Raw genomic sequence first — 144,179 nt, 5'->3', positions numbered from 1 at the left:
ACACACAGTCGCCATGGCTGAGCACCAGTGGGGAATCTAGGCAGAGTGGTGCCAGGTTGCTGTACTGTTGCAGGAGGGGGTTATGATGGCATAAGTCTGAGATTTACCATCATACCACCTAGTTGTCTTCCTAAACACTCCTCCCTCTAGGATTGCACTGTCAAAATACAGTAAATACTATATATTGGAAACTAAAAAGCATATCACCACAATTAAGGAGGTCCCAAAATAATACAACCAATGGTAAAACAACCAGGTGGCTAAGATTCCATGATTCATTTTAGGGGTGTGCAACAACAAAAACACGTTTTATTTGGACCTTGATATCAGGAATTCCATAAATCCTACTATATAAAAGGCAAAGTATATTCAAGACAACTCACTTCCTACCCTGGTTCACCTCCAGAGGGTGCTGCTGTAGAGGGAAACCCAGATGAGGCAGCCAGACCTCCAGAGAGCATGTCATAGTGGGAAGCCCAGGTGGGGAGCAGGCGGGGAGCAGGTGGCAATGTCTGCCCCCTGCTGTCACCCAGCTGGGATCAGGAGCAGAGCAGGTGGCAATGCCCATCCACTGTTTTCACCAAGCTGGGATCAGGAGCGAAGCAGGTGGGAATGCCCACCCACGCTTCACACAGCCAGGATCAGGCAAGGAGCAGGTGGCAATGCCCGCTGCTTCACCCAGCCAGGATCAGGAGTAGAGTAGGTGACAGTGCCCGCCTCCCCTTCATCCAGCTTGGATCAGATGTGGAGCAGGAGGCAATGCCATCCCCTTTCACCCAGCTGGAATCAGTGCAGAGCAGGTGGCAATGCCCGCCCCTCTTCACTTGGCCAGGATCAGGCGCAGAGACCATCCCCCCCCCGCCTTCATCCTGCTGGGATCAGTGATGGAGGAGGAGGGATTGCCTACCTGCCCACCCTCCCCTCTCTAAAGCCCATTGTATTTTTCCCCCCACAACAGGCTTTGTTGCTAGTGTTCAATATTCCTGATATTTGAGTCCAATTTAGTATTTGGATTTTATTTTATTTGGGAATCCCAAATATATTCTGCCCATTATTACCTATGGAGAAAATTATATGGGGGTCTGGAAGGGCCATTTTTCATGCAGATTCCACCAAAATTGCAAGGAATCAAGACCTTCCTGTCCACTAAAGCCCCTCATATCTCAAGAACCTTGGACCCAGGCCCTTGAAGGAACCTATGGGCCCTTGAACAAGGTGGTCCTAGCTACTTTCTGTTGTTTCCTGAGGGGGGGATTACAAGGTTTTCCAGGGCAAACCAAAACACAGGGGAAACCCCTGGACAAAAAAAATTCCCAAAGCAAGTTGAACCAACAAATCCCAACAAAGCTAACACCAAACCAGAGAACCTCAGCAGAACCAAACTAAAGCAAGAGATACTGTTACAAGCCCAACAGAACCACTCAAAGGTGCCAGGCAGAACCCAGGACCAATGCAAGTCCAACAGACCCAAACTGAAGCAAGGGACACTGTTGCATGCCCAGTGGAACCAACATCAGACCAGAGAATCCCAGCATTCAACCTAGCAAACCAGTAATACCAGGACAGCCGCCAGTCCTGGCAATGGCATATGGCAAGCAAGCAACACTCACACACACACACACAGTAATACTACCTCCCTCTCCATCCTCCTGTTGCCTGGGAAACCTGGGAAGCCTGCAAAGGGGAAGAAACAAGCTGCTGCAGCTTTTAAAATGTAAATACCAGATATTGCCGAATATATCTAAATAATTTGGTAATGTAAATACCAGTTTATCCAAATATCTGAATATGTTGGATACATCCAGATATACACAAATCATTCAGAATATGTATTTTTCCAGTATATATTCCATGTTCCCAAGCCATATCACAAACCCCTAATAATTTCCATGTAGCAAAAGTTAAAGTGGCACAGCTCAGCATCCTAGAACAAATTCAAGAATCCTACACCAAGAAGGTTTCTAAGAGAACCATAAATATATAGCAAATCAAATATGGTTTAAGTCAGTCCTGGTAAGCAGAGAGTTGCTAAGCAAGTTTACTGAGCCATATTAAGCAGAGCCACACCCTTCCAAGTCCTTTGACTTCAATAGACGTAGAAGGGTATAACTCTGTTTTGGATTTCACAGTCAGGTCTTTTATTGCCATCAGTCCAGAAGAAGAATTACTGCATTTTTAGCAAAAGATATTTCTAGGACACTTGATTGGCACAGTCATTAAAAATGGCTATCAATGAGAGAAATAAACAGACCTTTTTCTACATAAATGGAGACTCAGTATTATGTATCTATGCTGTTATACAAGTGACCTTTGATGAGATAATTTATTCATCTGGATCTCATCAGATATGTATCCATGGTAATGGAAGATATGTGGTTACATGAGTTTTTCAAAATGTCTTCAAGCTGTGCCACAGATTTAACATGCAAAATTAAGGACTCAAGGATATTTATATAGATTTACAACTGGTTCATATTGTTCCAGGTTGCATCATTGAAACAGTTTTCATGTATGTTCAGAATCAGACTGTTTCTGCATATGTTTTTGGCAGGCATAGATTATAGCAATTCTTCACTTCTTCTTTCTCTCTTATTTAAATACCTATCCTTATTGGAAGCTTTAACAGAAAACAGATGCAGAGGAGTTAGCCGTGTTAGTCTGTGGTAGCAAAATCAAAAAGAGTCCAGTAGCACCTTTAAGACTAACCAATTTTATTGTAGCATAAGCTTTCGAGAATCACAGTTCTCTTCGTCAGATGCCTGATACAAAGACTGGTCAAATACAGAAGAGCAGGAGAGAGAAGAGAGGCGGCAATTAGGGGGGGAGGGGGAGGGAGCAATCAAAACATTCCTTTGCTAGTATATGCAAACATCTACTTTTGGTGTGTGTGTAAGTTGGCTTCAAAGGACCTTGGCGAGTCACAGTTCTCTTGAGCTCTCTTAGCCCCACCCACCTCACAGGGTGATTGTTGTGGGGTAATAATAACACTTTGTAAACCGCTCTGAGTGGGCATTAAGTTGTCCTGAAGGGCGGTATATAAATCGAATGTTATTATTATTATTATTATTATTATTATTAAGAGCCAGAGACAGTGTAGTTGATGCCATTGGGTCCTGTAATTGTATTCCCTGGGTAGATATAGGGGCAGAGCTGGCATCTGGGTCTGTTGCAGGGCCTGGTACCTGTGCTGGTGACTCTGCTGGCCGATTCATGGTTGTGAGTGAGAAGTCGTTTAAGGTTGGGGGGCTGTCTGTAGGCAAGGAAAGGTCTTCCACCCAGGGCTTCTGAGAGAGAGGTATCATTTTCCAGGATGGGTTGTAGTTCACTGATGATATGTTGGATGGGTTTGAGCTGGAGCTATAGGTGACAACCAGTGGTGTTCTGTTGTTAGTTCCTTTAGGTTTGTCCTGGAGTAGGCTGTTTCTGGGTACTAGTCTGGCCCTGTTGGTTTGTTTCTTCACTTCATTTGGTGGGTACTGTAGTCCCAAAAATGCTTGTTGTAAATCTCTTAAGTGTGAGTCTCGGTCGAGAGCATTGGAGCAGATACGGTTGTAACGTAAGGCTTGGCTGTAGACAATAGACCGAGTGGTATGTTTAGGGTGGTAGCTGGAGGCATGTAGATATGAGTATCGGTCTGTTGGTTTCCGGTATAAGGTGGTATTTATTCGTCCATTATGTAGTTGTACAGTGGTGTCCAGGAAGTGTACCTGTTGTGTAGAGTGGTCCAGGCTTAGGTTGATAGTAGGGTGAAAGTTATTGAAGTCTTGATGAAATCTCTCAAGAGCTTCCTTCCCATGGGTCCAAATGATGAAGATGTCATCCAGGAATCTTAAGTATAGTAGTGGTTCCAGTGGATGGGAGCTGAGGAAGCGTTGTTCCAAGTCCGCCATGAATATGTTAGCATATTGTGGTGCCATGCGTGTGCCCATGGCTGTGCCATTAATCTGTAGATATAAGTTGTCACCAAATTCGAAGTAATTGTGAGTGAGTACGAAGTGACAAAGTTCAGTGGCGAGGTGTGCTGTGGTTTTGTCCGGGATAATATTCCATATGGCTTGCAGTCCATCTGCATGTGGGATATTGGTGTACAGAGCCTCCACATCCATGGTTGCTAGGATGGTGTCATCAGGTAGGTTGTCAATGGACTGTATTTTCCTGAGGAAGTCAGTGGTGTCCCGTAAATAGCTGGGTGTGCTGGTGGCATAGGGCCTGAGGATAGAGTCCATGTATCCTGAGACTCCTACCGTGATAGTGTCTCTTCCTGAGACGATGGGGCGTCCTGTGTTACCCGGTTTATGGATTTTGGGTAGTAGGTAGAATTTTCCTGGTCGTGATTCCTGGGGTGTGTCCATATGGATGCATTCTCGTATGTCCACGGGAAGAGTCTTCAATATTTTATTGAGTTCTCTTTTATATTGCTACTCTTTTATATTGCTCCTCCTTTTTGATTTAACAGAAAATGGCATATAACACAATCAAATGGCTTATGGAGTGAAAGATTCTTTCTCTGAGTTTTGTTATTACACATATGGTTTCACAGTTCCTTCCTTTGGTGACGATGGAGCCACCACCACCCCTGGCCATGGAAGACCCTGCTGTGGCCTGCACAATGCCTGGCCCCTCACCACTTATCTGTTTCCCTTCCAGGCAGGTAGCGACCCATCAGGGAGGCCAGGGAGCATTGCTGTTCCAGCCCCTGGTGATCCTCCCCGGTTGCCATCCAAGCCCTGCCAACAGAGCTGTTCCTCAGCCATCCTGTGACTCAACCCCACTCCTGAGAAAGCAGCATGAGGAATGCCTCTCCTGGCCCTGACCACCACGCAAACAGGTGCAGCTCCCTTCCTGAATGAGAGAAGTTGGCAACATGTGGCCAGACATCCTCTTCACTTTTGGCAATTCAATAAAGTCTGTATCAAAAAATGACTCCCTCCCTGTCTGTTTGCTTGCCTGTACATGACAGTGCCCCCCCCCAGTTCCCCATAGGGCTGCCCTTTCACACATCCCAGTAAATGGTCTCTGGCTCTGGGCTGGGACAGAGAGGTAGCCCCAAAGAGGCTCCAGGTGCCTCCCTGATTTTGTGTGGCTCTCTTGTCAAAAGGAGCCGGTATCTGGTGGCACCTTGGAGACTCCAGCCTCACCCAGCTTCCCTCCTCTTCCCCCCTCAAATTCACTGCAGGCAATGGCTGGGACTTGGCATGTTGCCCGTGTGTGTATGATAAGCCAAGCAGAGGACTGCTGCATGCAGGGAGTGAGGTTGATGCTGGGGGTGAGGGGATATGGAGCAACATCCTGGAAACTCTGGAGCCTCTCCCCTCGAGGCCAGACCACTCTCCCTTTTGCTGTTTGCAGAAGCAGGGCTGGACTTTGAGAATCTTGCACTGGAGATGGGATGATGTCCCCCATAGCACTTTCTCTGGACCCACAGGCTGTCATTCCACTCTGGGGGCCATCATCCCAGAACCAGAGCCTGGCTCTTGAGGTCCACCCCACATTCTCTTTGCAGCTTTTTGATGCAAAGTGATATGTTTCACTGAAGCTGCTGCAAGTTGATGGGCATCCATGGCTCCCATCACATCCAATGAGCCTTCCAGCCTCTCCTGTTGTTTCCAATGGTCATTCCTATAATTCGTTTCAGAACTCATCCCCCCCTCACCTATATAAGACTTGGGGGAGTGATTGTGAGTGCCGGGGACTGTGGGTGCAACCATTGCCAGGTCCTGCTGCCTTCCTGGTCTTATATTTCATGGAGGGGATGCATGTTTCTTGGAGCAATGGCAGTGCGGGGGGGGGGGGGGGACAGTTTGCAAGTGTGTGGTGCTTCAGCTGCCAGCCTGGCTATTGTCAGAGGTGGGGGTTGGGCAAGCAGGTGAGGGGGCACCCTGTCTGCACCTTTGATGTGACTTCCCCCCACAAGGCAGGACTCCTCTTGAGGCAGGTGCCTCTGTTGGGGTGCAGCGAGCCCAGTCATGGGATCTTTATGCCCCGTGTACCCACTCTCTTCAGGGCAGGAGAGTAGTATCGGCAACTAATATGGGAACACAGCCCATATTAAAATTACATAGACAAATGAATGTAAAATAGTAATGCTAGGAAAGCCATAGAAATAGCCAGGTGGAGTGGAGGAAGTAAAATACACCCGGTTTCCTTTTATTGTCACCAAACTTCATTGCCGAGGTTACAATTGAACCTGTGCAATTTTTATCTCTCTGTAGGTTTGGTCAGCTCCTTTTTAGAGAGAAAGATTTATGATTCCCTTCTCATCCAGCAGCTCTGTCACTATTAAAAGCAATGCTTTTACTGTACAGTCAGCTTTTCCTAAAAATAATTGGATATATGATTCTTCTAGGGGTGCCAGAGACAGATCAGCATCTGCAACAATCTCTACCTGTGACAACCTGGCTTCTGCACTTGAAGCATAGCCTCAGACAATGCGTGCTTCACCATTTGAGACAGGGATCATCTTAGATTTCCCTCACCAGAAATACAAAGCCCTTAGAAAAAGACTCATTAGAGAAAATGACAAATGGTATATAATGACACCGCTTTCTCATTGTACTATTCAAGAAGAAAACGTTGTTCTACTTTCTGGTGTAACTGCATTGGATGAAACCTCCCAAATTAACAAAGTTTAAAAATAAATGTTTTACTTAGATACTAAATTGTGCACATCACACCATTTCAATGAAAGTATGAGTTGGATCCCAACAGCTTTTCTGCTGGTAAAAAAAGAAGAGTCTTCTTTGGCCACTCCAAAAAGTTACGCAGGGGATCATTGGACCAAATTGTACAAAATCCATGTGGAACAACAGCTGCAGTCTGGAGGGGACTGAGTGAAAAAGCTGGCCAGATCCAACAGCATAGTTTGAATTTATGGAGTCATAGTGATGGAATTCCCTCTGCTACCATGCTCAGTTAGCACCATCTCTGAGAGCTTTCCATAAACAGGCAAATAAGTCTTTGTCCATTTGTGGAAGGCTAACCAAAATGGTGATAAATGAGCCCTGTTGTGAAGAGAATTCCATCACTACGAATCTAGAAATGTAAACTATAATTTCATTGAAATGGTGTGATGTGCATCTCCTGATGATAAAACAATTAACTGGCAGGGGAAAACAGATTTTTAATCAGATGTAGTTAACCTATTTTGCTGATATAAACCACTAATTTATGGGATATTTGCTTTGATTTCATTTTAAGCAGTGTTTTAAATAGTATTTTGAGATGGTTGTAGATTGAACATGCTGTGATTGTGATGTATTTTGATTCTATTTTGAGAGCTGCTTGGAGATCACATTGATCAAAATGTTAGGTATAAATATTTTAATAAATATATTTATTTCATAAGGGTACTGTAACTCAAATATATTTAAAAAACAGTTGAAATATATATTTTTGTTGCCATATCCTGGAGCATTAGAATACCGATAATTAAGTATGTTTAAAAACATGCTACATTGTCACATTGAGGCGCAGTCTTGCTGTAGAGAATCTGCCTGGAGCAATATTATTAACAGACTTATATTTTACATAGAACTGTTTCCAAGAGTCTTTCTCCTGAATAATATGATATGGGGATGGGGGATGCAGATGGGAAGGCACATCAGCATCTGTCAGTGACAAGACACACCTAAATCTGTAAACAACACCTGTTGTACTGGCGTAGTCCCCCAAAGGCCAGGGGTTAGAGTGCAGAAGACAGTCACAACCAGGGAGTAAAGAATAAACAGAGTCCAGTCCAAGGGTCAACATTCCAGAGAAGCCACAAGTCAGTCCAGTCCAAGAGACAAAGTTCCAGAGAAGCCAAGAGTCAGGTTCAGTCCAAGGGTCAGAGTCCCAGAGTTTGAGCAATAGCAAGGCCAGTGGAGCAGCCATAAAGTGTACTAGGCTTCCACAAACTGCTGCTCCTTCCAGCTGTTTTTATGGCAAAGTCTTAATGAGCTAAACTGTCAGCCACTACTAGGCAGACATCCTGACCTTACTCATTCATCCTGGTCGTTTGACAGTTGCTGCTAACTCATGAGTTGCGCACTCCTCCTGCATTCTTGCAGCATTCTTGCAGCTCTAACCGTCTCTGACAGCGCCAGCTCTGCAAGGGTGTTGGCGAAGAGGGAGGGGAGGAGTGGCCTTCTGCAGTGTGGGGGTGAACTGCAGGCAGCTCTTCCTCTGATGTCTTTTCACTGAGCACAGGACAAGGCTGACTCACAAGTCACGACACCTGTCCACATTCCACTACCTGTCAGACATGTACTGTAAATGGCTTCACATGGTTTGCTACTCCACGTGCTTGTAATTGAAATCTTGCAGTGATCTTTCCAATAAAGAAATGAAAGGCAGTTAGGTGGAATAATCTGAGGAAGAAGCAAAGAATTACTTTATTGCAGAACTTAGCAAACCCTTTTTGTCTCCAAGGCCTTATTTTGCAGCACTATGCTTTGGATTTGTATTCCTGGATACACGTTTGCTAAAGAAGTCTAGGGATATAAAAGTGCCTGTTATCAAAACATATTGGATGGAGAAAAAATCACATTCAATTAACTCTAGTGGCAGTCCATTTGATTTTAATGGAATAGGACTGCAGTCCTGAACTATGAAAAACATCATATAAGTCTGCAAAACACCCATATATTACCCCGTCAGTTTTTCAAAATGCATTCACATTATTTATATTATTCACATTCACATTATTTATATTAAACCTCTACATTCTGGATGGAGAACACCAACTCTTTGTTCTTAGGAGTCTTATACCTGAATAGCTCCTCTGAGTCCAATCGGGCTTTTCTGTGAGAGTTAGTGCTTAGTAACATGCATAAAACGCTTTGAAGCCTAGACCAGAAATATTACATCTGGGATGGAGATATTGCAGGCTGTCTATTGTACTTCCAGCAGACAAGTAAAAGGCTCATCATTTGGAACACATGTCAGAAAGATGACATGTTTTCATCACTCCCGGAATTAGTTATAGGTCTCTGAATGCATTCACTGACTGAAGAAAAACTATCAGGCAGATTCTGAATCACAGTGGCAATTGGCAAGTGCAAGTGGCAATGTAATCCTAACAAGCACTCAACATAGATCTCAACATTCCATCATTTAAAGCTCACGCCAATTTTCTCCCCAGTAGAATGAATAGAAGGAAAGCTCCCCTAAGTACCCTGCCCATAAAGGATGATGCTATCATTGGATAAAGTTAAGGGAGGGAAGTATCTTGAAATACAAATTCACACTAACTCCTTCAGGCCTCATTTTGCAAATAATTATTAGTGATGGAAGAAATAAAATGAACAGAATTTGTTATAAATTATTTGAGAATTATTAGGATTAGTATAAATTATTTGATGGGTGCCACATACAATTATAAAATTGTGGCTGAAATACACCATACACTTAAATACACCAATCCACCATACACTTAAAATGTTTATTAGTTGGGGATTACATTGGCAGTTGGTAGAGCCCTTTTATAACCAGCTGTTCTCTTGCACAAATCACATTTATTTCACTGGAGTATATGTAGTACCTCCTGGGACATGCTCTTAACTTTGGCCTTCAATCCGCCCAACGCAGCTATGTACATCTGGTGAACACATGATGAACATGGCAGGATGTCAACTAGAAGGTGAAATTCATTCAAATAACATAGGGTATGTTCTTTGCATAGTGACCTCATGCTTACTGAAAATACATAGGCTTGGATCCCACCTAGAAGTTCTGCAGATGAGTGTGTGTGTGTGATTTTTGCCAATTTTCCACTATTCCAGCAGGCCCACAAATCTCCCTGAGCTATTCCCAGGGGTCCACCATCCTCTAGGAACAACATTTAGGGGGCATTTTGGGCTGCTGAAGGAGGGGGTGGCAAGGAAGTTATATTCTATGGACAGAAATTCCTTCATCTATAGAAATTTTAGGTGAGATCCGGGCCATGATATGCTATAGAAAGCTCTTTTAGGGCCAACTTTAGCAGTCAAAGAAATTTTCATGATCTTTCATTCATATCACCTTTTAAATTTTTATTAGGTGAGTACAAATTACAAATATACTTTCCAATTAAAAACATAAATATCGATTTTCCCCCACCCTTTCCCTCCCCCTTTTCTTTTTTTTTTAAATAATTTTATTGGATTAGATATCATTAAATTGTACATTACAATCAGTTTCCTTTAATTTTTCCAATTCTAACCCCCTCCCTTTCCCCCCCTTTTGTTGACTTCCAACAGTTTTCCAACCCCTTGTCCCTTTTCCCTTACTCATTTTAAATTTATTCTATCTGTCAAACATAATCTTTCACTTTCTTCTAAGCTTATCTATATAACACAGTGCTCCTTCTGTCTTCCTACTTACTTTAACAACTAAATAATACATAACTAAATAATACATTCTTGGCATATTTTCTTTTGATAATAATCATTTAGCTAATTTTGGTACTCTATACTCTATCTTATAATCTCATCTTCAATATGGGTCAAACAATTTATCCCTCATTTAGCATATTTTTAGATACTTCTATAAACAGTACATTCAATATAAGTCAACCAATTTAACTTATACTCTATATATTTCTTTTTCTACATATCTCATCTTCATACTGTTTTAATTATATAATTGTATTATTCTTTCATTATGCAACTATCCACCAAAAATAGTCAACCAATTTGACCCATATATACCTCCAAACCAATTCAATCAATTTAATACATAATCTATACATTAATATATATTTTCCCACCTTACTTAAATTCCTTCATTGCAATTATAAAATTATCTCCATTATACAATTATTGCCAGAAATGAAATTAATTAGTTTCTATCCTTATAATTGGTTAATTTCTATCATTATAATTCTTGTAATAACACCTATAATACTTAATGCTATATATAATAGTCTAATAAAATAGTTGCTTAGAAATTCTCATTTACCTCTCCACCCCCCCGGTAAAGTCACCTCCCTCTACTTTTATTGTATTTCAGTAATTTTCAAACTGCCACAGTTCTCCTCCCACCTCCCATTTCCTCACTAAGTATTGTTTCAGCTTCTCCCAATCCGTGTTGAACTGTCCTGGATCAAGGTCTCTCAGTTTCCTTGTCATTTTGTCCATTTCCGCCATGTACAGCAATTTATATATCCAGTCCTCAATAGTTGGCACTTCTTGCACTTTCCACTTTTGCGCGTACAAAAGTCTAGACGCTGCTGTCATGTAAAATAGCAATGTCCTATATTGTGCTGGAATATCCTCCATTCCCAAGTTCAGTAGCAGGAGTTCTGGGTTCTTATTAATTTGAAATTGTAAAATCTCACTTATTACTCTTATTATTTCCCCCCAGTACTGCCTAGCTACCTCACAAGTCCACCACATGTGATACAAAGATCCCTCATGCTTTTTACATTTCCAGCATTTGTTAGACATATTCAAATTCCCTAGCGCAATTTTCTTTGGTGTCAAATACCAACGATAAATCATTTTATAGACATTCTCTTTAATATTGGTGCATGTCGTGATCTTCAACGTATTTTTCCACAAGTATTCCCACGCCTCCATTGTTATTTCTTTATTAAAGTTTATAGCCCACTTCACCATTTGCACTTTCATCTTCAGTATACCATTTCAGCAGCACTTTATATACCTTAGAGATTTCCTTTTTATCCTCTTGTAAAAGTGCCTGTTCTAATTCCGAATTCTCCATTCTTATCCCTCCCTTCACACAGTCCGAATTATAAAGATCTCTGATCTGTCTGTACTGAAACCAATCGTAACTTGGAGACAACTCGTCCTGCGTCTTTATTTTGGGTTTAGAAAATTCCATTCGGGTTATCTCCTTGTATGTTAAACACTGTTGTTCATTATCGACAGTTCTCGGATCTATTACTTCATATGGAACCACCCATGAGGGGATTCCATCTTGTAGGTAATTTCTGTACTTCTTCCAAGTTGTGAATAGGCTTCTCCGAATATAATGATGTAAGAACATAGAGTTCGCTTTTACTTTATCATACCATAAATATGCACGCCATCCGAATATTTTTTTATATCCTTCTAAGGCCAGTAATTTCCGGTTTTTCAGCATCATCCAGTCTTTCAACCACACTAAACAAATTGCGTCATAATAAAGTCTTAGGTTAGGCAGTTGCATTCCGCCTCTTTCTTTTGCATCTTGTAACACTTTCATTTTCACTCGAGGCTTTTTGCCTGCCCAAACAAAATCTGATATTTTCCTCTGCCATTTTTCAAACTGCTTAGAGTCTCGGATAATTGGTATTGTCTGTAACAGAAAAATCACTCTTGGCAACACATTCATCTTAATTACTGCAATTCTTCCCAACCATGACAAATTCAGTCTGTTCCATTTAATCAAGTCTTGCTCTATCTGAGTCCATAGTTTCTCATAGTTGTTTTTAAATAAATCTATATTCTTTGCAGTCAGTTCAATTCCCAGATATTTCACCTTACTTGTTACTTCGCAGTCTGTTATTTCCATTAATAATTGTTGTTTTTGTTTAGTCATATTTTTACATAATATCTTTGACTTCTTTTTGTTTACATAAAATCCTGCCAAATCTCCAAACTCCTTAATCTTCTCTATTACTTTTGGCATATTCTCCATTGGATCTTCCACAATTAGCATTATATCGTCCGCAAATGCTCTGACCTTATAGGAAAAGTCCTTTATTTTTATTCCACGGATTGCATTGTCTTCTCGTATCTGTATCATCAGTATTTCCAAAACCAAAATAAACAACAGTGGAGACAACGGGCAACCTTGTCTTGTTCCTTTACCTATAGTCAATTTCTTGGTCACCTCGTCATTCACCACAATTGCTGCACTCTGGTCTCTGTAAATTTCCTTTACTGCTCTTATGAATCTTTCTCCCATTTGTAGCTTTTCCATGGTGGCAAACATAAAGTCCCAGTTCAAATTGTCAAACGCTTTTTCAGCGTCCACAAAGAAGAAGCCAACCTCCTTGTCACAACGTTTGTCATTGTATTCAATAGCATTTATAACTGTCCTTAAATTGTCTTTGATTTGTCTATTTGGCAAAAAACCGGCTTGCTCCTCCTCAATAACTTCAGAAATCCATCCCTTCACTCTTTCCGCCAGTATCTTCGCAAAAATTTTATAATCATTATTAAGTAATGATATAGGTCTATAGTTTTTCACGTTAGTCAGATCTTGCCCCTCTTTGGGGATCAGTGATATATTAGCTTCACTCCAAGTGTCTGGGATCCGTTGATCCTTTAAAACACCATTAATCACATCTTTTAGGAATGGTGCCAGTTCATTAGCCATTACCTTATAAAATTTGGCTGTAAGTCCATCCGGTCCTGGCGCCTTTCCCAAGTTTGTTGACTGTACTGCCTTTCTTATTTCTTCCTCCGTTACTTCATTGTTCAATTTGTCTCTCCAAGCTTCCGAAATTACTGGGAGCTTCATTTTCTCCAAGTATGTCGCTATTGAGTCTTTATTCACCTCTTTTTTATTATACAATTTGGCATAAAATTTATAAAAGGCTCTGCTAATAGCTGTCTGTTCCAGGTACACTTTATTGTCCTCACAGATTTTATTTATTATTTTCTTCTCCTTTCTCTTCTTCAATTGCCATGCCAAATATTTTCCAGGTTTATTTGCGCCTTCAAACGCCTTTTGATTCATTCTCTTAAGATTCCATTCCAATTCTTTATTATTCATTGCTGTCAGCTGTTCTTGAAGAATTTTAATATCCTGGTAGATTTTCTTTTTCCCTGGTCTTTTCTTTAACTGTATTTCTTTGGCTTTTATTTTCTCCGTGATCTCCTGTCTCTTCTCCTCTTTTTTTTTCCTGGCTCTTCCATTTAAGTCCATTCATATGCCCCTAATTACTGCCTTGTAGGTGTCCCATACCTTGTTGGTTGGTACTTCTCTATTCATGTTATATTGTATGAAAAACTTTGTTTCTCTTCTCAACATCTCCATATTTTCTCCCTCTTGCAGCAAATCCTCATTTATTCTCCATCCTCTCCTTTTACTCCTTTTCCCCAACTTCCACATAATTGGATTGTGATCTGAGCCTACCGTAGGCATTATTTCCACATCCTTAGTCCAAAGCGCTAAGTCTTTTGAGGCCCAGATCATATCGATTCTTGATAGCGTAGAGTGTCTCGCGGAGAAAAACGTATATTGTCTGCATTTGGGATTTTGTCTTCTCCATACATCTTCTAAAGTTTCCTGTTGCGTCAATACAAAAAACGTCTTTGGTAATAGTCCTCTTTTCTTTTGTGCAGTTGCTGACTTTTTATCTAGTTCCAAGTTTGTCACTCCATTGAAGTCTCCTGCAAGAATTATCTGGTCATAAGAAAGTTCATCTAATTGCTTCCTCAAGTCCTCAAAGAAGCTTTCTTTTGCTCCATTAGGTGCATAGATTCCAATCACCAATACTCTCTTTAAATTCCATATACATTCCACTGCTAAAAATCTGGCTTCCGCATCTTTCATCACTAACTTTGGCTGTAGCTCCTCTTTTATATACAATACCATTCCCCTTTTTTTCTTATTAGAGGCCGCTACAAAATCACTGCCCAATTTAATCAATTTTAAATACTTTGCATCCTGTTTTCTAATATGAGTCTCTTGCAAACATACAATATCACATTTTTGTTTTAATAGCCAGTGGAAAATACCTTTTCTCTTATTCGGTGAATTAAGTCCATTTACATTCCAAGATAAAACTTTGCACTCCATATTCATAATCTTGTTGCTGGTAAGTCCTTTTCATTGTCCCTTATAAACTGCTCCATCTCTGATTCAGATCTAATGCGCTTTTTCGCTCCTCCAAATTCAAAGGACACTCCTTCTGGTAGTTCCCATCTGTACCTTATTTTCATGTCCTTCAGAATCTGAATTAGAGCTTTATATTTTTTTCGATCTAACAACACCGATCTGGGTAATTCCTTCATGATAATAATCGTCTTGCCATCAATCTCCAATGGATGTTGAAATTGTTTAGTCACAATCTTCTCTTTTATATTTCTGGTTGTGAATTGCACAATCACATCTCTTGGTAGTTTCCTCTGGGTCGCGATTCTTGAATTTACACGATATACCACATCTAGGATAGCCATAACTTCCTCCTCCTCCTTCCCCAGGTATTCAGCTAACACCTCAATGATCTGTTCTTGAGCTGTCTTTCCTTCCACCTCCGGCAAGCCGCAAAACCTCAGCTGCTTCTCCATATGTTTACTTTCCGCAACCGCCATTCTCCCCCTCATCACCCTCATCTCTGTTCATTGCGTATCTGCTAAGTTCTCCACCGCACTTTCCACTACCTTGACTCTTTGCTGTGTTCCCTGCAGGTCATTTTGCATTGTTTCCATACCTTTCTTCACTTCTGCCAGCTCATTTTTCACTGTCTCTTTAACCTCTTTAACCTCTTTCACCAACTCCGGTTTCATGTCCTTGAGCTCTTTAATCACTTCTAAAAGTTTTTTATCCAAATTCTCTATCGCCGATTGCCACTCTTTTTTCGACATCGTGGGACTTGCTTTGGCTCGCTCCCACGAGTCCGCTCTCTTCCTTAGCTCCGTGGCGTTTAATTTAATGTCCTTTTAGTTTAAATGTCCCGGTCTTTCCAAAAAAAACTTTTAAAGAGTCCAAAATGTCGGGCATCTTTTCTCTATGGTTCCTCTATGATTTTTGTAATCCAATATGGCTTACTTCCTCTTTCGCTGAAGCCGCGGCTCTTCCCCTTTCAAAAATGGTGATTCCCTACTTCCTGCCCTCCGGCAAGGGCCGCCTCTCTCCAGCAACTCTATTGTTGTTATGTACTTCCTGTTTCCCGACTTCCCACAGCAGTTCTCGCGATGTTGAAACTTTCTCACAGCCTGATATCTCCTTATAGCCACAGGTATTCAAAACAATAGTCCAATTTCTTTAATAACTTCGTTTAACTTAGTCCTTTTTCTAATATAATTCTTGCCGGGTCCTCCCCTCCTTATACTTAGTCTGTTGCAGTTTAAAAGTCTACTTTAATTCTTCTTTACTTTAAGTAATCTGTCCCATTTCAAGAGATAGTGATCTTTACCTTCTCATTCACTTTTCTTGGGTTGTAATCGCTGTTTCAATCTTAGATTCCCATCCATTCTTCCTTCCCCTGTTGAAGCTTGGGCATGTAGGTCTTATGCCAACCGCATTGGCACCAGGACTGCCGCAGAGATTATAGCCGACCTGTCTTAGGGTGGGACCTCAAGGGTCGGGAGAGGATCCGTTGCGTAGGACCCCCTCTCGCCCGAGATCGACGCGCCCTGAGGTGCTTGAGCGTTCTATGCCTGTTCTCCGCCTGAGAACAGTCGGCCGCGGGCTTGATTTTGCCCCGCCGGCCGCTTAAACGGCAGCCCGGTCAGCTCCACAATTAGAGCTGCGTTAGACCTTCATGGATCCCAAACCGGAAGTCCCCTCCCCCCTTTTCTAAAGACTTCCAACAGCTTTCCAACCCATATCTTATTCTATAACTTACTTATCCATTCTATCTATGTATTATTATCTCATATTTTGTTAATAAACTAAATAATATCCATTAAAATCAAATCTATTCATAACTTAAACTTAACAATAATTAAGACTTCACTTTAAATGGTAAAGATCCCTCTCCCTAATGGTTTCCCCAATTAGTAACTTTCAAATTGCCATAATTTCCCTTTCACGTCCCACCTTTTCTCCAAATATTCCTTCAATCTCCCCCAGTCATTAAAAAATTCTTCTGAATTCTGGTCTCTCAGCCTTCTTGTCATTTTGTCCATTTCCGCCATGTACAGCAACTTTTGTATCTACTCTTCAATAGATGGTATTTCTTGCACTTTCCACTTCTGTGCATATAATATTCTTGCTGCTGTTATCATATAAAATAACAATGTTTTGTATTGCATAGGAACATCTTCCATATTTAAGTTCAGTAGCAGGAGTTCTGGGTTCTTTATTATTGAAATCTGCAAAATCTCATTTATCACTTCTAAAATATCTCCCCAGTACTGCCTAGCGACCTCACAAGTCCACCACATGTGAAACAATGATCCTTCATGGCTTTTACATTTCCAACACATCAGACATCTTAGCATTTCCATAAGCTATTTTTTTTGGCGTCAAATACCACCTATATATCATCTTGAAAACATTTTCCTTGATACTGGTACAGGTTGAAATCTTCAATGTATTTTTCCACAGATACTCCCACGCCTCCATTGTTATGTCTCTTTGACAATTTATAGCCCACTTCACCATCTGGACTTTAACAACTTCATCCTCTGTATACCACTTCAAAAGTATTTTATAAATTTTTGAAATTTTCTTCTTACTTTCTTGTAGTATAGCTTCTTCCAATTCTGAATCTTTCCATTTAATTCCATCTTTTGAACGATCCGAGATATATAAGTCCTTTATCTGCCTATATTGAAACCATCCATAACAAAAAGCGAGCTCTTCTTCTGTTTTAATTCTTATCATATTCTGCTCCTGGATGAGAATCTTTTTATAGGACAGGCATTGGTCTCTGTTATATATAGCTCTTGGGTCGATAGTTTCAAATGGTACCACCCACGAGGGGATACCTTCGCCCAAATGACTTTTATATTTTTTCCAGATTGTGAAGAGACTTCTTCTAACATAATGATGCAAGAACATAGAATCAGCTTTAAATTTATCGTGCCACAAGTAGGCATGCCATCCAAACAGTTTTTATAGCCTTCCAAAGTTAGTAGCTTACCGTTCTCCAGTGACATCCAATCTTTAAGCCAGACCAGACAGACTGCTTCGTAATATAATCTGATATTCGGCAATTGCAGTCCACCTCTCTCTTTAGCATCGCACAACACTTTCATTTTTACTCGAGGTTTCTTGCCTGCCCATACAAAATTGGAAATCTTCCTCTGCCACTTTTCAAATTGCTTACTATCTCTGATAATTGGAATTGTTTGTAATAAGAACATGATCTGTGGTAACAAATTCATCTTGACTGCCGCTATCCTTCCCAGCCATGACAGATTTAATTTGTTCCATTTAATCAAATCTCTATCAATCTGGTGCCATAGCTTTTCATAATTATTTTTGAACAATTTAATATTCTTCGCTGTAAGCTCGATTCCCAAATATTTTACTTTATGCGTTACTTCACAATTTGTAATTTCCATCAATTCTTGTTGCTTTTGTTTAATCATATTCTTACATAATATCTTTGATTTTCTCTTGTTAACATAAAATCCAGCCAGATCTCCGAATTCCTTTATTTTATCTAACAGCTTTGGCATATTTTGTATTGGGTCCTCAACAATAACCATCACATCATCCGCAAAAGCTCTAACTTTGTAGGTAATGTCTTTAATCTTTATGCCTCTTATAGTATCATCCTCTTGAATCTGAATCAATAACATTTCCAAAATCAAAATAAACAACAATGGAGATAATGGGCAGCCTTGCCTTGTACCCTTTCTGATTTCCAGTTTTTTAGTTAAGTCATTGTTAACTACGATTGCTGCACATTGGTCTTTATAAATCGCTCTTACCACTTGAACAAAATCTTTTCCCATTTGCAGTTTCTCCATTGTGGCGAACATAAAACTCCAATTTAGATTGTCAAAAGCTTTCTCTGCATCCACAAAAAAGAAACCAACTTCTTTCTCACAGTGTTTGTCATAATATTCTATCGCATTTAAAACAATTCTCAAATTGTCTTTAATTTGTCTATTTGGAAGGAAACTTGCTTGTTCTTCTGCAATAAATTCCACAAGCCCCTCCTTTAATCTCTCCGCCAAAATTTTTGCAAAAATTTTATAATCATTATTCAGCAACGAAATAGGTTGATAGTTTTTGACATTACATAAATCCTGGTCTTCTTTTGGTATCAATGATATAATGGCCTCATTCCAAGATTCTGGAACCTTTTGTCCTTTAAAAATTTCATTCATTACCACCTTCAAAAAAGGTACCAATTCATTTACTAATGATTTATAGAATTTGGCTGTAATTCCATCTGGACCCGGTGCCTTGCCTAGTTTAGTCGACTGAATAGCTTCTTTTATCTCTGTCTCTGTAATTTCTGCATTCAGCTTTTCCTTCCATTTTTCTGATATCAATGGTAATTTAATTTTGTCTATTGTTGAATAGCATCCAAATTTACTTCTTTGCTTTGATACAGTTTTGCATAGAATTTGAAAAATGCTCTACTAATTGCTGGTTGATCCGTCAATGTCATTCCGTTTTCTTGAATTTTTGTTATCACCTTTTTTTCTTTTTTCTTTTTCAGCTGCCACGCTAAATATTTCCCAGGTTTATTTGCCCCTTCGAATGACTTTTGATTTAATGATCTTTCATTCATATCCATGGATACGATCAACCAATCAAATGACCTCATGACAATTGCTCCCCTAATTTCTACTTTTAAAAAATCCCCACTCAAGATCTTTTCTATTTTGCTTTTTTAGAATTCACTCTGCTACCCAAGTTATCCAATGGACTTACTTTCAGCCCTTCAGACTCTACCATAATCATGGGTATGCTGCTGCTAGTGTTGACAGCACAGATGGTTTTTGGAAGGGATGGAAGTACATTCCAAGTTCCAAACATAAAATGAATTGAGATGCATGAATCAGGGAATTGCAGTCAGCACTGTGGTAGTTTTAGGTAGTAAAACACCCAAGAACTAAGGGGCTATGATAAGGAGAGAGCCCCAAAAAATTGTTCATGAAAATGCCTGACATAGAAGCTTTCTGTTGAGAAAGTGTCACCAGGAGCCACTCATTGGAGAAGGAAACTGACTGTGTAAAATTCCTGCACTTGAAATAGGGAAAACAATTTTTTTAGTTTGCCAAACAACGTGCATTAGTGGTCCAATACTGCATTTTCTTTAATGCCTTGTTCTGTTGAGAATTTACGCAGATGTGCAAATTCTTGCTTTCATTATTATTTTCTCTGGTATATTCTAAATATTCCTTTTGGGGAAGTTACTTCATAGACTTCTTTTTAGGGTTCTCTTCTTTAAAAAAGAAAAAAGAAAAATGTATAAAATTGGACCCCCTCCCTGCCTAAAAAAAAGTACTATGCTGCTGTTTCAGCTTTCCTCAAATCTAGAAATTGGAGGTAACGTAAAAGTCATCCTGTTAGAAGTTGGATTTTAGTTATTTTTCACATCCAGACCAGATTCTGGGCTTTTGCCCAAGAAGATGCTGAAAGTCCACGTAGACACAGTGATTATTGCTGCAGTGCCATGGATGCCTACTACATTTTGCAGCCGAATGAAAGGAAGTGTACTCCTCAAGAAGCGTGTTTTAAGGTTGTTCATTTGATTCTATTCTTTAGCATCCACCTACATATACCAGTTAAGGAATACTTTTCTTTTGATGTGCAAAAAAGTAAAAGGATAAAGCTCTATATGAAATTTTTATCAGATTCTAAGGTTTGAGGTACAGAAGTATTTTCCTCCCTTTAAAAGGCATGGTATCTGCACATCTGCTCCTCACCAATATGTAGCAGCTTGTTGTAATCCATATGTTGCAGAGAAGTGTGATCTCACACTATGGGTAGCAGAAGTTGGATAATTTCAACAGGGGCAGGTAATAGATCTCATTGTGGCCTGAAATCCATGACCTGACCTGGAAAGTCAGCCAAGTGAATGGCTTTGGCCCATGCCAAACTCCAACACTGAAAACTGGTTCTTCTCATACTACACAGAGAGACACACACATAATTGTGATAATTTTTATCAGAACAGCCTACAGAATATTTTTAACCAGTGTCTTAACAGCTCTCTTGTAATGGGAAACTCTCATGAATATAAGTCAAATGGCAAGATACGGTTTTCTTTTGAAACCATGCCAATGAGTCTTATGGACACAATAAACAATCATAAGGTAAAGTGAAACAAGCAGGGACAAGATACATCAAGGCCACAGAGAAAAACTACGATGATGAATTAGAGAAAATGAGTTCAAGTTCCAAAGTGCTGCCTTCTATTCAGTCTCAATATAAAGGAATGTGGGAAAAATATTAGCACAGGTTCTAATCAATTGCACAAATATTCATAACAAAAATTGCTAAAGAGAAATTTTCACCATGGAAAAATACTGCTTTCTGAAATTTTATACTATCACCACTAGTTCTGCGATGAATTTTAATAATGATGACACAGTTTAAACAAGAGAAAAAACAGTATACTCAGCATGAATGGTGAGCAGAAATAGCACCATGTTTTTCTGTGGCAGAATCTTCTCTCATAGTGTACCAATTACTCAAAACTGACGCTGCTCTGAGTGCAATTAGTTGCCCCAATGAGGATGCATACCCTTGTCTTCAACAGAAAGACGCATCCTGCTTTTTCAGTGAGTCCTAGATATACGCTGCAATGCAGATGTGAGTGAGCTGGACGTATGGAAGCTTCATCCTTCATACAAAGCTCCCTTACAGTTTGGGGAACTTCCTTTATCAATAAAAGAAGTCAGATGAAAATTATCTGATACTTTAAAAAAAAATCATACTCCTTTTGCTATTTGTAGCATTCAACGTCATATCATTCTTTAGCCAGTTAAGGGTGCAGGACTCTAATCTGGAGAATGGGGTTTGATTCTCCACTCCTCCACTTGATGCCAGATAGATGACCTTGGGCTAGTCACATCTCTCCAGAGCTCTCTCAGACCCACCCACCTCACAGGGTGTTTGTTGTGGGGATAATAATAACATACTTTGTAAACCACTCTGAGTGGGTGTTGTCATCCTGAAAGGTGGTATATAAATTTATAATTATTATTATCATCATTATTTACATATTTAATGACACAACTAATACGATAAACTTTGACTGATGATTTCAACATCATGATATAACCTCTCACTTTCATTACACATGCAGTATTTTGATGTCTCTTTCCAGACAGAGCACTAAGTTCTAGCTTGAAAATAAAATGTTAATGCTGAAGATTTTCAGAATTGCATAGCATTACCAATTAACAAGAAACACTCACATGTTATCAGATCTTCAAATATGCATGGAATTTGCTGGGATATTAAGACATAATTCCATTTCATGCTTTTTCTTCATTCATGTGAATGTACAACCTCGCAATGACTCCAGAGTCTTTTATACTCATTTGAGCGTACAGAGCTGATCTTGCCTGAGGAAGTAACAGTGGGTTTTTAGAAATCTCAGTGATTGATTTTTTTATTGTGAAGTAGAAATTAATTTTGCCAAATGGTTTTAATTATATACACAGCTTCCTAAAATACATAATAGTTAAAGATTAACAAAAAATATTGTTTAGGAAGAGAACAGGGTGATTGCAAACAGTCAATATAAGCAGATAAAATGTACATTATCTGGCTTCTGTTGCAAAATTCCTAATCCAACAAATTATTATGATTAGCTTCCATCTAAACTGGTCCCACCCCCACACTACTATCTCTATGACTGGCACAGGTGCAAGTAGAAGAACCACCGCAACTGGGCAGTCTGGATTGCAGAATTTCTGCTTTTCATTCAGGGTGTCTGGAAAAATAAAGGATATTCATTTTCCAGGTACGCCTCCCACACAGGGGTAGGTGGCTGCCATGGTGATACATCCTTGTTCTTATTCACAGTGAATGCTTATATTATTTTATTGCTATTTCCTTGAGCATGCGTGACTCCTTATAAGCATGTGCTGATATTCAAAGAGGTATTTCAGCTTTCCCCAGTGGAGTTTTTAATTTTTTTAAACCATTTCATATTTTAAATTTTGTTTGACATTGACTGCTGATCATGATGAACCACATGTCCAAAAAAATCACTGGGCATGCAGAACTATCTGGCAACTCTTTGGATTCTGGCTACAGCCTCAGGGGTAATATAGGTCCAACATACTACTATATGAAATTCTTTATACAGTCATCCTATGCACATAGGAAGTAATCCAAAGGATCAGGATGACTAAGTTGTTTTCCTTCAGTTGACTTTGCATCCAATTCCTGTTTTCTAGACATCCCATTGCATTCCACTTCTTCCTACTGCAGCACTGAATAATGGAATCTCTGTCCCCCGTAGGGTAAAAAAGGCTGCATGGTTACAGAATACACTGTCTGCATTGTGTTATTGCATAAGCAGCAGCAGGACACATGATTATGAAGAAACAAAAACAGTATGATGTACCACACAGCTAGAAGATAAAAATTAGCTACTGCTATATGCCCTAGAAAGTGCCTGTGTCAAATTGGTTATTTTAAGTCACACTGTAGACATGCACAATGTGAATCAAATGCAACGCTAACATTTGCATACCATCTACTTGAATGCTTTGTTAGCTTCCAAAGCAACGTGGCTCCATCTGTTCTTATCCTTATTCCCCCCCGCCCCGCCACTTTGTAAGCAGTGGCGACCAAAGGGTTTGCATGTCCTTAGAACAGAGGCTACATAGTCCCCTTAGTAGTCCCACCCCATTGAGGTTTTTCTGCCACCTATGCAGCAGAATCTACTTCTTCCATGTTCTAGGAAGAGTGAGGGAAGATGGACGGAGAGACACAAATTGGATACCATGCTCAGACTAAATGGTACACAGTGTGTTCAACAAAAGTAGATGACTAGCATTGTCAGCTCTGATTTATTTATTTACTTCATTTATTCCAGCTTTTCTCCCTAGTGGGAACCCAAATTGGCTCATACCATTTCCTCCATATCCATTTTATCTTCACAATGACCCTGCGGAGTAGGTTAACCTGAGAGTGTGTGACTGGCTCAGTGTTGCCTAGCAAGCTTCCATAGCAGAGTGGGATTCAAACCTGCATCTCCAGGATCCTAAACCAGCACTCTAACCATCACACCATATTGACTCTCATTGTACTGTATTGTGCTGCTCTGATCATACTATTGGGTTGGAAGAAAGGAAAGGGATGGCTATAGTCATACCCACACAAATACACAATGGCCAACAATAACATCAGATCTGAAAACACTAGTTGTTGACACAGTAGTGTGCTTACTATGCAGGAGCATGGGATGCACATATCACTCAATGTGACAGAAATACAAAGTGCTGCACCCACTGACAAGATGAAACAATTTATATATTCAGTGTTGACACTCTCCAACCTCAGAGCATGATTTCACATGTGTGGATCTGGATTAAAAGCTAGCAACATGGTTCTGCACGAGGATTGCTTTAGCAGAGTTGGAATGGCTGCAAGTTATTTGGCATTTTATTAAGGAAAATTTAGTAGTGCAATGATTGATTATTCAGTGCTTTCAAGGTCATTTCATTCATTGTCTAAAACTATTGCTAACATACAAGGACTGCGCGGGAACAGGAGGGAGATGCAGCTTATTAATACTTCCTGCATATTCTCAAGTATTTTATTCTTTAGAGACCTGCATTTCCTCTTGTACATTTCCTGGAAAGAATCATCTTTATGCTGCATATTGTCCATTTACCTAGGACAGATGTTCCACTGACAGACTGCTCATTTCTTGGATCTCCTCCTACGAGTTCTTTTGCAAGAACAGTTATCATATTAACTGCCTTTCTCTGCCTTTCAGTTGACTGAATGTAGAAGTGATACACACATTTTAGTTTAAAATTTGGGGCCTGTTTTCTGATGGGGCCAAAAGGGAACTCCCTGCTTCAGAAGAACCCCTTAAACTATTTGGCCAGATAGGTGCAAGCCTTTGTTTCTCTCTTGACAATCCCAATAGGAGAGCCAAAGACATTTGTGTTTAGTTTACAAGCAAACTCTTTCCCTGTTATTTTCTGTATTCTACATTTTTCTCCTGTTTAGATTTCCTTGTTAGCTTATTTGTTTATGTTTAGAATAAAGGTTTTTAATCATTTGTTCTTTTGGCTTTGAGAGACTTCTGGATTACTCCCCCACATACACCTAACCATATCAAGTTCACCTATTGAGACAAGAGTTCAGGATTCGGAATACTTTTCTATCTCCCATATACACAGAGATGTGTATAAAAAGAAAATTATAGGTTGGGCGATCTAGTCCTAAATATTGCTATGTGGTGGCAAGAAATTACCCAAAGGTGTATTTTGGGAATTCACGAGGGCTGGGTCATATACAAATATATAAACTTTCAGATTCCTTTTTTTATTTGCTCAGATGTAGGTATCTCTATAGCAACTTCCCCGCTGAAGACAACTGCAGGATGTTCATTGTGAAATTGGTGAGGCCAATATTATTATTATTATTATTTATTCAATTTATATACCGCCCATCCCAGGGGCTCTGGGCGGTGAACAGTTAAAATTGATAAAGACAAAACTAAAATCAATATACAAATAATAAAACAAATTAACAGGTGCAGTGGTGGGGAGAACCTTCCCCACCCCAAAGGTGGGAGGCCGACATGGCACCGCCCCCTTCAATCACCAAACGCCGGGCGGAATAGAAAGAAAGAGGCATAATTTTCCGTCATCATTTTTCCACTCATTTCTTGGATCACTGCCATTTCACCAGCTGTTTTGGTCAGTATTCTCCTGGGCATGGATTTTTTAAAAAAAACTGGCTTCCATCTCTAACCAAATTACAGGGCTGCCACCTTATCTCAAATACAGTACCTATATTCTTTTGTGTAGAGGATGCATTTTAAATTGGTACATACTTACACAAACATTGCCCTTCCCAATAGCAGTAGTAAAACATGAAGGTGAGATTTGGAGCTCAGAAGATGGGAAATGCTCTTTGTCATCAACAAGTTTACAGTGCAATCATAAGCAGAGCTACTCCCTTCTAAGTCCATTGAAGTCAGTGAATTTACAAGGCTAACTTGGCTTACGATGGCGCTGTTAATGTCTTGTCCTTGCAAGGACAGCATATCATGCACAGTTTACATAGGTTTTTAAATCCTGCAGTCCTTGGCCCTCTCTTTCCTCTTTCTACTGTCCTTCATTCTGCCACATCCACATCTTTCCTGTGAAATGTAGTTCTGATGGTCCAATTACCAAAAAATCTAAATGAACAGAATTCAGAACATAAAGAAGAAACTAAAATAATGAAGATACAATAGATATGGCCACAATATATTCTGTGATGCTTATGCAACTGTCCCCATTTTAGCAGCTGTTGACTTTATAATGCTGCAGCTCATTTACTCTCAGCAACTAGGAGTATGCATATCACTCGTATTCTGCACTCACTTCATTGGCTTCCCATCAGTTACCAGACTCAATTCAAGGACATGACTATCACATTCAAAGCCCTTCATGGCCTTGGCCCTTCATATCTGTGCAATCAGCTTTCCCCGTGTGCAATCAGCTTTCACAACAGCTTTGCTCACTGAACAGAGTCTTCTGCACATACCACCAAGGGCTGGATCGATGGGGGGGGCAGGGGGGTAGTCTGCCCCCAGCGCCACCAAGTAGGGGGCACCGGGCGTGGCTGCCAGCCACTGGGAGTGCACCGGAGCTGGCAGCGGCAGCATGGGTGGCTGAGCGGAGGTCTGGGAGGCCACCCACGCCATTCGCCTGCCCTGCCGACAGGGTGGTTGGCTTGCCGCATGCGCAGGACAGGGACTGTGTGGCAAGCCGGCCACCCCGTCAGCAGGGCAGGCAAACAGCGCAGGCAGCCTCCCAGCCCTCCGCTCAGCCACGCACGCTGCCTCCGCCAGCTCTGTGGTGCACCATGTGCAGGGGCGGCCAGCTTGCCATGTGGGCGGCACGCCTCAGGCCCCTGCGTGATGATGCCATGGAAGTGACGTCATCACACAGTGCCAGGGAGCAAGCGCGCTATGCGCACACGCAGGGGAAATGCTGGTCTTGGGTTGCCCTAGGCACTGGCAACCCTAGATCTGGCCCTGATACCACCCTGCAGTTGGGCTAAATCAGTAACTGCCCACACATGCTTTCTTTATGGTAACCCCTCACCTTACTGAATGGCCTGCCTGAGGTCACGAAAGCTCCCACTCTTCTGGCTTTCTGCAAACTATGCAAAACTGAATTATTCAGGAGGGTTTTCTACCCAGATTACAGGTCTGTATCATAAGAAATAGATCAGAGGGATGCCTTGGTAGAGATAGAGACTATATGCTATGCTATTGCATACTGTCTGCTAATACAGATATGTGCCAACTAGTTTCCATGTTGCTAAACATGCCATGTAAATTATATTTTGTTTCAGAAAGATTTCATCTCTATGCTCTACTTTATGCTTGTTTTCAAATTTCTGCTACCATAACCTATTGTATCTGCTTTCCTCAGTGAATGCCCTAGCTGTTGAGTATATTGTATTTCACTTGCACTATGTAATCTGCCCTGGACCTCAGTGAGAAAGGTGGAATGATGATGATGATGTGTAATATATAACGTTTGCCCTAAAGCTATTTTTTGTATTGTGTACAACAAACATAACACTAATCAAATAAAACAAGCAGAATAAAACTAATAAGAATTACAGAGGAAGCTGTGTTCATCTGTTACAGCAAAAACAGTTTGTGTGGTACCTTAAAGTGCCAAAACAGTCTTGTTTATTATAACTAATAAGTTATATTAAACAAGGACTTGAAGAGGGCATCTCATTCCTCCCCACCCTGTCCTCTTTCCCTTCCCTAACTCCCATAGCCTTTCCCCCTTTTCCTGCTTCCTCCTCTACTTCCTCCTCACTTTTGTCCGCCCCCCCCGTCTTCACCTTTCCCCTTTCCCCTCCCCCTCCCCCCTATGGCCCATTTGCGAGTGCCAGCTGAGTTAGGCCCAGTTACATGGTGAGGAACCTGCTAGGGTTTGCAGGATGTACTTCACTTTCCTCTGTATCCCCTTCCTTACATTATTTCCTTTTCTCCTCCTTCAAACCTATTGAACATTTTACCTTTTCGATGCTTCCCAACTTCAATTATATTTCTTATTTTGCTTCATTTATATATTGCCTTTCTCCACAATGGGACCCAAAGCAGCCTACATCATTCTCCTTGCCTATCTATACTACCCTCACAACAACCTAAGAGGCAGGTTAGGCTGGAAGTGTGTAACTGGATCAAAATCACCCAATGAGATTTCACCATGGAGTGGCAATTTAAATGTAGGTCTCCCAGATCCTACTTTGAAACTCTAAATACTACACTATACTGGCTTTTGTGAGGAGGGGTCTGCTGTTGAACAGTAGCAAGCAGCTAGGTCTCGGTAAATCATGCTAGTCATGTGGTATCAACTCACCTGGTGGTTGCTTCTGGGCCTGGCCCCAGTGAGTCCTTTCTCAAAGGGCAAAACAAGCCTAACCTTCCCCTTCCTTTTACTGTCATAGACCAAGCCTAGAATACTGACTAAAATGTTATGATTGCTTAGCAACAGCCATTAAGTGCTGTTAAAGCTACATGCACTCGTTTTATCATTTGGGTATTTTTTTAAAAACCCCTCCCAATTTTTTTTAGATTTTTCTGCAAACCTGGAGCATTTTTAAGGTGTATAGGAAGATCTGAGTTGTCTATTCATGGTTCCAATCTCCAGATTTAAGTATCCTCACATCAGGGCTACTTGGCTATTAATATATAAAATAGGGTTGCCAGCCTCCAGGTAGTAACACACAGAGTGAAAAACACCCGGATATCTAACAAAACTACTATGTCTATTTCTCTTCAATGTCAAAATACAAATATGTTATTTATACAGACAGTACAATCATGCTCATAAATACAATCATTGTACATAGTACTAACTGAATCTCCAGAACTCTTTGAATCAGTTCATTAATCACAGGGGGCTCCACACCCCACTCTGTTTCTTCTTTGAGCAAGGTAAGAATTCCAAGGGCGAAAAAGATGGTATGATGGTAAGTGTATTCATAAAAGTCTTCTGTAATTCATGTTTCTTATGTTTCTTATGATTTCTTGTTTCTTATGATTACAGGATCTTCCCAAAGCTGGTACAGAAGTCGGGCAGCCACTGACAGTCCTAACTGCAACCGGCTTAGCGGCAGCTTTCGTCAGGACGACTTCCTCAGGGACTGGTGGCTCACCTGATGCTGACTCATTCCAACACACCCTGAAGAGACGCAGAGGTGTGGATTTTAAAAGGAAAAGATTGTAGTGCAATAAATAAAGTAAAAAATACGTACAACCGTTTTTTTCTACTGAAGGACCTCTTTGTAGATCACATTGGTGGTTTTCCCCTCAGCTGCTGGGATCATCAGGCTGCTGGGTGAGCTCACTCTGGAGCAGGCCACGTAGACCTGCCCGTGTGAGCAGCAGTCCTCCCTCAAGTCAATTCCTGCCACCTTCTGTGTCTACCCCTGGGACTTGTTGATCATCATAGCAAAGCAGTCCTTGAAGGGGAACTGCAGTCTCTTGAACTCGAAGACGTTATCTGATGGTATGAGTGACATGCATGGTATGAACACCGCCCCCCTCCCTGAGCACTGCCAGTGAACAATGTGGCCTCAATGTTCCTGTGGAGGGCTTTCACTCACAGTCTGGTGCCATTGCACAGTTTGGATGGGCTGAGGTTTTGGAGCAGCATCACTGGAGCCCCCACTTTGAGGAGAAGCTTGTGGGCTGGGAAGCCAGGAGGGTTGAGCATGTTGAGGAACTCCACGGGGTAGTGGACCGCGTCATCCATTTGCATCACTGAGTCCACAGATCTGTACTCCATTTCTGCCCCTTTGAGGGAGTTGTGTTTAATTAATGATGGCAGCCTTGTTGGTTTTGGGGGTCAGAATGGCACACTTGCACAGCCAGTCCATGGGCTTCTCCATGATAGTGGTGATATCAGGGTATATCATGGCTGTTAGGTCTGCTAGGGTTGTCAACTTTCTCTTGGACTCGGGATACTCTCCATACCCTATTTTTAGTTGGAGTTCAGAGAATTCCCCAGGGGACACCGCACCTCTCAAGTGAGCCTCCATGTTCTTTCTTAGTAAGAGTTTCCTGATGAGGGGCCAGAGATACAACACCTTGACACACATGGTAATTCGTCAGCTTGAGTTCCCCTTAGGACTACTGGCAGAATCTGCCAGAAGTCTCTAGCCAGCAGCAGCGGAGTAACATATCTTAGTGGTACCCAGGGCAGGAGGTGGCGCCTTCACCCCCTCTGCCATCACTGCACAAGGGCACGCCCCCGCCTGCCCAAGAGCACTCTGCAGTTTGGGCGGCTTGTCTCACTGCCCCTTACCTCTTCGCCACAGCTGCAGACGGCAGTGGCGAAGAGGTAAGGGGCGGGGAGGCAAGCATGGCCCAAACCGCGGGAGCCCTCTGGGGGGCTGGGAGGCAGGCAGCGGTGGTGTGGGCAGCTGCGGCAAAGGAGCAGGGAGGGAGGCCGCAGGGCCACCGCCCACCCCAGAGTGCTCTCGTGGTTCAGGCTGATTGCCTCACCGCCCCTTACCTATTCACCGCAGCTGCCTGCGCTGGACTGGGCACTGAGCTGATGGCAGTGGTGCAGGTGGCTGTGGCTAAGAGGTAAGGGGTGGGGATGCAAGCGGCCCAAACTGCAGGAGTGGGGCGGGTCAAGAGATGAGCAAGGAGGCAGGCTGCCTGCTGTGCCGCCGGGGTGCCTGGTTCGCTGGGTGCAAAGGGGCGGAGAGGCGAGCAGGGCACTCCTGGGGGGGCCTTGGATGTGGCACCCCCTCAAAATTTTGCCCCCGGGGTGGCTGCCCCCTGGCCATCCCCATGCTACACCTCTGGCCAGCAGCACAGTGACTCCCCCCATCACTCTCTCATTGCCTCTGACATCTTTGAGGGTTATGCTCAGTGCCTCAAAACACCCCTTAAGCTCCATGGTGCTCTCATCCCAAACAATGAGCTTACAGTTCCACAGCAATTGGGCCATGTTGCTTTGTTTTGAGATGCTGAACAGGGGTGTTTCTGCATGGATGAGGTTAAGAGGCAGCTTGAAGGTAGCGAAGGATCATATGCCATGCCTGAGTGAGCCTTGACTTTCCATGGAAGTAAGCGCCTTTCTATTCATCTCCCAGGATTGCTTTCCTCATAGAGAGACTGCCACTCTGTGCACGATGTGCATATTTCTTTGCCACATCTCTAAGTTGCTTCATATATATATATATATACCCTATATATCAGCTCTGTTGTTCTTACTTTCTCTTCACCCAACATGGATTTCCACACTAGTCTTTTGAAAGCTTCACAGATGGAAATTCTTTTGTCACTGAATGGAACAAGGGATTTGAGTAGGACAGCTAGACTTCTATTCTGCATACAACCAGTCTTACACTACAAAGTTACTCCAGCCTAAGCCCATTGAAAACTTGGTCAGAATTCTGGAAGTGCCATTTTAAACAGAGTTATACCTTTCTAAGCCCATTTACTTGAATGGCTTTAGACTCTGCTTAGGACTTGCACTGTAATCGCCTCCAGTCATGCCTCCTTTTAATGGATTCTAGTTACAAATCCTATTTGGCTCTCTTTCTAAAAGCAATTCAATGCCACTGGCTCCATAGCAGACAGAGCCACAAAGAAGTGCAAGACAACAAAGGAAATTCTCTCTACCTGTCACTATTCTTTCTTTCTGTCTTTAAAAAGCCTGTTCAAAGAAAACAACCAGGAGGAGGCACATGTAATTCTATTTTCTCTCTTACAGTCTTCCAATCTTCCTCCATTATTGATGGGTTGTTGTCAGCAGCCTTGTTGTGAGGGGAAGTTCCTCTTTATTCACTTAAAGGAAATCAATATTGTATTGAGGAGTCCAATTTTTAATTCTCTGTATTGTGGGACTTTTATTTTTCCCTTTTGTGTCAATGTAGATCACCTTGTCATGGGTTTAAAATGTATTTTGTTGCAATGTTATTGATATTGCATTTGCATGGCATTAACAGATTCAAGATGGAACTTTTGCATTCTGATAAAGAGAAGATTTCTCAGAATAAATGTGTTTGAAATGGCAAATCACAAAGTACAGCAATCAAATGCTGCATTAACCTTCTATAACCTTGCTGCTGCCCTATCATTTAGGGAAAACACAGTGGATGGTGTGAAAAGTGCGTGGGTTTCTCATCTTTTCTAGTCATTGTGACTTTTGGTTGGTGCAGGAGGAAAACCCAACATACTCAGTTGCAATAGAGGGTAACAGTCCAACACATTTTGTTTGTTTGTGTGTGTGTAGAAGTGGACCTAGTCCTCCTTTCCAGCCAATAGGTTATGAGTTCTTCTCAACAGATTTTTCAGATAGTCACTTCTGGAAGATGTGTCTTTGTACAGAGATACATGTAAGGAATTGGCTATTTTGCCTGAGAACCTACGTGTTATGGTCACAGTTAACATTTAAATATATCTTGTGCACATATTTATTAGCTAAAAAGAACTAACTAAAACTTGTTAATAATACTGTTTCATTATCATAGTTTAAAATATTTCTGCTGACCAAGGAGGACAGAAAACAGATGGTACATTATGTCTGGGCTTTACAGTGGAAAGAACATTCAATGCTACCCCCATTAAGTGAACATACACCATTTAAGAATTTTCTGCAGATTTCTCTAACTTAAATAGAGTTGATTTGTGGCCATGAAGCACATGACACATACCCACCTGGTGGAATGTATCTCCTTACCTAAATGAATCTCTAAAAGGAATGTGGCTGAAGACTTTCTAACACAGAGATCAACATTTATCGTCAGAAAAGGGTGCAAAACAATGCGTGAATCAAATGCATTGGCTACTTCAAATGCACAGGAAACAAGCTAGACAATGGATGATTTAATGTTTTGCATATATGGAGCAGTTGGTTGGCCAGATGGCTGACTGGGATGGAAAGGGAGACCACATCCTCACTTTTTATAAGCCACTACAGCCAATTCTAGAATACACTGATCCTGGAAGTCCTTTAGGACTTCTTGGTGCAGCTGTACTGGAAATGATGCAACAAATGTATCCCATTAACTGCAGTAGAGAGTTCTATTGGTTGCCAAAGGCATACATTTTGCATTTTATGTTCCCTTGGCAGGTGGGTGTGGACACTGGATGCATATGAGCTAATGCATAGCATAGAGATCAGTATATTTGGCCACCAGTAAATGTATCAGCCTTCAGCAACATCATTCCAGTGTACTGCATTTACTTAAAAGATAGTTATAGTAGGATTGCTTCTTATATTTCAGTGCCAATTTATATTGTACATTATTCATGCATAACCACATGGACATATTCAACAAGCTGCAGATCTGAATAAGATGGCATAGTGTTCTCATCTCTTCCATATATTCATCTCCTGAAAACCCCAAGGACAACTTAATATGCACCATCATTCAAACACTTAATGTACAGTGGAAATTCTTTTCACTGAAGAGCTGAGAAGCCAACATATTCTGGTCACATGAGGCCAGCAGGTTGGGCAGATAAGTACAGCATACTTAGAATCCAATAAAAAGTATCCACATCTGCACCGTATATGGGCTGCAGTTATTTCTTCTGAGACTTCTTGACTTTCCCCTCCCATTGCAGTCAGGTGTCTGAATGGGAAGAGGGAATTTACAAAAGTCATTTGTAAATTGACATTAACGGATGTTCTCTGCACGAAAATACAACCAGTACAATAAGGATAATGATAAGTCTGTTCAGAAAGGACTCACTCCATCCACAGCTTTCAATTTGCGGGTGGGGAGTGGGGGGTGAGTGAAACTTTGTCATAAAGAATTTCAACAGTAGTAATGAACATGGACATGAAAAGACTGGATATTGGAGTGCCATGTGAGCAAAACAGAGCTAGATATGGTCTTATATTATAACAACAGCACTGCCAAGATTTGCCCTGAATACAAACCACCTCTCTGCTTTGTAAGTTCCAAAGCAGACCTTCAAGAGAACTGTCTTAGCAAGGGCGGGGGGATGCAAAGCTTTTCCTAGGACTAGTCTCCCCCTCAAAAAAAACTGAGGCCAACTCCTCAGAAAGAAAGGAGGTTGGGGACTGAAGAGTATTTGTTCCATTTCCTTGGGTTTCATCCATATCCCACTCTTTTCTTAATCCAGTGTTTTAAGTCTTGTGGACTTCCTTTTCCCCTTCCTTGTGGACATTCCCCTTCACCTTTATAGGGAACTGAAGACCAAGTCTGAACGAACCACACAAAGAACCATCTTTGTACAATAACCTAAAAGCCTTTCATGTGTGATGAGTTCAACTAATTTCTGAGTTTTCTATAGTATCAAGATTCACCTTTCTGGGTTTGTCAGCATCAGGGAAGCTAGCCCTTATATCTTTATGGCTATAATTTAATCATGTTGAGCAACCTGCTCTTACCTATTCTTTCATGCCAATTCACTTCCCTCGTTCTGTAAATAGTTCTAGCTGGGGTTTGCAGAGACTGCAAGCAGTCTTAAGTTAGGGGCAAGGGGGTGTCTGTCAGCTTTTGACTGGAAAATGTGGGTTGATCATGGATCCAAGAGGTATGGACTGATGCCAACAAAATAGGACCATGGCAGCCAAGCTCCCTGGAGATGTACGTTTTGATGATGTTGCTTTTGTCCCCAGAGCAAAACTGCATAGTTATACTCTGAGCGACACGGAAGTGTTTTATTCCATCAACCCCCGTTTATAAGACTCTCATTCCAAATTTGTAATTGTCAAGGGATTAATTACAGCTGTCAATGGTGGCTTTGATGTTGGTCCTTTCCTGAGCAGAGAGTGTCCCTACTTCCCACATCAGTGGCTGATGATAGAAAAACAGGGTAAGCTAATTACTTCACTCATTTCACTCATCAGAAGTCTAAAGTAGCAGTGGGCAGGAACAATCTTGGGGATTGGACTATGTTGGATTGGTCATCTTTGCAGGGCAAAGTGCAATGAACCATACTGACAACTTCAGAAGAAATCTTGTGGTATCTTAAAGAATAAGTGGTGTGCTAGTCTTTAGAGAGCTACAAGACTCCTTTTTGATTTTGCTGCAACAGACTATCACGGTTACCTCAGTGGAATTTGTAGGGTTAAAGGAAGGGCACTGCTTATATGTCTTAAAGTAAAATCCACTTAAGGGAAATGAATGGCTGTCAACCATGTAAAGTTAACTGCATAGGATTGCACTGTCAGTTGTTGTGAAATGAATACTGTGGCTTCTCATGCATTCTGCAAAGCAGCCATCGTAACATGGTGCTGGCACAATGCTGAAAAGATAAGGTGGGGATCATGATGGGACTTTTAAACAACTTTTAAACAACGACAACAGAAACAGGGTTACAACTATCCACTGGCAGCAAATGAGTTGAATTAACAAAGCTGTTAGTGTTGTGACTGTGGTGAGCCGGGTGGAACTTGCTGGAATCTATTGGGTGCTACCAAGAGGTCAGCCCCGGCCCCAGCCCAAGTTTGGCTATTCAATTATCCAGGTATAGTGGGTTTACCTGGAGGTTTGGATCCAATGAAGAGAGGCTGGTGGGGAGAGAAAGAGTCACCATAGCAGTAGAGGCTCAGTGCCTTGGACTACTTGTAGATGCTTGTGGGCTTGGACTGTCCCAGAATCACAGGGTACCCTGGGAAGCAGTAGAGGTCAATGGAGCCTGGAGACCTCAGAGGCCTCTGGAGAACATTGGAGAATATTGGAGACCTCTGGAGAACTGAGGCGACTTCGGAGGCCTCTGGAGATTATCGGAGCTGAATTGGCAATTTTGGAGTCTCCAGGAGAGCGTACAGGGCCTCTAGAGGATATCAGGGGATATTGGAGGCTCCTGGAGAACGTTGGAGGCGGCTGGACGTTGCTGAGAGTGCTAAAGGACATCCCCCAAGCTGTGGGGAGCTGTGGAGGTAGGAAATGCCTCAAAGTGCTCTTGGGGAATGGGAGGATGCCTGGGCCTGCAAAACCCCACCAGGATATAGTGGAAGACCTCCCTGCCCCCCAGGCTCTAATTACGTCAGAGTGGCCTGGAGGGGTGGGATGGCCCTGGACCCCTGAAGCATCTGGTGAAGCTTCGGAGTTTGCTGGCCTTCAGAACCCGCTAAACTGTCTGGCATTAGAATAGGTTTTGGGGTGCCTGTTAGCTGGATAGGTATTAGGTGGGTGAAAGGCTGTTGTGGAGTTGACCAACTTATTGTTCCCTTGAGATGTGAGGATTGGATTTATTGCACTACCCTGTTCAGTTGTGGCCTTCAAAGAAAAATAACAAGAAAAAATATCCCTGTTCTGCTGCAAATTGGAATTTAATATTCAGTGGTTAAACTATATGGTGGGTTAATCAGATTGGGAGGGTGGGTGAAGTTGTTGGTTAAATTAAATTAGATCATGGTTGTTGTGGATTTTCCAGGCTGTATAGCCGTGGTCTTGGCATTGTAGTTCCTGATGTTTCGCCAGCAGCTGTGACTGGCATCTTCAGAGGTGTAGCACCAAAAGACAGAGATCTCTCAGTGTCACAGTGACCAACTTATTGACTTTTTTCTTAATAAACCTTAATAAACCTCCTTTTTGGTTTCAGATTTAAAGCACTGTATGTTTAAAGAACTGTCCTGGTTAGTTTTGATGTGTTCAGCCACTGCAAGGGGCATAGGCTGTTTTCACACGGCCAGGCGCCCGGAAGATTGCACGAAACTCACGGCATAAAAACGTCTTCCTAGCGCAATTTCTCAGCACGATCCCGTTTAATGGCCTTTTTTCTGACGTCATCAGGCCATTAAAGGGGATCATGCCGGGAGATCATGCTAGGAAGACGCTTCATGGCGTGAGTTTGTGCAATCTCCCAGAGCACGTGTGAAAACGGCCAACATTGTTTTTCTAGTTCTGTGTTTGTATCCTGAAGGGAGAAAAATAGGTAAGAAAAAATAGGTAAGAAAAAACATTGCTGGGTCTCCCTAAGGAGTAAGGCCAAGGTGACAGAGGCTTGCAAAGGGGTGGATAGGGTTGCTTGCACCTTTGAATGATTGAAGTCAGATTTTTGATGTACACAATGGGAGCAGCTTGCCTGGCTTTTGGGCAGTCACAACACTAACAGCTTTGTTAATTCAACTCATTTGCTGCCAGTGGATAGTTGTAACCCTGTTTCTGTTGTCGTTGTTTAAAAGTTGTTTAAAAGTCCCATCATGATCCCCACCTTATCTTTTCAGCATTGTGCCAGCACCATGTTACGATGGCTGCTTTTCAGAATGCATGAGAAGCCACAGTATTCATTTCACAACAACTGACAGTGCAATCCTATGCAGTTAACTTTACATGGTTGACAGCCATTCATTTCCCTTAAGTGGATTTTACTTTAAGACATATAAGCAGTGCCCTTCCTTTAACCCTACAAATTCCACTGAGGTAACCGTGATAGTCTGTTGCAGCAAAATCAAAAAGGAGTCTTGTAGCTCTCTAAAGACTAGCACACCACTTATTCTTTAAGATACCACAAGATTTCTTCTGAAGTTGTCAGTATGGTTCATTGCACTTTGCCCTGCAAAGATGACCAATCCAACATAGTCCAATCCCCAAGATTGTTCCTGCCCACTGCTACTTTAGACTTCTGATGAGTGAAATGAGTGAAGTAATTAGCTTACCCTGTTTTTCTATCATCAGCCACTGATGTGGGAAGTAGGGACACTCTCTGCTCAGGAAAGGACCAACATCAAAGCCACCATTGACAGCTGTAATTAATCCCTTGACAATTACAAATTTGGAATGAGAGTCTTATAAACGGGGGTTGATGGAATAAAACACTTCCGTGTCGCTCAGAGTATAACTATGCAGTTTTGCTCTGGGGACAAAAGCAACATCATCAAAACGTACATCTCCAGGGAGCTTGGCTGCCATGGTCCTATTTTGTTGGCATCAGTCCATACCTCTTGGATCCATGATCAACCCACATTTTCCAGTCAAAAGCTGACAGACACCCCCTTGCCCCTAACTTAAGACTGCTTGCAGTCTCTGCAAACCCCAGCTAGAACTATTTACAGAACGAGGGAAGTGAATTGGCATGAAAGAATAGGTAAGAGCAGGTTGCTCAACATGATTAAATTATAGCCATAAAGATATAAGGGCTAGCTTCCCTGACGCTGACAAACCCAGAAAGGTGAATCTTGATACTATAGAAAACTCAGAAATTAGTTGAACTCATCACATATGGAGGGCTTTTAGGTTATTGTACAAAACATTTTGGTTAAATTGTTTTCTCTACGCTGAGTTCTCTATTGTCTTGTTATCGTGTTCCCTAACAAAAGAACCCTATGGTGACATCAGCCCATAATTCTATGAATTTTAGTCCTCAGATCATTAGCACCTCTTGCCTTAAAGTGAGAAAACTACATTTGGAAAGTGTTCTGATTTGGGGACTGCCATTTCTATCTCAAAGCCCCTTCCCCTTTGATTTTGATTTTCCAGCTTGCCTCAGAGTTTCATCCTTTTTTTAAAAAAGATACTTAAGAAGCATGTGCATCATTCTCCTTATGCTGAATGCTAAAATCTAAACCTATACTTTCTTTAGAACAGGAGTGACAGGTGGCAACAAAGAGGTCTCTTATGTTTGGCTTCCCCTGAATAAATTGGCACCCAAGAAGAAAACAGGCATTTGACACAGATGTGTTTCTAGCATGCATGTGTCATCCTAAGCACACATGGTAACAGTTCACATGGCAACCCTCCAAGCAAAACAATCTCAAGGGCTCAATGTTATAGTCAGGTCTACTCTACACTTGTAGATTCCAAAGGGCTGCTTCACTGAAAGAGAGACTAACAGAGACTGCAGAACAAACATGGATTGATAGAAGGGGCGGGGGGGGGGGGGGAAGCGAGCATTTACGTGAATTAAGGACTACTCAGTGTGAAGACAGTAAAACTTGTGACTATGTGTAAATACAGACTTAGGAGTAATGCACACTCTTATGTACTGAATTGATAAATTGAGCTAGCACACAATGTCTAACACACAAAATTGAGCACAAAGATGAATAAACCAGGAATAACCGGGGGGGGGGGGAGGATAAACAGAGGAGATTCCAGCACAGTCCACCATTAACTTGAAATGATTACTTCTATCATTTCTTGTGCAAGGTTTCACTTCAACAGTACAAATGTTAAATATCTCTTAAAAGATAAATGGAGAAATCTTCTGAAAAACAAACCATTATCATATTTAGTTCCCAAGGGCTAGGAAGTCATGAATATATCTTCAGCAATTTGACCTTTCAAATTACTATTTCAAATTCTGTTGATCAAGGGGTAGGGCGTGCAGCCGACAAACCTTACATTCCCACCCCCACCCCTGGGACACTGACACGTTCACTTACAGGCTCTTGTTAGAATCCTAGGCTCCTGGACTTTTATTTTCCAAAAGGCAGCCATTTTAATACTCATTGTGCTGCAAAGATTACATATGTAATGGCACTGAATTCCAAGGCAAATAAGAAAAATCTTAAATGGACTGTTTAAGCCTCATATTTTGTTAGCCTATCTTACAGTTTTATGGGAGTGACTGAGACAGGAAAACCAGGGCAATTGCTCACCCTCAGGTGGCAGAAAAGACTCAGAGCATCAATTGTATATACTGTTGTATCAATTGAAACTATGGGCCTGGATCCTCTGGAGAGCATGCATTGTTGTTTGCTGCCTTCACACTTTCCCCAGAAGTCCCCTGTGATGCTAATGCACTGAGGTTGAAGGACTTGTGTGGGAGAAAGGCCACATACACAAATCAGAAGGGAGGGCTTTACTGAGTAGAGAGACCCAGACAAAACTGGCTTCCCCTTCCTTTTCCGTCAACAGAAATTCCATTGGCATAGGAGTGGTGTCAGCCTAGTCCCTCATCTTCCCCTGCAGCCTCCACCCCAGCCCCATGGCTGTTGTTCCATGTAGCCTCCAACACCAGGATTTGTGGAGTGTCAGTAAGCTACTAAAAGAAGGTGAGATTGAACCACATCCATATATATCCTTATATGTACAAATCATGGGACTTTATGCTACAGGGCTTTAAAAATACTAAAAAAAAATCAAAGTCCACCTAATTTAGGTTTTTAAAAGGGGAGGGGGGAAGGAGGGAAGAAAAAGTGCATTGATCAGTGCATCTCTTAAGAATCTTTAGCAAATTTGGGGGGGGGTTGCAAAAATGAGAGCAAGGTTTTCGATCTACAGCAGTTGCAAAATGGAGATTTAATTCCAGTCTAGTGCCAAAAGAGAGAAAGAGTATCATGCAGATGATAGTGAGGTTCGTAGAAGAAAGGTAGTATAGGAGTGTTCTAATGTAACCTCGTAAATCATGTTTCTGTTGGTCAGGTGGAGACACTCAAGAGCCAGATCAGATGATGAAATATTGCTGAGCATACGTGCCCAGTTGTGGAACCTATGTTTACAAGCGGAACCTGAAACTACTTTACAGTGCCCCTTCTGCAAAATGTTCACATTTATGCTGAAACTGTACATTCTGAGGTAGATGTGGTGTGTTTTCATACTGTAGCATCAGTCCCACCGTAACAGAGTAAGGAATGCTATACAGAACACCAAACTGATATGGCCCCGGCCTGGAGAACTTGTAGTGCAAAAGGCAGTGAAAGGAATAATACTGCAATCATTACGAGCATGCACTGAGCTTCTTAGGTCATCTTTAAGGGTGCTGATGCCACCCAGCAGGATCAGGTTGGCCATTAAGTCCACTGGAACTGGTGTCAGCAGCACAGCAGGAGGTGATGGGCCCACTGTTATCACCAGCTGTATTTGAGCTGCTCAGCCCTTGAGGTGCTGCATGAACTGCTGAGGCTTATCTTGGCTCACTCCAGGATGCCGACAGACCTGAGGGCAGGGGTCCACTAGGAATTTTCCCAGTGGGAAAGGGCCAGTGCATCCCCAACAGTAGCTTCCCAGGAGCCCAACAGGCCATTTTAATAGGCTTAAAAGAAAAGTCAGGAGCCTTGAAGCTGCAAATCATATTTGTAAAAGCAGCATTTGAAAGATGCCAAATGCAATCTGGTACATTTCAAAACTCCCTGTTGGTTTTGCAAGCAAATGCAGTGGCAATTTGTCAAAGCTTTAGTCCCAGCTGGAGAATCCCCCGTTTCAAGAATACAAACACTATAACTCTTAATGAGACAAGCACAACAAATAAAGATTTACCCTAAATATCCACACTTACCCAATTAGTTGCTGGCGAAGGACTAAGCAGCTTTGCAGTCTCCCCTCTCCAGAAGAAAAAGGAGTGTTCAGTTCAGGAAAACACACAACTGTTAGCATTCATTACTCAAAATCCTATCTGAACAGTTTACTTTGTCGTAAGTGGCCGCCCCTGCACATGCACACTAATACACTGGCAGTCTTCATTTCAGTTTTCAAGATTAAGCAGCAGATGTTCAAGCAGGAGCTCACATTTAGGTTCCATTGCTGTAAATTATATGCTGTATTGTTCAGAAGACTACTTGACCCTGGTTACAAGTGATCAACACATGAAACAAGTACACTTGGAAATTAAGAATATTTACACTCCTTTAGTTTGCCCAAATGAGGTGGTACCTGTTTGTACCACTGAGGGCAAGGAACACAAATCCAGAAAAGTTGAGCTGATGCTATCACTAAAGAGTCGAGAGTTGTGTGTTATACATGAGCGAGAAGCATCAGGTGATCAGTGAGATGATCGAGAACAGGTCATTCATTCCTTAGTATGAAGCATATACTTCTTGCTTCCTCTATCTCTTGATCACATAAGAAAGTGACCAACAAGCGGCTTAGAGCACTACTAAAATGCTGATCACTAAATCCCTATTTATCTATTGCAGAGGGCCTTAAATCACTTGGAGGCTTCTGATTGGTAGGAGCTGTGCTATCCACAGTCAATGATGAGTAGATTTTGTTTTATTTTGCTTTATTTTTCACTGTATGAGAGAATTGCACTTATAAAAACAGTAAGTAAAGTTGTGCGGTGAGTACATCACTGAGCACTAAATCGGTGTCCTTCCCCTGGTGCTTGAGCCGAGGGGCCCTCCTCTGTCCCAGTTATTACCTATAGAGACAAAGAGAATGATTTGAGAACCAAGCCTGCCTCTCTTTTCATAGCTCCATCATGTCCCGTTTTAAGAGTTAGTTTTATATATTCATCAGCATAAAGGACTAAAGCCTCACCAAGACTCTTCTGATTCAGGCTATTTTTGAGGGAAATGCATCTTTGAAACCTTCCATTAAAAAAGGCTTACAACACATAGGAAACTAACTACTATGTCACAGAAGAAGGACCAGTTTAACCTTTTCAATGTACAGGGAACCTTTTCACCTATATACACAGACCTAGTTCAGGAAAAACTTTATGACTTGATCCTGTAGAGCATACAAACATCCTTGTAACATGCTAGAGTATGGTTAGGGGTGTGTACCCCCAAAAGATTTGGGTTTCTCACTTCAGGTTTAACATGGCCCCCCCAAAGTTCAATCTCCCTGAAACTTGGGGTGGTCTTGAGTGGACAGGTAGGAGTAGGTCCCCTGCAAATTTGGTGCATTTTGCTTACAAAATGCCACTCCCAGCTACCTAGAAAGCCCCACTAACAGCGGAAGCACTGTTTCCTCTTGACGTTCCTTAGGAAAGGCAAGGGAAAGACTGCTTCTGTGCTACCTGAAGCTTAATGAAGTGTTCTGAAGCACTTTGGTAAGCTTTGCTTCGGCATTCCCAAATTGCTTCCACAATGCTGAGGCTGATTTGGGAATGCCAGGTTAAAAATCCGGATCTTTTAGAAACTGGCTTTTACATGTAGGAAGTGGCTAAAGCCTCACCAAGATTATAGAATTAAGAGATACAGCTTTATCACCGGGGAAGGGGGAAGTCACATGTTCTGAATGTTTCCCTCCCCCTGCCCCCCCAAACCTTCCTCTATTAAAAAAACTACTGGCCTTTAGTCCTGTGTTGCTGGAGTATTTCTTGAAAAGCACAATACAAAGCAAGTTAACTGTGGTTACCAGTGTAATTTTAGTATTCAATTTCCTTGGCAACAGATGCTGACACTGCTAACTCAAATGAAGTGTTAAGGAAACCACACTCTCCAGTGGCCTAAAAAGGCAGAGAGTTGCAGTTCTATTACAGCCCCCAAAATTAAACCTCAAATAATTCATTTATGGTTCTGGAGAATGGAAATGCTAATCCTAAACAGACTGATAGCCAGAGGGCAGAATCCCACCATTGCAAGGTGATAGTGGTGAGGAAGCAGGGTTGAGGTTTTGCCTGCATTGCAGGGTGACCCGTCTTTGTTTATCATCAGCAAGACACCAGGGTCCATTGTGTTGTTTACAGTGGTTTGTTTATAATCAGAGCAGTTTGATCACCTCAATATGAGTATTAGCAGAAATGAAGCCAGACTTTGAGAGAGCTTGTGATATGACCTTCCATTGAACTTTTCAAGAAAGATAGTGTAAGCTGTCGTGGATATGGCCAGGAATATAAGGTAGCAATTGCTGATCTTAACCAAAAAATGATGGTGGATGCTTCTGCAAGCCAAATCAGGTCTCTTAGCTAAACATGCCAAGTAGGGTGTCCAGAGATCCAGAACAGAGCAGGCTTGGAGAGGGGTAAGGAACAGAAGAAAATAATATGGCCATTAGTATTTTAGAAATGCTACATTATCAATAGATGTGCGTCTGGGCCCACGTGCAAAAAGGATCTGATGTTACTTAATGGGAAGGTCTCCTTGTGAGTTGAGGGAATTAGCGTGCAAGGAGGGCAGTGAGAGGGGGTAACTTAAAGATCTCCACTAACGTATATGAGGATTGTCCTAGCTAGAGAACTCTTTCAATGATCACACAGAGGTTTCAACCAACAGCACACGGAACACACACAGCACACACTCAAAGCTAACTAGAAAGCAGTGGTGAAAGTTGGATAGAGTTTAAGAGATTGGGTGATATTTACCATCCAGAAGAGGGCGTCGCGGGAGAGCGCGTCGAGCGACCTGCACATCAAGGCAGAAGGACTCAAACGGAGTTTGAGGGTGGATGCTGGATCAAAGAGCAGGTATATAGCTATGGCAGAGGGACAGTCCAATTATACTGCGGATCCTACCCAGAGGCAAGATTGCACCTTCTGTCCCAAAATAAAGACTTAATAGATGTTCCCAGGGTGGGACAAAAAATGGCAAACTATCTCAGAAGGGGGACAATGACCCAGCAAACTGTCTCCGGGGTGTGACAATAAACGAGGAGAGTTTGATTACGTCTTCTGCAGTGAAACTAAAGTTATCAATAATGATTGCCAATCCATGAAGCGGATGGGTGAGGCTATCAGCTTCCTGAGTCACCTAAGAATAGGAAAGTGCTTTAAGGGGAGATCGATAGGGCGTGTTGTGGTGATTAATTCAGGAACTCCGAGAAGGCCCTATTGTATCAGGATCCTTAGAGTGTCTCCGGGGCGTGGGAGGGGGTGAGCTGGCCTCGCCTGTCATTCCTCATGTTTGCACGTTCCATCTCCCAGGCAGGATCTGGCTTCCATGTTTCTGCCTGCTTGGGCAGTAATTTTTAGTGCTCGAAGCACAGTCAGAGATGGGGATGCGGCATAAACATAATCATAAGCCTTCTAATGTTGTGGGAGCAAGTATGACCACTGACACTGAGAATGCCAAGAATGTCCAACTAAATACAGAAATTAAGATTTAGTTCAAAGATGGGGTGTATTGGTTAGGAGCCAGCAGACAATCATATGTTTGAGAAACTTATAATCACTATTCTTCATCTTGATTAAATGTAAAGAGAACTTATCATTTATAATATATTTTAAGAAAAAATATGAATATAGGTAACTTTTTATTGTGTTTGAGATTGTAAGATCACTCAGCACTGTAATTCCACATCAGGTAGGGCAACCAGCTATTGCTGAAAGATGATTTTGAAAACTTATAAATATTGGGAACTGAACAGATCCGAAGTATCTTATCTGAAGAGGCTACTTGCCTGTTACCTGTTTAGTGTTGGTAAGAAATAATTAATAGACTCAGGTTATTGCTCTCCTTTTATCATCTATGTAAAATTAAATGGTGGTGCTGACTTTTTCTTTTAAGTTAGTCAATGTTAAAGGTGTAAATAATTATATTTTAATTAAAAAGATAAAATGGAGGCAAGATTCTCTAATATTATTTGTACTTGTGTACCCAGAATGTTATTGAGGTGTATCTCTTACCAAGAAATTAATGATATAATGTAGGCAGTGCCAGTGCCAGTCCTCACCAGTGCTGAGTACTGGCACCTTTATTTGTGGCTCTCCCAAGATCTGAGGAGGGAATTGGTGGAAACCGGCACTTTATTATGAGTACCGACATCTTTTTAAATACCCTCCCCCTCATGAAAGTACTGAGGAAAGCTAATGGTTTCACATGCTTATATCTGAACCAGGCTTGACCAAAGTTATCTGGAACAAAAAATATCACTTGTTACTGCTCTCTGCCAAGCCTGTGCTTACGGGATTTTCCATGAATGTCTGCCAAGTTCTCATGATTACCTGGTGCTCATTAGTACCAGAGGGTTGAGGAGGGAGGGAAAAGGGGAAAGCATATTGTTTCTTCATGATCATCAAATGTGTTTTCAAAGCCTTCTGCTAATTTAGTGCTGAAACTGGAGAAGTTGCAGCAGGCTATCCCATCATGTTCTTCCTGCATTCAAGTCTCTGTACATTATGTCAAGGCTCTTTCATGGCAGTGGATGGTGCTTTGCATTCGGGGGCATTCAGTATTGTGAGGGAGTCCATCATAGCTGTTTGTCCTGCCATTGACAGCTGTAGAGGTGATTATTCAACAATCTTATATTGCTATCAATTCAATATGAACCTTTATGTCTTGGATGCAAGGGGAGGCAGTTCTGCTAATCAAGTGCAGACAGGGTAGTGATTAGATGCCATTCTCTACCCTGCTGTAAGTGTGGCTACACTTTAGACATTACCAACTTCCACAATCAAGAGAAGATGGTGACTAGGGCCCTTTATTCAAACCAATTCCATTCTCTTGTAAGTATAAGAAGTGCCAAAGCAATTCCATGTAAATCTGTTCCACTCTCAGATTGTTCCAAGTATTGGATTAGGCTGCAAGAGTAACTCCAAGTACATAAGACATGCAAAGAGTGCCTGATTTTAGACTTCAGAAGGGTCATCTGTTGCTCTTATGGAGTTATATCTACTGGTATACCAGTACCTTCATGTGTGAGAGTTAGTTATGGCTCTGTAGACCATTCAAACGGAAGGAATCATTTTTAAGTCAAATCGCAATAGAGACAGTAAATTCTAACAATACTTTGCACTGTATTTAGAATCATGCTATTTGAGTACACAGGCTTTCCCCAACATTCATTTCCTTCTGCAGGCCCTTTTGCTTGCAAGAATGGAAGCTGTATTAGAATGAGAGCATCAGCACTCAGGGGCTCATTTCTCAGTGGCCAGCTGGAATGTTTATGCGCTAAAATTCTGCAAGAAAATAGTAAGAAGAAGTGCTATAGGGTCAGCTTCTTGAGAATCTCAGCTTACATTTAAATAGTAAGCACATGTCTAGCTCTGATGGCTGCAAGGACACCACTGGAAGCAAAAGGACAATGGCTGCTGAAATCTCCGATGTTAAAGGAATAGCTGAATAAGATTTCCACAGCCATGCAAGGTTCTTTATTTATCCTTAAAGCAGGCAGAACAAATTATGTAAAGTGATCGGTATACATCCAAATTTTGTATTAAGAAATTATGTATCACTTAATTAGTATAAACTGGGTCTGCCATTTTACTTTTTTAAAAACTCAGTATGCTCAACCTTTGCTTTTCGTGTAGTGGTTAAGAGCAGCAGGACTCTAATCTGAAGAACAGGGTTTGATTCCCCACTCCTCCACTTGAAGCCAGCTAAGTGACCTTGGGTCAGTCACAGCTCTTCCAGAGCTCTCTCAGCCCCACCTACCTCACAGGGTGATTGTTGTGGGGATAAACCGCTCTGAGTGGGTGTTATGCTGTCCTGAAGGGTGGTATATCACTCGAACGTTGTTGTTGTTATTCAATATTTCCCTACCTGGCATTTCTTCCTTCTTCAAGAAATAATACACTTTATAACTATCGTTTTGCTTGTTCTGGAGATAAGACTCACAATTAAAAATAAGCTCAGGTACTAAAACTTGGAGAGCTATGGTTCAGATTGAACCCTAAAAGACACATTTGTTGCTTTGGTCCATGCCTCTATAACATTTATGATGACCTATTCAGTTGAAATCAGGAACGTTTACAGTGGATGCTACCTCAGCTATCTGGTCTACATAGAATTTCACAGGCACATGCAACCATTTCAAGCCTTCCACGAGTATTCACCCTTAGGGAGCCTATAATGACTCTCTTTCCTTAAGGCCTCAAGAAAGAGAAACAGCCAGTCTCATTTCTTTCCCCCTCCAATTCATGCCTGCTCTAGCAACCCATCAAATAAAGCAACCCTTGAGAGTGAGTGACTCTGGAAGCCTTCAGTAAACTCAGATTTGAATTTCACTGTTGGTATCTTGAAGATAGATACTGTGGAGAAGTAGCGCAACTTACCACAACTCCCAGCAGAGCTGCAGTGATTTATAGTAACGCTACAGTGAGATTCGATTGAAGGTCAACATTTGTACTAGGAGGGTCCTGGTTAAATTAGAGCAATACAAAACATTAATGGCTGTGGCTCAGTTTTCTAAAATATCACAATAATAACCATTCTGAACTGGCCATTCCATAAATCCAGGTAATTCTTTCCCAACATTATTTCACCATAGCTCATTAACATTTGTGAGAGTATGTAAGTATAAACAGACATAGGTAACAGGAAGCGATTCAGCATGGAGAAGCAGAGACTGTGAAACAACAAGTGGTTGATAAATAACACATTCAAAGGGACAGTTGCATGAAGAAAAGGGAACTTTGCCAAACAGGACTTACTTCCAAGCATACATCATGGACTGGATTCAAAAGACTGTGAGTGGAGCTGTGCTTCTGGAATGGATCTTTGCTGCCTTGGCCTTCATGCTGCAGCTATCAGCTCCTTGAAAAAGGAGAAAGTGTAGACTCAGAGACCATTGGGACAACAGGGACTTTAACATAACTGTCACAGCAATAATCATCACCCCTCCCCCCCCTTCTGCAAGCAGAACTTGGCTTGCAGAACTTGGGGCAAGACATTGCTGGATTTTTATGAGAAATGTTCTACTATATTACAGGCTGTGTAGAGCCCCTGTTCCAATTATGGTTGCGGCTGACTGTGGAAAAGGAATCCTTCAGCAGCACAAAAGAGTTAGGGTATAGAACAAGTTTAGTCAGGTTACTGGTCCATCTAGCTCCCTATTGTCTACTCCAACTGCCAGCAGCATTCCCGGGCTCAAGTAGAGAGATCTTTCCTCAGCAATGCCACTCAAGATTCTTTTTTAAGCCTGAAATGACAGACACTGGGACTCTGGATATGAAGCAGAAACTTCTCTTCAGCAGCATGCTGCAGTCAGAATCAAGGTCCTTCTAACCTAGTATTATCGACCCACTTTCATAGGCAATGATTTTTCCTAACTTCTGCTCTCATTTCAACATCCCACTGACCAAGCATGGAATCTCACGTATGCAAAAATAATTTTTCCTTGTTGCTTAAAAATTCCAGTGGGCACAACATTCTATCAAGAAAAGGGACAATGACCTTTACTATTCAGGTTAATATTATGGTAGCATGAAAGAACCAGCATGCTAGCCATGAAGCACGCTGAGAGCCAAACCACATGCGATATGAGTCAAGGGCCGTTTCCACATGTCTTATCTTTTGCCGGCACACCGCAAAAGACAGCATCTTCACATGCGAAATCACACCAGGAAGATGCTGTTATCACGGAAGACAATTTTGCGCAATAACAGCATCTTCCTAGCGCGATTTCGCGTGCGAAGATGCTATCTTCCGCGATGTGCGAGCAAAAGGTAAGACGTGAGGAAACGGCAAGTTGGAGGTCTGATGACCCAACTCACAGTCATGCATACCCACAGGGATTTCACATTAAAAACTGCTTCACTGCTCAGTGCAGCTTGGCATTGTGAGGAAGGAGGTTTCTGCTTTCATTTCATGCAATTTTCCCTAGCAAAAAAGGCCATGGACCCTGAGAATATCTGACTGAGGACAAATAGAGCCCAAGGAAGAGGCAAATAAGGCCCTTATTACTGTTCCCACTAGGGAAGATAGTGTGAGAGTTACGTAGGGTTACCAGGTCCAGGTTGGGAAATTCCTGTAGATTTTGGGGGTGGAGCCTAGAAACAGTGGAATTTGGGGAGGGGAGGAGCCTCAATGGGGTATAATGCCACAGAGTCCTCCCTTCAAAGCAGCATTTTCTCCAGGGGAACTGATGTCTGTTGGCTGGAGATCAGTTGTAATTCCGGGAGATCTCCAGCTACCACCTGGAGCCTGGCAACCCTAGAGTTAAGACAGAAGCCTCTCCTTTTCCCCAATAGTGCTCTGAACCACATCAAGCAACAGAGCACTTTTTAAGGTTAGTTCCCCCAATGAACATGTGACTGTGAGCTGGGTTGGGGGTGTCACATGACACACACAGCTCATTCCAAAGGAACACTGGATCAGTGACAGTCTCCCTCTCTCTCAGCCTAACATACATCACTGAGGGAGGGGATAGATCTTCAGGAAGTGCTGCAAGTCCTGTCTTGTTTGCCAGGACTTTTGAGGGCTTTAGAATGAAAGGCATCCTTTAAGGGGCGGAGGGAGGGATTTGGGTGGGGGGGTAGTTATTTTATTTTGGTTTTAACTATAAATGTTTTAATCTATTATTGCAAGCAGCCTTGGGCCACAAGGAAAGATGGGGTAAAAATGTTTTAATTAATAAATAAATAAAATCATGTTTGCTACTCTTTAGGGAAAGAGCAAGATAACAAGAAACAGGAAGATTTAAGCATGCTTCTGCTCCATTAGGACAAAGGCAAACCCCTGGTTTATAGAAGAGTGGCTAAAATGTTCACACTGATTTCTCAGCCATTACAAAATTCATCTGAGTAGAAAAAGAAAAACACATTAGTGACAGTGGAAGAACAAAGTCCCTTACACCAAGCTTTAAAAATGGCAGGACAGTCTCTTGGCAGACCTTTCCAAGATGCCTGATCACACAAACCCTCTATAGCAGTAAATGGTTTTGATTTCACTTCCCCTATGCACATTTTTACTGCACAGAGGCACATTTCACACTCTCAGACAACCCCTGAAACCCCGCTATAAAAATGTCACAGGCACCATTGACTATTTCACAATTATTTCAATTGTATTTATAGCCAAAATTCAATTTCAGCCTAGTGATTTCAGCTCCCTTTCTTAACAGCTTCTTTCCCCGGTGTTTTCACACTTTGAATATGGAAGTACATTTGCTATCCTGTCAGGAGAAACTAAGGTTTGGTCTTTACAATATATTTGCCAATATCACCAATCATAAAACTCACAAGTGAATGTCACTGGAACGGCCCTGACAGAACAGAACATAGCTTGATTTTAATAGGCTTCTGTGCCTGTACAGCAGCAAACAAGGTTGTCTAGGACCACAGCCTTACTTCTGAGCAAGGTCACACTCACAACTGAAATCCAGCTCCCATTAAAAGCAGCAGCACCCATTCATGTTGCCTTGCAGACTACTGTACACTCTAAAGGGCATCATGGATAAACATCCTGATTTTCAATTAGATTTATATTTAAATCTGATTTAAAATTTCAATTACACTAAGTATCCTTTTCTAAAAATAACCTAGTTTAAAAGGAAATTTGGATATAACATAAACATACTAAAGCTTTCACTTACCTCTTAAAATGAGTCATGATCATCTATCAAACATATTGAACTGTAGGAAGCTATCCAAGGCTAATCATTAGGAGTGTGCATAACTGAAAAAACAAGCCAAAATTACCAGAAATCACTGGTTTGGCTCATTAAAGCAGTTTCCTGAATGCTGAACTAAAACTGGGGATCTAAATTGAAATGAATCCTTTCCACTGAAAAAATTGTGTATTTCGTTTTGCTTCGTACCTTCCAGCAGCAGGGAGGCACTGGGCTCGCTTTTGTTTTCCTGAACAGAGCCAATCAGATCCTAAAGGGAGAGAGACCTTATGTTATTAATTAACTCTGCTGGCTGGAACGGGGAATGAGACCAATGCACACAGTGTGAGCGCATCTCCCCACTCTCCACCCCATAGCTACCCAGGAAATGCGTCTCCTTCCCTGCCAATCCAGTCCTTGCAAGGGGAAACCCCTCCCCTCCTATCAGCTTTGGACATTTGGAAGAAATAGGCTGCAATTCAAGAGACACTTCCCTAGGAGTAAGCACTATTGAATAATATGGGACTTACATCTGAGTAGACCTGAGTAGAACTGCTGGGGTGCATCTTGGTTTGTTTTGTATTGCTATCCAGGCACTGATCTGTCCCCGTCCCCCCAAAATCAGGGCACTTAGAATCGCTGTGAGGAAAAGTGCCTGGCAAGGGGCGGGGGGGGGGGACTGTTCAATTAATCAAACTTGATAAAAGCCCAGGGAAGTCTCCTTAGGATTGCATTCACTGCAATCCTAAGGAGACTTCCCTGGGAGTAACCACTATTGAATAACACATGACTTACATCTGAATAGACCTGTTTAGGATTGCTTCCATAGTCTTTCAGGACTCTCTCTTTTTCTCAATCAATTGGCAAACGTGTAACTCCTCCCTTTCAAAAACAATCCTGCCTGCCACCACAGCAAAAGAAAAACTTAGATCTGTTTGGATGTTCTGTCTGCTTGACTGCCTACCTGCACTTGGGTGATGGAGAAGATTGACAGTGAGAATGCCTTGTTTTGCAGCCAAATGTAAAACATCAAAAAGAAGGATTTTGATTCATCCATCATTGCAGGAACAAAACTACAAAGAACAAAGAAATATGAAACCAACACACAACAGCAGAACGCAAAGGTAGTAAGTTATTAGCACTATAGAAAAAGAAAAAAAGTGAACATGAAGCAGGCTTGTCTTTAATGTTGCTGGATTGCCATCCTACTTGGGAACGCCCCACTACTCCACCCATCCACACTCACCTTCTACGGATCTGGTGTGTGTGTGTGTTATTGTGCTTGAGGAAAAACTCAGTAGATCAATAGTTTAAGCTAGGAAAGAGGCTAATGGTTGATGCTGGTTATGGTCAAGCATGAAAATAGCTGCCCCAGAGTCTCATCATTTCTCGCCCCCATTGAAAAAAATAGTGTGTTTGTGCATGTGCGGCCAATGTGCATGCAACAGACCAAAATGTAAAAAAAACCCAAACAGATCCACTCTGAGCTGGCACTGGCCCAGCTGGAGCAAAGTAGTAATGGAACAGAATGATTCCAGAACCCCGGAACCAAAACTGAGATGGAAACTTTCTTTCTTGGTGCACACATCTATTTAATCATTACACGTCAGTCATGTATTTTATTTATTTGGCCAATTTATAGATCACTTTTCTATATCTAATATGCCAAAAGCAGCTTGCATCTAAAATGAATAAAATACAATGAAGTTATGGAAACTTATAATAAGGATAATAAATAAAAAGTAAAAATGGAATGCTGCTATGCATATGGAATTGGCAATAAAATCAGAATAGTAAGAGCCAAGGGTAAACACAACAGTCCTACTAAAAGTCCTTCCAGAGTACATAACTCTTTAGATGATGCTGGAAGGCGTGTAGCAAAGGGGCCAAACCAAGTTCCTGAGGGGAAAGAGTTTCACAGTGCAGGTGCAGCTGCCAAAAAAGGCCCTTGCACAGATGACGAAGCTGCGATACGGCAGGGTCCCACTACAAGGCCCTGTCGATTGATCCCAAAGCACAGGAAGGCATTTTGAATTAAGCCTAGAACTTTACAGAAACCCACCCAACTTGGTATTCAGTTGGCCTAAAATGCACCTGACAAGCATTAGGACAAGCACCAGTTAAAATTCCACTTGCTGCGATCTGAACCCAGCTGGACAGTCTTTAAAGAATGTAGTTACAGTTCCCTGGATGCTACCATGGTATGTACAACAGTGGCTAGGTCAGCATTCTCTAAGAGCAATCACAAATGACAAAGTAACCTAAGCTGGTAAAAGGAACTCCTTACTACTCCCATCAAAAAATACAGAAAAATCCAGGAGCACCCCCAGAACTGCAAACCAAATGATTTGAGTGTGTGGGAATGTGCGTGAAGCCCTGGCTGAAAGTACCAAAAATCACTTAAAATCTGAAACAACGAACAGGGATGTACTCTCCTGTCAGTAGACCACTGCCATTTCCAGAATCATAAGCAGGCTGGAAGCCACTTGAAAATGATCTTAACTTTTTCATTCAGAAATGTCTTTTCTGAAACCTTACTCAGAAAATTCGGATTTTATACTGATTACAAATTTTCAAGTGTGTTCTATCCAAATATGGCTTTTCCCAAGAGGGGCTTCAACACTGTCTATTTCAAGGCTAGTGGCAAGGTACCTTCTATCAGGGCTTTTTTCTGGGAAAAGTGGTGGTAGAACTCTCTATTATCACATATGAGCGCACGAAGCGCAGGCACTGCTAGAAATGTGTGATGACGTCACTTCCAGAAGTGCCGTCACTCCTGGAAGTGATACCACTTCCCGGAACCCAGCACAATGCATTACGACAAGATAAATGCTAGTAAGCTTGGGAAATTACACTATTATGAGAAAGGGTTTGTTTCTTTTCTATATCCTCTACAAAAAGTGAAATCTTCCATTCCCTTTCCCAAACATTTCATTTCTTTGGAATCATATTTTAAAATATGCAAGAAGGAAGGAGCCTCTAAAAATCCAAAACCCATCTCAGAAATCTAAATTCTAACAGATTCCCTCTGTCAGCGTAGAAAAAAAAATTCCAAAATTCTTTCTCAAAATTCCACAGAGTCTGAAAGTCCTAATCTAATGAATATTGAATTTTCAAATTTTCAGGGACGGTTTTGCTTTACTTGTGCAATTCAATTCAAGCAGATACTCAACTTTAGCTGCATTAGATTTATACATAGTTTAAAATGGCTTTTTTTTTGTTGCCTGCCAACTCTGCCTTACCAATGGCTATCCTGTTGTGACATTGTGAAATGCTCATAAATATTCCAATGTCCCAGACAAACAATATTAATAAAAACTTCCTTAACACCCATATGTCCACTGCAATTTCAGTGATGTTAATCAATTGAGGGTGGGGAGAACCATTTGAGTTACAGCTATTAAGACATAAGAACATCTATATGCTGATTAATATATTGATGAAAGCCTTCTGTGACTTGGACACAGCTATCCATTCCTAGCATAAAACTGGAATAACCATAACTGATATTTTAACTAACACAGAACCAATCTGCATTCAAAAGCTGTGGGAACCATAACAATGTCAACTTCAGTCAACAAAAGAATGAAAGCAACACACACACACACATGCACAGCATGCCCACCCCATGAAATCAGAAATCAGAATGAACTCAAAGCAGCACACACACAGCCCCACCCCTGAAAAGAAAGCAGAATGAACTCAAAAGCAGCAAACATACACACACAGTGCCACCCACCCACCCACTCCCCCAATGAAAATAAAACAGAATGAACTCAAAGCAGTACACACATACACAGAAACCCCTGAATGAAATGAAAGCAGAATGAACTCAAAGCAGCTTAGCCTCCTCTGAAGAGCTGGCCCCAGCAGCTCTGCTTGCTCTCTCTTTCACTCACTGACAGAGGAATGGAAAAAAAGCAGAATGAACTCAAAGCAGCTTAACCTCCTCTGCAGAGCTTGCAGGGCCAAAGAAGGAAGGAATCACATGGGCAGATTCTAGAGCTGCTGGAACAGCGTTCCAGAGTGTTCCCCCTCAAAAAAAGCCCTGCCTTCTATTAAAGGGGTAAAAAACATTCAATGTTTTTACCTCTTCCAATGTTCTTCAGTCTGGTTTTATTAGCCAGGATGGAAATGGATCAAGCAGGCAAGTGGTAGGTTTAAAAGGTCTCCAGGTAAGTGGGGAGAGATTAGGTAAAATCAGGAATTGAAACTTTTTGAGGTAAAATTCAATGTATATATATCTAGATTACTGAGGTAACATTCAGAACATGCACAGACTTCAGTTTTTAGGCATTTCACTGTTATTTAAGGCTTTGTTGTTAGGCCTTGTTTCTTCCCCAAGCACTTAAGTATACTTCCTCTTTAGGATTCTCCTTCACTTTTGGAATTAGAAAGGCTGGTAATTAGAGATGGGCACAAACAGAAAAAAACTCGAGCATGATGTTCGTTGACATCCACGAACAGGGCTCACAAACAACTATGAACATGGCCCTGTTCACGAACATGTTCGTGGTTGGCTGTTCATGGGGGCCAGCAAGCTCTCCTCCAGCCATCATCCAAGTCAAGATCCCTACTGCACCACTCCTAGAAACCTGACCAGGAAAGGTACCAATAATAAATAATAGCTTGGCCCCAGAGCCTGGCAGCAGCCCTGGAACTTAAAGGGGTAGATCCCTACCGCACCACTCCCAGAAACCTTACCTGAGCAGGCAGCAGGAAAGGTACCAATAACGACCACCTGTTCATTTAGAATGGGGCCTTACGAACAGCTTGTTTGCAAACAGCAGATTGGGCTGTTTGTGGCTTTTTTTGTTTGTATTGCTGTTCGTGCCCATCTCTATTGGTAACCTCTTTCCCAGTTCTCCTGCTGGTGTTGAAAACTGTTTTCCCTGAAGACTCTATCTCTCAACTCCTTCACACACGGAAATCTCTCTGCCAGGACTCAAAACCCTCCTTTCTCAGCTCAGATAACCAATCAGAAGTCCTAGAGCAGCCTGCCACTCACATTTTGATTGTGAGGGGCATTAACTCTTAATAGTTTTTAGTCCTGCAAATGTGTGTGTAACCAGCCCTTTCAGGATTCTCTAAAACATGCAGTCCATCAAAGCTCCTTACTACTCAGAGCTTTGTTGCAATGTTTATAGGAAAAGTACACTTCCTTTGCTCATCGTCTTAACTTCATTTTCTTCAAATGAAGCCAAGGAGCTAGATGTAATCTAGCTTGCAAGTGAGTGCAATTAGGAGCAACTGGGTCTGATTCCAGGTATTCACAAAATTATCAGCACACATGTGAGTCATATAGCAGGTTGGAAATTCTCCGGACCATTTGGACTCCTACTTCTGTAAGGGTTTTAAATCTCCACCAACTGTCCATAATTAGTAGGGATTTGGGATTCATTGTATACAGAGTAGATAAGTCCTGTATACAGGTGGATAAGTCTAGTCATATTTGCCAGGTTTAAGATGCTAATGTATCTGCTACTTAGCAAACAAAAGCAGCCTCAGAAGTTACTGGAGTTTTAAATTATTTTCTGAAATTCTGACTGAAATAGTGACTGCAAAACAGAAAGGTACTGAGACATAGCATTGCAACAGGACCAGAATCTTTAGATCTGGACACTTCTAAAGAGCAAAATTCAAGTCTCCCTAGGTAAGGGTTTTTACTGTAGCAGAGGAACCAGAGGAACAGAAACTATTTTATCCCAAACACACTGTGCTTACGTCCTTACCTTCTGATATAGATTCTCTCATTTCCACACATGTTGCCTATACAGGCAAGAGAAATCTCATCTTCCAGAGATTCACCGCTGCCATCCAAGCAGCAGTGCTGCCATCCAAGAATGAATTAACATAACTCTGACAAACAACTTGCCAAGATAAAACAGAGGCTAGAAAGGTATTTCTGGAGACTTAAGCAGAAAAACTAATGGGGTCTTGTCTAGCATTTCTTTGTAATAGCTCTTTATTACTGGATTAGAACTGAAGTTATAAAGTGAATTTTAAGGACTTTAAGACTTTGAGAGCACCAGATCAAAAATTATTCCAGAATGCTCTGCAATAAGTGACATTGTGCAGAATTTGCAAGGATGACAAAACACAATATCCCACAACACTTTGGAAATTCAAGAAAAACTTCTTTGTTTTCCTCAGTTAATTATTAAGGGAACATAGTTCAGCATTTTCTTTAAAAGTCTGCTATTTTATCAAGATGAACATAGGCTGTAGGAAGTTTGTTTGTATCCATCTAAAGACCATTAGGAACCAACCTTTAAACTGAACTCTATATAAAAGTGAATTCAATCACTCTTACAATGATTCAGAACATGATCCCTTTACATACCCCATATCAATATAACACAAACTTACATTTCCTTTTAAAGGTGCATTTAAATAGGCATGTGTGAATGAGTTATTTGTTAAATAACGACACTTGATTTTCCAGAGATTGTACTTAAAACCTATCTATAGCTACAGTCATGCATCTCTTTCCTGAGTTTCTGTCTCTGAGTGGCAGTTCATTGACATGTAAGTACTCCAGAGGTTTGGCAGGGGAAAAAAAGAAAGGGAAGGAGCAGATTCAAACAGAATTTCAGATAAAGAATATGTTTCCAAAGACCTAGTGTGTTGTTATAGAAAAGGCAAAGCTGTGTAGAACCTTTTATTCTTTTTACTTTCAGCCTTTATTAATCATAAATCTGTATATACAAAGCTTTTAAATTGGTATGGTTTATAAAATAACAACAAAATTATGACTGCAATCCTGCATCCTGCTTAAAATGAGAGTACAAGAACATCACTATAAAAAATACAGAAGCTCTCACACTTCCAGATCTTCATCAATCGAAATCCTTCCGCATGCTAATGGTATGCTCTGCTGTAACCTTTGCATTCAGATAGGCCTCCAATTTCAGACAGACAGAACCCCCTGTAAATCATGCTGCATACTGGATACACCATTAAGAACAGTGTCTGGAAAGCATCTGTTCACAGGGGGCAACCAAGAATGCCTTTTAATCAAGGAAGCATGCCAACTGCATGGGAAACCTGTCATAGCTTTCATGGATATTTTTAAAAATGCTGGGTGGGCAGTGCTTTTTCTGTCTTCCTGCAGTGAAATAGTTAATTGTCTGACTGTTCCACTGTAAACTCAGGTTACAAAACAGTGATCAATGGTGCATCCTTTTGTACACTGTTCATTATGTGCTTGGTCACATGAACTGTTTTCTAAGCGCAAATAGTTATATCAACTGAAAAAGTCCACAAAGTGGGGGAAATCATATGAACTAATCAATTCACAAACATGAGGTACAACAGTGAGATTAGGCCAACAAGAGAGATTGTAATAATCCAAGTTACATTCGAGTTTCTTGAACCGAGAGTCTAGGGTCTACCTCATGCAGAAAAGCTACATGTTTTTTGATAGTTGCATATGCCACAGGTTGCATCCTGCAGTGTATATCCAGTATGTTTTAAAATGTTTTTAAGCAGCATGCACGATTCTCAAAAATGAAAGACAAACAAGAAATAAAACGATTTTATTTATCTACAGCAGACACCATACTAAACGCTGCATAAAGCCACTGAACATTGCACATGACAAAGGCACCTCATTTAGTCATTCAAATTACTTATTTGATGTGGGCCTCAATTTAACCTTCTTTAAACTATAACGCAAATTACTTTTTTAAAAAAGTGAAATGGTCTACAGTGACAACAGCAACTAAAATGCAATTTCATATTAAGGTTACTGATGCAGCTAGTATCAGTAATCTCTTAAGTGTGCATTAATAGTAGGATCTTAAGAGGTAGAAAGCAGACTACTAATGTAATGACACATGATTAATGGTTTCCCAGAATTTATGTCCACAACTTCCAAACCCTTCTTTGAATCCATGTACAATTCTGGTTTTGGATAATATTATGAACAGGCTATGCTGGTGATCTCCAGCATAGCCTGGAGCATTTTCCAACATTCTCTTTTCAACAGCAGAAAAGCTGCTTGGATCCAACCCATATCCTGCAGAACGTTCAGAACATTTGGATTATCAGGAGAAGTGTGACTGCATGGCATGTCTTAGTGTGGCGTGCAGGTTTAGGGGAGGGAAGGTAGGGTGGTGTAGCCTGATCGCGTCAGACCTCGATAGCCAAGGAGGGTCAGTTCTTGGATGGGAGGCCACCAAGGAATCTTCTGCAGAGGAAGGCAATGGCAAAACACCTCTGCTTCTCGCTTGCATTGAAACCACTTGCTGGCATCTCCATAAATCTGCTGCAATTTGATGGCACATTCTTATGCCCAGGTATCAAGCAAGAATCCCTTCCTTAGGTAACTTCTGACAGATAATTAGCATTCTCTGAAGTACATAGCATGAATCTCTCTCTAGAAAAATATACGTTTATTCTTTCACTGCAGCACTAGATTTTATGCATGTGTCATATTACAGGTAACTGTATAGATGGAAAATGTACTCGCCACTTCACATGCTACAGCTGAAGTAGTAGCACATAAAAAGTTTATTACCCTTTTCTACCTCATAAGAACAGAAGGAACTACATCCATAAAATACTTATTGCTCATGGTTACATGCAAGAACATCTCTTCTGCACCATGTCCATACTGAGGAAACATACTGAAGGTATTTACTCTGTGTATGTAGGTCAAAAGGCCTTGCAAACATAATTATCCTCAGTCAAGTACTAGAGGTGGGCACGAACAGCACTATGAACAAAAAAAAAGCCACAAACAGCCCAATCCGCTGTTCACGAGCAAGCTATTCGCGAGGCCTCATTTCCCAGCGAACATGTGTTCATTCCAAACCCTATTTGTGGCATTCATCAGCCGTTCATAAAGCCAGACAGTCTGCCACCTTTCAATCAATTCCCCTGGCAACATAGGCATGAACTGTCTGAACTCTGTCTGAACTTCTTCTGGCTTTCTTTCTGGCTTGTAACCCCTCAAAGTAGCTTCCAGCAAAGAGTCCCATTTTTGCCACTGTAAACAGAAAATGACATGAAAGGGGGAGACCCATGGTATCATGCCTTTCCCGGGGTGCAATCTCTCTTTCCCGGGGTGAAATCTCTCTGGGGGCCTTCAGAGGACAGTGAGGACTATGTCCCCTGCAAATTTGGTGAGTATTGGACATTGGGAAGGTCAGTTTGTAACCCCTCAAAGTAGCTTCCAGCAGACAGTCCAGTTTTTGCCACTGTGAAGAGAACATGACAAGAAGGGAGAGACCCATGGATCATGCCTTTCCCAGGATGCAATCTCTCTGAAACTTGGGGAGTCTTCAGTGAGGACTATGTCCCCTGCAAATTTGGTGGGTATTGGACATTGGGAAGGTCAGTTTGTCACCCCCCTAAGTAGCTTCCAGCAGACAGTCCAGTTTTTGCCACAGTGAAGAGAAAATGACATAAAAGGGGGATACCCATGGACTCTCCTTTCCCTGGCTCAAGTTCAGCTAAGTCCCAAGGGGGCCATTCTGGCTCCCACGAACCTCCAACTACGAACATGTTTGTGAACATGTCATGTCCGTCGACGTTCATGAATCCCTGTTTGTGGATGGCAACGAACAACGTGTTCAGGTTTTTTCCTGTTCGTGCCCACCTCTATTCCTGAATAGCTTGCTGAAACAGGACCCAAAACAGACTTTTGAAAGATGTCAGGAATACTGTGTGGGTGTTTGGAATCATCTCCTTTTCTGTCTGTTTCAAGTTAAAAAACTCAATAAATTTAAGGCAATATATGGACTCTGAGTTAACAATGGGTTCCTCTTAGTTAATCAGATCTTCTCAGAGGCCTGCAGGTTCTTGCTCAAATAATTTGATACCAGAGTTTTCAGAACATAATGCCATATTTTTTTTCTTTGAGAACTGCCAGAAGCCGTTTCAAAATACTAATAAATACCCTTGATGGAATTAGTCCATATTAATACCATTTTCTTTTATTCCAATAAATTAGCATTGAGCTTTTAAAGGTTAACATACGTACCTGGGAGTTAATCAATTTCATTTAAAACTATTTTGTTCAACGACATTCTTAGAAGATACCTTAAATGTTGGATTGGCTATGCTTTTTATACCCCAGAAACTGAAATTATCTTTATAGGGAGAGATTGATAGAATTAGCCTAAAAGGCTGCAAGATCAAATTACTTTGTACCCCACTGGGTATAGTGACACATTCAAGGCCGACTCAAGGTTTTTGGTTGCCCTAAGTGAACTAAGACATTAGCACCCATCTAGTCCAGCATTCTATTTTTACAGTGGCCAACCAGATGTTTTTAAGAGACCAACAAGCATTTTACAAAAGGTACAGATGCCTCCAACAAGTGGCATTCCAAAGTACACTACCTTTACGTATGAAAGTTACATTCCAGCCTTTGACCACCCTCTTCTTCTCAATTTCTCCCTTCTAATCATCCCTAAGGTTCTAAGACACTTCCTCTAGTACCAAGCAGGACATGATTTGCTGTCTCAATAGCCACTGAAGAAAAAATACCAACCAATACCATGTCATAACATGGAAGATACTGTTTCTAGGGCCAGGTCTTGATTTCCAAAATATAGGTCAAACCCTTGCCTCAAATTAAGTACTGAAATTGGTTCTTCTAGGAACCACTTAACAAACAATGGTTTTCCTACAGAGATATTATTCTACATAGGAAAATGTATGTAACTATCATTTGTGGTCAAATGTCATATTTTGCTTACTACGACAGTACAATTGATTACATTCATCACATTCTTTTTTCTACAAAGCAAAAATATTAATGCAGGTAAATCATATTAATATGGTGAAAATATAAGAAGCTGACAAGGGTTAGATATCAGATTATATCTCAGATATCAGACTGAGTTAGAGGGATGTTTTGTGAGGAGGGAGCAGGTGCATCAGAACAAAGAAGGTTAAACCTGTTGCTCATGGGGATAGCTCTTCAGGATCATCCCCACCACCACTTAGGGGCATGCCCCAGCAAGCTCTGTGATTTAAAGCAGTACCTGAGGGCAATGGGGGAGGGGGGAACAAAGTCCTTCAGATGACTCCTAGCCTCACTCCATCCTCACAAGTATATTGTGGCAAGAGAGAAGTGTGAGAAGAAATACTAGTTTACAAGGAAGGCTCTCAAAATCTCTTAAAATCAGTTGTTCAGAAAAGTTAGAATACTACTCATCAGAGGGTTTCAACAGCATGATGTTACATAGCTCATTGGAACTCTTGAGTGCTCACTAACATGTTTGCAAAGCTCTTTCCCGATAAAAATAATTCCCATCTGCTCTGATTTTTATATTGAATGCAACATCTAGGGAGCGGAGGGTTAGGTCTGCAAAGTGGTGGCTGCCTCTCTACAGATTATCTACACACATTTCAGTCTATCTTCAGTCCTGGCTTTGAGAATTAAAGCGCTTTCATCATCCTTCTTTGCTGTGAGACAGACATGAAGAATTAGAAAAGCAGTTGGTTGGAATTTTTTTCTTAGATGGGGGGAAAGGACTGGGGATTTGCAACCTCAAACCTTTCCTCACCTGAGGAAAATGGAACATCCTATTTTACCACAACAACCAATAGAACTGCCCTGTTGCTCACCACTATGGTAGTGGGCATCTCAAAATTTTGGAGTATGAATTCCCTAAATTAATTGCATGTTGTGAGAAGGTATATTTGCTTGTGTTTGCGTATTCAAGTGATCCTCTCATGCAACAAAATGCACAGCAGTAACTGCCAGTTATCTCTTTAAAATACATGGGGAAAATACATTTCCAAGTCAATGTATTTTAAAAGAGACACTTACTGTAGTGATCTCAAACTGAATAAGGGAATCTTGTCCAGACTATCCACTAAGGAATTCCCCTGAGCAAACTAGGAGCAAAATCATTTTTTCTTCAAGAAAATTGGGGGTGGAGAGGGGAAAAAAGAAAGTGAACAGTGTGTCTGATCCTTATGTACTGCTGTATGAAATTATATTCATACAACATTCCAATATATGAAATCAATCATAACACAGTTATAAATAAAATTTGGTTATCAATTACAATGTCTGGAACCATTCAGCAAAGCTCAAAAATGACTTCCAGTAAACAAGAAATTAAAAGGGGGGGGGGAGTGTTCCGTAAGCTCTTTTTGAGGGTACAGCAAACAGTCTAGCTTCCCTGACAAATACATTTACAATGCAACCTAGACACACAAGAGGAAATTTTTAAAATGCTGGACATCTTTTTGTGTTTGTTTCAGCATGAACAAAAAAGATAGAAAAGCTATCATTTTCAATGCTTTGTCATTTGTCATCCTCCACATACAGGACTGTAAATTTACAGGGGGAGACAAGACAATCCCACTGCAATCTTAAAACATCTCAGTCATTCAGTCTTTTTCCTTGACCTGAGTTATCACTTATCTTCACAGCTCACGGTGTGTTCTTCAGACAGCTCCGTCTTTAATTTTTTATGAGATAGTTCTACAGAGAGAAGAGGCATGCAGTGCTCCAGGGACCGGGCAATTTCATCAATTGTCCATTTGTCTTCATAAAGAGCATGTTCTTCCAAGGTAAACGGTCCCTGTTTTGTTCGGGTCAGCTCCTGAACGGAGGCACAGGAGGAGAGCTCTACAGTATGGGTGAGGGACGAGGAGAAGAAGAAGCAAAATCAAACATGGAAATCGTATATAAGATTTCACTGAACTTGAGTCAGCATCCCAAGGGAATAAAACATATTATGCTAAGCTAGAACATTCTATTTTAAAACCACTTCAGTTACATTTTCACTAATACAGAATACCAAGTAGATGGCATCACTTTACACAAATACACTATGACCCTTTTAAAATGTGAAAGTCAGCAAACACACACAGTATCCAGATAAAATTTATGCACAAACCTTTTCTGATATGATTACTAATTTAAGGCTATGCTATCAAGACTTTTTACAATTAAAACAATGCAGGAGATCACAATCAGAGCAGAGGACTGACAGAGCCTGGGGCTGATCAACTCTTTCCCCCAGGCATATTTTCTGACCACCAAATCTCCTTCTGGAGCTGCTTTTTTCTGGCCTGAGGTAGGGGAGATTTAAGGGGAACTGTATCTTTTCCTCTCTGGAGGGGAGAACAGCAGCAGGGGGGTGATTTTGACCAGAAAAATCCAACAGAAATAGTGTTAAGCACCCATCCAATTGCAGCCTTCTGCACCTGTTTTTTGTTTCAAAGTTAAAAATCAGGAGAGAGTTACACGCAACAATGCATAATGGTCATTTGGCCCTTATTTCAAATGCATAGTTCAAGATTTCTGGTTTTCAGGTAGAACTGAACCCTCCTGACTATAGTCATCGCAATGCTTTTTTTTTTAAAGCCTCATGTATATAAAAGAGTGACATCCCGTTTTGGTCATCTACCCTTAACTTTCTTGACTGCACTTCTCCTATTGTTACTACTACCTCTCTTTAGAGAACACAACTATTCTCTCTATAGAGAATTTAACAGCATGATTAAATTGTACTTTCAGAATGGTGTGAGAACCACAATTCAATAGACCAATCCTGTACCACTTTGGTAACATCTTTAAAAGCAGATGAGACAACTAGCGATAGTGTTTTCAAAGACGAGTATCACAGGTGCTCCCTAGAGAGGGAGAAAAGCATTACAGTGAAAAGAATTGTATCAGTCAGGTGATCTGCAGGGTTTCCCTCCACATAGACAACTACAGCAACTTGGGTCAATATCAGAGGCAGACAGTTCTTACATCATCCCAGTGCTATATAAATCAGGCTACCAGGAAGTGCAAGTCCTTCAGTGGGGCACTCTCAGGTATTGCTTGCTTTGGTATGTGTTTTCTCTTCTCAGCTATGACAAAAAGAAGCCTGCATAGCAGCCAGACTGCTTATTGTGCCTCTCCAGCTATGGCAACTACCAGGAACTTTGAAAACAGGTAAGCAGCAGCGGGAGAGTGCAGTTTTGATCCTGTCACAAGAACTGCTTAATGTATTTTGTAACTTAGAAAAACAAAAACCAACAGACAGGAATGCAGTAGTATTAAGTGGCTGGAGTCCACTGGCAAGGACTGGGCTACATAATTTGTCTTGATAGTCCATCACAGGCTGATCCTATGACTTGAGCTTCACAGTTATTGTTAGGGAAAGGCGAAAGGAAGACGGTCTAACATTAACAGCTATGCTCAGCGTACAGTTATTGGTCACCCTGTTGGACTTTGCAAAATAATTAGTTTAGTTTTTAAAAACGGCCTACCAATCGATAATCAGGTCATTCCCAGTGAAGTGCAGCCATTTGCAAATACTCCAATTAGATCACAATTCAAAACAAAGGAAAAGATGAGTATTTGAACATACAATGGAGGGAATCCTGAATGGGATGGTTACTTCATATTCAAGAATAAGTTCTGAGCATCCTGATTTTAAACTGTTGCTTATTATAATCCTTAAAGGGCACCCTGTCTTGCTTCATGTACTCAGCTTGTGTTCTGAATTAAATTTCTAGTAAGTTTACCTCACAGAATGAAAATCTTACCCCCCCACAACACCAATTCTGTTCCTTATTTCCATTTTATTGTTATTCCCACTAGAATCTTTTATATTCATTTACCCAAATGCCTCCTGTGATACAGAAAGCAAATCCTCAGCAGAAAACACACAGCCACCTTAGTGCATGCATCCGGCAGCCAGAGATACCGAAAGCAAAAATGGCCCTCTATTAAACAGAGATTGTGGCTCCCTGAGCCATTGTGCTTTGTCTGTGCCTACCTCTGCCAATGTCGTTGACCAAGCTTCTGACATAAAAGCCACCGCCACATTCAACATCTGGAATGTTAACACCAACATGGTAAATTTGCCAGCCCAGTACAAAAAAAAATCTACTTTACATAGAAATGTCGAAATGCACTAAGCAAACAATAGAACGATTAAAATATTTATAGGTTATATTATAAATTATTCATTCCGCAACATATGTGTGGGTGAGATTGTGAAACCAGTGGAGAGAGGAGAGCAAATGGGTTGGGGGGGAGGCACCAAGTCAACAATGGTTCATCTTATAAATTAAACACTAGCTTCAATAAGGATTTCAATAAGTACTTCAGGCCATCTCATTTCAAAACGATGCCACAGAAGGTCAAGATCTATCTACTGCTGATAATAAAAGGTTATTTAAAAGTGTTAGGAAAAAAACAACAACTATGAATATTATGAATATCTTAAAGTACTGAGTGCATTTTAAAGACTGTGCACAACTGCAGCCAATAAAACCACCTCTAATTCTCTGCCACACTCCTGGTGACTGGCTGCAAATTATCCAACACATTAAAGAAATTGCACAGCACACTAAAATCCAGATTGCATGTAATGCAAAAATACACTAAAGGGACTGCAAGAGAAAGTCTCCACCCCCAATTGCTGTCCTTATTTCAATACAACACTCCTTAAAAATGCATGCCATGCTTTATAGTTATGCTGTCAGTCACTCACCCAACCACTCCATGAAATAGGAGTCAATGGTTTATCAGCTTGGGTAATGCTGCCCTTCTGTCATACTATATAAGAAGCTCTTATTACTGGAGACACTTACTTTTTTATAGCATTTTTAGCCCACTTTTCTCTGAAACTGAACTTGAGGTGCCTAACGGATTTCACCCAAATTACTCCTTACGAGTATTAGTGCTGTCTGAGTAACAGGAAAGGGGATCCATAGATAAGTCATTTCTGTCTGCTGTAACTCCATGAAACATAGGACCGATGTGATATTGGAGAACTAGTAAGGTTTAGATGAAATTTGTTCTAAAACCTAAATTCATGCTTAATGGGATGCTAATTCTTTCATAAGTTCCAAGGATAAGTTCTAGCATTAAAGACAAGTTCCAGTGCTGCTGATACCTAAATAAAGTCCTACAAAATTCGACCAAAGAAGTGAAGTACTGACTTATCATGCTAAAATAATAGCTGTGATGAGAATCCTGAGAATTCCCAAACTGCATAAGATGTTTCATATCTCCCTAATTTGGGGGGTAATTGATTGGGGGGGCAGTTCAGCTCCATACTTAAAACTCGCTTGCAATTGAGAATCAAGATTAAGGGGATAAAGAAAAGAGGTGGGTTTTGAGCAAGGAACTGAGAGCTAGCACCAATGTTCCTGAAAGAAGTCCTAGACACAGGTGTCAGAAAGAGAAACAAGGCACTGCCATGATTTTATGTATTTATTTTGTTTATATTTCATTTATGCCACACCTTTCTCCTCAATGGGAACCCAAAGCAGCGTACATTGTTCTCCTCTTCTCCATTTTATCCTCACAACAATCCTGTGAGATATGTTAGGTTGAGAGTGTTTGACTGGACCAAGGTCACCCAGCGAGTTTTCATGTCCTACTCCAGCTCCCTAACCACCACCATACCACACTGGCTGTCTGTATGACAGAAGTTAGAGCTCTATGAGTAGCTGAGGAAAGCAGAGAGGAGGCCATAGGCAGAGATACAGTGATAAATTACGGCTGTAAGTTATAGGACAAGGTGTGGAAAACTTCAAAAGACAAGGATAAAGGGGCTGTGCTGTGCTGGATAGTAGAGTTGGGCACGAAACGGGAGAAAACTAATCCTGAGTTTTGTGGTTCGTTGTATTCCACAAAACACGAACCATGAACTTTCACAAAATTGTTTCATTTTGTAAAACAATTTGTTAGGTTCATGATTCATCAGATCCTGGGGCCCTACAACAGCCCCCTTCATACTCAGAGATGCTAAACTCGCAGGGAGACTTCAGCAGGCTCTCCTCCAGCCACCCTCCAAGTAGCTCTCTTCAGGCTCTCTTTGCTGACTTTTCCCTCCCATCCTCCGGGCCTCCTGTTTTCTGCTGCTGCTGGAAAAAAAGTCAAGCAGAGCAGATCTGCTTGGGTTTTCCTCTCTTCAGATTCTCTTTGCTGACTTTTCCTTCCCATCCTCCCACTGCTCTGACATGCCCTCCCCCCCCCCACCTCCAAGTTCTAAAAGGAAAAGCCGAGCAGAGCGGATCCGCTCAGGATCTGCTCCAGGGAGCTTGGGGGGGGGAGGCACGTCAGAGCAGCAGGAGGATGGGAGGTAGAGAGTCAGGGAAGGGTTCCTGAATCTGGCAAGCAGCGAGCAGTGGCAGAAGGAGCTGCTGAGGCTGCCGCCACTGCTACTCCACCATCCCATTCTTAAAAATGGAGAAGGGAAACAGAGAGGGGAAGGAGTCTGCGACTACAGTTCCCAGGTAAACTTGCACTGACCTGCATTGTTCATCTCTCAGGTTGGCAGGGAGAGCTGCCTATCAAGGTTATGTGGGCTAAGATTGGAGTTTCCACAGCAACAAAAGGTCTGCAGACATTCCAGGCCTATGTTGACTAGGGAATCAATGGATCGATACCAGCCTGTCAAGCATCACGAAGAATTCGCAAATTGAACAAATTGGCCCCAAAAGTCATGGATTTTGTGAAAAACGCAGCCCCACAAAACATGTTTTCATGATATGCGAATTGACCCAATTCGTCATGAAATTTGGTTCGTATTTCGATTCATGGCCATGTCTGCTGGATAGAGTAAGGGAAGGGAAACTCATGATGTCATCACTGGCAGGGCACTGCATGGCCTGCTCTGAGCAATGGAATAAAATTATTGGCAGCAGAGTTTTCGACACAGAGAAGAAGGCTGCAGTAACCAAAGGGGGTGGCATGGACTGCCTTGGTATCATGTGGGAAGATGAGTCCTGATCAGAGGAAGACAACCTGCTTCCAAGCTCCACCTTGGCAGACCCTTTTTGTGAAGCAGGTTCCTCGGGGGCTCCCCCAAAGGAATCTGAGCCAGCAGCAGCAGCACCTGAGCCAGCAAGGCCCTCAAGCCAGTAGGTCCCAGTATGGATCTTCCAACCACAAGACCCGCCACAGTTTCCCAAAGGACCTTCTTAAAGGCATATTTATAGACTCATCAGTGTATCTGAAGAAGGGAGCTTTGGCTCTGAAGATGCCACTAGACTCATATCCTACTATTGGTCTCTTAAGGTGCCACTGGACTCAAAACCTGCTATTCATTAGACTCGGTCCCAAAGAATAATTTTCTGCACACTCACAGAATGAACTCACTTCTCATCCACCTAGGCAAAGATTCATCTGGCCTTTCCATAAAGCCTGCCTGACCTACATAGAATAATCTCTCTCTAGGGCTGCCAACTTCCAGGTGGGGGAGGGGTGAAGATCTCCTGGAATTACAGCTGATCTCCACGCAACATGGATCAGTTCCCCTGGGGGAAAGGCTGCTTTGGAAGGTGAACTTTATGGTATTAGACCCTGTTGAGATTCCTCCATTTCCCAAACCCTGCCCTCTCCAGGTTCAACCCCCCCCCCAATCCCCAGAAATTTCCCAACCTGGATTTGGTGATCCTATCTCTCCCTCAGATATACACAAACTGACCCAGGCACACACACAGTTTGCCTGACTTAGCCAGAATGAAACTCCTTTCAGGCTTCCACACAGTTCACCTGATTTAGACAGAGTGATCTCTAAGATACAGAAAGGCTGACTGAAAATCTTTCCGTCAGCACTGACATAAAAACTGCATTTCACTCCACCCCTAGGGCACAGCTACCATTCAAGCAGAGCAGAATCCATTCACCTATCCAGCCCCCACCTCCTTCTTTCCTCAGAAGCCTGCATTTAAACACAGAGAAACCAATATTCAAAACCCCACATTAAACTAGCAGAAATAAAATACTCAAACTTCCTTACATGCAAAACATTACACCTCTGCTTTTCAACATCTACATGAAACAATTGGGTGATGTTATCTGGAGATCTGGGCTGGGTTTTTACCAATATGTGGGTAACACTCAGCTCTACCTCACACTTCTGGCTGATCCCAGGGAGGCTGTAGAAACCCTGAACCAGTGCCTAGAGGTGGTTTTGGCATGGATGTGAGCTGATAAACTGAAGCTTAATCCCAAGAAGATGTGTTACAGGTGAGTAGAAAGTCTGACCTGGGGCTTAAGAAGTCACCCGTTCTCGATGGGGTGGCTCTCTCCTTGAAGGAACAGGTCCATAGTTTGGGTGTGTTCTTGGTCCCAGAGCTGTTGATGCATACACAGATGGCAGCTGTGGCCAGGAGTACCCTTTACCAACTTCAACTGGGTAGCCATCTGTGGTCTTTCCAGGACAGAAAAGATCTTGCCACTGTGGAACATACCCTACATAGATTACTGCAATGTACTCTAATGAGGGGCTGCCCTTGAAAAGCGTTCAGAAATTTCAACTGATGCAAAATGCTGTAGTCAGGATGTTAACTGGAGTGAGCCACAGGGACCATATCACTCCAATCTGTTTCTGGGTATAATTCAGGATGTTGGTGTTTGTCTTTAAAGCTCTACATGGGTTGGGACCAGCATACCTGAAGGACCACCAACTCCCTTACGATCCTACCCAACCACTGTCACCACCTTCTGAGGCCCTGTTTTGGGTGCCCATGCATTCTGAGATTGGATGGAAGGCAACCCAAGAGAGGGCCTTCTGAGTCATAATACCAAAACTCCGGAAGTATTTCCCCAAAGAGATTCACTTGTCCCCTTTTGTTGCCTTCTTCCACCAGTGAGTGAATTCTTTTTGGTTTTGTCTGGCATTCCCTCAGTAATCCCTCCTTTCTATCCTGTTTTTAATTATTGTTTTTATGTGTGTGTATTTTTGAGTTGTATGTGTATTTTAACTTGGTTTTAATTGATTTAATGTGGATTTTTTTTTGTTTTAATTGTTCAAGATTTTTTTTTATGATGTAAGTTTTAAATCTGTTAGGCACTTTAGTAGCCTTGATGAAAAGTGGGATATAAATTCTGTAAATAAAATCAATAAATGAAATTTTGTATACTTTTGAAAAAAAGAACATCAGATACTTCAATACAACTCCAAACAGAATAAACAAACAGTGGAAGTATCTAATCAAAGATATACAACATCTAAAACTTTTGACCTTACCAAGAGTGAACAAAGGTGGCTTGAAGTTTTTCAGAGTGAGACTATAAACTGTAACTGGTCTGGCAGGCTTTTCTTCCACAGGTTCTCCTTTTTTAACCAGCGTTGACAACCTCTGTCCATCCTTCTTCAGGGCAGAATAACTGATCAGAAAGTATGCAAGTGGGTATTAAAAAATTCATGAGAACAAAAGCATGAAATGCTTTAAAAATAATTAATGTACTGTAGGGGTCCATTTTATTTCCTTACTTTACCAAATACACTAAATGTATTTGAGATCTACATTGGCTGAGGTAAAAGCTTGATATAGATGCTAGATGATACATATAAAAGAGTTTCAGATAGGTAGCTTTGTTGATCTGCAGTAGGAGGACAGAATTTGAGTCCAATGGCACCTCAGAGATGAACAAAATTAGCAGGGTATTTCAAGAGTCAAAGCTCTCTTCATCAGATACAAGTCGAAGTAGAGATCTCTGAGTCTTTATGTCCCAATCAGGAGGTAGGATGGGTAAAACAAAGAAGGGAGTCGTGATGTAAAGATACAATCTTACCATGCAGCTTGTTTAGAGCAGAAATTAAGTATCTGTAATAAGATTAGAATCCTATGTCTCTATTCAGCCCCGGGGGGGGGGGGAATTGTTCCGAACTTGTGAATGAACCCAAGTTCAGCGATCTCATGTCATAAGCTGCCCTTGACGCTTTTTGGTTTGAGGACAGCCACTTTTAAGTTAGCAGTGGACTGTCTTGGAAGATTAAAATGTTCTTACACTGTTTTTTAAGTGCTGTGATTTTTAATGTCAGATTTATGACCACTTATTCTTTTACAGGACTGACATGTTTGTCCACTGTAGAGAACAGAAAAGCATTTCTGACACTTGATAGCATATATAACTCTGGAAGATGAACAAGTACATGAAACTGAGATGGGATGGCTGATGTTGTTAGTCCAGTGATTGCGTGTTGGAGTGAATAGGAGGGACACAGTTGGCATCCTGGTTTATTGCAGGCCCAGGTCCGCTGGGAGGGAAACTTTTGACAGCCAATCAGCTTAACTTCTTTGCCATGGCTGAGCAACTACATCAGGGGCAAGTATAGGTCATGGTGAGCAAAAGGTAGATATCTGTCTATTAGGGAGCCATTGGCCACTCAGCACCTGCTTTCTGCTGAAAGTCTTACAAAATGATGTTCTGACCCAGCATAGCACTTATGCTCTTAAGAAAAAGATCACTCAAGACAGATATGTCTTATTTGTTAAGGCATCCCATCTCTTCCTTGATAAATGTTACATGTATTGTCAGACTAGGGATTCTAGTAAACAGATTGTTTACAAAACTGAAATAATTTTATCCCTGATGGAAGACACCTATCATGTCCCCCATCTCCACTCTTAGCCATACACTGTTCCATAATGGGAAGGGCATCCAAGTGAGAAGACCAAATGACATTTGCACCATTTTTCTGCCATACACACCCCACACCTTGACTTTTGGAAATAAGTGTATTAGTCTGGCAGTCTCCAGCTTCCCTCCAAGCACTGTCAACTTCCCTGATAATACCCTCTATTTTTGGTGTACATGAGCCTCATGGACATTTTGCAGTGCCATTTGATTCTGTTTTACATATCAAGGTCAAAATAAAGAAATTATCTTTGTGGTGACTAAAGGTCTGAACGTCAACAAGCACAAACAGCCATTTACAAGTGCTGTTTGGATCAATGTCACATTCTGTTGCTATTCTGTCAAATTAATAAACTCTTTAAGCTTGCCTCATCTTGTTAGTATTTTAAGAGGTCACTTTCCATTGCTAATAAAACGAGCATTTGCAGGCAGGCTTTCCAAGGTTAAATACAGTACTGCAGCAACTTACAGTGGAGGAACTTGCATGATGTTCCCTGTGAACTTCTGCAAAACATTCTCAAGATCTTCTTTTGTTATTTGATCTGCCAAAAGGGAAAGTCAACCACATACACAAGTCAGCATTGATTATTCGTATTTCAGCTGATATATTCCGGGCGCTTAACACATATAGAAGAAATGAAACCCGCTGTCCTTTGGATTGTATAGAAAAATTCCACTAATATCTATGCTAGACACACTATGATGAAAATATAGGAGAGATATGAGAGGAAATGCAAATAGAGTAGATAGTGGGTGAGCTAATCAGCCATTGATTCTTACTGTCGTAAATTTGGGTTTTGCCGTTGGAGATATTCTAGCACAACTTAAAGATATAGTATACTATCAAGTATTTAAGTAATCTGCCAAAACAGTTTCTGGAAATTTTCATTTAGTGGTAGGGTAGTGGTCATCTCCAGCCCAACTCAGGCAGTCACTGAATGAGTTAGGAAGAAAGAAGTAGCAGAACAGTGTGAATTTCTCTGCCCCTCTCTTTCCTCTTGTCTTAATTCTTCTTCTAGGTTTCCTCTCACATAATATATAAAAACACAATATAGTCATACAATGTTTTATAATGGAGTAAATGTTATCTCGCAATTTGATATTCACCAATCGTAAACGCAAAGTAGTACCCCAAGAATCATGAAAAAGTAAAGGAAAGCTACCTGTTTAAGAATGTTACCAACTTCAGATGCAATAATGATGGGACAGAGGGCAGGAAATATCAATGTTTTGTTCCTCCTGTTTATGTGCTTCTTTTGTCTTGCATGAAATCAGATTTCCCAATCTCCTCCATCAAAGAAATACACAAGATCCAAATGCAGGAGAACCAAGTACATTCTACTTCAGACTAGATGGACCACCAACATAAAACAGTTGCTTTTGAATAGTCAACCACCAGCAAAACAAGAACATAAATCCTATTGTCTGTAATGCTCATTCATATGTCAAGAGTCAGCCCAAAGGATCAAACATTCTGAGACAATTCTGTTCTGACCTTCCAAAAAGTGTAACAAGGACCAATTTCTGGCTAGTGCTTTAGATTACATCTTTGTGATGGACAGAGCGTTTCAGCTACTCCTCTCCTAGGGAACAGCAAATAAAAGCTAACAGAATGCTGCACCTTGGGACTGTAGAACTCTGTTAGGGAAGTTAGTGAGAGGAGAAGGATTTTAGGTTGAGGAAAGGTGGCAGCAGAAATAGCTGTCTGTTGTTAGCTATTATATCATATTTTAAGCATCCACTGTTATAAGACTGAGGGGCTGGGAGTTCACATCTTCACAACTATGTATTTACGTATTTGAATCATTCACACCTTTGTTATACATCTTGTAAATAAAGGTTTTAATTTGTGGTGGCATCTCATTTTCCCCTTCCCCACCATGACCTCTTTCACTTCCCTGCCCCCATAGCCTCTCCCCTTTTCCTGCTTCCTTCTCTCCTTGTCACCCACCCACCCTTGTCTGCCCCCCCCCGTCTTCATCCTTCCCCCTCCCCACCAGCAGTCTCTCCCCTATGACCCAGCTGAGTGGTGCTGGCTGAGCCAGGCATGGTGGGGAACCTGCAAGGGCTTGCAGGGGGTACTTCTCTTTTCTCTGTACCCCCTTCCTCACACTATTTCCTCTTTCCCTCCTCCTAGCAGCCTCCTCCATCCTTGTCCTCCAAACCCTCTAAACAACTCACCTTTTCCCTGCCCATCTTCATCTATATTTATTAAATTCATTTATATAATGCCTTTCTCCATAACAAGGACCAAAGTTCCTTCCATCATTCTTCTTGCGCCATATTATCCTCATGACTCCGAGAAGTAGGTTAGGCTGAGAACTAGATCAAAGTCACCCTGTGAGGTTTTTAAAGCAGAGTGGTGATTTGAACCTCAGTCTCCCAGATCCTGCTCAGAAACTCTATCCACTACACTACACTGGCTTGGGAGGGGTGCTGCTACTTTTGAACAGTAGAAACAGCCAGGCCTGGATGACTCGTGCAAGTCATGTGGCATTAAGTTGCCCAGTGTTTGCTTCTGGGTCTGGCTCTAATGCATCCTCGCTAAAAAAACCAAAACGGCCCTGGAAAAGGCCCTGCCACTCCCCCTGCCTTTTACTTACTTAGCTTACATCATTCTTCTTGTCACCATATTATCCTCACAACAACCCTGAAAGGTAGGTTTGGCTGAGAATGTGTAACTGGATCAAAGTCATCCAGTGAGCTTTTACAGCAGAGTGGTTATTTCAACCTCTGTCTCCCAAATCTTACTTAGAAACTCTTAATTTCTTGGGGTATTTTTCAAATGTGTAGGAAGATCTCCTTTGTCTGTTCATGGCTCCAATCTCCAGATTTAAGTATCCTCAGGTCAGGGCCACTTGGCTGTTAGTATATAAGATATGGATCTGCTGCCTGCCTAGTGAAGTCCCTGGGAAGAGGAGAGTGGGGACCCTGTGTGAATTTGGGTCTGGTAATTTGGGAATAGAAGGAAGGTGAATGGTGACTACCCTGAACTGCCTGTGAAGCCCCAAACCTGTGCACAGAGGTTTATGATGGGTGGCAGTGTGTATGGGTGGGGTCACAATCTTAAATAAAGTTTCAAAGACAGAGTACCCAAATACTCTATTCATATAGTGCCTAAACCAAAATGAGGACCTTAAATAAAGTGACAATTTAGACATATATATGGTAACCAAAAGGTTGTAAAGATCTGGTAACTGTTTCTTCAGGTATTAAGCTCAACATTCTCAGTGTCCACACTGCCTCTCTCTAGTAAATCCCTTATGGATTCTTGCTGAAGAACAAACACTCAACATGACTCTCTTTTTCATATGCTTTAATCCTTGCTCTTTATTTCTTTGCAGCTCTCTTCTTGAATGGATGACTTTCACAATACAGATAAGAGGTTATTTCGTGAAAAGAAAACATATCTCCTCTGTTGTATCAGAAGGAAACAACTTTAATATCTCACTTTATACAAACAGAATATTTTGGGACGTTGATGACAGATGCTACCACTGTGCCAGCAGCAGTCTGAATGAAGTGTCATTAATGATAATGCTGCAGCAGTTCAAGCCATTTTTGAGAGTCTAAGTGGAAGACAGGATAGGGATACTGTTGGTATACTGCCCACCCTGCTGAGCTGGTAGAGGTGGTCTTGGAGGTGGTGTTGAAGACTCCTAGGCTAGTTGTTTTGGGGGACTTCAGCATATAATATCTAAGGAAGTGGCTACTGTGTCAGGAGCAGCGGTGGTGATAGCAGCAATGAAATGCATTTCTATGCCAGCACTGGATCTGCATAGTGTAGACCTTCAGAACTCTTCCAGGTGCTCAGGGGCCTGTTGGGTTCAGGCCTACAGGAAGAGTTGGACTGTTCTACAACCAACTGTAATCATTTTGCTAAGCACTTGGCAGATAACATTTCTTACATTCAACTAGGACTCTACATTAGCAGTGACATGATCAGATGGCCCCAAGGTACTTATTGGTCCAGTTGCATGGGATAACTTTCAGCTTATACACTCTGAGGATGTTGACAGGATTCTTGGAAGTTTGAAACCTATCACCTGCTTGTACACAATCCTTTCATTTCCTGTCTACTTAAATCTGCTAGGGGAGCTGGCAGACCGGGTCCGAGAGTAAATGACTCAGACAGAGGCAGTTGCTCCTGCCTTGAAGTGAGCAGAAGTGAGTCCACTCCTAAAGAAACCTACTTTGGACCCAGGAGAGTTGAATAATTATTATCCAATCTCACATGTACCATTGTTTAGTGGTGTCAGACCAACTTCAGGGATTCCTAAAAGAAGAGGATGGTTCGGATCTGTTCCAACTAGGTTTCAGGCCTGGTTATGGGACTAAAATGGCCTTGGCCACCCTAGTGGATGACATGTGCTGGGAGAGGGAGAGGGGGTGTGAGCTTGTTAATTCTCCTGGACCTTTTTGTGGCTTTCAATACCATCTATCATGATATTCTTCTGGACCACCTTTCAGGACTGAGACTGAAAGGCCCTGGCCCTGCACTCCAGTGATTCTAGTGCTACCTCAAAGGTAAATTTCAGAGTGTGCTGCCTCTGGCCTACAGGGTTCCACAAGGTTCCATCTTGCTGTCCATGCTTTTCAACATCTATGTAAAGCTGCCGGGAGAGGTCATCTGGAGATCTGGGCTGAATGGCCAACAATATGCAGATGACACTCAGTTCTATTTCACACTTCCAACAGATCCCAAGGAGGCTGTGAAACTGTGAAGTGGTAGCTGGAGACAGTTTTGGAATGGATGAGGGCTAACAAGCTGAACTTAAATCCCAACAAGGTGCTACTGGTGGGGAAGTGCTACTGGTGGTGGGAAAGGTCTGACCAAGCGAATGGGTTATCTCCTGTTCTGGAAGAGATTGCACTTCTCCTAAAGGAACAGGTTCACAGCTTGGGGAGTCCTCCTGGACCTGGGCCTCCTGTCAGATAAACAGGTGGCAGCAGTGTCCAGGGGTGCCATACACCTTCAATGGCCAGGGGTGCCTTCAACAAGCTACAGTCCTTCTTGGGGTGTGCATGTGTGATATCTTCCCACTATGGTACATGTCCTTGCTACATCTAGATTAGATTACTGCAATGCAATATACATGGGGCTGCCTTTGAAGACAGTCCAGAAGATACACTTGGTACAAAGTGCTGCAGCCAGAATCTTGACTGGAGTGAGTCATAATAACCGCATCACTCGTGTCTTGTCCATCTTCACTGGCTTCCAATCTGTTTTCAGGCCCAGTTCAAGGTGCTGATACTGACCCCCCAACGTTTTATACAGTGTTGGGACAGCAAACCTTAAAGAATCACCTTCTCTCATACAAAACTACAGATCCACTCTGGTCATCTTTGGAGGCCCTGCTTCAAGTGCCCTTGCCATGTGAGGCTAGGCAGGTGGCAACCTGAGAAAGGGCTTTTTCAGTAGTGGCACTAAACTTTAGAACTTCCTTGGCAGGGAGATTCATCTGTCTCATTCTATGGTTATCTTCCATCAGCTGGTGGTTTTGTTTTGTTTTGTTTGGCATACTCCCAATAGTTGCTGTTGGCCTCCTCCCTGTTTCTATTGAATCACTGTATATATAATTTATTTTAAATGTTTTAATATTGAAATGTTTTAATATTTTATTGGGGACCCTATTTGGGTGGAAAGGTGGCACAGAAATGTTCCAAATAAATGTATAAATAAAATCAGTCAGGGCTGCAGGAAGAGAATAATATTTATGTACTGGAATGGAGAAGAGAAAGAAAACCTTGGTTTATCTAAGATCAGCTTCAGAAGTTACATGGAAGGAGAACTGTAAGACTTGCCCTTCTGATATAAGAAGTGAAACAGGATTTTTATCTTTTTTTTTTACTTCATTATACCTCTTTCTTTCCCAACGGGACCCAAAGCAGCTAATATCATTTTCTCTCTTCCATTTATCCTCACAACAGCCCTGTGAAACGTATGTGTACGTGCCCTGTATGTGATTGGCCCAAAGTCACCCAGTGAACTTCTATGGAACCTGGGTCTCCCAGATTCAAGTCTGTTACTCTAACCACTACACCAAACATTTATGCTTGGAGAGGACTCAGTGGTAGGAGATCTGCTTGCATGCCAAAGGTCTCAGTTTCAATTGCCAACATCAAGTTAAAAAGGATCAGGGAGTAGGTGATATGAAAAGAGCTGGAGAGCCCTGTCCTAGATAGACCAATGGTCCAATTCCATATAAACCAGATTCATGTATTTATGTCTGAACTTTAACTAACACATGAACTAGTTTTTAAGCTAATTTATTTCACAATACAGATAATTGTACCGGCTGCAGTACTCCAGATTAGCACCAAAGACAATACACAGTGTTTGGCATTTTTAGCTCAAAAAAAAATCCTGTGGCATTTTAAAAACTAACATTTTTATTAATGAGAAAGTTTTCATGGACTAGAGACCACCTCATTAGATGTATGTCCATCCCTCTGAAATCTTTTCATATTTTTAGCTTCTTAACTAGATCACTACAACACAAACTTGGCCACAGAGGTAACCAGCATTTCCACCATGAACTCCAAACTAATCTTTGGCAAACACAAGGAGAACACAAGTAACACGTTGCCGGGGGGGGGGGCGGCGGCGGCGTTATCCTCAGTCTCAACACTCTATCCCTTCCCACAGAACTGTTTTTTATTGCTACGCACACTCTTTTCTGAGCAGTCTGTAATCGGGATTGGAGGGCAGTACACTAATGAAAACAGCATGTTTTCCTAATAAAGGCAGCGGTACAGATCTCAGAAACTAAGCAGGGTTGGTCTTGGTTAGTAATTGTATGAGACTTCCAATGAAGACCAGGGTTACAGAGATAGGCAACAGCAAACCACCTCTGTTAGTCTCTTGCCATGAAAACCCCACCAGGGTTCACCAAAAGTCAGCTATGACTTGAGGGCATGATTTCATTTTCACACACTAATATTATTGGGACTACAATGTTAACTAGACATTTAGATTTGTTCCCACATTTTAATTGTTAAGTGACTGGCTAAAGCAGACAATACCCAAGTTTATGCATATACTGTCAGAGGTGGGCCTGATGAACTTGCTTTTCTATGTCTTGATTCAATGCAAAAAACAGAAGCATGTCTAGTTCCATGTGTCACTAACATTATGAAAACTAGACACAGTTCAACTGAAATGTATGCTCTAGACTTAACAGTAAGATTTCCATGCCTTTTCTTAGAACAATTCTTTATTTTCCATTTAATGTCCCTGAAAGGCATTCTTCTTTAACAAATGTTTGGCAACTTGCCATTCTAGATCACTCTGATCCAAATGGATTTTTTGTTCTGACATATAATTCTAAGGGCCATTTTACATAAGACTAGACTTAGCAGATTGCCATTATGGCAATCTCTTGGCCATGGCTTCTGATCCACACTGCTGCTCTTTACTCCAGTGGGAACAAAAATGGGACAGGCAGCAAGCAACATCACAATGTTCTAGGAATTCCCAAATATGGTAAAAATCATAAAGCTTGGGGAATTCCTAGAGCATCATGAAGTCACTTCAAGTTACAACTAGAAGTGATGTCACTCTACCGCCTCATTTTTGCTCCCACCGGAGCAACTTCCTATACAAAGGTCACTTCAACACTGATTATTCAGCTTGCATGAAACAGCCATCTATGTTTATCTATACAAGAAGCTTCAGCTTTAGTGGAAAAGTAAGACCTTTCCTCCCCTCCTCCTCCCCAGTAAAACTACAGAAGTACAAAATATTGTGGCATCTATTCATAACATGCTAACAGTTTGTAACATGTTATTAACATATTAGAGAAACAGTTCATAACATGATAAGTGTTTTCCATTAAAGAATTTATCAGTTCACCTGAACTATGTCCGGTAACCTTGATAACAGATAAAAAAAGATTAGCTAATTTTGATAGCACTAAAATTGAATACAAATTGAATTGGGTTTTTACACAATAAGCATAATAAGGTGATATAAGCTATAAAGGAATCAATAATACAATCTTGAGAAGCATGCCAAAATAACAGACAAATGAAAAGAGAGCATACACAAATAAAATGGGAGGAAAGAAAAATCCACAGAGATCTTCTTTATCACCCCAAGGTAACAGAAGATAATTTATTGCTGCTACCTGTTACCGGGTGTTATAAATACAGAGGACTGTATAGCAGTTGCTAGGAGACAAGCTATCTATAGCTCTCTTCTTTTAAGTAGTGAAGGAATTAATGGAAGTAGTAGTAGGTTTCCCTCCCAATTAGCTGCTTGTTACTTCTGAAAAGCACAGAAGAGATGCATCATGAAGAAGCAAGGCAAGCCACAAAGCATTTCAACTATTCAAAGGACTCTTTTTCAGTTAACCTTGTTTATTTAGTTGTTGGCCTGAAACTTAAAGAATTCTGAGGGTATAGAATCCACAGAGAAAGGAACTGCCTAAAAGACGGGGAAAGAACTGGGGACTTTCCCCTTTGTGTTCTGAATCTCATAATCAGCAAGTGATAACATTCTCATATATGTGCAACAAAGGGAGGGGCGGGGAATACACCATTTGTCTAAGTACAATAAGCCATCATAGATGTTGTCCGCATCTGCTAGTGGGGCAAGAAGCCTCTCATTCCCTTATGAACACTCCTTCACAAGCAATTACCACAAATATTCACAATAGGGATGTCATCTTACAGACTATCCATTTATGCTGTCCCCTTTGATAATGATTTCTTAATAATCTGAAGACCAATTATGATGCTGGGTGTGGTATCTAGGAATCTAGGGTCTTATATGAACTTCTAAATGAGAGATTACTATTTACTTCTCCCATTTCCAAGATTGACACAGCTTAATTGGTCAAACTGATTATATCACTTCAAAACTAAACTAGGAATTTGATCTTGACACCTTATTTACTTTAATAGGTTCAAAACAAAGCATGGCAGTCAAATATTTAATTATTTACAAACAGATAAGATTCGCTTGCTGCTTACAGTAAGGTTTTTCTTCTGTTACTTTCCCAGCAGAATCAAAAGTGTCAGTTGCCTTTCCCAGCTCTCCAATCGCTACATATTTCTATGAGAAACAGGAAAATAGGGAAAAGCACAAAAGAAGAGCTTAATGAAAAATACCTGCAGTAACAATTCTGGCAAGGTAACACAGATGTAACATGAGGATGAACCACAACATCTATAGTACTTAATAATATACCTTCTCTTTGTTACTTAGGATTTTCTCTCTCTCTCTCTCTCTCTCTCTCTCTCTCTCTCTCTCTCTCTCTCTCTCTCTCTCTCTCTCTCTATATATATATATATATATATATATATATATTATATCAATTGGCTGGGTTTTTTAAAAAAAAATACAGACATGTAGGATGCTAGTGTTGGAAAATTTTAAAGAAATAAAAAAAATATTTAACATGGCAAATGTACTCCAGCAGCTTCCATGAGCCTGTCATGAAGAAGGATTGCAAACATCTTTTAAAAAATCAGACTCAAAAGAAAAGGAGATGGCTTCAATCATCTCTGTAAATGCTGTCACCCTCCGGGGAGAAAAACAGAAAACTATACACTTAACAATACAGACAAGAAAAAGTGGAAGGATATTATCTCTAAATGGAAACGGAAGAATAGAGATTTCAATCAATCTGAACACTACTTACAATATTGCTTCTTTAACCAAGCTATGTGTTGGAGGTTAAAGTCATACAAAAAGATTTTACAGAGAGATTTATTTTCTTTATTTGGCACAAATGGATGGAAGGGCTGGCCCCAGTGAGACAGTATCTGCTTTGCATGTTGAAAGTCCCAGGTTCAACCTTGGCATCTACAGGGTGTTTTTTAAATATCAGGTAAACAAATGATGTGAAGACTTGGATGCCGGGGAGCCATTGCCAGTAAGAGCAGACAATAGTGACCTTGATAGTCGAATAGTCTAACTCAGTATAAGACAGCTTCAAGGTTTGAAAAATCTAAAACCTATCGTGTACCACTTCATCACATGCCTTCTCCTATGTGTTTGTAAGAGATCATACAGACAAGACTCCTTATTTACTTACTTCATTTTTAGCACACGTTTCTCACTGAGGGTCAAGGCTGATTACAAAACATAAAAAACAATTCAAACAGCAAGCATAGGACATCCAATAAACAATGCAATAAAACTAGGATTACAGAATTAGAACACAATGTAAACAACAAGCTGTCTGAGGCATGACATATCATAATACAGAAAGTGAATTACAAAGACAGAAGACAATGCACCAAAAGCTTCTTCACTATATATATTCAACAGTGGAAATAGTATGTTAAAAGGCTGGAACCAGAAATTGCACATGGGGGGGAGGCACATCCATTACACTTGTTCCTGCTTACCCTCCTCATATACAATTTCCACCACTTGAGATGTATCTAAAGAGGGTCAGAATACACATGTATGGTTTGGATTCAGTTAGATCATTTCACAAAATGGGTATTTGGAATTAGTCAGACATCAGTTACAATGTACGGGAAAAATTAAGACCAGTACACTCAAGGAAGCGGGGTCTAAATTAACACAAATTCATACTATTATTTTGTTTTTTCCCTTTTTAATTCATGTACAAAATTAAAATATGAAGATATTAAACCTTTCAAACATCAAATTTGTGCATTTAGTTCCCAAATGAGATCCAAGATACATTCTTTACAGTGTACGTTCCATGCACGTTTTAATGCCTTGCCAAAACCTGTGTATGAGAAGTCTTTGGGGTTTTTTTAAATAGAAGTCCTTAAATTTTTTTAAATAGTACTCCTTAATTCTGTCTACAAAAGATCTTCTTGGAATCTTTTTTAGTTTCGATACCTTAGCTAGTACTAGTCTAACAGCAGTTATGATACACAGAGTGGGTACCTAGAGCTTCCTTGGCACAGCCGCAACATAATTAAGCAAAAATAGTGTTAACAGTATAACCAAGTCCTTTCATAACAAAGACCGTCCTCCAGTAGTTTATTGCTCTGGTACATTTCCATCACACATGGATGTAATCTGCCTGTGATTCATTACAGTACCAAAGTAAAAAAGTGACTGAGCACATACTGGAATAAGATGCTGTAGATATAATACAAATTTCAACCAACGTTTAACAATTAAATACAAAATTTTAGATGCAAAACAAATTTACTGCCTGCAAAACAGACAAAAGACAAGAACAAAGCAAGATGTTTCACATGCAAGAAGTTTCATTACAGTACCATTACTGTACTATACTGTACTGTAATGGTTTCATTACTGTACCATTACAATACCAGTCATTGGCTAGTTACTACTTGATACATTCTTACTAACCTAGTGAGATGTGCCATTGATGAAGCAGCTTAATGATATTTTCTCATAAGCTAAAGCTCACAGAAAAGATAAGGCTGTTGAAAGAAAAAAAAAACTAAGGCTTTTGCCATATCTTAATATGTCTGGCCAATACCCCATAGACAGATACATAATAATTCATAATATATAAACAATGAGTAATTGTTCTCTGAGGTAATCAGGCCTCAAAAGAGGTTAATACCCTCCTGAGCTCCCCTTTACAAGTTCTTGTAACAAGTAAGCTTTTTATTTCCAAAATTGTGCTGTACTGTATTATTTTCTTAATTAAGTTACAGTATCTATCTAATCTGGCCATTTCCCAACAGATACAATCTACTCCCCCCCATCTTCAAAATGGTTTCAATTTGTACTTGATCAAGATTCTCTGAAGTGTATAGTTCTTTATAGCAGTTAGTGATCTCCTGCATAATCTCCTTACTAAAAGTAGTTGGTAAACAATCTCCCTTTTTATATCATCATATTGTTACAGCATCAGGGCTAAGTGGCCCTGATCTGAGAATCCTTACTCCCACAGATTAGGGCAATTTACATGTTTTAAAAGTCTTTTCTACAAATTTGGGGAATCCCTCAGGTTTGCAGAAAAATCTGAGAATTTTTTTTAAATGGAGGGAGAGTTAAAATTCCCCCCAAACTGCAGAGTGTTGTCTGTGCTTCCACACACAACGTGCCTCTGCTAGCCTGGCTAAATCTACTTTCCCCACCGCTTTTAACAGCCATTGGAGGAAGAGGGGCCCCAGAAAGGTGTAGGCAAGCACAAGAGGGGAAGAGCAGCAGCCACCCACTCCAGTCATCTTTCCCCTCAGAGCAGCAGAGAGGAGGCAACACTGAGAACAGTGGAGCCTGGAGAAGGATGGTCACTGAGGTCAAAATGGCAGGAGGGTATAGTGCCAAAGTTTGGGAGGTGGAAGTAGAGAGCTGATTCAGCACCGTGACTCTGAACAGTAGTTTCCCCAGAAAGGGCACAACTTTCAGTGCCAACACAAGTGCTTCCATTTCCCCTCCCACTCCTGCAATTTCCTTGGGGGTTTCCAGTTGTATATTCTAATAGCCAAGTGTATACTCTAATAGCCAAGTGTAAATCCATGGATTGGGCCCACATGGCAGAAATCCCCCCCCCCAGTTGCAGAAAAATCAGAAAATGGGGGGATGAAGGGGGGGTAAAATACCCTAAAATAGAGCATTGTATGCATATGTGCACAGACAACTCAACTCCAATGGAGCCGCTTCCCTGTGGAAGAGGCAACAGTGCTACAATTGGGGAGGGAGAGCATTGCTGGCCCATTGCAAGTTTCACTGCCACTGTAACCCAATCAAAAACAGTCCAGTAGCACCTTTAAGACTAACCAATTTTATTGTAGCATAAGCTTTCGAGAACCACAGTTCTCTTCGTCAGATGCATGGAGGGCAGAAAGAAACTGGTCAAATATAGAGGAGGAGAGGGGAGGGGAGGAGGAGAGGAGGGATGTAAACAACTCCTTTGATATGGAGATGCAAACAGCTCCTTTTGATGTGGGGATCAGTTTGCTTGTGTAAAGGTTCAAAGGAGTTTGCCGTGTTAGTCTGTAGTAGCAAAATGAGAAAGAGTCCAGCAGCACCACCAAGACCATACAATTCCACTGCAGCACAAGCCTTCGATAACCACAGCCCTCCCCGCCAGTTTCTTTCTGCCCTCCATGCATCTGACGAAGAGAACTGTGGCTCTCGAAAGCTTATGCTACAATAAAATTGGTTAGTCTTAAAGGTGCTACTGGACTCTTTTTGATTTTGCTACTACAGTCTATCACGGCTAACTCCTCTGGAACTGTAACCCAAACTGTTTTAGGAAAGGGGAGAGGGTGAGCTGCCCAGCTAGACAAGCAGCAGCAGTGTTTCAGCCGGGCGAGTAAGATATAATTCCCACAGCTTTCTTATTCTAAGAAGGAAAAAATCCCCCAGTTTGACTTCCAAATTTTAAAAAATCTGCTGCATATATTACATTTTTATTAGTTTTATCTACCTCTAGAGCTTCTAGTTTGTTTTAATGAGCCTTACTAAATTTGTTATGTAAATCTGTCTTTAATATCTTAACTTATCTAATCACCATACTTTCCCCTTTCTTTTAGCTAATCAGATTTAGCAGAACCAATGCATGGTCTGAGTACCGGGTAATTCCAGTTTGTGAAAATTCAACCTTCCTAGTCAGGAATTTAGAAATAAGAAATAAATGTATTCTGAAATAGGAAGCATGAACATGTAAAGAAGTACATGAAATCTTTCTCATTTGGGTACAATTTATGCCTAATGTCACCTAGATGACAAAGAACAAACGCTGTACAAAATACCTCTATGACATTCCCTCCTCCTCTTTCCTTCTTCTTTGTCCTTAAACAGCAGAAATGGCACCAGAGGTGTTTTTAAAATTCAAAAATAACTAATTATTTTATTCATTTTAGATGGAAAAGGTCAGATAAAATCAGGGGTTGAAAATGTCCGAGGTAATTCAACACAGAAATATCTGAGATAAAATCAGTACGTGCACAGACTTCAGTTCTTATGCTCTTCATAGATATTTAAATTTGTATGCTTGGAGGCTTTTGTTCCCAAGTTTTCCCCAAACACTCTAGTTCCTTTTCTTTTAGGATTCTCCTTCTCTTTTGGGTTTAAGAATGCTGGTACCCACTCTCTAGTACCCCAAACCCTTTCTCTTCAAGCATGAGTGCTTTCCTTCGGTTTTTAACTGATTCTTAAGGTCTCCAATGGCAATTTCCAACCACACCCAGCAAGGGATCTCCTCACTCTCCAGAGCTCACTCCCTGTTCGACTGGGTAGGGGAAGTCTCCTCTCCTTAGAAGATCTATTTCCTTTCTTTGGCCCAAATGGGAGTCTGCCCCTACATCTCAAACTTCCTTGCCAACTCCTGTCAGTGTTAAACTATTCTCTGTTAGCACTCAGTCTCCCAACTGTTCACACTCAATCCTTCTCAGCTAGGGCTGAAAACAGATCCTTCTCTTTCCAACTCATGCTACCCAAACAGATTTCTTGGAGTACACTGTAACTCAAAGCTCTCTGTGTCTATGAGGGATTAACCATTAACAGTCCTTCAGCTGTTTATACAGCACCTCTAGGCTTTTAAAAAGTGCAGTCCATCACAACCTCTTTCAAAGTACTTGCTTTCATCTTATTCCTGATCATTATTCACTCTTTCCTTCTAATTCCTGTATCTTATCTTCATTTTCTGTTATGAAAATATTATTGGTCTTATTAGGTTGTTCTACTAAGTCCATTCTTTTTTCTACCTCAGCTAGAGCTAGTTTAATCTCTTTTATCTCTTGTATAGTTTTTAGAATTTCTGCAGTTTTAATTGTCATCCTCCTTCAAATAATTCTATTTTTGTCTCTATTTCCATTCTTCAGGTTTTGACTAGATACAGCATTTTAGTTTTTGAAATTCTGAAACAAAGATTTCTCTTACATTTCCATTGACATACTCAGAGATTCTTCTTTCAAAGGCATGTTCTCTCTCTACTTTCTTGGCATCACTATAAAGATCTATTTAAGCCTAACTTTATATATCGTAAAAGTCAAATTTAGTTCTACTAAAGGTACCTGAGAATCTCAACCTTTATAAATATTATCATCAATAAAGATATAAGAAGACTACTTTTCATTTGATATTACTGACAAGAACAAGTCCAATTAATCATAGTAAGCCACTGCTAAGAATCAAAGGGCATTGCCGGTAGTGTTCACAGTTAAATTGTCGATAATATCTTGGCCAGTCCAAGGCCCTTCTCGAGGTTCCTGCCAGTGGGAGGCACAGCCACAGGCCATTAGCACAGTAAAAGAGGTGACGTACTGGAAGTATGTTGTAACACCAATGATCTGACCTCTAACAATGATTAAGTTTCTATTCCTCTCTTGCCACTATGGAAGTACTTGAAGATTCTGCACCTCATGGGGGAAGCAAACACGGACCCAGTCACTGGAATCTTCTCGGGGCTAGCTAAAGCTGCCCTTTGATGTTCTGCCATCTCCAAATCCATAATATTCTTGTATGTAAGGACAAGGGCTGTTTTCTTAGTGCTAGACAGTCATACATACATTATACAAAACAAGATTAATTAATTATGGGCCAGAGCACAAGTTGCAGTTGCCACTGCCTCCCACCCAAATATCTCTGAGGGCGTTCCGCATGCATGGGTTTGATCACTGTGTTGAGTCTTCATGCCTGTTTAGTTACATTTTTATACCACCAATTCTCTGAAGAGGTCAGGGCAGTAAATATGGTTCGCTCTCTTCTATTTTACGTAACCAACCCTGTTAGGCTAAGGGAGGGTGACTAGTGCAATGTTACCCAGTAACTTTCATGACTAGCAAGGCTTTGAATCTGGGTCCCTCCAGGCACTGGCCACCACTCTTAACCACTACGACACGATCAGCCTTCATGCTCCCTCCAGTGGCCACTAGCAACATGGAGATGTTGGCAGAGAAACTCAAAAAGTAATGGCCAAGCTCCACACTGGAAGCACTTTTAAGAAACACACAGCAAGAGGGGTTCAGTAAACAGAAGAGATGTTTTCAGCTGAGTCCCAATGGGGATTCTAATGGGTGCTCTGGCTCTTCTGTGCCCAAGGTACATCATATTAGTCATGGTGTGCTACAGGGTAGGCCAAAGTTAATGGATTTCTATTACAAAGAATGAACATCCATTTTACTCCACTTCACAATGACAGAATAGCCTGGGCGGATGGCCAGGCATACCACTTACCAGTATAAATGATGGGGATGAGCCATGAAAAACCATGCTTTCCCTCTTGAATTGCTAATGATGTCAATTTCAGAGGGAAGAGGGCCAAATTCCTGCCCCCTAAATTATTACCTGTTTTAAAGCTTTTAGAAACCACAAAAGAAAAACTCCTAAAAGGAGTACAAGAGTGTTAGGACCCTTTCTTTCTCTTGGGTAGATTTGGTCTTTAAGTCTTTTATTCTTCCCCCCTCTTGGTAGACTGCTGCCACCAGGAGTTAAATTCCAGAACAACTTAAATTTCTCATTTTAGTAACTCGCCCAAGAGTCAGGCTTTTTTGTGGTACTATGTGGCCCTGAGGATAGGAATGGGATATAGGAATGACAGATACTCTGGGATATAAAAAAAACAAAATAAACTTTTATTTTTATAAGAAGTGTGTCGGTTTCATATTATTTCTTAAACCTGATGGTTTCAAAAGAGTAGTTCTCAATTCTTAAAGTTACTTTACTTAAACCCAATCACACAGATCTTCTCGCAGGCTTCACACAGTTTGCCTGCTTTTGATATTAATTTCTCTCTCAGTTACAAGTAAGACCTTTTCTCAGGCGCACAGACAGTTTGCCTGCTTTTCCCTGACTGAATGTTTGTTCTCAAACACCTAAGCACTGTACTTGCATAGAAGATCATTCCAATCTCTCCCTTCCCACTGCCGTCCACTGAAATCTTCCTTCCAGGGATCAGTAAACCACAGGGACACCTGCTGGGGGTTTGCAGTGAGAAGAGGAAAATCAGTTCCCTGACTGAATGTTCTTTCACAAACACACAGTTCAGGCTTCCACACAGGTTACATTTCTCTCAGACAACATAAACAAGCTCAGGCTGCACACAGCTTGCCTGCTTTCTCCTGACTCAATGTTTCTCTCAGAACTGCTTAAAAATACTCAGGTTGCACACAGCTTGCCTGCTAAAACCAGACTCAATATTTTTCACAGACATGCTTAAACATGCTAAGGCTGCACACAGCTTGCCTCTCTTGCCCCTGACTAAATCTTTTTTCTCCACTCTCAGTTTAAAACTGCATTCACTCCGCTCATACTCTGTTATCAACCAATCATATCGCTCACTCATCCCTCTCTTTCACCTCTACTCTTCATCTATACCACACCAAGCATTTAAAGACACATACACACATTTACTTAAAATCATTACAAACAGATTATCTGTCTTTGAGACGCATATGTAACAGATCAAGCTGGCCACTGTCTTGCAGATCTCCCACAGGAAGTGGTATGGCATAAAAGTTGGTTGTTACTTGGACCAAACAGAGGATGTGCATGCTTCTGAGCTCCACAGGGCTATTGCTCTAGGTACTGAAGCCTCAAAGAAGTCTTCATTATTTTTTGGCACCCAAGTTTGATGCGCACGATGACTCATATATAGGTTACAAAAAGTGCAAGTACCTTTCAACACAAGAATCAGGAGCTTAAAAATACAGTGATCACACTGGTAAAAGCCAAAGGTAATAAACCACTGTATGTAAGGTCAGTTCCATCAGCAATTGAAAAAGGTCTTTATGAACCGTAGAACAGTTCCACTCTCTATGATTAAGAGTTCAATAAATATTCATGATAGTTCATATGAATGAACGGAGAAGCTTCATATACTTATCCTTTTGCATGCATATATTGTGTCCATCACAGAAACCAGTGTGGCAGTGGAGATTATGCTGATTAGGACTAGGTGCAAAACCCTGCTCATCCACGAAACGCATAGGGCTATTACACATCTATCACACATCCTGGGGCTGTCACACATTCTTTCAACTTAAACAGTCTGCAGGAGCAGCCCCCCCCCTCCAAAAAACCTTACTGGGAATCCAGAACACAGAACAGGAGATGCAAGCATCCCTGACGGCCACCAAAGCTCCTCCCTGTCCTGGGCTGCTTTGAGAAAGGGCCAGAACCAAGTGTCAGGCAGGCAAAGCAGCCTGCCTGCCATACCTGTGAATGTATTTCTACTGGGGTGGATGGGTAGCAGTGTAGTTGCTTTTTTTCCTTCACTGTATCTTGGGTTAAGCGGTTTTATCAGTACAGCCTGAACAGCGTCTGGGAACCATCTGACCTTGAGAAACTCGGCTCTGCATCTCTTCCAGGACTTTCGTGCTTCACAGCTCCACGCCAACTTCAACTGACTGTTGTTTGAACTGGGGGGAGGGGACTGGGGGTATAACCTTTCTGGGAAGACTGCTTTGGCATTCCAGGCAATTACTATGTACAACTACCCTTCTAGGGAGCAATCTCTAATAAAGACCTTTAACTCATACAACTGTGTTTGATGAAGTGGAGAGTCTGAGAGAATCCCCTAGCCAGGCCTGACACCAGGACAGTAGACAAACAAAAGATGGGCAGCAGACAATGGCAGGCATAGCTTCAGGCCCAACATGACGCTGCGGGAGGGGAACGATCAAGTACAGGCATCCACGGCTGGCTGTAATAAGGACCATGTGTTTCACTTCCTGTAGGTGGAAATAATCCCAAAGCAAGCAGGGACAGGTGAGGGGCAGGTGCAGGCAACTGTGTCTACTTCATAAAGACCAGAGACTCAGGCCAAGGGAGGCATGCCTCAGCCCTCCCTGTACCTAGCTGGCTGGAAGGGAAAGCAGTAGGGAATGAGGAAGAAGAGCCTGGGAGACCTCTCAGGACAATGGCCTGTCAAGGCCTGAAAGAGTGAGGGTCAGCTCCCCCTACCAACTTCGGTGATACTGCTTCTAGGAGCTTCTAGGAGCTCTCTCAGCCCCACCCACCTCACAGGGTGATTGTGGGGCTAATAATAATATACTCTGTAAACCTGAGTGGGTGTGTTAAGTGGGTGTTAAGTCATCCTGAAGGGTGGTATATAAATTGAATGTTATTATTATATATTATATTATTATCCTCTTCAACACTTGTAAGGAGCCCCAAAGGGCACTTCCTCAGTTATATACTGCAGCTACCTCAGACAGCCAAACATCTTGGGGTGGCCTCTGATTAACCAGGCCAGTACCTGGTTAACTGATACGGTAAGCCAAGGACCAGAAACGTTCACTGTACAATTATGGAGATCCATAACTTTTAATTCCTAGGCACATCTGAGGTCAGAGTGTCCAGAAAATTATTCATTCATACTCAATATGGAATTATGGAGAGTCTTTATGACTTTAGAACTATTTATTTGTACCCATACATTATTAGCTCTTACATAATGTGTGTCACTATTATTTAATCTTACAACAGCTTTTCACACTCTGAACTAGGAATACTGCTAGATTTGATATTGTAATAACAGTCAATATAAACCCCTCCCCCTACATAGATAAGGCAAATGAAAAGCAGTAACTCAATAAAGGAATTAACTACTCAGTCTCAATTACTTTATCAGATCAAGGAAAGCCATCTTCTGTTTTTTTAATATGTGAAGCATCCAATAATTCAGACCCAAAGGGCAAAAAAATCTGAGGGCCAAGAGAGTGTTGTAAACGACAGAGCAAATTTAAAGTCAGTTAATGAAAGTCAACATGATGTCTTAATTCAGAGAAACATTTTATCTCTCTTACAGAATAATTTTTCTCCAGAGAGAAAAAGCTGAGTTCATACTAACGCTGCACTAAATTTTTTTTACTGCTAGACGCTGTAATTGTTCTGTCACTGCTGAAGAACTATCAGATCTTTACCCTACAAGCATCTGAATTGTTTGACCCTCTATATTCACCTCTACTTTGAAACTGTGCTCACAGGATGATCAGACTTTAAGAAGAAAGGCAGCGGGGAGGGGGAGAGAATCTGCAGTGGATGATTTCATAGGTCAAAGATGCTCCCACAGAGCACTGGAAAACTTGTATACAGTGACTGGGTAAAGACTTTCATTACTAGAACCATTCATCATAGAAGTTATTTTTTTTTAAGTTTGTCATTGCCAAAATTTTATTATAGATAGCATGCGACTATTGCAACACTGTTTTCACCCTGTAAAAAACAGCACTGGATAACACACTCATTCCTTTCTGCATTCTTAGCCCACTACTTTTGTCAGCACACACATTAGTGAATGGAAATCTGTTCATTGAAGATTATGAGCTCTCATCCCTAGGTATTAGATACAGCAAGGATGGGGGGGCCAATTTTGCAGCATCTCTCTCAACTGCAGTACCTACAACAGATCTAATTCATTTAGAATCATAACTAGACATGGGCACGAACAGAAAAAAAATGAACATGGTGTTCATTGTTCGTTGTCATCCACAAACAACGAACACTGACGAACATGATCCTGTCATGAATATGTTCGTTGTTCGTTGGGGCCAGCAGGCTCTCCTCCAGCCAGCAAGATCCCTACCCCACCACTCCCATAAACCCTACCTGAGCAGGCAGCAGGAAATGTACCAATAATAAATAATAGCTTGGCCCCAGAGCCTGGCAGCAGCCCTGGAACCTGAAGGGGTAGATCCCTACCACACCACTCCCAGAAACCGGACCTGAGCAGGCAGCAGGAAAGGTACCAATAATAAATAATAGCTTGGCCCAGAGCCTGGCAGCAGCCCTGGAACTTGAAGAGGTAGATCCCTATCCCACCACACACAAAGAAAATTCAAGCTCCAATGCACTCTCCCTGTCTCTCTCTCAAAATGCCAACAGCAACTCTCTCTCACTGTCTGCAAAACCAGAGCTGGGAGCCCCCCTCCCGCCCTGCTCTTTGCTTCCTTGTAACAAATTTGGAGCTCCACACTTGAAAGGAAGACCTGCCTATCAAGCTAAATTGGGCTTAGATTGGGGTTTCCAGGGCAACAGCAGGAGTTCAGACAGAGTTCAGGCAGTCCCTGCCTCTGGATGCTGAGGGAATTGATTGCAGGTGCCAGATGGTCTAGCTTGATGAACAGCAATGAACAGTAACAAACAATGCTTGCAACGACCATCTGTTGGTTTAGAATGGGGCCTCACGAACAGCTTGTTCGCGAACAGCTGATTGGGCTGTTCATGGCTTTTTTCCGTTCGTATTGCTGTTCATGCCCATCTCTATTCATAACATTTTGGGACTGCAGAAAGAGCTAGTAGGTTGTAGTCTACCAGAAATTGGCCAGTAGCCCAACAGAATATGTCCTCCTTGTCAGGCACAGAGGCCAAAGACTCAGAGGAGGAGGCAGCTGGGCATATAACACTGTTGGAGAAGGAGGCAGATGAGACACCTCCAGGAATCTTCTTTGGTGGTACAGGGGGAACCCCCAGAATGAGTCAGCCTGCTCACCCTGGGATACAGCCCTGGCTTTGGACCCTAAACCCTCCACTCCAGAGCTCACTGCAGGAACCAAGGCCTCTCCTCAACTGACCCCTTAAGTCACTCAAAGTCCTTAACCCCCTCAGCCTTATCAAGGTACTCACTGCTGGGCATGGCACCTTTTAAGTACTGGCAGCCTGCTCGTGGATGGAAGGGGCCTGTATCTCTGCCTCCTTGAACGGAGTACGTAAGATCTCAGCTTTTGCTATTGTGTTGTTGACTCCAGAACACTGCCTAGACTCCTGGACCTCAGCCTCAAGCAGGACACTGGACCACCTGCTGGGGTTCTATTGAAATGAATGTTGGTCTAGGAGGATCTCTTGATATGATTCAGCATGTTTAATACAATGTGCAGGGTCAGGATAATTTACTATAGCTTAAAGATTCTGAGCGTATATTCTTTCTTCAGCAATTTAAAACAAATTAGTTGACATGGGGATTCTAGTTTAAAGATAACAAGAGAAAGAAATAGACCATACATCAGCCCATGCCTGCTGCAGATGATCTTGTCTTCCTTAACCACTCTTCTTACACAACAGCTTGCTCCTGTTAGAACTACAGAAGCTATCCCTGTTCCACAGTATGTATAAAGTAAGTGGAACACTATTTTCAGTCTTTGCCCTAGAAAGCTATAGATCCTAACAAACAATTAATAGCACCTTGAATAGGTACCGAATAGGGGTGTGCACCAAGAAAATTTCCATTTCTGTTTCAATTCCGGGGATTCTGAAATAATTCTGTTCTACTACTACTTTGTTCCGGGTTGGCTAATGCCAGCTTGGAAATGATCCATTGGGGGGGGGGGGTTGTTTTCATGAGTTTCAGTCTATTTCGCATGCATTGGCTGCACATGTGCAAATGCACACTATTCTTTTCAAGGGGAGGTGGAGAAACAAGGCTCTGGGGAACTGTTTTCGCATTTAACCATTAGTCCTCCTTCTAGTCTAAACCACTGATCCACTGAGTTTTTCTTCAAGAACAATAACACACAAACAGCAACGGATCTGTAGAAAACAGTTGTCTGTGGGTAAAGCAGTGGCAGTACGGCATTCCTAAATAGGAGAGTGCTCCAACAAGTGCAGCGCAGCAACATTAAAAACAATCCTACTTCATGTTCACTTTTTCTTTTTTTATAGTGCCAATACATTTGCATTCTGCTGCTGCCTGTTGCCGCTGTTTTCTTGTGCTTTATAATTTTGTTCCCACGAGGGGTGAATTCACATCTTTCTCTTTGATGCTCAGTGTTCCGATGCAAAGTGGGACATTCCCACTGCCAATCTTTTCCATCACCCAAGTGCAGGCAGAATGACTGGCTGAATTCCTACTCACTCCATGCCCAAACAGACCTATTTCCCCCCATGTTTTCCTTTTGCTGTTGGGGCAGGCAGAATTGTTTTTGAAAGGGGGGAGCAGGTACACATTTGCCATTTGACTCAGAAAAAGAAAGAGCCCTGAAAGACTATGGAAGCAATCCTAAAGAGGTCTACTCAGATGTACACCCCATGTTATTCAATAGTGCTTACTCCCAAGGAAATGTCTTTCAAATTGCAACTTATGATTGAAATCTCCCTTCCAAATGTTTCCAAAGCTGACAGAAGGGGAGGGAAGGGGTCTCCCCTTGCAAGGATGTGATTGGCAGGAAGGGAGGGAATGCTATTTCCTGGGCAATTACATGGGGGAAGATGGGGAGATGTACTCGTGCACAGTGGTCTCATTCTCCCTTCCCACCAACAAAATTAATTAATAATTAACAGTCTCTCTTCCCTTGGGATCCGACTGATGAGCTGTTAGGAAAACAAGCTGCTACTCTCTGAAGCGAGCCCAGTGCCAGCCTGCTGCTGGAAAGTACAAAACAAAACACACAAACTTTTGGGCAGGAATGTCTCGTTACAATTTACTTTTCTGGATTTGGTTCAGCATTCAGGAAACTGCTTTTATGAGACAAATCAGTGATTTCTGTGTGTATTTTCAGCTCGTTTTTTCCATTATGCACACCCCTAGTACACAATGCTGTAGCCACTGTTGACTGTAGTGGGTTGTATGGACCATATCTCTCCAGTTTTGTTCCATCTATGCAGGCTCCCAATTTGCTTCCAGACTCAATCCAAGGTGTTTAAAGCCATACATGGCTTGGCACCAGCATATATTAAGGATCATCTCTTATATTAACCTACTCATCCACTCTGGTCATCTTCTTTGGCCCTGGTTTGGGTTGACCCTGCCATCTAAGGCTAGTTAGGGGTCAACTAGAGGTGGGCATGAACTGTGGGGATAATAATGGCATATTTTGTAAACCGCTCTGAGTGGGTGTTAAGTCATCCTGAAGGGTGGTGTATAAATCAAACATTATTATTATTATCACGAACCGGGCCAGTTCGTGGTTCGCAAACCAGCGGTTCGTGGGAGCTCATTTCTCATGAACCATGATGAATTTTAGTCCAGTTCATTTGGTTCATATTTCAGTTAGTCACTGCAGACAGCCTGGCACCAATCAATCAGTTTCCTAGGCAACAGGGGGAGGGGATGGGCTCTCTGCAGACCTGCTGACCCAGAAGTGACGTTTTCATGAACCGAATGAACTGGTTTGCGAACCAGGGCAAGTTTGTGAAAGTTTGTGGTTCATGAAACATGACAAACCACGAACCAAATGGTTCGGAATTTTCCATCTCTAGTTTCAACCAAAGATATGGCCTTCTTGGTCATGGTCTCAAAACTTTGGAACTCCCTCCCCAGGGAGATTCATCTGTCTCCCTCTATTATAGTCTCCCACCAGTGGGTGAAACTTTTTTGTTTCATTTGGCATATCTCCAGTTTTTATTGGGCCCTCCTCCCTACTTTTGGAGTTGTGTGTTTATATTATTTTTATTGAATTATTTTATATATTATTTAAAAGGCTATTTTAATTGTCAAATGTTTTCATGTTTACCACCTTGGGGTGCTATACAGGTGAAAAGGTGGCATGAAAATGTTTTAAATAAATAAAGGCAGGTTGGCTGGTGGGTGGGAAGGAGAGAAAAAAGCAGAAAAAGGAGAAAAGCTATGGGGACTTTCAGGCGAGGAAAACAAATAGTGGGGGAGAGGAAATTAGATTCCTCCCCCAACAAGTCCTTGTAGGTCCTCTATTTTAATATAAAAATCTGTGTGTACCCTGTGAAGAATGTGTAGGGTACAGAATCAGGTGAATTGATACAAAAATATTGGAAATGACCATGAAAGGATACTAAAAACAAGTCTACAGTAAACCTAGCGAGATCATTGCTCTAAAGAAAAATGATCAATTATCCCACATAAGTCCCTTTAGTAGCAAGTCTACATCAAAGTAGAATAGTGCAGCTCCATTTTAGATGACAGACTTATTAAAATTTCTTCCTTCACCCATTTGGGGACTCAAGGAATTGAACTAACTATAAAGAACCAGAACTGTTCAAGACCATGGTTAGCCGAGCAAACTCCCTTGTTCCTTTAATCTCTTTTACTGTACAATCTCAGAGACCACTGGAGGCTTGGGTTTTATGTTATCCACGTGACACACTGGACATCTCTGGAGATGACAACCTTTCCGATAAAATGTTCAGTTAATCTACTACCTAAACTAAAAATTGCAATTAACACAAGGAAGTCAAATCTGACATTTTGAAAGTCCGTGAACCTCCTGAGAATTCAGATTTAAAAAAACCCCAACCCCCCCCTAAAGTTAGCCCACAACTGTCCATTTTCAAAAAGCAGATTTTCAACTAGTCAGTGCACTGATTGTGTGTAATGAAGCCATCATTCCCCAGAGAAAGCAGAAATCATTCTGGTTTGACCTACTTGAAGAAACTAAGCCTACCCTTGCATGGAAGAAACAAAAACTGGATTATTTGCAAAGCTGAATGGATAGCAGAAAGCTAAGAATAGATATAATCATGCAGAGCCAAAGAGTGAAGCTAGTTTTTGTGTCTCCTGATACAAAGTAAGCTTCTGACCACTTCCTTGTTCCAAAATCAACGTGTTATGCAGATCTCAAATCAAGAATATATTAGATATCAGACTAATATCAGATACAACCAACAGCTTAGGGACAGGGTACTTAACGTACTGTCTTGTTCCGTACTGTCTACCCTGCCAGTTAAGATTCTCTTCCTAAGAAGTGATTATGCTTTTCCAGATAAAAATTGGAAGAATTTCTAATGCTCTAAAGAGGATGTGATCTGATTTACCACATTTATTTTTACTTTGATGCAGTAAATTAAATTTTATAAGTATTCAATGTAAATTTCATGTCCAATAGCAACATTATCCAAGCTACAAAGAAAAGCTTAATATACACACACTGAGCTGTGCGTCTACATTGGTATGGAGGGCTTCTTCATAGCTTCCAATGCCCCAGCCTTCCAATGAGGAAGAACACTGAGGAGGATTAAAGATGGTGTTGTCAAGTGACCCTTATTCTTTCCTGGTAGCTACATTCCATAACTGTAAATTGTTACAGGATTATCTCCTCCTGTAAACATTCAGTCTTCCAATGAACGGTTAAAGGATCTCCAGGAGCAGACTTTAGCCCTATGCCAGCATGATCTAGCAAAGTGCCAGGTGTTGCTGGCCCTGGGAAGCCGAACCTGATAAGTAGAGAAGGAGGAAGAGATCGGGAAGGGGGAGCCTGCACCGAAGACCTGAAGGTACATGGGGGATGAGCATGTTGCTGTATGGAGATAATTTCCTAAACAATCAAGGAACTGCCACTTTTAATCTCACACCAGAAATTTCATGCACAGTATTAAGAAGTATAACATGTCCTCCAGCTGTGTTCATGCAGATTACAATAGATTATGCCTCCCACCCAACACATCATGCACCTTAGCTGTACTTTCTCCATACCCAGGATGTCTATAGTTCCTGCCACAGTTTGTGAAGAGCTGAAAGAGCCATTGGCCCATGCATCAGAAGAAATCAATCTGTCCTTTTCTATACACTGTTTATATTCAGTAGTCAGAATTCTTTGCTTGTTTTAATAGAATTCCATCCTAGACTTCACTGAGCCTGTTTCTTTAAGAAGGTGTGATGATTCCCCAAGGCATCTGAGTCACGGCACCATGCTATGGCTGCTAGCAACCCCGAAATCTCATCTCTGGCCTCCCTCCATGGTGCTTCCCCCTTCTGCCTTCTCCTGTGCCACTTCCACCTCTGACCCTGAGTCAACAGCTGGGGTTCCTCCTGGGAGTCCTCTTCACCAAGTCCCAGGGACAGGTGCTTTGCTGGTTCCATCTGGCTTGCCTCACTCAAGCCCCTGTCCCTGGCCAACTATGCCACCTTAGCTGCCAAGGGCAGCCATCCATCCCAGGCTTGCTTGCCTCACTCAGCTCCAGTTAGAGGCCACAGACCTTTGCAGCATCCTCCAGGCATGCCTCTTCTGTGGCCCCTCCTCAGCATCCTGATGCCATCCTTGCTGCCTCTGCACTGCCCAGCTGCTCCATGTTCACTGCCTGCTGCCCTTCTGCCAGCTGCCCAGTCCCTTTTGAGAAATGTGCTTCCCTGTCTGAGCTCCGCCCTTCTGACTGTCCCAATCCCTCTCCTGGCCCAGCCATGTTCACTTCCAGCCATGCAGCCGTAGGCACAACAATGCCACTCGGGCCCCACAGACTCAAGGCCAGGAGCCATGTTGTCACACAGTAGTGCTGATTAATAGCCTCTGTGTTTCAGATGGTCTGAAACTACTTCGGTCTGAGCATATAAAGAGTCGTGGAGTACTTTCAGACCCATTGTTGGTGAAAAACAAGGCCTTTATGGTGGTTGCTCCATTACTACAGATCCCCATTCCTCCCCTAGCAGTCCATAATATTAAAATAAGCAACAATTGACATGGGTTTATCAAGATTTATCCAGGCAAGTGATTCCACAGGTGCAAATATTGGGAGCATGATTTTCCTTCTCTCATGGAGCATGATTTTCCTTCCTCCCTCACCAACCTGGAAAATCCCCCCCCCCAATTCTGTTCCTGAGGGTCTCCTGGCCTTTCAGGAACAATATTTGGGGTGGGGGATTTAATGATGCCATAGGACGGGTAGGCAAGAAAGTCACATCCTGTGGATGGCAATTCTTGCACCCAAAGAAACATCCATGGAATCCAAGCCCAGGTATTTCTGACCAGTGGAGATGACCTATGCCTTGCATCAGTTCTCTGCTCACTGTTGCATGTGCCTATGCCATAAACATTTACACTAAGTAAAAAGACTGATTTTTGCTAAGTATCAATTGTGTGACATTAATAAAAGGTGATGTAGCCCTAGAGGAAATATGCACACAAAAAACCTTTCAGGTGACATGCAGTGCAGCCCTAAGCAGAATTACATGGCATTTAATGGACTCAGAAAGCTGTAACTCTGTTTACAAGTACACTGTCTGATGACTCTGACCTTCAGTTTTTCAAACAATGAAGTCAGCTTGCCTGTAGTAACATCTTTCCCACTTGGAAAAACTCACACGTTACATATACTGAAAATCTCCACAAAATAAATAACTGGGAAGAAAATTTGACCAGTATTCATTTATAAAGCACCTTAAACTTAGGAACTATACAAAAAAAGCATGCACTGCTTACAATTAAGAGAGTGAGATACTGAAAAAACTAAAACTGAAATTAAAATATGACCTAATAATTGACACAGCCAAGCTAAAATAAAGGAGTGCTAATACCTTTTTTTAAGGGAGAGAATTAATGGAATGAATGTTGGCCATTAAAGATGTCAATAAAGAAGGAGGACTCTTAGCCTGGAGAGTGCAACCGAAGCACAGACAGTGCCTACACTGTGTGGAAGAAGGCCAACTATGGAAGAGGGGGACCTACACCACTTACACACTGGAGTCCAGGAGCAGCTGGAATAGGACATCTGTTGGACAACTCTTCACAACTGTAGCCCAAAATTGTTGTATGTTTTCTCTGTGTGCACTAGCATGTTAAATGTGAAGTAACTGAGGTGTGTCTTAGAGGTTCTGGAGAAAATTTTTACCTGGAGGAGGATGTACAGTGAATGTACTATTCTTGTACAGATGGGAGTAAGATTTTTCAAAGATAGCCAGTATGTGCCAAAAATGTTGTGATGGTCTGCATTTTTTTTAAAGCCCGGACATGCTGTCCAAACAGCTGAAGAACTATTAAGAGTTAATCCCTCACAGACACATAGAGCTTTGAGTGACAGGCTACTCAAAGGAATCTGATTGGGTAACATGAGCTGGAAAGAGGAGGTCTGTTTTCAGTCCTAGCTGAGAGGAATTTAGTTGGGCCACGGAGTCCTAATGGAGAGCAGTTTAACACTGACAGGAGAACTGGGAAAAAGTTGGCAAGGAAGTTTGGGACATAAGGGTAGACTCCCATTCGGGCCAAAGAAAGGGGGCAGATTTTCTAAGGAAAGCAGTCTTACCCTACCCAGGTAAACAGGGAGGTAGCTCTAGAGAGTGGAGAGATAGCTGATCAGGTGTGCCTGGAAACTTCCTTTGGAGACCTTAAGATTCAGTCAAAAACTGAAGGAAAGCACTGGTGTTTGCAGAGACGGGGTATGAGTACTAGAAAGTGGGTACCAACATTCTTAAACCCAAAAGAGAAACCTTAAAAAGTATATTAGAGCGTTTGGGGGAAACAAGGAAACAAAAGCCTTTAAACAAAAATTTAAGTATTTGTGAAGAGCATAAGAACTAAAGTCTGTGCATGTACTGATTTTACCTCAGAGATTTCTATATTGAATTACTTCAGAAATTTTCAACCCTTGATTTCACCTGACCTTTCCCCTCTAAAATAAATAGTTACTTTTGAATTTTAAAAATGCCTCTGGTGCCATTTCTACTGTTTAAGGCAAAGAAGAGGGAAGGAGGAGAGAACATCAGATGCCCACTGCCTATCTAATCTCTGTAGCATCCTAAGAGTTGATGATTTCCTCTACCTCTTCACTAATATTATGCAATACAAGATCAGTGAGGCACAAAACTGCATACCTTGCCAGGATATTAAAGGGAGCGGAAAGTGACCTGGTTTGCAAAAGAGACATGGCTGGAAAAAAATGAAAGTGGTGTCTTTGTCCCAACGAACTTCTCTTGGTTACGTTGTCCTCCACCACAGGTGGCCAAGGAGGAGGGCTTACCATTATCCTCTGTGAGCCATTTCTGCAGACTCCCAAGTACACACTGTAGTGGGGACTGAATGTGTGCTTCTTACATTGGGAAACAGGAATATATTAGTTATTTTGCTTGTTTACTGATCACCTAGTTCCTCAGTAAGCACCATTTCTAAGTTTGCAGAGCTGCTCTCGGACATGATCCTAGAGACACCAAGACAGATGTTCTGGGTGACTTCAACGGGCTTGCTGAATGCTTTTTGCCAGGGACAGCCTAGAATGTTATAGCTTCTTTGCCTACCCTGGTCCTCTCTCAAATTGTGACAGGATCAACACATGAAAGAGGCCACACCTTGGACTTAATCTTTTGCACTGCACCTTTGAAGGGAGAGCTTCTTTTGGGATTGGCAACTCAGCCTGAACCATGACCTGACCATTATGTAGTAAAGGCAAAGGTGAATATGGCCCTGACACCCAGCAAAAAAAGGTCTCCCTGTTAAAAGATTCCATACATGGAGGATCATGGACCCTTCTGGATTCCAAAATACTCTGGGGAATTTTAGAATTCCAAACACTTCTTCTATTGAGGCTGTGGTGAGAGCTTAGGATGTGAAGCTCCCTGAAGCTATTGACAAGACTGCTCCTTAGTCATCCTTCCCTGCCCTAGGGATAGCCAACCCCATGGTTTACAACAGATCTGGGTGACTTAAAGAGAGCTGGAAGATGTCTAGAAAGACACTGGCAAAAACTCACACTGAATTTGACATAGTTGGGTACACAGCCCATTGGAAGACCTATGAAGCGGCAGTGATAGAGGCAAAGAAATGTTACTTCTCTGCAACCATTGCATTAGCTAGCTTAGATCCATCCCAATTGTTTAAGGCATCTCAACATGTCCGACTCCTATATCTGAACCTTTACCATCTCAGGAACAGACAATTAGTTGAGACTGTTTTGCAAAGTTTTTTTGCTGATAAAATAACAAAAATATGCTCTGATCTGGATGCTGGCTGTAATATAGCTGAGGCAGAAGTAATGCTTAAAGGATCGTTTTTTGGGAATATTTTGTTTCTATTTTTAAAATAGATAAAGGGGTACCCCTGTACTCCTTAATGGACCATTCTGATGGACACTGATAGGATCATGACATCTGTAAAGGCCCCTAGTTGTGCACTAGACCCTTGCCCACCTTGGTTACTAAAATCATGTAAAGACCACATAAAGATCCCTTGTCCATCATAAATCAGTCACAAACATTTCTAAAGAAAATCTATATCCTCCCAATAAAATATACCAAACAATCCTGAATCTATAATCCAAAATATATCAGATCATTCAACTTGAATTTGTCTTTCCATGTTTTACCCTTCTCTGTTATGTAGTTTTTAACAATTTACCCATGTTGTATTTCATATTGTAAACAGTTTTGTTAATAATTGAAATAAAAATATATATATTAAAAATAAATAAATAAATAAATCAGTCACAAACTCAAGGCACCTTCCCAAGACCACTCAAAGAGGCTGTTATCTGCCCACTGCTTAATACCTACTTTATCAAGCTAATTGCAACATGTATTATAGCTTGCTTCCTGACACTTTAATTTATAATACGCCTACCGTTATCCATTCCTTGTATCTGATGAAGAGAGCTTTGATTGTCAGAAGCTCATACTTTGGAAATCTAGTTCGTCTTTAAGGTGCTATTGGACTCAGATCTTGCTTTAAAAAATCTCTAGACGAAAACGATGTCGCCAATTATCACCCAGTCTCTAATCTACCCTTTCTCGGCAAAGTGATTGAAGGAGCAGTAGCAGACCAACTACAGGTTTTCTTGGATAACTCTGGTGCTCTGCACACTTTTCAAGCTGGTTTCAGGCTAGGCTATGAGACAGAAAAGGTTCTGTGCTTTGGATTGGTTTAAGATGAAAATTAGAGAAAGAAGCAATAAGTATTACAAGGAGCAAAGAATCAGATGAATACTAAGACTTATACAGAGAAATCAGAGATGGAATCTATGTAGAAACTAGGGGGCTAACACATCAAATTAAGTAATAGTTCAATTGTAAGCACAATTTTCTGGGGCTAAGCCCCAATAAATAGACTTCGGTAGGTTTCTGAGTAAGACCTGCTTAGAATTGCACTGAGAATCTTTCTTTGAATGTACAAAAGTTAAAGACAACCAGAGAAGAGAAATCAAAAGCAGAAAAACAATATTTACATTCTTATATTATAAGAAAGGTAGTGAAATGCAGAACAGGAAAAAAAAACCAGTCCTAAAATGTGAACAGGAAAGCCAACAAAAAAGCATTACAATAATCCTTAAAGTGGGTGGGGGTGTGTGAATCAATGTACTGGAAAAATCAACAGCAATCCAATGTAATCTTACAAAGAAGCTGAGCAGAATCAATTGTATCAGAAGTAGATGACTGCTCAAGGAGAGAAGAAACATCTGTGCTGATGTTTTGACCAATAAAGAAAATTAATTTAATTAGTTTCTATTGAACAGTAAATATGGAACCTACATTGGTAAAAAACAAAGTCCAAACTCATAAGGTATTACATATTCAATAGTAAAGCAGATTGAGAAGTCCCTAGGAAACTAACTGGAAGCCAAATATGAACACTATACAAAAGCAAAGGTAAGCATGTTGGGGCAATCGGTTTAGTGATGTAATGCTGATCAGTCCTGCAGTTAAACAGCCAACTGTAGATCTTAGTGCAGGGAGGAGAAGACCTCCAGTTATAAGCCAAAGATGAAATACTAAATAATGTAAGAATCATAGGCTTAAACTATTTCTTTGCTTTATGAAATATTTCCTTTTTAGAACCATACTGTGTTCCTTCTGTTGCATTGTTTAAATTAATTTAAATAAACTATTTTAGATAAACATTGGAAAAGTTCAGATTTTTAAAAGTTCATACTAAACCTAGCTGCCACTTTTATTTATTTTGCATTCATCCTTATGAAGGGCAACCCAGTCAGGCATCATTATCAGAACAGCATTTAAGTGAAGTGATGTTTTGGACACAACAAGGCTTATGGGGACCAAGAAAGTTTTTTTACTGAGCTTTGGGGGGGGGGGGGGAACCAGGACACAAATACTTACAACTTGCTACAACTGGTATATTTTTAATAAGAAAGGTTCAGCACTCCTAAGAATAGGTGCCTTAGCCAGTGCAGTTAAAAATTAATCATAACTATTATTTGATAGCTCTGCTAAAGACTGAGAGGTTGAACTTACACGTTCCACTGGCAAACATATATTGTCTAAATATGAGTCTCCCCGATCAACACAAATGCAGGTGTGGGAAGGTATAGGTAGGATTGGATCAGTAGGTGGAAGAATGCCACTTCTTTTACACAAATGCCCCCCCTTGCCTGAGTTAGGGTTTTCCACTGCAGTTGAACTTCAGGGCCTAAAGAGTCTGGCACTAGGAAGGGGGAACGGCTGAAAAAAAAAGAGAGCAAGAAAGAAAAAAGAAGAGGCTAGCAGAGGAGAATACCTGAGGGAGGGGGTACAGAAACTCACTGGAACTAAAGTAGGGGGGGAAATGCAAAATCAGGATACAGCATTTTACTGTTACATGAGCAAGTAATAATCTTGCCATTAAGCAGTTAATATGAAATACTATACGAGTCCAGAGAACCAAGTTGTTAAAGCACCAGGTCCAGAATGTGGACGACCAGGATTTAAATATAGGCTAAGACACTACGTGGTCTCATTCCAAGCAATTGAAAGATGAGGATAATGAAATTTACCAGTGCCATTCCTAATCTGTGCTGCCTGCCAGAACATTTTTCTTTTGGACTCAAGATTCATGTGAAGCTGCTGAATATTGAATCAGACCACTAGTCCATTAAGGTCACCAATGTCAGACTAGCAACAGCCCTCTAGAGTCTCAGACCAAGGTTTTTCACATCACCTACAACCTGAGCCTTACATGGAGATTGCCTGGAATGGTCTGCATGCCAAGCAGATGATCCATTACTGAGCCAGAGCCCCTCCCCTTAATTTCACCTGTTCTTTCAACACAGATCAAGAAAATCTACTGGAAGCATCTCATATTTCTTACCTTAGAACCTGCCAATATGCCACTCAGTATTTTTGTTCCTTTTCCAATACCAACCACTGTTAAGAAAAAGAAACATGACGTAAGAACTGGCTCTGCTACCTTCTGCATTCACTACTGCTCTCTGTTTTACATCACACTACCAGGAATGGTTTCATAAATGTGTGGTTCAAGGAGTATTCCTGCAAATTGGCTTGGCTGATCAAGAATGGTAAAGACACTGCCTTAAAGAAAAGTGACTCAGCTGACAGGGAGGGAGCCGACAAACAAGCAATACAGGTAAGAAAAACATTGCTTAGATGCCTTTAATTCTATGTTGGGGCACTGTCTTTGGAACAGCACTTCGTGCGAGCATCTAATACAGTTAACATCCTCACACGGTCCTCTTGGATAAGTCTTAGAAAGGTTCATTACTTCTCAAGAAAAGCCATCACTTTAACTAATGCACCATTTAAAAGGTTATTAGCACTCTACAGTAACCAAACCAAACAACCAGCAAATTATACTAAGGAAATTAATATACCACTTACTGAGCTGGAGCGGGGGGGCGGAATAGAAGCCCAAAATAGTTTTGAAAAGAACAATTATCACTCAGTATCTGAGCCAGCAAGACAACACTGGAACATTAATAATTTTAACAGTTTGAAATTGTAAGCCAACTGTTGACTCCTTATAACAGCTTCAGATGTTTTATTGAAGCAGAGGAGGCATACAACTATTGTGTATTTAGATCAGAAGAAAGAAGCTTGATGCTTCTTTCTTAACACTCACCTAACAAGGCAAGATGCAAAAAGAGCATTCATATGTGAGCTGGCTGTGCTATACCACCACGAGCACTTACTAAGTCATTATATTCACTGCTACAAGTTGTAGTGATGGCCATGAACTTCCACAGTTTTCAAAGGGGACTAGTTGCTATGCTGGTTAAATGGAAACTTTCAAACATCACTTGCTGGAGGCAACAGCAGGGGAGGGCTGTTGGGGGCTTGCTGGGGGCCTCTCGCCAGCTACTGGGCAAGTTAAGCCTTTGGTCTAATCCAGCAGGGTTCTTCTCATGTAGTTCCACTGAAAGTTTCTCTGAGACAGAATGGATCATCAAGACACCCAGAGCTTTACAGAAAACCCTTTCATTCATAATATTTGTTACTGAGCAAACAGCACTTTGGCCCAGTTTAAACGGGATGCTGGTGAGGCAGAAGAGCTTCCCCATGCAACTTCGTAGAGGCTCGGTGCCTGCCTTAAACTGTGTTGTAACTCATGCAGAGCAGCCATGTATGCTTATCATGTGTATGAGAAACCCTTAGCTCTTGGAGGGTATTATGTCAACATGTGAATACTGGAATGCAAGTATGCGTAATTGCTTTGATTGGACTGCAGCACAGTTTAAATAAGACACAGAACCCATGCAAAGTTGCACAGGGAAGCTCTTTGTCTTGCCAGCCTCACACTTAAATCAGGTCTCATTTCCCAGCATCAGTAGCCCATAAAAGGATGCATGTTTGAAAGAACAAAGTTGTTCAGATAATAAGCAGAACTGGATGGTGTACTATTTAGTGCTCAAGCAGTACATTCTGAACATCTGCTCTGTTTTTCCCAGTTCAAGATTAAAATATGGGATGGTACAGGGAAAGAAGTTAAAGAATATCTATTGCAAGTATACGGTTTTGCAGAGTAGAGCAAATTTTGTATAACTGCCAACAGCACCAATTTTAATTCCACAATTAGAAAAAAATAGATAATGGGGTGGAAAGGGATGGGGAACACACATGGTCTACCATAAAGACTTAAGAGTTCAGATTTGGAGGACTGAGGTATAACGGGGGGAGGGGGGCAAGCCCTAATGTCTGCTCAGCAATAGGGGTGTGCAAAAAAAAAATTCAGGTTTCCCACTTTGGGAAACCCGAAGCAGAAAAAAGGTTTGGAAATAAGGGATTCCCTTGTTTGACCCGCTTTGGTGTGCTCTGTAAAGATTCAGAGCACACCAACAAACTACCCGCCCCACGCCACTTATTTCACCCGATGGGAGGGGAGGAGGGAACCCCCTCCTTCCCCTCCCATCAGGTGAAATAAGCTGCGGAGGGGAGTTCAAACCTCGATGGCACAGATCAGCTGCTTGGCAGGGTTTGCGGTGGCCCTTCCAACTCCATCTGGGTTGCGGGGGGAATCCCCCACGACCCAGGTGGCAGGAGGAAGGGCCCTTTCACCGCCGCTTGCAATGCAAGCAGCAGCAAAATGGTCCTTTAAACTCCATCTGGGTCATGTGGGAAACCCCCCTGCAAACCAGGTGGATCGCAGAAGGGCCCTTTCACCACCGTTTGCAATGCAAGTGGCAGCAAAATGGCCCTTTAAATTCCATCTGGGTCGTGGGGGGAATCCCCTCCGCGACCCAGATGGAGTTTAAATGGCCTTTTCGCTGTGGCTATCAGCTTGGATCGGCTACTTGATGGGGATTTCCCTGCCAAGCAGCTGATCCGTGGTTTAAATGCCCCTTTCCCTGCTGCTGCGCAGTGACACGGAAAGGGGCATTTTAAACCCCGTTTCCCAAAACGTCGGTTTTGCAAGTAAGAAAAAAAATCTCCATTATGATTAAAAAAACTGCTATTGTTAGTTGAAATAAAAGAGAGTATCCATTTAAATACAATCCAGCTGAGAAAAAAAATATTGTGCCTAGGGTACCACTTTGTGAGAGAAAAATAGGATAGAAGAAAGGGAAGAAACAGAGAAAAAAATGTGAATGAAAATAATGTAAAGCCCAAACCTGAAGGTAATTTTTTTACATGGCATGGCTTAATTAAATCAGCATAAAACTTTCTCTGTTCCATTTAAGACTACAATGTGACTTGTAACATCAACCTGAAAAAGAACACAGGTGAACTTAAAAGCTTACTCACTACTCTGTGTAGCTGGGTCCTAACAAAAACATTATCTTATGCCTTTGGATTTTTAATGTAGAACAATATGGCTATTTGGAATCTTATGCTATCCCTTGTTATACTAAGAGGATATCAGAATCCTAGAAGCCATTAGTTTAACATATCTAAAGCCCTTTTGTATCCACTCTGTTGTTGAATTCTGATAATCCTAAATCATTAACAAGAAACAGATTCCAATTTTGTATATTACTCAGGGCCAAACTAAGGGAGCTGAAGGGCTTGTTGCCCCACCTTATCAGGTACCAAAATGGTTCCCTCCTACAGCTGTTTCAGCTGTGGAATGCAGGGAGGGGGGCAAGAGGATTGCGCTGTCAATTCAGTCGGGATCACACCATTGCAGCATTTTGGAATCACTTTTAAATGGAAGCATGGTGGCCACAAGGATTCGATCACAACTAGACTGGCCTTGTTAAAAGGGGTGGGGGCACAAGCAAGTATTGATCACTGTTTTTATTCTTGGTTTCATGTCCAAAAAGCAAATCAATAGGGGAAGAATCTCAATACTATTTTGTACTCCTCCACAACACACGTTCTTCCAAATTTAAAGTAGCCACAAAATTTAAAATATAAGTTTGTGCTTCCCGTTTTGACCAAAGCAAGTGATACCCTGGAGTATTGTCTGTCTACAAAATTCTGATCTTTACCCAATAGATAAACACAATGTTTAAATCTTAACTATGCAAGTACACACAACTGGCACATGAAACTCAGGTGTTTTTGAGGAGGCCAGGCAGCCGGAAATAGTTCAGCAAACCGCAAAGACTTGTATTTATTTTATAACACGTTAGGATATGCAAAAGTTGAAATTTCAGCGTCAAAGAGCATTATTGGGGGGGAGTATACAATAAATTATGAGCAATGTAAAGAAATAAGTTATTTGTGAACATTAATATACATTACCTAGTATTCCGGTAGCAGTACTGTCTAGAGTCCCACCATGTCCAATCTTTAGAACATGTTTCCTCTTCTTCCTAGTAGAATTTGGCAAACCAGCTTCTGAAAAAAAATCCCACAAGATAAGAAGCTTCATACACATACACAAACTAAAGTACATAAATCTGCCATTCATATTGGAAGCCACCAACATGGCATAACTAATTCAATAGAAATTGTTGAATCTCAAGGGGGGAAGAAAATTGTGAATTAGAATCACAGAAATTACCACACATAGCTAATAGCTCACCTAGAGCTATTTCTCGTCATCACCAGAACTGGCTAGCATCAGATAATTAATTATTTTAATGTTTAGCACTGGGTTTCATTATGTTCCACAGCAATGGACAAGAAACATCACATTGACTTATTTGTCACAGTAATAAAACCGTAACTGTCAGTAGTTGCAGAGTTTCTTCACCATTGTCACAGTATGCAGCAGTGACACAGTATGTTTCCGACATTTAATTACATATAATGGCTGGGATCCAGCAAACTCCATGCATAACTGAGTCCCTTGCCAGCTATGGAAGGCAAAAAATGTGACATGGCAAGCTGTCCAATAAACAGCAATGAAAAACCCTGGCAAGACTGGCATACTCAACCACCAGATCATGGGCAGATGGCCATGTGGTGGTATGCTAGTAGAGGCAATTGCTACACTGTTGGATATAGAGATGAAAAACCCATATACTACTTTGGATGCTATTGTTCCATTTATTAATTTAAAAAAATTATATGCTGCCGTTGTAGCCAAATACGGTCCCCCAAAGTCGCAAACATCAGACATTAAAACCTTTAAAACATTAAAGAAACATTTTAAATGTACATATAAATACAATTAAAAGACAGTGACATACAGACACAAGTAGGGAGTAGGACAAACAAGAGTTTACTGGGGATATGCCAAAGAAAAAAATATCTTCACCTGCTGGTAGAAGACAATGACTGAGGCAGATAGGGGAATCTCCCTGGGGAGGGAGTTCCAAAGTTTCAGCATTACAACTGAGAAAGCCCCCTCAGGTTGTCACATGTCTAGTCTTAAATATGGGGAGCGCACACAAAGCAAGGTCTCCAAAGATGACTGGAGTGGATGGATAGATCCATACGGGAGAAAGTGGTCCTATTAGTGGAGAGGCAGCCTATAAACATTTTAAATAAACAAACACACTGACCCTTAAGTTGAACTCTGAAATTCACCCATCACTCTGCTTTTCCTACCTTACAGGACTGTTGTGAGGGTTGTGTCTTAGAAGGAAGTACAAGCATAACAAAACAAAACAAAATCTCAGCAGGCCTGTGTGTTTGTGGAATCAAATTTTATGCTGAACATTTTTTAGGGAAGCATACTTAGCTATTTACTATGCTACTCTATAACTGTACTAGGCCCTACACATGCATATGCTTAACATTATCACTGCACTCAACTGGACTGCCAGAGTTTGTATCGGATTGTATCTTGTCTGGAGTGATCAGAGATGCAAGGAAATTTAACATTAACACACAGACAAGAATTCCAGCAACAAATATAAAAACTAGATGCGGGTTGCACATCCAAGAGATCCATTGTCTGAGCAGAAACACTTTGGCACAAAGCTCAAGGCCATTTGAAGCTCCAAGTTCTCTTGAGGCAAGTTACCAAGAAGCTATAGCAAGAAACCGTGATGGACTGGCATATTAAAGGGCTCAGGGTTTTTGTTTTTTTCTAAGGGGACACAGAAGCAACACAATTGTGAAGTTCACTTCATTGACACATATGCACAACTCTCACCATTTGTACTTAGGCAAATTATAGAACCACAAGTCCAAATCCTTTTTAAAAAATCCCCCAAGGAAACACTAGCATACAGATTCCATCAATTTCAGTAAGAAAGCAAGTATTTATCCTGTTCACTACTTATGCAGGAAAAAATAAAAAATATGTTCAATGTTTTAATATGCATTTATTTACTTCATTTATACACCACTACCCTATGAGGTAGGTTAGACTTGAGAGGGCATGACTGGCCCAAGGTCACCCAGTGAGCTTCCTTGCCAGAGTGGGGTTTCAAACCTGGATCTCCCCAATCTTGATGCTCTCTAACCACAGCACAACACTGCCTCATACACATGAGGTACTCCTCAAGACTAGCTTAAGTTTCAAACTGGTTGTCAGCAGCTCTACCCCAACCCTCCTGTTTCCAACTACCAAATCTTCTCCCTTTCTCACTCTCTTAATGGTACCTGCCAACAGCTTCGCCTTAAGGCGGTTCAGCACATCTGCTGAAGTGGGCCCTTTGGGTTTGTACACAGCAAATAGCCCGCTAAGAGACAGAAGCTTAGCGGCAACTGCTTTACTCGTGGCGGTGACCAGCAACGCTTCGCGCACCGTCCCAGCCATGTGCAGCACAAGAGAAAAACACAACGTTGTAGAATTGACTCCTCTGGCGGTAGCGACTTGAAGTGAGCACTCTCTCAGCAAAACTCAGGCTAGAATCAACGCCATCCGCCTTTGCAAAGCGCCCGTAAGTTAATTTTGCCGCAACAGTCGTACTTTCTACCACGTGACTCTGCAGAAAAAAAACCTGCAAGCCCCTCCAACAGGAACGCTGCACAGCGAGGGCATGGAAAAGAAAGGAAGAGATGTCTGCTCGGTCCACAACTCTATATTAGCGTAGTGGTTTGTGGGGTTTACAGTCCTAGCGTTTATTTCGTCAGGTGGGTGAAAGGGTTTGTGGGAGTTGTAGTTTCTTGGTTCCAATTGACCTTTTCCACAGCGGTGCCTTTTAGCAGATTTCTCTATGACAACAATAGTGCGGTTTGAAAAATGCAAGAGAGAAGAATGAGTAATGAGCTTAGCAGGAATAGGCGAATCGCTTAAATCTTTAGTTTAGTTGGACTTTTCATTTTAAAAGCCTTCCATCTCAAAAGGTTTGCAATGTTTAAAAAAGTGATTTTAATTGAATTAAATTGTATTTGAGGCTACTTCCATCACAGTTGATGGGGAAATCCCATTGATTTCTATGTTGTGCTTAATGTACAGTCAGGTGACTGCTATAGTCCTGCCTTCAGTACATCAAAAATCTGTGACACCTACACTGTTAAAAACACTGGGAGGCGGGGTAAAGAAGAGCACCCTGAACTTGAGACTAAAGTCTTGAGAAACTTGTTTACATGAATATTATTTGTATGCAATATTTATCCATATAACTGATATTTCTTGATCACTCTAGATATGCAGAAGTTTCACACTCTATTGCACAGCAGAAATGGGAGGACTTTTTAGAGACAATATATCATTCTATATGCAAAGATGCCTATGCTTTCTAACAAATTGTCTTAAGAGTGCTTCTCCTTTCTTGTTGGCCATTACTTGGAAAAGGGTTGTATTTCTGCTGCATAGCTGAAAAGAATTATATGACAATGTCCAGTTGTTCAGTCCATTAATCTTAACAGCTTCTTCAGAATTCTTTTAAAAAGGAATACCTGGTCTTAGAGCAGAACCACAAGTGACAAAAGGCACAGATTGGACTCTTGTCAGCTTCCCTCAAGTTTTGATGGGAAATGTAGGCAGCTTGGCGGAATGTTGGACAAGTGACAGTTGAAAAGTCCATAGAACAGCAGTCAGAGAGCCAAGCTTCAAGATTAGGATGCCTACATTTCCCATCAAAACTTGAGGGAAGCTGACAAGTGTCCAACCTGTGCCTTTTGTCACTTGTGGTGCTGCTCTAAGTCATTTATTTCCTTTGACTACTGCACAAAATGTATTACTCATGGACATAGAGTTCTTTTCCAGATGTCAGATATACCCAAGGATTGGAAGATTTGGTAAACATGATGGAGGAAATCTGTTCAACATGATGTCTTACAATATGCTGTTTTCAGGATTTAAGGCTTGGAGAAAGCTCTGAGCAAGTACCCAGCTTTGCATTAATTCAGGAATTTGCCTTAATATTAGAAGTTGCAGTCCTAAAGCAAAACATATCCAAGAGCAAACTGACCCAAAAGTGCCAATTTCTTAACCAGCAGACAAATGTTCAGGATGGTTGTGCGCTGAATTCTTGCACGTGAATATCTTTTGGTCCTATTGTGGAACTTCTTGATTATATTGGTGGTAACAAGAGCGGCCCCTGAGGAAGTGGATGTGTTGTGAAACAAGCTGAACGATCAAGCCGGCAGCTTGTAGGGCCAGGGGAGCCCTGGTGGGCTCTCCCTCCTTCCTTGAGATCCACCTGTAAACAGAGAAAAAGAAGAACAGAACAAAATTAGTCAATTTCCACTGGGCTATTATGCCATACTTACCTTCAGTTTGCAGTCAAGGAATCACTTCAGAGTCGGTCGGGGGGTTCCCTGTCCATCTCAAACTGTGCTTTGGACATATATCTTTTAGGGGAGTCTCCAGTTCTTAAGGCTAAGAATATACACATATTAAAGGACTCAGGGAGTTCTGAGGGACTTCCTTAAAGGGACGTGACTGGTTTTTGACTTTTGTATTTCATGTTTGAATTTTGTATTACAATGTTTGTGAATTATTGTGAAAGTACACTTTGGCACTGAGCACTTTAAATTGATGAAATAATTGATCAATATTTTTCAATACTTTTGGTGTAAGGTGTATTATTAAGAGTTGCAAGTGCTGTTGTTGGGATACGATGAAACAGTACAGTAACAGCAATCATAAGCACAGATGAACCTTTCGAAATCCATTGAAGTCAATGGGCTTAGAAGGATGTAATTGCATTTAGGATTGTACTGATAAATACACAAACATGCTAGTCTTGACAGAAAATATATTAGCGTATGTTAGTTAACCAGGTATTTTTCTTTTCCTCAGAACAACCAGGCAACATGCAACTTGTTTAACTTGTTGGGTTTGGGGGTTTTTTTGCCTTGAAGCATTTTGGTAAGTTTGTTGCCCTCATGAAGTAGAGTTAAATCTGTAAATATATATTTATAGTGTGTGAAAACAGCTTTTTACCATCTTTACAGCTTCTGCCATTCTGATTTTCATTTTGCAGGTGAGAACTGAGATGATGACTAGGGCAAGGCCATCTCTTGAAAGTCTAATCAAATGCCTTGGATGACCTACTTCGTACATCTCCTCAGGGAGAGGCTGAGGCTCAGCATCAGCTTTGTATGCAGAAGGTCCGGGTTTGGTCACTGGCATCTCCAGTTGAAAGAATCAGCTGGGAGGTGATGTGAAAAACTTCCCCATGAGATCCTGCCAAGCCACTGCTAATCAGAGTAGACAATACTGACCCTTAACAGGATAAGGGTCTGACTCAGTAGAAGACAGTTTCATGCGTAGATGGTCAAAATTAAACGCTTCCACTGTTGGTATCCACCCAATAAATTAGGGGGTAGGGCAGTATCTTTTACTACCTGGAACATACTCTGGTATGTTTACCACAATGGCCACCTCTCCTTGCAAATGCAAAGAGAATAACAACACGACAGAATATGTGTTATAAAAAGTTGCCGTTCTATCCTTGATTGCACAACTGCAGTATGAAATAGTACCTTACATCCATATGTCATTGGTAGAATATTAGTCTCTGTCCACTGTCAACCTGGCTGGTAAAATAATCTTGTGGCATTACTCAATATTTTTTCCCTCGACAGACTTATCTTCTATATGATAAAAAACTTCATTACATATTAAATAAGCTAGACTTATTTATAGTCCACCATTCTCCTCAGGATGCCTGTAGTGCTGAAGAATGGCATTTCTTTGCACAAGTTTGTCTCTCTGCTGTCAGTAGCTGGAATTTGGTCTTCCCTAAAGTGTTTCTAATGGGCCACAGCTGCAGAAGGAAATGACTCTGAATTGCTGTTTATTTACTGAAGGCATGTTAATGGAAATCTGTGAGTGTGCATTAATGTTAAGTGAATCATCTATGTATGGCTTTGGCTTCATTTTCTATTCCATATGGAATGGATAATTGCAGAGGGAAAGGTTGTATATTCCAATCCCTAGCAGAAAAAAAGATAATACCAAACCTTTGAATGTTCCTGATGTCAAGCTACCCCCAAAATTACAAGATGTTACTATTATTATTCCCATTTCACAAACTGGGAAAGAGATATATCATTTTTCTTGCCCATTGTCCTAGGATCTACCATCTTCCACTGTCTTTTGGCTGAGGATTACATTGTATCCCATGAATTGCTGAAATGCAGCAACAGCTTGGTAGGCTTGTCTGACTGACTGCTCTTTTAAATGTAGGTTTCCTAAGCACGGCACCATCAGAGAGCTGGGAGGAAAACAATTATTGCCCAGATTGAAGAGCTTGAGTGGCAGGCTGCTACCTCCTCTCTGAATGGTCAGTTAGAACCAGGCTGAAGGGAGTCAAATTGTAAGCAGTCGGTGCGGCCTCTGCCATCTTTAATAGCCATTTAATATGGCTACTTGTGATACCAAATGTCACAAGGCCCCTGGATTTAAAATGGCAGTTTGAATTGCAGCCAGGGGAATTCCAGCTAACAGTTTTTGAGTCCTGCCTAGGAGATCCAGGCATGAATGGAATGCCGCATGTAAATGCAGAGAGATTCACGGTGATTAGTTTTGCAGTCTCCCCAGCCCCTAAAGGAATCCAGAGCAATAAAGGTCTCACAGAGTCATCCCACTTTACATATTCCTTTCCTTCCTTCCATGATGAGATCTCCTGTCCATGATTGAGGAGAAAATCAACTAGCATTCATAAGTATTTATAATTCACTCCTGGGAAGGCGCATTCCACAACTAAATTCATAAACTTAGCTCCGGTGGACTTCATTAACAAACTGCCCTATTGTGCAGAGCCAGGACAAGATTTGCATTCCCTTTCACACATCCCGGCAGCTACCAGTCAAGGTAATCAAACCTTTTGTTCCTCCCAGGAACTGACTGTTGGAGTCTTTGTTCCAACTGCTAGGTGAGCTCCCCCACCTCAGGACACATTTTACCCTATAAGAGTAGTGCCCTGGCCTCATTCAAATTGTACACACTCATTGGATCCAAAGTGCTGTTCCCTTGAGGTTTGCCTTAAGCCTCTTGCTCTCCTGGCTGAAAACTCTGGCGTTTGAAGCTGCCCTCTTCCCCGTGGACTGGAGTACTCTTCAGGATAAGTAGATATACTTTGCCCTCCCTTACTCTATTCCAACTTCTGCCTAGCTTCCTAGGACTCTGTGTATGTATAACCATTTTTGCTATTTACCCTGTGTGTATGGGCGTGTATTTTCCTCTTTCAATAAAAAATTGCTCTTTGAAATTTAAGCACCAGCCTCATTTGCTATTTTGGGAAGGGACTCCATAAAAATTGGTGGAAAAGATCCCGTAGTTACCGCCTCTCGTATAGCCATCTTCCTTGCTGCTAATTTCCCCCACAATTCTTTTATTCACAAGGAGACCAATTCCAGTAACAAATTGATTTCTGAAAGGATTGTTCAGAGTGTGTGAGAGTCTGACAGGGAAGGTCAGACACATTCCCCTCTTGAGTGAGAAAAGAGAAATCTTTTGCCTTAACTGTAACATTACTGTCCTGAGGAAGAATGCTATATAGGAATTCAAAATATAGGTGTTAACATAAGCTGAAGCCCATTTTACATAGACATGAGAGAACTGGGAGTGTGTTTCGGCAAGAGTGATTGGGTAGTGGGTTGAGACTCCCTTTCAAGCCAAAAGAAGGAGGGTTATATCTTCTGAGGGGAAGATTAATTCCTGCCAGTGTCTAAAGGGGGTTTGGCTCTGAGGAGGACCCCGTATTTTAAACTAACTCCAGGAAAACTGACCTGTCACAGAAATCTTTGTGAAGAAGCATTGTTGCTGTAACTAATGTATGAAGTAAAACATCTCTCACTGTTAAAAATCAAGACGGTAAGAAACTAAGCTTCAAGGACACTATTTTGCTTGTTACTCAAAGTGTATTCTGTAATCCCAACAAAATTTTACCTCAGCACTTCAACCCACTGACTACACTTATTTAATCCCTGCCTGTTAAAGTTATTTCTTTTTGAATGATATATAGTCTCTAGTGCCATTTCCAACAAGGAGGAGGAAGACTCCTGCTTTTCCCCATGAAGTTCCTGAGATGGACTAAAAAGCCGGAATTCTATTGCTAGTCGGAGTGGGACAAACAGACTTTCAAAACCTCAAATAATAACACACTACTTGGAGCTGCTCAGTCAAATCAGGAAAACTGAATTTTGGTGGGAAAATCTGACTCGCAGTGGGGGAGTGAAGGGGAGTCCATCATAGCATGCTATAAAGGTCAGTGCCAAAATGAGAGAACAGATAAGGTTTGATCAGCTCAGCCTAGGTGCTAGAAAAACAGTGTTGCACTTACCTGTAACTGTTGTTCACTGAGTATCTTCTGTGCAGGCACACACAGGCCAGCTGCAGAGAGATTTTTCTACTAAAAAGTCGTTTGGGGGGGCTCACCCCTATTGCACATGCGCAGTAGCATTTCTGCCAAAATATGGTTGCTAGGGCAAGCGCCCCCAGATTCCCTCAGTTCCCCTGAGCCACCGGAGATGTAGTAAAGTTAAATAACAGTCACAGCAGGGCAGGAAGAAGGGAATGTGTGCCTGCATGGAAGATATGCGATGAACAACAGTTACAGCTAAGGCAATACTGTTTTTCATCATCATCCTTCTGTGCAGTCCCACATTGGGAGTATAGTGAGCTACTCACCAATGGAGGAGGGTGTGAGTGATCAGCCAAACAGCGATTGGATCACAGCCATTCTCACTGCTGAGTCTCATCTTGCATTTGTGTCCACAGAGTAATGCTTGATGAACGTGTTGGGTGAAGACCAAGCTGCGTCCTGCAAAGGTATACCTCGGAGGAACACAAGAAGCAGCTTGGACTCACATAGAGTGTGCTTTAACCAGGAATGGGCAATTCACTCCAGCTTTGTGATAACAGACTCCCAAACATCAGAGTACAGACATAGCCTGATCAAAAATGGGGCTGGACCAGGTGCCCCATCCTGTCCTAGTCAGAACAAGAATTTCTGTCCTTGACCAGCCGACTTGGGTGATTGCGGCTGACCCTGTTTCCCTCTTGGCCTTGAAGACCTCTTTGAAGAGTGGCGTTGAGAAGTGGAGTATGGGTGCTGTCCATAAGGTTGGTGGTAAGAGTACCTACCTTGCCGTTGCTGGTAGGGCTGTTCATAGGGCTGTTCATAAGGCTGAGACCTTTGGAACCAACTTCTCGGATGAATAGACTGTTGAAGAGCAATGACCCTAAGAGACTTCATAGTGGTTTTTCTTCATCTGAGATAGTGACGCATCAGTTTTCTCATAAAAAAGAAGAGATCCCTCAAATGGAAAATCCTCAATTTTAGCCTTCCTGTCAAGTCGGAGTGCAGTGGACCAAAGCCACGCGTGGCGTCTTATAATGATTGCAGATGCCATAGAATGAGCAGAGCAATCGGCAGCATCCTTCTCGCCTTTCATCTGCTGCTTCACCAGCTTTATAACTTCACCCTGCAATGCTTTAAGCAACGATCGCCTTTCCTATCCCATTGGAAGTAACTGGTTGTCAGACAATGGTGGAATAAGGCTGATACATTCACGGTGGAGCCTTGTCTATATTCATTCACTGTTTGCACTGGGCACTTTAATAGATTGTGAATAATTTTGTAACTTGGCGATCAATTGTATCCTCCTCTGGTATGGGGGGGGGACCTGCTTTTGGTTTTTTGTCGTGCCCCCCGGCAGCACTCCTGCACTCCTCAGAGGCCTGATTTAGGCAGGAGCGCTCCCAGGGGTGGCACGTGGCCTAGCCCGATGACGTCACTTCCCGGAAGTGGCATCATTGTGCAGGCCAGGAGTGCGTGCACGCGCACAAGGACACCATTGAGGTAAGTGCCAGGTTTCCCACCTCCCACCCAGAAGGTAAGGGGCCCTGGCAACCCTAGAGGGGGCACAACATGGTGTGTGCTGCTACACCACACAACATGGTGTGTGCTGCTACAGAAGTGGTGTAAGGTAGCTCTAGGAATCACCAGAATCGTGATTACTAGAGCTACTCCAGGTTTTCCATTGAAGTGATATAGTAATGTAGCAGTGCACATGACATTCAGGTCTTTTAAAAAGTTTTATCCCTCTCCCCCTTGAAGAGATGACAGGCGAGGACAACTGCCAGCAGGAGGCCTCTTGTCATAGCAGGAGGCCTGGCAGCTGTACCTGTAGGCCATTTCCTATTCTTTGGAACAAAGAATAGTGTTGAAATCTTCTACGGTATAAGGAATTTTTAAGAACACACGTACAATCTGTGTCCAGTGTACACTTGATTTTTCTTTATATGTACATTGAGCAATTCCCATGTTACATTCAATGCACATAAAGCTGAACATGTGATTGAAACCACACATTTATCCAGGTACTGGTCCCTGGTGGATCTGGCACTTACCTTTTTAGATGGTTTGCTTGTACATGAAGTGCATGCGCACTCCCGGTGTGGTGCGATGACATCACTTCTGGGAATGACATCATTGCATTCAATGGCACTATCACCCTTCACATGGGTCAACGTGAAAGGCAGTAGCATGCCCATCACCAGGTGTGAAGACATGGCTCCCGGAAGTGGTGTCATCGCACCCATGGAGAGCGCGCACATTGGTCTGGGAGGTTTCTTGCCTCCCAGGCCTGTTCCCCCAGGGTTTCCAGTATTTAATTATTTTATTTAGAAATTATTTTTTTAGAAAGAAATCTTTTCCTAACAACAACGTGAAACATTATAATAGAATTGCATTCTGAACTGTGTGTGAATTTACATCTCTGATATCTGCAATGTTTGCCTCTGTAGTGACATGAGACCAAGCACATCTTGGTAATTAGAGACAGGGGGAGCAAACAAATATATTTACCAATCCTTTGAACTGGTTATTAACAGAATGTTGAATAAGCTCTTGTTCCAGTTTGAAAGCTATTTATAATTACAGTTCTTTGGAAAGCACTTGAATTCCCCTAATGCACCACACTAACAATTGGGAAAGAGACAATAAAGAAAGTGACAAATCATATTTATTACGTTTCTCTCCCCACACTTTTCTTTCTCAAGCAGATGTCTGACATGCCTTACAAATGAAAACAGGTTAAAAAGAGCATAAAATGAAATAAGAACAAATTACATACAGACACTAGATAAAAGTCAGCAAAATGTAGTGGTTAGCCTGTCAGACTTAAGGTTGCCAGGTCCTCTTACCCTCCTGGCAGGAGGGGTGGACCCGGCTCTTAACTTTTCAGATGGTTTGCTTGTTCATGAAGTGCATGTGCACTCTCGGTGCAGCGTAATGACATCACTTCGGGGAGTGTTCAGTGGTAGGCATGCTCTCACCTTTCACAGGGGTCTATATGAAGGGTAGTAGCATGCCCACCGCCAGGAGCAAAGATATTGTTCCTGGACATGATGTCATTGCACCTGTGGAGAGCATGCACGCTGGCCTAGGGGTTTTTTTGCTTCCCAGGCCTGTTCCCCCAGGGTCTTTTTCCCCAGGCAGCCAGGTAAGTGGTGGCTGGGGGCAGTCTGGGAGTGGGGGGTTCCCCGTCCCCACTGGGAGACTGGCAGCCCTAGTCAGACTAGGATCTGTGAGATTCAGGTTCGGATCACTGCTCTGCCATAGAGCTTGCTGGGTGACCTTGGACCAGTCACACACACAGCTTAACTTGCCCGACAGGGTTGTTGTGAGGATATAATTGAGGAGAGGAGAGCAATATACGCTGCTTGGAGTCCCCACTGGGGAGAAAAGCAGGGTAAATAAATAAGCTTCCTCAGCCTAGGAGCAGTAAAGAGAGCAGATATCACAGTTTTTAAAAGAGCAGCAACTGAATATCTGGGTAAATGGGGGAAACTGTTACCTGGCCCTAAAAGTAAGACGAGAATCAGCTTGCCAAGCTTCCTGAGAAAGAAAAAGCAATGATAAGAGGTTAACAGTTTCCATTAATCCAAATTCAAATCATTGTTCTGGATGACTCTGGTCAAGCCTGATTCAAATATAGGCATGCACTTAAGAAGACCTGAGCATCTAGTTAACTTCCCTGTATCAAATCATTTACTTCCTGGCTAGAGGTATACTACAGATAACGTTTTAGGTTTGTTACTAGGTATTGTACAAACTTAATACCATTATGGAGTCTCTGCTTCCTTTTTATTCTTTTAGTATTATAAAATAATTATTCAGTGTTCTTGATATCAACTCAATCAACAGAAAATCATACTATTAATGATAATACATAGATCATTAAAGGAGGGCGATTACATGAGTCCAAAACAGTATCTTACTCAGGGCTTTTTTCTGGGAAAAGAGGTGGTGGAACTCTCAAGAGGAAAATGAGGGAGAAACACACGGGCCCCCCTTACAAAATGGCCATTTCCTCCAAGGGAACTGATCTCTGTCTGGAGATCAGGGGGCGGGGCCACTGGTCACAAGAGGTGCTGGAACTCTGTTCCACTGCGTTCCTGCTGGAAAAAAGCTCGGATCTTACCCAAACATACAAAGATCACAGCACCTTCATAGAAGAAGCTGTCTCTCAGGGACAAGCTACAAGTGACGAATAACACTTGAACGGCAAGTGTATTTCTCCCTGTTCACTTGCCCTCCACCCAATCCACTTGCCGTTCAAGTGTCATTCGTCACTTGTAGCTTGGCCCTGAGATTAGCTTGTCATATTTATAGGGTTTCAGACCTTTTCTTAACAATAGCTGCTTCAGAGACTCAAATTCTTGGCTAATTTATTATCTTTATGATTTCATACACCAAACAAGATTATCCATATTTGTAACATCTTCTTGAAACGTATAGCAATAGCTAGTTCATTCTTGCTATTTTTTTGTGTTAACGAAGTCCATGTAGAATTAGTGATTACAAGTTTCTCATACATCTGAATATCTTTTGGCCCTCCACCGATGTAACTAACCTCAAATAATGTTGCTAGCCTCTATGAAATTATACATTCCTGCCATTCTCAGATATTCCCTGCACCTGGGCCTTGGTTAGACAGCTCTTGTAATCTATACATGGCAATACAACTGTATAACTCTATTGTTTTATGCCCCTCTCTAAATTTGTTTTATTCTAGGCCTCTGTTCCCTTTGTGACCTATCTAGCTATGGTGCAAGGCTAGCCCTGGTTCTGTGTGCATTGGTGTCTTGAACGACTTTCTTGGTCATATCCAGCAATTGTTCTCCTATAGTTCTAGTCATATCCATGACACCGTGCACAGATTTATGCCAGCACACTACAATAATTGTTTCTGTATATATTTATTACTTGTCGTGAGCTTTTGTGTGTGCCACTTCCTAATAAAGGATTTGCGTACACTCTCCCTTCCCTTAATAATAATTAAGGGTTAATAATAATGTAAGGGCCCGCTCCTCTTAGGATCTGATGAGTGAATGTCATTAAGGAAAACAAGATGCTGCCGTGCAGGCCTGGTGCCTAAGGGCTGCTGCCACTGCTGCAAAATAAGAAACAAAATGAAACGAAACCCACAAACTTTTTGATTGGATGGTGTTGTTATAATTTTGCTTCCCAGATCTGTTTCACTGTTCCAGAAGCTGCTTTTAAAAAATGAAACAGTGGTTTCTGGGTGTATTTCCTGCTCATTTGTTTCATTTTGCACATCCCTAGTTGTCGTTAATATGCTAACAATACCTAGGTCTATATATCCTTATCTAAATCTCCTGGTGATGCAATAGAGGTCCTGAATCACTGCCTAGATATTATGGTTAATTAGGTAAGATTTAAGTAATGCTGGTTGGGAAGGTAGAGATCTTGAAGGACATTGTTTTCCCCACTTTCAAAGGTGTTCGGCGTAAGGATCCAACATTCCTGCTGGAGAAGCAAGTTATTGCAGTTGCAAAAAATACTTTCTTTCTAATCAGTCTAGCCTAACAACAACAACAACAACAACATTCAATGTATATACCATCCTTCAGGATGACTTAACACCCACTCAGAGCAGTTTAGAAAACATGATGCCATTATTATCCCCACAACAAAACACCCTGTGAGGTGGGTGGGGCTGAGAGAGCTCCCGAGAGCCGTGACTAGCCCAAGGTCACCCAGCTGGCTTCAAGAGGAGGAGTGGGGAATCAAACCTGGCTCTCCAGGTTAGAGTCCCGCGCTGTTAACTACTACACTAAACTGAAAGATGCCCCTCCTACTTCCATATGGCCAGTCTGGCACCTGGATTCATGTTGCAGTAACATCAAGACTAGGCTTCTGTAACTTTACATTAATGTACTTTACGTTACACCTCTCAAAAATCCACTTGGAAAGTGCAGTTGGTACAGAACGTCATAGCCCAGCTATTATTGGGAGCTAGACAGAGTATGCATATTAATCCCATTTTTTGTCTGGTCTTGTGACCGTAATAAACCGATTGATTGATTGATTGATTGATTGATTGATTGATTGATTGATTGATTGATTGATTGATTGATTGATTGATTGATTGATTGATTGATTGATTGATTGATAATCCCATTGTGCAGTCACTCCATTGGTTGCCCATCAGTTACCAGGCTCATTTTAAAGTCTTGGCTATTGCTTACAAGCGATATGAGATATGACCATGGTCATATCTCATATCTGCAGGACCACCTTTCTCCTATGCTCTACCATAATAACTTTGCTTATCTGAGTAGGGCCTTCTTCAGGTGCCATTCTGCACATGGGCAAAATCTGCAACTGCCCATATATGTGCTTTCCCTGTGGTGCCCCCCCACATTATGGAATGGCCTGCCAGAGCAGGTCAGGGAAGCCCCTACTCTCCTGGCTTTCTACAAACTATGCAAAACTAAATTATTCAAGAGAGCTTTTCTTCACAGGTAATAAGGTCATACTGTACAGAAAGCTTTAGAAAGCTACTTGTGTGAAGAGACTACGGTTTATATTACTGTAAATAGATCATACTGTCTGTTGCTGAAGCAGAATCCTACTATGTAATTTTTGCATTGACCAATGTGTCATGTTAATACTTACCCTTGCTTCAGTCCTGTTTTCATATTTCTGGTTGATTCCACATTCATGTAATCCAAATCCTATTGCATTGTTTACTGGATGTCTCATCCTGTTGACTATGTTAACTTATTCTGTGTAAACTGCCTTAAGTCCTAGTGAGAAAGGTAGACTATACATAACTTAATATATAAATAAATGAAACTCAGGCCATTCATTTCCATGGGTTTACACTGGATTGATTCTGCATATGATTGCACTGTTAGAGATGTACAAGCCATAGCCAAATGTAGTTGGTGGTGTTTATTATGTTGTTTCCAAGCAGGTCCTTAAGTTACTCCGCTTCTGAACTGAAGCATAACCATTATTCCTAAATCTAATACAACCTATTTCATCTCTTTCAATGCTCCTTAGTGAAACATTAATGAGATGCTCATGCAAAGTCATTGAATTTGTCTGATTAGTTCATTCATGTTTAATAAGCTTGATGGTATAGTGTTGTTTTTCATTGTCAGAATGCCCCTACATTTAGATTTGAAGCAGTAGCTGAGGGCAGCATGGCACTAGATTTATCTAAAAAAACTCTGAATGTAATTTGTGCACAGTTGCTGGCATTTCTCCTTATAAATAAAAGCTCAGCTTATTGATGACAGCATCTTCCAGTTGCCTTTGCTTCATGAATAAAGAGTGATCCCACAGAAGTAGCCTATCCTCCACTAGAGACTTAATCATAAAATTAAGCCTACGTTGTATTTGCATTCAGTGACCATATCATGGGGGATGTACAGGGGCACCTGAAGAACAAAATTTATTCCAGCAATATTTTGTGAATCAGACCTTATGCCTCAGATGGTGCAAGATGCACCTGGCTCATGAAAGCTTAAACTGGAATAAACTGTGTCAGTCTTTCAGATACCGTTGGACTTTTTTCTGCAACAGGCTAAAATGGCTGAATTATTTGATCCAGAGATGCAAGGAGAGCACAGAGAAGAGCTTTTGTTGCAGAATGCAAACAAAGCCCAGCTGGGAAAGGGAATGGCTATTTCAAATAGTTTCCTAATATCTAAATGTAACAACAACAACAACAACTGCACTTATATACCACTCTTCTATCCAGGTTGGTGCCCCATTCAGAGCAGTGAACAAGGTCAGTGTTATTATTTTCCTTGCAATACAGCTGGAGAACTAGGGCTGAGAGGAGTGGCTTTCCCAAGACCGCCTGCTGAGCTCATGGCAGCAGGGGAGGAGGGGTTCAAACTAGCCAAGTGCTGATTTTCAGACCAACCATTTAACCTCTATGGGAACAGTTACACTCCAATCCTAAATGAGAATTGACAGCCAGTCCTTAGAATGTGATGGGAATTACTTCCAAGTAAATACAGTTAGGATTGTAGTCCATTTCTATTAGTCCCCCTGCTCTTTATCCTTTACCTGGCTGGGCGCACCACCACTCCCAGTCACATAATTAGTCACAGCCCTGACCAGCCATTTGGAGGTGGATACAGCCCCACCACATACACACACACACCCATTCTTGCTATCATATAGCTGTTGCAACACAGCAGCTAGATCAGGAGAGGAACTGTGAAGACAAATGATTTCTCATCCAGTTAGGGAAGTGTATGGAGAAGCTTACTTCACACTCCCATGATCTCTAGGATGGATCAGGGCGATGGGAGTAAGTGTGCACAGGATTGCAGCTTTAGATATGCCCTTACTTGATGCAAATTGTCTGGAGGAACATCAGCGTTAGCATCCCAACAAAATCTTGCGCTGCTGCATCTAAGGCAGACTTTTCCCTTTGCTAGCAGTTGGAGGCAGAGCCAATTGCAACTACTCTACTCTCAAGCAGAGTCAAGTTTGTCCCTGCTGTTTGCATCTATCCCTTGGTGACCTTCAGAGCAAAAAGTACTCTCGATGGCAAGCATATGGGGCTATCAGCAGCACTCTCATCCCACTCTCCATCTTTGGCTGTTGCCATGCCACTTTTGGAATTACATGGACAATAAAACAGGGTTGACATACCTGTAACTTTTGTTCATCGAGTTCTTCTGTGCTGACACACATGGCATTTTCCCTGCCACTGAAGGGGGCTTCGGAACTTCCTCACCATCCAGTACCTTCTGCCACAGCGACGCCCTCAACCGCTGAGACCTCTCATGTCTCGCTTTGGGGGTGAAATTCTGACAGACTTTACACGCCGGCACATTATGACCTTCCCCGAAACAGATCAAGCAAAGATCATGCCCATCAGTATGGGTCATCTTTGTCTGGCGCTGGGCACAGTGCTTAAAGAGGTCCTTAGAAGCCATCAGGGGGTTCAGCAATACGCATCGCCAAAACAAGCCGAGTCAATACACACCAAATCACGAATCAGTCCAAATCACTTAGACCTCTTAGCAGATGACTTCTTTCCAGTAGGCTCTGACCTCGGAGTCGTATGACCCGTCGGATCCAATGCCGGAGTCGCCTCCAATAGTGGGCCCGCCTTGCCCTTCGGATCCGATGCTGGAACTGGTTCCTTCCTCGGATCCGATTTCGATGCCGACCTCTCCTTCGGATCCGATTTTGACGCCGACCTCACCTTTGGATCCGATTTCGACGACGCCTTCCCCTTCGGATCCGATCCTGTCTCCTTTGGCCCTGTGCTCGGCGCTGTGGTAGAAGGTACTAGATGGTGAGGAAGTTCCGAGGCCCCCTTCAGTGGCAGGGAAAATGCCATGTGTGGAGGCACAGAAGAACGACAATGAACCTCTTTTCTCCCACTTCCACTTGTGTTAATTGGCTTGCAAAAGAAGAAACCTTTCCCTGCTGAGATGAAATGTCCTGATCCAGAAAAGCAGCACAACAAGTCATACTTTACACTTAGGAAGCAAAGCAAATTCTGTTTAAGAAATGTAGCCCATTAAGAGTTCAGCTCCAATGAGGTATGGCAGGAGAGAACTTGCATAACATGACCGTCCTGGTTGGAGAAGTTAGAATGTGTTAGTACAGACAGTGCACAATTTCAGTGAAAAGCTTTTACTTTATTTGAGGAAACTCTCATATTATCTTGATAAAACAGGAGTCTGGCGGCACCTTTAAAGATTAACTAAACTGTATTTCCTCATAAGCTTTCATCATGAGTCAAACCTCACTTCATCAGATGTGTAGACTGCACAGTTTTTTTTATCAGAAGTTACAAATTGGGAAAGGAGGGAGTTGCTGCAGAGAGAGCCCTGTTATAAATCATTCAGGTGTGAGATTCTCTGTCAAAGGCACTGGAATAGTTGTAGTTTTTACATAGATGTGGATAAGGAGAAAGGTCAGAGGTCCCTGTTTCTTAAGAGGTACAGATAAAGCAAGATCCAACTTAAAAAACAATGAATTGACTCAGAGTGTGGGAGGATGAACTGGCCAAATAGGACAGATACATATTCAAATCGATTATGTGAAAGTACAGGGTGAAAAGTGTCCTATTAAAATCAAAACTAATGAAAAAAGTACTTTCATTGGCTCAAGGAAACTAGTCGACACCTGTAAAAATGTGGGGAGTTTCAGTTTTGCCAAGATACTTAGCAGAAGTTCCAAGCCTTGGTTAAAACCTGTGCAAGAGTTAGGATTTATTACATGGTTTCCCAGCTATTCTAAGTAAATAATGTTAACGTAAGTAACGTTAGTGCCCTTGCCCTTCCTTTTTCAGAGAGAATTTTTTTTTGATGGCTATAACTGGAAGTCACCACCAGTAGCAAGGTGGTCCAATAAATATACAGATCCATGTCTTCATGGGGAATAATATTTTGACTCCACTAAATCTTGTCATATTTTGTGTCCGTGATGCCCACCAAATGATTCTGAGTGTTTGGACGCTGCCATTCCTCTTGGCTGTCAAATGATTCATATGCAAAAGCATGGTCAGAAACACTTTTATTAATAAATAGCTCGTCAAGTTAACAGCCTCAAAGCACATAATCTCTTACATGTACTGTCCTTGAAACACATGTAAGAACAGCTTGAACCCCTGAAAACTAATTAACATAAAAGAACATTTTAGGGAAAGGCCACTATATTCAAATCTTTTATTTGGGAGCCAGTGAACAGATGGAAGGAACTAAATGTCCCGGAAAAAAGGACTTTGCAGACATGGTTGCTACTGCAACAGGTTGATATCCTGCCAATCGCAGAATCCTGATCAACAAACTACGGGATGCTTATGGGGAGACAGACAGCTGGTGTAAAAGGAATTGCTACAATGAATAAAGGGCAATTGGACAAACTCCTACAAATGGGCAACACATAACATTATCTACTCATCCTAGACCAACAAGTTGAGCAGATGATTCTGAAAAACGAATATTGCTGTATTTTATAGCTGAATTTTATTGTCATCACTGTTGAAAAGATCGAATGCAATTGACACACAGATGGGTAATATTGAGCACTAGTACACAGCAAACAAGTGTAAGAGCTAAGTACTTATTTATTTATTTACCTAAAATATTTATACGGCATCTTTCTTCCCAGACATCTGGGACACAAGAATGATGACCCAGTTTTGGATCTTGGTGTTAGGAAGGGATGAGGTCCAAGTTATGTATGTTTAACATTTGCTATGAAATGAGTCCACTCCTACATGTCCCGTGGTTGCTTAACGGAACACAAAACCTTTTTTTCCCTGGCATCAGTTCTGCATGATACGCTATTAGAGAAATATAAGATATATTTATTTAGCAATCAGGCATAATAATCATACTTAGCTTTTATATAGCACTTCCACTGTTCCACCACCTCTTTTCCCAGAAAAAAAGCTCTGCCTTTATTTATATACCTGGGGACCCAAAGGGGCTTACATCATTATCCTGACCTCTATGTTTTCCTCACAACAACCCTGTGAGGTAAGTTAGGCTGAAAGAGTGACTGAACCAAAGTGAGCTTCGATGGGAGAGTAGGGATAGTGGTTAAAGTGTTGGATTAAGATTTGGAAGACCCAAGTTCAAACTCTCGCTCTGCCATAGAAGCTTGCTGCATGACCCTGGGCCAGTCATACACCCTCAGCTTAACTGTTGTGAGAATAAAATCAAGGGGTGGGAAATGATATACCCACTAGGAAGAAACTCCTGGAAGAAAGGCAAGATATAAATGAAGTGAGTAAATAAATGTTGTGGTAATGGAAGTTGCTGCTTGCTCTTATATTGACTCTAAACAATTGTTTCAAGTTATAATTATCTCGATATATTGGGTATGTGTGTCCTAATTGGATGTAAGAAATAAAGAACTGCTCTGCATTTCTTAATGTATGACCTTCTTCCAATATTTGCATCTGTAATCCAACCTTAGGAGAGAGGAACGTCAGGAACTACAATGCCAAGACCACGGCTATACAGCCCAGAAAATCCACAACAACCATCATTCTCCGGCCATGAAAGCCTTCGACAATATATCTTAGGAGAGAGTTTGTATGTTTTCTCCTTACCTTGAAAACATAGATTGCTCAGTCCCTGTGCTTTGAACTAAAATTAGGAATTCATTCTGCAGAGAGTTTTAGTTGGAATGTGCCTGGAGATATTTGCACAAAGAGAAATACTGTAATTTTATCTCTTTTTTACTCTGGACACTCAGAACTGATTACTGGGATTTAATGATGTGTCTTTGTTTTATGAATTCTTTGAAGAAACAGAGTGTTTCTTATTAGATACACACACACTATTCCCAGTCTAGATATGCTCTCTGCCAATGTAAATGTGTCCTTCAGTCTCAGTATATCTTCTTTTTAAAAAGAAAATGTGCTAAAAGATTATTTCTCTGCAATCTTTGTATCAGCTGGCTGACAACCACCAAACTGTACAAGGTTTCTCGACATCTTCTAACTCCTAAATCTGAATGTTTACAGTCTCAAGAATAGACAATTAGCTGTGAGACCTTTGCAAAGCTTTTTGCCAGCTGTAATATAGACTAGATGACAGAAGAAATGCTTAATACACTATCTGGTTCAAGTATGGATCACTTTTTTCTGGGCAAAGTGTTTGTGGGAGCAGTAGCTGACCAACTCTTGGTCTTCTTGGATAACTAGTGCTTTGGACTCTCTTCAGTCTGGGTTCAGGTCGGGCCATAAAATGGAGACTCTAATAGATTTAGTGGATGATCTCTACCTGAATATAGGCAAAGGCCATGCTTTGTTATTGTTTCTCCTGGCTCTGTCTCCAACCTTTGGCACAGTAAACTATGCCATCTTATTGAGGCATTTGGAGTTAGAAGTGGGTATCATAGGATGTACTGTGGTCTGGTTTAAATTGTTTCTCATGGAAATAGACTCAAAGAGTCGCTGCCAGAGACCAGCTATCTCCAGAGTAGGAATTATCTTGTGGAGTTCCACAGGGCACAATCTTATCCCCCATTTTATTCAACCTCTATGTAAAACCTTTAGGAGAACTCATTTGTAGCTATGGAATTGGATGCCATCTATATGCGGATAACACCCAACTTTATATCTCACTATCCAGATTACTGCAGGATGCAGTAGAAACCTTGGGTTGCTGCCTGACAGCTGTGGTCAAATAGCTGAAAATGAACAAACTGAAATTAAAACCAGAGAAGATGGAAGCTATGTTCATTAGTAAGGCAGAAACCTTAAAGGACGTTGTAATCTTTTGATTAAAGGACGTTGTACTTTTGATTGCGTTCATCTGACCCTTTCAGACTCAGTTAAGAGCTTAGAGGGTTACAGTGGATCCAGTGCTACTGCTAGAAAAGCAAGTTAAGGCAGCCGCAAAAAATCCTTTCTACAACCTTAGGCTAGCCTGGAAGATGCCCCTCTACCTTGACATGGCCAGTCTGGCTACCTGGATCCATGCCATGGTGACATTGAGATTTGACTATTGTAATGCATTGTACATAGGTCTCCACTCGAAGCTAAGTTGGTGCAGAATCCTGCAGCTCAATTAGTATCGAGGGCCAGGAGAAGAATGAATATTATTCCCATTCTGCACTCTCTCCGTTTACCTGTCAGTTACCAGGCCTAATTCAAGGTCTTGCCTATCACATACAGACTCTTCACAGCCTTGTTCTGGTATACCAATGGAACTGCCTCTCTCCCTATGTTCCACTAGGGTAGCTTCACACACCTGATGAACAGGGCTTTTGGCAGATGCCACCTTGCATATAGGCAAAATGAAGAGCTACCCATATATGAGCATTCTCTGTGGTGGCCTCCATCTTATGGAACAGCCTACCTGAAGAGGCTCCCACTCTCCTGGCTTTCCACAAGAGATGCAAACATTTATTTATCCAAGAGGCTTTTTAAAAAGCACAGACACGAAGGCTGTACTTCAAGGAAGTGGCCTCAAAGGGACACTCCAGTAGAGGGATAGGGACCATATACTTTACTACTATGTACTTCTGTGTACTATCTGTTGCTTTGGGTATGGTCCTAATGCATTAGCCTAAGAACTGCTAAGTCTATTTCAGCATTTCTTCAAGTCTGTATTAGATTTCTGCTGGTTTTAAATCTTTGCCAATTTGCATTTATAGACCTTGTTACATTGTTTATTGAAATGACCTTGAAGCTGATCGTACTCACTCACACAGTGTAAACTGCCGTGAGTCTCAGTGAGAAAGATAGATTATTAATGATATTGCAGGGCAATTTAGAGGCATAGCTACCAGAGATAATAGCTAGGGCAAGAAGCTCTCTCACATTCCCATTTAATAACAAACATCTGCAAAACAGATTATTTAAACTTTGTATGTTATAAACTGTTCCAACTCTAGTACATAAGTCTTTCAGACCACATAGATAATTTCCTTGAAAAGAAACACTGACAATAGGGCCCAGCTCTGAGATAGCAGTCACACAATGTGTCTGTGCAGAACTATCTAGGAGGCATCCTGGTGGTGCTTGTACTTGATGTTTAGGGAATCCATACACTGTTTTTCCTTTCGGAATTGGCACTTGCTTACTGCTTGTCTTCCAATTTCCTTTACAATTTGTATTGTGCGATTTTTCCTTTAAAGAAAACAGCAAATCAATTCCTAGCCCAGAGCTTGAAATTTAATGTGCTCCCAATCCTCCCCCAATGCAATCAGCCTCAAAAAGACAACCCTTCTGTTCCTTACGACCCTCTTTCCATCAACCCCTTACTTAAAGGTAACTCTCAAATATCACCCAATCAAATGTGCATCAGCCTGTTACTGGAGTTTTTGTGGCAGACTGGAGTACTTGTCAAATCAAGCAGCTTTAATCAGTACTGGCGAAGTAATGTTGAAAAAAATAAAAGCGATATAGCACCCATCCAAACTTGCCATTCTTGCCCTATATCTACTGAACCTTGCAGTTAAAATTGATGGCCCCCGTGTCGCCATAAATCAACTATGACTTAAGGGCAGGATTTCATTTCATTTCATGGTTGGCTAATATGGGACCAAGCACATATTTTTGGCCCCAGCTCCAGCCTGGTAGAATGCTCTTCCAGTTGAGACCTGGGCCCTGCGGGATCTGTTACAGTTCTGCTGGGCCCGTAAGGCAGAGATGTTCCGCCAGGACTATGGCAGGGGTTGAGGCATGGGTAAACTACCCAGCCAGCCTTTCTGCTGTAGCTTTTCGGACAGCTTTGCTTTGCTGGTTCCATCTTGGCGACCTGCCGTATCCCACCCCACAGTGCTTGAGTGTACTGATTAATATCAAATGCCACAGCTTGGAATTGTTTGGTTTTAACCATTTCTGTACTGTATTTGGTTATATTTCATTTATATTTATTGTATGCTTTTATCTTTCTATTGTACTGCAGATTTGATGTTGTGATGCTGAGCCTGTTTGTGGGGAGGACAGGTTAAAAGTCTAATAAATCAAATCAATATAACCAATCTACTGCAGCTTTCTGCAAGGAACCAATGCTCAAGATTTCTCTAACATAATGGAATCCTAGTTTGTAATTTAATGCACAAAACTGCTGAGGAAAAAGAAGAAAACTGCCATGCTCCATGTTATGTCTTGATCATACTTAAAGCAACCTTTGTCTTCTTGAGTCTCCTATAGTTCTCAAAAACCTTCTGTGCCAAGCCTCGTTTCATCATCATATGCAATTGCTTGGTTTTGGAGATTATTGCTTCAGAACTATTCAAGTAATTCCCCCACCATGGAAGAGAACAGATCTGAAAAGAACTCTATAAGAGAGATCAGTAAGTTTTCTCACTTTCTTCAAAGTAGAAGTGGCTTGATAATTAGATGAGCAGATCACATAGTGTCTACGGCAGAATAAGATTGTGGATCTAATGTTTTGAGACGTCATTATATATACCTAGTGTCTCTGCTAACTATCCCCATTTATTTATATCCAGAATTCTATTTAGATCTTCCTTCTGGAAGCACATGATGCTCCACAACTGAGACATTTACCAATATATTTCTATTTAATGCTAAAAGGCTAATGTGTCAGCTTGATCAAGAAATTATCAGTGTACAATAAATTACACTTAAATTATGCAATTCTTCCAAGCAAAAAAAGATCTTTTAAAGAGCGAGTAGAAGTTATCTATGGAATCCCCTAAGCTTTCAAGTTACTCTTTTCAAAAGGAGTTACAGTCTTATCCAGTTTGCACAGAAGTTTTCTGTACTTTTTATATGGGTTCTCCTCTATGACTAGCGTAATGATAATGTTTTTTGATGCAGCAAAATTATATTAATGAAAAAATAAATTAGAAACAATCAAGGATTAGATTTTACATAACTGAGAGCGGGACCACAAGTGATGCCTGACACAGGTTGGACACTTGCCAGCTTCCCTCAAGTTTTGATGGGAAATGTAGGCAGCTTGGTGGAATGTTGGACAAGTGACAGTTGAAAAGTCCATTGGACAGCAGTCAGAGAGTCAAGCAGCAAGACCAGGATGCCTACATTTCTCATCAAAACTTGAGGGAAGCTGACTAGTGTCCAACCTGTGTCAGGCGTCACTTGTGGTCCCGCTCTCAGACTAAAACTGTAAGTGAACAATTTGGAATCGAAATTGAGTGCATTTTGAGTTTTCAAATCCTTATGCTGTCTAACAACAGTAATCCCCTCCCAGCAGCTGCAGTTGTAACTGTTATTAAAAGTTCAGAAGTATTGTTATTGAACTATGTTGCAGTGGTTCCAGGAAAGTCTCAAGCTGCACTTTTAAACTTAATCACAGCTGCTTGCATTGCATATAAGATTTTGGAAACAAAATACTTTCTCAAACAGCATTTATGGATAGAAAAAAATTAAAGGAATATATGTAAGGGTCAAATTAGTCACACTGCAAAGAGGTGAAAGTTTAAAGAAAATTTAATCAATGTGGAACCTTTAATTAATTGTTTAGAAACAAATCTTTAAAGGTATTGTAGGATGGCATTAAAGACAAGAACACATTTTTCCATATAATGCTTTCTTTTTACTGTAAAAGATATTGTAAGATTAGTAATTTTTAAAAAGTTCAAATATTTGAAAAATAAAAGTTCAATTTTACAAAACAGCAGTGACACAGAAAAATCCACATATTAACAACCTTTTTTCTTGGCATCCCTCAGTTTAAAAAAGTAATCTTCCACCAAACACTAAAAAAAATGCTAAATTGTTAGTATGCCGTGATAGACTGCGAGGCCCAGGAAGAAAATTGCTTTGAAGATCCTTTTATTGTTGAATTTGTTGGACCTTCTTGTAATACATACCAGCTGACTGACTGTGTTGTCCTCCCTAGAGACATTACCCAGCGTAATTGAATCCAGAGTAGGAGAATTTAGCAGTGGGTCAGATGAAGTAATCATTTTCTTCAGCTGTTTTGTGGCTTTACTAAGTCAACAAGATGAGAAAGAGGCATTAAGCATCAGCCTGAGATGAAGGAAAGCTAGTTAATGAAACTGAGATTGTACACAGCAGGAGCTTTGCATTTCATGACCTTCCCTCCATCCTTTAATATACTTCTGTATACGTTTTATTTATTGCTGAACTGAACATATGAAGCAGCGTTATACTGAGCCAGGCCATTGGTTCTCACGATCAGTATGGTCTACTATAACTGGCAGCAACTTTCCAGAATCTCAGGGAGGGGTCTTTCGGGTCATCTACTCTCTGAGCCTTTGATCTGCAGGTACATGGGATTGACCACAGCTCTACCAACAGAATATTCATAGCCAAGTTCTCTCGGAAATCCCACCAATGAGGATGCAATTGTGATTTTATAAGATCTGCAAACGGAGGTTCTTGTGGTCTGTGAGGCCCCGCCCCGCCGGCCGCGCCTTCCCCGCGTCCTGCCGTCCCGGGGGTGACCACCAGGGGGAGGTTGAAGGTGCTCCCTCGGCCTCAGACTGGATAGGGGCAGTGGTTCAAGCACCAAGCTCTGCCTCCTATCTGGCGCTCTGGAATATACTCGCTCTCTCTCTGTGTCCAACCTTCCAACTAGCCGTCTCCTCCTCGGCGTCACTGGGAGCTCCCTTCTTATAGTCCCTCCTGGCTCTGCCCCCTGGCTTTCCACCAACCCTCTCCCCTGGCTCATCTGCCCTAGTCGCTAACACCTGGCTACTCCCGCCTGGTTGGTTCCCCTGCCCTTCCGTCACCCTTCCTCCCCCTGCCCTCTCTCTAGTGCCTGTTTCTTCCCTCCACCACCCTTCACCAATCCCCAGTGCCGCTTCAGACCGGGGAGCCCTCCCAGGAGCCATCCAGCCAACCCAGAGCGGGGATGTCTCGCTGGGCGTCCCTCCTTCCGCCCGCCCCATCCGGGCTTTCCCCCTCCCCGCGCTGGGCCGCGCTCGCCCCGGAGCCACCTCCCCGGGTGGCTGCGGCGGCGGCGGAGCTACCCTCCTCCGTCTGCCGCTCCCGCTTCTCTGCCGCGCGGCCGTCGTCCCGCCGGGCAGCCCGCCCGGCTCCGGCTGCTCCGCGGTCGCGAGAGGCGGCCGCGGCCGCAGCCGGCCCCGCCGCGGCAACGGCGGCGCCGGGCTCAACTCTCCCGGCGGCGGCGGCGGCAGACCCGGCGGTTCTTGCAGCGGCGGTGGCGGGCCCCGCTGCCCCTGTGAAGGCTGCGTCGGTGGCGGCAGGTCTCGCGGCTCCCGCGGCGGCGGGGGCGCAAGCGGGAGCGCGGCCGGGAAGCCGAGGGTCGACGTCCCCTCCGAACCCTGTGCCGTGGGCTCCCAGGTAGGTTGGGGGGCTGGGCGGGGCTCGGGTGGCTGGTGGTGGGCTCCCGAGGGGGTGGGGGGTCGGGTCCAGTCCGGGGGGGGAGGGCCCACCCCGGACACACACCCCCCCTGGGGGTCGGGAGCCTCCTGGTCCGTGGAATGTTCCGGGATTCGCGACATGTAGTCCGCATTCGCATGGAGCCGTCCCGTCGGAGCTGGAAGCTGAAAGGGAGCAGAGAGAGGTACCACCTGAGAACCCGTGGGTTGTGGTCCTTCATGCGGGCCATCCATAGCAGGGGGGCGTGGTCCGTGACCAGGGTGAAGGGGTTGTTGGCAAGGTAAAACTGAAGTGCCCCCACTGCCCACTTCACCGCCAGGGCCTCTTTCTCTACGGTAGCGTATCTGACTTCTGCCGGTTGCAGCTTCCGGCTGATAAACAACACGGGGTGCTCTTGACCGTCGACTTCCTGGGAGAGGACCGCCCCCAGCCCCACGTCGGAGGCGTCCGTGTGTACGAGGAACGGTTGCTCAAAGTCGGGGTTCCGCAACACGGGGGCCCCTGACAGGGCCCGGCGTAGGGCTTCAAAGGCACGGAGCCGGTCGGGGTCCCAGTGTATGGTAGCCGGTTGGTCCTTGCGCAGGCAGTTGGAGAGTGGGCTGGCCTGGCTGGCGAAGTGGGGTATGAATTTACTGTAGTAGCCCACCAGCCCCAAGAAGCGCCGCATCTGCCGCTTGGTTCGAGGACGGGGGCTCTGCTCCAACGTCGTGACTTTGTCGGGTACGGGGCGTAAGACCCCGCGACCCACCTGGAATCCCAAGTACGTGAGTTCCTGGAACCCGATCCGGCTCTTGCGCGGGTTGACTCGCAAGCCGGCCCCGGCTAGGGCTGCCAGGACCGCACTCAGGTGCTGTAGATGTGACGTCCAGTCCGGGCTAAAGATGATGATGTCATCTATATAGGCTCGGGCGAACCCCTGGCAGTGGGCCAGCACCTGGTCCACGAGGCGTTGAAAGGTGGCGGCGGCCCCAAGCAGCCCGAAGGGCATGACTTTGAATTGGAACAGGCCTTGGGGGGTCGCGAAGGCCGTTTTCTCCCGGTCTTCGGGTGCCATGGGTATTTGCCAATACCCCTTCGTGAGGTCCAGGGCTGACAGGTAGCGCGCCGTTCCGAGTTGGTCGATCAGTACGTCAGCCCGGGGCATGGGATAGGCATCGAAGGTGGCGATGGCATTGACCTGCCGGTAGTCCACACAGAAGCGTACGGAGCCGTCCGGTTTCCCCACTAGCACAATGGGGCTCCGCCACGCACTACGAGAGGGCTCGATGACGTCGAGGCGGAGCATGTCCTCCACTTCCTTGGCCACGACTTCCCACCGTTTTAGGGGGAGTGGCCTCCAGGGGGTCCTTGCCACTTGCCCCGGGGGTGTAGGTATGTGGTGAGACAGCATAGTGGTCCGGCCCGGTCGGCAGGAGAAAAGACCTGGGTTCTGTCGGATCACTGCCCTTGCCTGCGCCCGTTGATCGTCCTGGAGGTCCGTGTCCAGGACGGGCTCCTCTTCGGCGAGTCCGCTCGGGGTCCACGGCAACTCGCCAGCGGGGAGTTCTAGGGGGTCGGGCGACAGGTTGCACTGGTGCGCCTCCGCCTCGTGCCAGGCTTTCAGGTCATTAATGTGCAGTCTCTTCCGGTGTCGGGGGCTCGGCCCGCACTGGACTTCATACGACAGGGGCCCCCGCACTTTGGTGACGGGGTAGGGTCCCCGCCACGGGGCCCCTGGGCCCGGCCCCATGACCCGATGGTGGACAAGGACCTTCGCCCCCACCTGGAATGTCCGAGCTTTGGCTCCCCGGTCGTAGTAGGCCTTCTGGGCCCGCTGGGCTTCCCGTAGATGTTCCCGGGCGGCGGCCCGACAGGTCTCCAGCCGGTCTTGGAGGTCCTGAACATACTCGGGGGCGGGTCGTCCCTCGGGGTCGGCCCTCGGGGCCCACTGCTCCCCCACCAGTCCCAGTATCCCCCGGGGTCGCCGCCCATACAGGAGCTCGAAGGGGGCATATCCCGTAGAGGCCTGGGGTGTCTCGCGGACCGCGAAGAGCAAGGGGTCTATGTACAAATCCCACTGGCGGGGGCGGTCATGGGCTAACTTGCGGATCATCGCCTTCAGGGTCTGGTTGAACCTCTCCACCAGCCCGTCGGTTTGGGGGTGGTAGACACTGGTGAAGATTTGTCGTACTTGCAGCGTACGGCACAGATGTCTGGTGAGCTGGGCCGTGAAAGGCTTCCCGCAGTCCGACAGCAGCTCCCGGGGCAATCCTACCTGAGCGAAGAATCGCAGCAGCACCCGGGCGACCCCCGGGGCCTTCATGTCGCGCAGGGGAATGGCTTCAGGGTACCGGGTAGCATAGTCCATCAGGACCAGGATGTAACGGGCTCCCCGTGGCGTCCGTGGCAACGGGCCGACGAAGTCCATGGCCACTCTGGAGAAGGGCTCCTCGATGATGGGTAGCGGGGCCAACGGGGCCCGGGCTGGACGGCGGCTGGCTTGCCGCTGGCACAGCGGGCAAGCCTGACAGTAGCGTTTGACCTCCTTGGCTAGCCCCGGCCAGAAGAAGTGGGCTTCAATCCGGGCCGCAGTGCTTCGCGCACCCTGATGGCCGCCCCAGGGGTGGTCGTGGGCGGCCTTGAGGACCTCTGGGCGGTAGGCAGCTGGGACCAACAGCTGGGCCACTTCCCCTGGTCCTCTTTTCACTAAGTGGTACCAGCGCCCTCCTACTTGGATGACCCGCGGTAGCTGTCCTGCTCGGCGGGGATCAAGGACCCATCCCTCACTTACCGCGGTCATCCGGCGTAGGCTTTCCAGCGAGGGATCCTCGGCCTGGGCGGCGGCGAATCGGGGCTCGGTTCCCCATCCCCGGCGGAGTTGGGCTGGGACATCCCCGATTCCATTCTCCTCCGGGTGTCCCTCGGCGTCTCCTTCGTCGTCCCCGACCATGACCTCCCCAACTTCCTCCAGATCCGGGGGAAGGGCCGTCTTCATGGCGGGGCGGAAGTGGGGGGAATCCCTCCCCAGCAAGACTGGGTAGGGGAGAGCCTGCACCCGGGCCAAGGGCGTCTCGCAGGTCTGGCCCCGGTACGTCACTGGGGCCAAGACGACGGGGCATTCCTCCACATGGTTGTGGACACAGGCGATGACGGCCTGACGGACCACCGGGAGGTCTGCGGGCAGGAGGTGGGAGCGGATCATTGACACGGAGCTCCCGCTGTCGAGGAGTGCCGTCAACTTCCTACCCATCACCGAGACCAAGACAAGCATAGGGGGAGGCCGGGGGGCCCGGCTCGTTGCGGGCAGGGCCGTGTCCCAGCCCAGGTCGCACTCCATGAGGGGGCATTCTCTTTTCCAGTGCCCCCGTTGCCCGCAGGTGAAGCACGGCCCTTTGTCTCCCGGCTCCCTAGCTGAGCTGCCGGGCTTAGGCGTAGCGGGGGTTACGGGCGGCGGGAGAGCTAGTCGGGGCCCGGCCGAGGGTCCTCCGGTTGCTCGATTCAGCGGGGCAGGGGCGGGGTGCCGGGGTCCCGCCCGCGCCCATCCCCCCTTTTCGCCTGTGCTGCGGCTCCCGTCGCTGCCGGGGCGGGGCTCCGGCTTCCCAGGCTCCTGGGGCTCCACGGCCATCACGTTTTCCCACAGCGTGGTGGCTTCTTTCAGGGTGGCGGGCTTATTATAGGCCACCCAGTTTCGAGCCCGCGTCGGAATCACCTGGAGCAGCTGCTCGAGGACCACTTGGTCAGCAATCCTCCGGCCGTCATCCGAGGTGGGCTTCAGCCAGCGGTAGGCGGCATCCTGGAGATTGGCCACCAGGGTGCGAGGCCGGTCAGTCTTCTGGAAGGCGATGGACCGGAACTTCTGCCGGTAAGTCTCCGGGGTGATTTCGTAGCGATCCAATATCGCCTCCTTAAGCCTCGCGTAGTCCGCGCTTTCGGCCTTGGGAAGGGCCTTCAGGGCGGCCTGCGCCTCCCCCGTAAGGTAAGGCCCGATGATGAAGGCCCACTGGCCCGGTGCCCACCCTGCCGCCTCGGCGGTACGCTCGAAGGCCTCCAAGAACGCATCCACGTCATCCTCCGGGCCTAGCTTAGCGAGGTGGAACGGCGGCCTGGGGTTGGGTCCGGCGCCTCCGGCGGCCCCGGCCCCGGTGCCAGCCAACGCCTGTTGAAGGTTCTGGATAAGGTTTGCCTGGGCGTCCTGCTGCTGACGCGCGAGAGCGGCTTGCGCATCCAGTTGCTGTTGGGCCACCTCCTTCAATAGTTGCCCCTGGTGCTCGGCTAGCCACTGGCCAAACTGCGTGAGATCCATCGTGGAGCCTGCAGTCTCGGCAGGGGTCTCCACACTCGCCGCTTTCAACACCGCCGGGCGCAGGAGGGGTCGGGGGCTGCTCCAGCCGGCTGGAGTGGGCAGGTGCGGGCGCGGGTGCCTCACGGGGCTGCCAGTGCCTGCATTCTCCACCAGTTTGTGAGGCCCCGCCCCGCCGGCCGCGCCTTCCCCGCGTCCTGCCGTCCCGGGGGTGACCACCAGGGGGAGGTTGAAGGTGCTCCCTCGGCCTCAGACTGGATAGGGGCAGTGGTTCAAGCACCAAGCTCTGCCTCCTATCTGGCGCTCTGGAATATACTCGCTCTCTCTCTGTGTCCAACCTTCCAACTAGCCGTCTCCTCCTCGGCGTCACTGGGAGCTCCCTTCTTATAGTCCCTCCTGGCTCTGCCCCCTGGCTTTCCACCAACCCTCTCCCCTGGCTCATCTGCCCTAGTCGCTAACACCTGGCTACTCCCGCCTGGTTGGTTCCCCTGCCCTTCCGTCACCCTTCCTCCCCCTGCCCTCTCTCTAGTGCCTGTTTCTTCCCTCCACCACCCTTCACCAATCCCCGGTGCCGCTTCAGACCGGGGAGCCCTCCCAGGAGCCATCCAGCCAACCCAGAGCGGGGATGTCTCGCTGGGCGTCCCTCCTTCCGCCCGCCCCATCCGGGCTTTCCCCCTCCCCGCGCTGGGCCGCGCTCGCCCCGGAGCCACCTCCCCGGGTGGCTGCGGCGGCGGCGGAGCTACCCTCCTCCGTCTGCCGCTCCCGCTTCTCTGCCGCGCGGCCGTCGTCCCGCCGGGCAGCCCGCCCGGCTCCGGCTGCTCCGCGGTCGCGAGAGGCGGCCGCGGCCGCAGCCGGCCCCGCCGCGGCAACGGCGGTGCCGGGCTCAACTCTCCCGGCGGCGGCGGCGGCGGCGGCAGACCCGGCGGTTCTTGCAGCGGCGGTGGCGGGCCCCGCTGCCCCTGTGAAGGCTGCGTCGGTGGCGGCAGGTCTCGCGGCTCCCGCGGCGGCGGGGGCGCAAGCGGGAGCGCGGCCGGGAAGCCGAGGGTCGACGTCCCCTCCGAACCCTGTGCCGTGGGCTCCCAGGTAGGTTGGGGGGCTGGGCGGGGCTCGGGTGGCTGGTGGTGGGCTCCCGAGGGGGTGGGGGGTCGGGTCCAGTCCGGGGGGGGAGGGCCCACCCCGGACATGGTCATTTCCAAGTAAAACTGTTATGCAAACTCCCTACATAATTTACATTGCAGAAACATACCAAGAGGGTTGTTTCATACATTATACAATCTGCCACTGAATCAACCAATTTTGGTTCTGTGTAATACGCATTTGCAAACCTGCTTTGTCATATTCACACTGTATACGTTCTGGTTAGTTAACTGTTTGATTAGTTTATTTAGTGAAATCAGACTATAATTTTATTTACTGAAAGAGAAACAGAAGCAATCAATACAAAGTTTTAACCCAGATGATGAAAAACCAGATTTTGGGGGGTCATACAAATATCTGTGAATTGAACAAAGTCCTAGTTATTACAGATAGTGTTATTGGACTTTTTTTCTGCAGCACTGTCTTCACCATTATAATGATGTTTTGTAAGAATGTAAGAAGAAAGAACCCTGCTGCATCAGTCCAGTGGTCCACTGAGTCCATCTAGTTCAGCATCCTGTTGCACACAGCACACAGCAACCAGCAAGGCAACCAACCAGTTGCCTTGGAGAACCAACATGGCCTTCTGTGATGCCGTCTCCTTTTGCCCCTTTTTTGCAAACATACTGACTTAATTCATGACACAACAAGATCTCCACAACAAGGTTTAGCTATTTTCTGCTTTTTTCTGGTTCTCTATCTCGTTAATTTTCATAACAGTTGGGGCAGAGAAGATAAGCTGCATGGACAATAAACAGCAGCTGTTCCTTGTGTGATCTCAAGCCACTCTAGCTTACTTTTCCTGTTACAAGGAAACATAGAAAGTCCTGAACAGGCAGAGCTGGGTCGTTTTGCACATGACAAGCATAATATGTAGCCTTCGAAAGGACATGTGCTGCATTGATATTAGTAACTTGGCTTAGAGGAGCTGACAAATCTAGGCTAGAACTTAAATGATTTCTGGCTCTTAGCAGGATTCCTAGGGAATTCTTGTGAAACAGCTTGGTTTGGTGGCAATAACGGAGAAGAATTCTAGGACTACAAAATTGCACCTCAAGCCAGAGTCCTAACTGTATGATAAAAGTTGTACAGCTCAGAGATATGGAGAAAATTCCTTGAGCATTGTTGCAGCCTTCAAACCTATATGCAAAGAATACTATTCTGCAGTAAATATTCTGATGCCTTAGAGGCCATCAAAGTCCATGGAAATATTTGTGTCCAAGTTTAGTATTGCCCTAGCTTGAGCCTTGAATGATTAGAATATTGTTCTACTTCAAAGGGGAGGTGTCCATACATAGTAGTTACAGTGAAACCTTTTGAATTAAGTAATTGGACAGAAGAGGTATGTATAATCAAATGCTAGCTACTGTCATAAAATGTTGTGTCAGCTAATTTCCATATACTCAGGCATAATACAGCTCTCTGGAAAACAGTTTAATGATAATAAAGCTACAATGAGGTATACATTAAGTCTGATGTAATAGCTACAAAAATACTCAATAGTGGAGAAGTTTTGTAGTGGAACTTGCAGGACCAAGCAATAGATATATAAATGAGAAAACCACTTCTCTGCCATGAAGAAAAAGGTCTTCAACATAGCCAATTCTATGATGTGCATGGCCACTGCAGGGCCTTAAACATCCTGGAAAGGTGCATTATTACACTTGCCCTAAGAATCCAAGTCACTCTTGGAGGAAAAAAGCATAGGCCATCTCTCCCTACTGGCCTTCTTGGGAACACTCCAGAGACATGAAACAAGAGGTAAGTCTAGCTTTCAGCCTTAAGTTGGAGCATCATTTGTGCCTGGGAAGAAGGAACAAGACAATGCTGACAAATTTGGGGCTAGATAGCCTTCAAGCAGCTTCTGACAGCGCTGCCCCCTACAGGCCGGTGGAGTAATGAGGAAGGGGTTAGCAAAGCTGAGGCCTTCAGGTTTCATTCTGGTCCGTGGCTCATATTGAGAAAAAAAAAGAGGTGACAGGTATGCTGGACATTCCCACCTTGTTTCCTATTTAATTCTGTCCTTTGCTATGTCCACGACAGGAGTGGGGGCTGCTGGCTAACAGGGCCAGGAAGGAATTTTACCCAGGACTATGACTGGCTAATATGCCCTGGGGTTTTGCCGTCGTCATAGCAAATATAGCATATGCTGTGAATGTCTGATCGCACAGTTAATGAAAGCATAACCATAACTGGCAGGTGGCGGGTGGGCATCCTTTCTCTCTCTCCATGGCGGGTCCCCCACTCCATGTGCAATACAAGTTAGTGATTTGTGATCAAGATCCATTCGTGTGGATTTGTTGTTTTTTCAGTACCTTTAACCCACCCTGCTGAAGGTGGT

At 42.6% G+C, this 144,179-nt stretch overlaps 1 protein-coding gene across 1 annotated transcript; it reads right to left on the bottom strand.

Annotated features, from left to right (window-relative positions):
* Positions 1-62,716: 62,716 nt before the first annotated feature.
* TRUB1 (TruB pseudouridine synthase family member 1) lies at positions 62,717-111,764 on the bottom strand. Its single transcript, XM_054983871.1, has 8 exons — positions 111,562-111,764; positions 109,306-109,401; positions 105,476-105,531; positions 80,909-80,990; positions 72,402-72,474; positions 70,539-70,678; positions 65,325-65,381; positions 62,717-63,178 (listed from the first exon to the last, which is right to left on the bottom strand). The coding sequence occupies exons 1-8, from the start codon at positions 111,716-111,718 to the stop codon at positions 62,964-62,966; spliced, it is 876 nt and encodes a 291-aa protein (XP_054839846.1). The 5' UTR covers positions 111,719-111,764; the 3' UTR covers positions 62,717-62,963.
* Positions 111,765-144,179: the final 32,415 nt, after the last annotated feature.

Source organism: Eublepharis macularius, chromosome 6 (assembly GCF_028583425.1).
Source record: "Eublepharis macularius isolate TG4126 chromosome 6, MPM_Emac_v1.0, whole genome shotgun sequence".
Taxonomy (NCBI): domain Eukaryota; kingdom Metazoa; phylum Chordata; class Lepidosauria; order Squamata; family Eublepharidae; genus Eublepharis; species Eublepharis macularius.
This window is presented reverse-complemented; position numbering and strand designations above follow the sequence as displayed.

Excerpts from the sequence above, each read along its gene's own strand:
- TRUB1 (XM_054983871.1), bottom strand. The coding sequence starts at position 111,718 with ATGGCTGGGACGGTGCGCGAAGCGTTGCTGGTCACCGCCACGAGTAAA. Across the intron at positions 72,475-80,908 it reads AACAGAAGAAAAACCTTACT|ATCAAATAACAAAAGAAGAT; the intron begins GTAAGCAGCAAG and ends CCCTTTTGGCAG. Across the intron at positions 65,382-70,538 it reads GCCACCTTTGTTCACTCTTG|ATGTTGAATGTGGCGGTGGC; the intron begins GTAAGGTCAAAA and ends TTAACATTCCAG.